The sequence below is a fragment of the Agelaius phoeniceus genome, chromosome 4 (assembly GCF_051311805.1).
Source record: "Agelaius phoeniceus isolate bAgePho1 chromosome 4, bAgePho1.hap1, whole genome shotgun sequence".
In the NCBI taxonomy this organism is placed as follows: domain Eukaryota; kingdom Metazoa; phylum Chordata; class Aves; order Passeriformes; family Icteridae; genus Agelaius; species Agelaius phoeniceus.
The window spans coordinates 28,464,986-28,585,828 of NC_135268.1; the positions used below are offsets into that span (position 1 = coordinate 28,464,986).

General features: G+C 40.0%; 3 protein-coding genes across 10 annotated transcripts; 1 reads left to right on the top strand and 2 right to left on the bottom strand.

Moving 5' to 3' along the window:
- Positions 1–9,848: 9,848 nt before the first annotated feature.
- Positions 9,849–54,910, bottom strand: GSTCD (glutathione S-transferase C-terminal domain containing). 5 transcript variants are annotated; one of them, XM_077177171.1, is made up of 13 exons: positions 54,788–54,910; positions 53,295–53,394; positions 51,504–51,935; positions 49,864–50,325; positions 46,363–46,617; positions 45,597–45,690; positions 21,818–21,933; positions 21,552–21,596; positions 21,036–21,164; positions 18,428–18,561; positions 16,669–16,699; positions 12,749–12,818; positions 9,849–10,527 (listed from the first exon to the last, which is right to left on the bottom strand). In XM_077177171.1, exons 2-13 carry the CDS (start codon positions 53,328–53,330, stop codon positions 10,391–10,393), a joined length of 1,941 nt encoding a protein of 646 aa, XP_077033286.1. In that variant the 5' UTR covers positions 53,331–53,394; positions 54,788–54,910; the 3' UTR covers positions 9,849–10,390. The 5 variants fall into 5 exon arrangements, 4 of the variants coding, with proteins under 4 accessions (XP_077033286.1, XP_077033287.1, XP_077033288.1 ...); XM_077177172.1 differs by lacking the exon at positions 54,788–54,910 and adding an exon at positions 53,761–54,536; XM_077177173.1 differs by lacking the exon at positions 53,295–53,394 and having other exon boundaries at positions 54,788–54,872.
- INTS12 (integrator complex subunit 12) lies at positions 54,844–71,832 on the top strand. Of its 4 annotated transcripts, none has more exons than XM_054632739.2 (8): positions 54,854–54,977; positions 56,249–56,401; positions 60,932–61,095; positions 62,957–63,103; positions 63,633–63,820; positions 67,483–67,642; positions 68,964–69,116; positions 70,876–71,832. In XM_054632739.2, the coding sequence occupies exons 3-8, from the start codon at positions 60,940–60,942 to the stop codon at positions 71,455–71,457; spliced, it is 1,386 nt and encodes a 461-aa protein (XP_054488714.2). In that variant the 5' UTR covers positions 54,854–54,977; positions 56,249–56,401; positions 60,932–60,939; the 3' UTR covers positions 71,458–71,832. The 4 variants fall into 4 exon arrangements, with proteins under 4 accessions (XP_054488718.2, XP_054488714.2, XP_054488715.2 ...); XM_054632740.2 differs by having other exon boundaries at positions 54,934–55,073; XM_054632743.2 differs by lacking the exon at positions 56,249–56,401 and having other exon boundaries at positions 54,844–54,977.
- A 2,673-nt stretch (positions 71,833–74,505) lies between these two features.
- On the bottom strand, positions 74,506–103,850 carry ARHGEF38 (Rho guanine nucleotide exchange factor 38). The gene is made up of 13 exons (XM_054633677.2): positions 103,327–103,850; positions 100,745–100,868; positions 96,312–96,459; positions 93,294–93,311; positions 89,084–89,283; positions 88,458–88,591; positions 86,024–86,128; positions 84,721–84,843; positions 82,619–82,939; positions 80,712–80,852; positions 79,363–79,561; positions 78,922–79,181; positions 74,506–78,212 (listed from the first exon to the last, which is right to left on the bottom strand). The coding sequence occupies exons 1-13, from the start codon at positions 103,564–103,566 to the stop codon at positions 78,027–78,029; spliced, it is 2,199 nt and encodes a 732-aa protein (XP_054489652.2). The 5' UTR covers positions 103,567–103,850; the 3' UTR covers positions 74,506–78,026.
- Between the last annotated feature and the right edge of the window lie 16,993 nt (positions 103,851–120,843).

The following is a 120,843-nucleotide window of genomic DNA, read 5'->3' on the forward strand; positions in this document are numbered from 1 at the left end:
GCAAGCACTTCTCAGGCATGCTGATGTGTTCATGAGTGTGTTTGGGGCTGACTGGGAACTGTGTCTAAAGTGATAAATCAGAGCCTTCTTTCAACCCTTCAGGCCAGAGTACTCAGTAAGTAAGTAAGTAAGACAGGCAAGAAAACTAATTTGAATGCAAGATGAAGAGGAGTGTGCCCTTCAGTACTTACCACAGGAGACTCATCGTCACTGACAGTGATGACTTCAGGCTCTGAAGATTCACCAGTGAGATCAATGACTTCTTCACCTGTTACATCGATGAATTCTTCACCTGTGAGATCTATGATGTCATCACCTGTGAGATCGATTACTTCTTCACCTGTGAGATCAATGACTTCTTCACCAGTGAGATCAATGACGTCGTCACCTGTGAGATCAATGGTGTCGTCACCTGTGAGATCCATGACTTCTTCACGTGTGAGATCGATGACTTCTTCACCTGTGAGATCAATGATGTCATCACCTGTGACATCTATGACTTCTTCACCTGTGAGATCAATGACTTCTTCACCAGTGAGATCAATGATGTCATCACCTGTGAGATCAATGATGTCTTCACCTGTGAGATCAATGATGTTGTCACCTGTGAGATCCATGACTTCTTCACGTGTGAGATCGATGACTTCTTCACCAGTGAGATCAATGATGTCATCACCTGTGAGATCGATGACTTCTTCACCTGTGAGATCTTTGATGTCATCACCTGTGAGATCGATGATGTCTTCACCAGTGAGATCGATGATGTCGTCACCTGTGAGATCGATTACTTCTTCATGTGTGAGATCGATGACTTCTTCACCAGTGAGATCAATGATGTCTTCACCAGTGAGATCGATGATGTCGTCACCTGTGAGATCCATGACTTCTTCACGTGTGAGATCGATGACTTCTTCACCTGTGAGATCGATGATGTCTTCACCTGTGAGATCGATGATGTCTTCACCAGTGAGATCGATGACTTCGTCACCTGTGAGATCGATGACTTCGTCACGTGTGAGATCAATGACTTCTTCACCAGTGAGATCAATGATGTCATCACCTGTGAGATCGATTACTTCTTCACCAGTGAGATCTACGATGTCATCACCTGTGAGATCGATGACTTCTTCACGTGTGAGATCGATGACTTCTTCACCTGTGAGATCTATGATGTCGTCACCTGTGAGATCGATGATGTCGTCACCTGTGAGATCGATGACTTCGTCACCTGTGAGATCGATGATGTCATCACCTGTGAGATCGATGACTTCTTCACCTGTGAGATCGATGATGTCATCACCTGTGAGATCTATGATGTCATCACCTGTGAGATCTATGAGGTCTTCACCAGTTGAAAAAGAGAAAGAGCCAAAGGCAGAGATTACTAAGGAATTAGGTGGGCCGCCACTGTAGAACAGGCTGTGGTTGGATTCATTGTGCCCTCGGTCTCTTTTTTTCAGGAACGTGTACCACATTTCACTCAAGCTTTGCCCTCAACAGTCCACAGGGAGCATTGCCAGCCCTGTCCCTCTGAAGGGACAAAACAACAGGAAGAGCAGCTGAGCTCCACACAACTTCTGTTGGATGACAACAGCTTACAGGATGTTCACATCAACAGATTATTCAGTTCATATAGGGGAATGTTTAGCACACCGGGCAAAAACATACCCCAACCAACACTAGAGGGGACACCAATTTCATGGTACCATGCTGTAGATTGGTTCCTTGAAGGATGGGGCACAGTATTTTGAAAGGCTTTCCTCATCTTCTTCCAGCTTGGGAGATCCCAAACTCAGCTTGCCACCCTCCACTGTGGCAGCTGCAGTGACTGCCAGCTCATCAGAACACACAGTCAGGGCTTTGAGCAGCACTTGAGGACTTTTGCTACACACCTCCTCTCCCACTAGCAGCCAGTGTATCGAGCTCAGTAGCACCAAGACAGTTGTCAGAAGGCTTGCTGTTTAGGGATGCCATTCCAGGTGCTTCCTCAATCCCAAGGTTCCCTTCCTCCCCAGTAAAGGGCCTAGAACCTGGCAAAAGCACATGGCCAGATGGTCTTCAACCCTCCAGAAGCAGTTTCTGTACTCACCAGGCTCAAAGGCAGGTGCACCACTTTCCTCAAGGTCTCTTGGCTCTGTCTGCCAAGTTCCACCTGCGCTGGAGGGCAGCAGCCTGATCCGTTTCCGAGGTGGTAGGGAAGCAACTGCTCCTCCAGGGCGCTTTCGCTGACGCTGACAGGGAACAAAGCCTGAGCATTTTCTGTGGCACGAATCTCAACACAGACCTCGGTTTTTGCAACACCAATGACAGCACACAAGGATACAGAAAACTCTCCTGAAAAGGCTGGAATACACACCAAATGGTGCTATGGGCCATTCCCACCTGAGCACATCACATCAGGGAAAAGACATCACCCCTGATCTCCCACAAGCCACCTCCCCAAGACCGAGCCTGTCCCAATGGCTTGGGAATGAAAAGACCAGTTCCCAATTCCAGCACCTTCCCGCCCCCACCGTAAGCATTTCTGCACTACTGCTAACACCCACAGAGATTCAAAACCTTCACTATTCCAGAATGTCAAGTTACATGAAGTTTTCAAAGGTTCCTCTGCATTTGCTACAAACTCTTGAAATGCTTTCTAGAAGTACCCCAGAAAATGTTTTAAGAATCAGGTCTCCATTGAGTAGCAAAGTACTTACTGAGCTCATGGTGGTTTCTGATCAAAAACCACCAGCAAAATAAGTGGGGCAAACACCAAAAAAGGAACGTCAGGGATGTGATCAATCCCTTTGGTTCCTTCAGGCAGCCCACTGCAGATTTTTCGGTGTGACAGAAAACTACTCTTCCAAACCTATCAGAAAAGTAGAGGGGAGATTATCTATTTGGAATGCCAGTTTTCTTGAACACCCCCATGCCCCAAGACTCCCATTCCGGAGTCCCCAATTCCTGTCCAAATCCAGAGGGGAATCCATGACTCTGGTACTTGAGCCTACCTGCAGCCCATCCACCCATCCTGCAGCCCAGCCCAGCCCCCGAGCATCAGAAGCCTTTCCAAGAATTGTCTGCCCTCACCTGTACAGTCAGTGCAGAGTTTGGCTCGCAAATGTCAGCAAATCGCTCTCTATTCCCAGCCGGGATGGAGAAGACGGATGCTCCACGTCTGCTGTGCAGCAGAGAACCCGTCAACTGGCTCGGGTTCAACCCATCAACAGAGTCCATGCCAACAGAACCTTGGGAGCAGGAGTGCCCCTGGCAACCAGGGGCAACATTCCATGCCCAGGTAACGGGTGTCTGCTCTGCCCACCCATGGAGTTCCAGAGTGCTATGGAGGCACCTCAACCATCCCCTGCTGCTGCTGCCACCCACCAGATCAGGGTGCTGAGGGCCCTGCCCAGCCTGGCCTGGAAAGTTCCAGGGCATCCACAGCTTCTCTGGGCAGCCTGGTACAATGTCTCATTGCCCTCACAGCTCCTCTGAACATCTGATCCCAGTCTCCCCTTCTGATCTGAAACCCTTCCTTTCCCCATTGTTCTCTCCCCCTTTGGGCACTGCAAGACCACAGTGAAGCCTCCCTGGCCCCTGCTCCTCCCCAGGCTGGACAGCCCCAGCTCTCCCAGCCTGGCTGCAGAGCACGGCTGCTCCAGGTCTGCACACATCCCCATGGCCTCCTCCGGCCCTGCTCCACAGGCCCATCCTGCTGGGCACTGCTGGGCACAGCTCCATAGGCCCATCCTGCTGGGCACTGCTGGGCACAGCTCCACAGGCCCATCCTGCTGGGCACTGCTGGGCACAGCTCCACAGGCACATCCTGCTGGGCACTGCTGGGCATGGCCGGGCACAGCTCCACACATGAGGCCTCAGGGGTAGAGCAGGGACAGAGCTGCACCTCCCGCCACCCTCAGCCTGAGCAACCCGAGCATCACTGGAGTCTTCTGTGGCTAAAGAAACCCCACTAAACCACACCTCCCCCAATCAGAAGGAAAGTTAAACCCTTCCTTAACCCTCCTCCTCCAGGTTTATTAGTCTGTTGCTGTTTTAACTCCTACCAGAGTGTTTTAACTTTAACCCTAGTAAATAGCAATTAAAACAAAATCCAAGTTTGTTGGGTTTTTTCCAAACTGATGAAAAGATCTAAGCAGTCTGATCCTTATTTCAAGTCTCTGAAGTCTTGACATTTTCAGGTCTTCAACTACTCCTCTATCAGAATTTCCCAACAGGGCTGAGGAGTTTTGCTCTGCTCCCGGGGACAGCACCTTCCTCCTGAGGCCCTGCTCTGCTATGGAAGGTGACACAGCAGAAGAAGCAGAATTACTGCTCAGTTTTCCTTCCAGCCACTCTGCCACGGCACCTGCATTCAGAAGGGTGGGCTGGGGCTCCTGAGAGCAGCAGGGAACCCATCTCAGCCCTGCCAGGTGCAGGGCTGCTCCTCAAGCCCTGGTCCTGCTGGGTGCTCTGTGCTGTGGGGAGAAGGGTGGGAATTGACCCAGTGCTGTGGAGAGCACAAGGATTTGTTCCGCTCATGCTCTACGTCAAGAGGCTCATTTCTTACAAAAGTTTCTCTGTTATTACAATCCATCCTTTTGGGTAATTGACAGCATGGTGAGTGTTGAAGAATGGGAGGGATGCCTTTTCCATTTTTTGAAAAATCCCAAAGGAGATTTAACACTTTAGATAAAAATGCTAAGATGCTAAAGCAATTCCAAACGTACATTTAATATATGAATAATTAAGCACCTTGTATGACTCCCAAAGCACTGATTATGAGAAATGAACCATGTAAATATGCTTTCTTTCTGGTCTGGCTTTTCAAAGCTCAAAAACCCCACTTCTCCTATGCCTACAGATCAATGACGAAATGATCTGTTTGGGGATTCCCCCAAATCCCCTTTGTGGGGTGTGCACCATATACTCCTTGGAAGAATTTGCACAGGAGTCATTGCTGTGCCATCTGTAGTATGAAAACACATCCCTGATTTCTCCACGTGGCTTTGTTAAAAACTGCCCTGTTAACACAGCAGGGCTGGGTCAGCTGTGGTGATGCTTTGTGTACACATTCAGCTTTCTACCTCCACACAGGTCTTAAATTGAGTCCAAAGTATATGAAGGAGGAATCCTGACACTGAAAATGCCAGTGGGGTACCTGCATCCCTGGGGCAAGCAGGTGTGAATTTATGTACTCATGCTTCATCTAGGAGAATAAAATTAAAATAAGTCACCCTCTATTTTCCTGAATTGCACCAGGTGATCTGATAATATTGCAGCTGACATAGGTGTGGGTCAGAAGAGCAGAGAAAGATCTTTGTTTTGCACTTGGAAACAAACTTGTCTGAAAAACTGCAGCTTTCCAAGCCTTGCTGTGGATTGCAGAAATAAGGTGACATCTAGATCCAGAAATGTTTGATTAAAAATATTCCAGACTCTTTCCCCATCTATTAAATGAGGACATGTAACACACTGGTTTACTGTGCCAATTCTGGACACTGTCATTAGGATTGAGCTGCAGTGCAAAGACAATGCACTAACCTTAGTTGAGCTTCAGTCATTAAGCACCTATTTCTATTTCCCATAGCTGTGTCTCACAAAAAAATTAGTTATCTTGCCCCTGTATGTCGGAAGCAGCAGTAATTAATGTATAGACAGCATACCTGGAAAAGCAAAATAAGGAAAAGGTAAGGGCTAAAATTACTACAGGAAGAATTTCAGGTATTTAAGGTTGGGAAGAAACCTTAACATTTTATTACTATGGATCAAATAATCTCACAGCTTTCACAGGTCTCTTTCCAACAGAGTACATGAATAGTTGGAGTCTGTGTTTTGTAAGAGAAAACAAGAGACATTATTCCCACGTTACCACGGGGGAAAAACAAGAGTGAAAGAGCTTCACCTTGCCAAGGCATGGCACATGCCTGTGGTGGGGACAGGGACAGCAGCCATCCAAGGCTCACTCCTGCTTTGCTCTGCAGGTTTCATGCCCAGGAAAACACATTTCAGGCCTGAAGTCCTGCAGGTGAGGCAGAAAACGGGGGAAATTGTAACAGCTGATTACCTTTTTAGAGGCTAATACTGGGATAATGTTAACTCCTCTCGTTTTATTGTTTAAATTGACCTAAGTGATTTATTATAAAACTATCCTCAGCACCCTCCTCTATTTTGAAAATTCAAGTATTTTCTTAAATTCACTATGAGAAGACTGCAGAGACTTCTTTACTCATGTAATTTCTAATTAAATAAAAGCTACAACCAAAGAAAATTAGGCTGCTTTCAGTTTTTCAGTCTTTGTATAGAATCTTAATATATTATTCACTTAGAAAATTGAATTTCTTTTAATGATAGTTGTAGTAAGCTGAAACTTGCTCAGCACAAACTACTGAACTGAAACCTTGGTAGCCACGTAGTTTAAGTGCAGGTCTGAGCATGGAAAGTTCAGAGGTTTTCTTCTTTTTTATGTGGGGCATGTGAGTAACACTAGACATATCTACAGGTAAATGCATGATACCTAGGTTTCAATTTTGTTTAAAAAATGGTAATAAAACCCCAGGAACTTAGACTGAGACTGTACATGAGGAGTTTGTTATGACAAGCAAATGGTCCAAGGCAAGAGCACTGAAAGTAGTACTTGATTATGCTTAAAGGAAAATGTGCTTTTCCTTCAGCTGACAACTATGCACCAAGACCAATGCTTCACCTCTTCAGTTACTTTTTGCTAATCAGTGCTTTCCTAGGCCAATACTTTCTAAAAATTATACACACACATACACATTTAAAGGGTTAATTACTAACCCTATACCAAAATTTTAAATGCAAATCACCTCAGCTTATGGTGTTGGAGCCATACTAACATCTGTTTAAACCTATTGTAAAATCAGCTCAGTGTCATTTCATTGCAGGTTACTTAAAACTTACTTGACCATAAATGGTTTCTTTAAATGCTCTTTTCAATGAGAACACCTGGCAATGCACATCACCTAGGAATACAGCTTTTGGAAAGACATTTCTGCTTAGTGCCGTTACATCCACCAAGTAGCTAAAAGTCTACAAAAGATGAGCAGAAAACATTGGCCTAAAACTTATGGCCACTTTATAAGTAAATAATTTTATGTGTATTTGTCCAAGGATTATCTTTGAGTAATTTTGACCACTAGAGTAGGTTCCATTAACAGCAAAAATCAAAAAATGGCTTTATCAAAATAATAGTAACATTTTACCTTTTTTTGTTTAGGTCAAGCAACATAAAAATTAGGCAGCACAATGAACCTACTAGGAATGTCCTTTGTTTATTACTACCCCTGCCTAAATACAGCAATAATAAGATCTCTTGAAATATGGCTGAAGAAGCAGAAAAATAACAGAATAAAGAATAAAATGAAAAACCAAAAATAAGGATACATGTCCACAGAGATGACTAACTTTTAACATGGCTTGGTCATCTGTTTCCTGTTATAAGGTTACTTTTACCAGCATTACAGGCTACAGGGGAAACATAAAAGAAAACTGTCAAGATAATGGAAAATCATGACTATGCTAGGACAGCAATTTTTTCACCCTATAGCTGGTCCCAATGGGCTAGACAAATGAAAAACACAAATAGTATTTGAAGATGCACTTTGGACATCAAGCTCCTTGCATAACTAGCTGCTAGAACAACAGTTGTTCAACTCATAGGACCACACTGTCTACTCACCTTGTTTAGGCTATTTTAGGCTCTATTAATTCCATACCATTTAGTTATACAGCAGAAACATAGGGGAAAGTAACATACCCAAAAATTAATATAATTGAGTTCATCTTTCAGAAAGTACATGCCACAGTTTAGCAATTTAATCTGTGGTGAATTAGGTATTATCTCTTGCTGCAAATCTTGATTTTTATGCTTTTTTTCATCTGCTTGTCTTCAGTTTTCAATAAGCATCAGTTCATCTGAAGTATAGTAACATAACTCCATCCTTGGACATGAGATTGATTCTGTTCTCCTGAGAAGAAACCAGAGCCCATTGATGCCAACAGCAACAAGCTCACACCAGTATCACGAATGGAATGCAGCCTCACTAATCCTGTAAGACATCAAGATGATGGATATTGTGAGATGCCATTAAAATATTCCCAATTTTGGGAAGGAAAAAAATTTGTCATAAACTCACTTTGTATAGTTTGGCTCATCCAAGAAAAAATGGGATGTCATCATGCATATAAACACAGCACTACTTCTGCAGGTTTTCTCCCTTACTTCTATAAATCTTTTCTTCCTGTGAAGCCTGTTTCTTTGTGGGGTAGCAGATACAAAATAATTTACTTAAGTCACAAGTAAAGCAACACCTGTGGGAAGCTGTCATTAACATGAAAACAGGTACTTTAATAAAATGGGAAACAGAGGTTGGTATTTGGATTCTTGTTTGACTTTACCTGTTTTTCTAGACCATCTGAAGCACCTAATAAACACTTGGTCATTTGTCCAAATAAGGTTCCTTTTCCACCTCTCTTTTTATGAAATCCTGGTTTTGCCTGTTAAAAAAAACATTTTTATCTCTTATCCAGTAGCACACATGTTCTCTGTTGTAGACCCCAAATGTATTCCTTCTTTTCAGGTAGATCCAAAAACTATTACAGACAATTGACACAGATATTGCAAAAGATGTGAAGCATGTAAGAGCAGAGAATTCTGCTCTACTGAAAGCTCTGTTTTATTGCATAGTATCAAACCATGCCAAATGTTCAACACCACCATAATTAAAGCATTGATATTGCTACCCACTGCCTGGAGCAGAGAAGTGTGAAAACTCTTACTGTAAACAGCATCAGTTTCCAACTGCCTCACCTTGATGAGTTCTTCCTTCGCACAAGAAGGTCATAAAGAGACATTTGCTCACTCCAGAAAAGCAATTTAACATGACTAATGTTCAGATTGACATACCACTAATTTAGAAACTGAATTCCCATCAGGCAAGTATTGCAGAAAACTCTGGAGACAACTGGTATCGCCATGTATTTTGTATTTGCCACACATTCTTCAAAACTCAAGTTCCTCCTGTAACCACAAACAGTTGCAGAAAAAGTATTTCATCATTATCTACAGAAGAACTCGTGCTAAAGGTAGGATTTCACTCCTACTTGCTCATTTTTGTGCTTTTTAAATAAGTGGGTAGCGTTCCATGTGTTCACATTAAAAAAACCCCAGATATTTCGATCTTTTAGATATCTACATTTGATGAATAACAAAATACTTTTGGATTCTTTTTTTGCTCCAATACCTATTGTTTGTAATTCAGTTAGCCATGTCTGGAAGCTATGTTCATAGTTTTCAAACTTCAGATAATTTAAACTGAAACATGGCAGAAGTCACAGATGAGTAAAATCCCTAAACATGCAGTAAAAATCTCATTAGGAGCTACCTTCCATTATGTTTGTGTCAACAGGTGATTTAAAATTAGGGGGAAAATGGAGCACAGGCGAATACTTATTTTTATTTTAGAGCAGCATAACCGCGATTACCTTTTCAAATGGTTCCACACTGCAACTTTTGTCAAATTTTAAACTGAATATAAAATCAATGAAGATGGTGCATGTAGACACATGAACTGTTCATAAATATTTCTTCTGGACGGCAAGTTTCTTATGAATAGGAATCAACACACTTCTGTTACCAATGCAACAGTGAAGGATCCATTCACTAACATTATGTCTAGCTCCCACTTTCTGGTCAATGGATAATGAGGAGTTTGGTTTCTTTAAACCAAGTGTCAACTGCCTGGTTAGAGAGTCCTTGCATAATATTTAAAGGTAATTCAGAAGTCTTTTTAAAAAGTTATTAGCAAGGTAGAATACATTTTTAATAAGCAGATTGAGGCCCAAAGTATTCTGATGAACTTTTATTAAAAATAATCTCCTACAGTAGTATGGAATTCTTTAGCAAAGTCAGGCCACCACCTGTTGCACAGCCATATTCAGTAACACAATAAACTTGATCTTCTCTGTCCCTCTGGTGATCAGCACTGCTGGCTGATAACTGCTTTGCTTATGAACACAAATGCTGTTTTGACCATGAACGCAATTTCCAAGCAGCCAAGACACAGCTTTACTGAAAAGGAAATCACCTTTCCTTCAACAAAGCCAGTTTTTCATAAACTTTTACAGATGGATATAATTCCATGCACAGTCATTAGATCCAGAAACTTCTCAGTATGAGAACCAAAAGTTGCTTAATGACACATTACAAGTTGATTTGTGATGCTCTGCATGCAGTTTGCTTTTTAGGACTTTGGGGGCTGCTTCCCTTTCCGAAGGCAATGCGTTCAAGATGCGGGATGTCTGCTTCCCAGCACTGCCTCTATCTGCTGCATGTCATTATGCACTGAAGATTTATGCTCAGCTTCAAATCAAATGCAAGTTTCACACTCTAAGTAGGGATGCCCACAAGCATATTGTTCTTTGGAGAGCAACTCTCTGGCTCCATAGATATAACTTGGACAGAGTAGTTATGTTCTTCTGCAGCCCAGCCCCGATCCAGATCCACAAGTCCCATACACTGCTTTCCTAAAATGACAGCAAGGGAGAACACAAACTCAACATGTAGAAATATTATCAGAAATGTGCACGTAATGTTAGGAAAACACATCAGTAAGCCATCTAGATAATAAGTTCCAAATCTACTTAAAAAACATCCTAATCTGGTTTACGTTCCAAATCACATCTGTAACTTGTAACCCTCATTTAGCAAAGACCTTGAAGAGATTATTAACTCTTTAATATGAAGAAAGGCACAACTATTTAAAAGTATTCTCAAAACTTACAGAAAAAAAACATGCTTAAATGTAAATGGGAAGAAGAAAAATGCCTAGTTTATCCCTTAGCCCTCTGAATTGCCAGACTTCTAGTCCCTTTATAACCATAGCTGTTTCCTTCCTGTACTTTCACCGAAAATCTGAAAATCTCTGGTTATTGAACAACAGACTAAAATACCAAAAAGTGTAATTGATTTGAGACATATTACTGTAACTACTTATAAATAAACATACTAAACTGGTAATGCAAAATAAGCTTATTTCAGATTTACGTGCAGAAAAAAAACACAGGAAGGATAGAGGGCTTTTTTCTGCTTAGAAATTTTTTTGTTATGATACAGCCATGACAAGGGCTGTATGATAGGACCATTTGTCTTTACTTATTCACTCATTATAATTGATTATTATGTTCTGAAAAACAGAATTGACTTGTCAGATTGTATTTTCAGCAGCTTGAAACTCTACTGAAAGGAAAATTTAATGCTACTTTGAAATGTTTTATCACTAGTAGTTACAGTCTCAAGTCAACAGGGCACAATCCTGCTTCAGTCTCAAACACAATGATCCTGCCTCTTCCCTTGTTCCTGACAGAATTATACAGTTAAATGTATTTGGGATCTGAGATGAAGAGACAGGAGCACATCCTGTTTGCCTTTGGAATAGGAGTCTGGTATTCCAAACCACCCTCTGGAACAGCTTACCTCTCTTTCCTGAATATATAACCAGATTTTGTGCCTGTATCATTACCAGCCCTGTTAGGCACCCTGGTCAGGTGCCTTTAGAAGTTTTGGGCAGGTGGCACCAACACACCCTGCAGTATCCTTGTATTTCAGAGCAGTTGGTGCACATCACAGTTGAATGCAGGGCTCAGTCCAACCTACTCTGTCCATCCACAGTGAGCCTCCAGTGAGGACTATCTTCTCCTTCTCAGCTGGATTCCTTAGTTACAAAAGAATTTCACTGCTTTGAATTCACTGTTATGACATTTGGCCTCAGTTCTCTGGGTAGCTTGAGATTTGAGAGGAGTACTAATTGGGTTGGAGACAATTTAAAGATACAATGATAAGGGAGAGCCTGAAAAAGATCTTTCTAACTCAGTCCTGTATGGATGTGTATGTTGCAGGGAGAAATCACTAGTTTATATAACCAACCAGACAGAACTCTGTAAATCACCTTTTGTAGTCCTATCCTCCCATATCTGTGGTTTCATAGAAAACCACCTTCTGTGGTTGGTTTAACAAAATGGCCAGTGACTCCAATATTATTATTGCAATAGTACTCACTGTCAGGGCAAAACACTTAAAAGTTACATTTGTGGAAAAAACCCCTGCAGTTTCAGACATTAAGAACAGATAAGAGTTACAATCCTTCAAAAAATTTTTTTTGATCCTATTTCAATTTTCAGTCCACAGTGTGGGGTCCAACACTAGTAAATGAATACTGACCTTTTTGAAATTTGTTTTTCAAATATTGTGATGATGACAAAAGAAACTGACAAATTTACTGTCAGCTTTTATACAGGATCTCTATTATTTTCTTTTTGTGCAGCGAGTATAAGAAATACTTTCAATTGTTCAAATTAAGCTTCTTAAAAACATTATGCTTATTAGCTAGTACTGCTTTCATATACTTTGTAAATGTTTCTTCTAAGCCAAAAAAGCAGACTTATCTCAAAGCAGACTTAGAGTTGCTAGCCCCTTCTGTCTTTTCTGACCTGAAAGCTAGTTTACAGCTTTTATCAAAATAAAAATACCAAACTGTCACTTTAATATTGATGATTTTGGATGAAGAAAGACATTTCTATAGCAAGAAGAGACCAGCAAGATGTGAAATGTGACAAAACTTAAATTTTTCAACTGTTATCTGAAGACATCTACTTAATGTCCCATTCATAAATGTTCTACTTCTTCCTTTATGTATCAAGGTAAAACCATTACTGGGATGGTTTACACAACAGCTTCAGAAATTCATACCAATCTGCCTGCGTTCAGGTGGAAGCTGAACAGCTGTCTGATCTGCAAATCTGCAAAGGATCATGTGCTCCTACAAAAAAGACAAAAAAAAATCATCAAGAAAAATCTGACTAAATGCTTAAAAGTATCAGAAATGATACCACATTTTGAAGACAGTATTTCTAAAAAAATTCACCTGTGTGGAAATCCCAATTTTTATACTGCAAATACTTGTGTAGGTCAAGTGTTTGTAATCACCGCCTCATTTCTCCTCATGAGTATTTATTTCTTGCTAAACTTCCTAATTCTTTGCAGCAGCTGAATGGGATGCAATGTATACAAGACAGCATCCTTCAAAGACATCCTGCAGACTAATTTTGCCTTCAATAACTGATGAGCAACACAGCCATCATTTAGCACAGTCATAATAGGGCAGCCTCCCTGCATCAATAAGTAGCTGAGACAAAATTCTTTAACAGTTAATTTGAACATTTCTTCCAAACAGTGATTTTGAATCCCAGGATAAGCTGATGGGTCAAATTTCCTCTGCCCCACCAAATCCAATCAGATCCTGAAGGCAAAAAATATCTGGCTGCGAATAGGAAAGTCTCCAACAAAAGGAGCACAATTTACTTTCAAACTACCCCTGTTCCATTAAAATTTTCTGCAGACACTTCTACAGAAGAATTTCTCCCTGCCCACTCAGCCAGGGGGATGGTGCAGGGGAGAGGGCAGCAGCAGAGCCCCATCCTCACTTGCCTTCAATGCCAGCACAATGGCACCTCAAAGACCAGGCAAGGCAAGGAAGGCAGGTGAGCCAGATGGAGAGAGCAAGAGCCTTGCAGGTGTGGCAGTGGAATTACTGCTCTGATGACAGCTGTGCTTTGTGGGACAGCTGCAATGCTCAGTATAGGGCAGAGTAAATCAGAGCCATCTTAGAATCACACAACCTTCCCAAGTCTCCCACAATGTCATGGGGAGAAAACAGAAATGGGCAACAACACAAAGTGCTCACCCAAGCAAAGCTTCCAGAGCTATAGTACTGAAACAAGGACATGTGTCTTGCATCAAAAAAATAATTTTTTTATTCTTACCTGATATAAAATTATGATTTTAAAGATTTGGTTCTTATAATAAGTGGAGAGAGCAACTTCACCTAAGGATACTTCAGGTTCTTTCAATATTCTGAAGTAAGGATACTTACTCCAGCTTTTTTTAGAGGGCCATAAACATCCAAGCCTTTACTCCACAAAAAACCTTCATATTAAATCAAGAAGTAATTCCCCCAGTGCATTCCACCCAATTCATAAACAGACACCTGACCGCAAAAAATTTTCCCATATATTATAAAATAAAACATTATCATCACTTGATACACAAATATTATTAATTTAAATATATTCATAATATCTTGATGAAAGAATATTTGTTCCCTAGTACAGCACAAAGACATGAAGGTTTCCAGCTCACAGCTTCGTAAAAAATATGAAAGCAAAATAAAAACATGTCATAACACATTCAGGCCTTAAACATGTTACACCCAGTCAGTTCAGTTCAAATGTGGCTACTCCTGTAGTGCAAAGGAGGTGAAAATGTTAAACCCAGATATGACCACTGAAGAATGGAGGAGAAGGGGTGCCACGGACAATGTGGCCACTGTTGGAGAGAAGCAGGAGTGACAGGCAGGTTGGGGAGAAAAAGAGGGATTTAGAGGAGAGGGAGAAGACCCATGTTAGCACACAACTCCTCACCAGTCTTCAGGCACCTGACAGAACTTGGCTCTTTGCAACAGCAAGTTCCCAGCTCTTTGGAGCAGACCTGAGCCAAGGTAAGTCTTGTCACTTGACCTGAACATCTGGACTGGCTCCAATCCTTGGCTTCTTACAGCGTGATCCAAAAAGATAAACTAGAGGCTGTTATGATTACATTGTTTCCCCCTGACACAATGATTAAATTGTCATACTCCCTGTTGTCTGAAATTTAAAAAAAGCATTTCTAAAGTAAGGATGAGAAACTTCCCAAAGTGGGCATAGACAGTTAACTTGTTTACTAGAACATCTACCTGTTCCATTCCTATTAAATTTCCAAAGCTGTATTTGCAAATTTATACAGTTCTACTTTCCAATTCTCCTTGTGTCTTGACAGAGTCTCAAAATGTACCATAATAGAAATTACAGCTAGCATAACCTTATTCCTTGCAACTATAAACAAATGAATTACAGCATAATGTTCTCATCAAAAAGTTTTGGAAATGCCAGACTTCTGGATGTCTTTTTAGATATCACTAAAATGAAAGATAAGAGAAATTAATTTAAAATGGGAACTGGAGTGGGTGACACAGACAATGTCTGGCTAACACATGGCAACTTTGGCTGCTAGCCAATAACCTGTAAGAATTTATTAATATGAAATATAAAAACACATACAGCTAGCTGCATAGTAGAAGTTATTTATAACTAGGATTATTTGAGGCACCAACCAGCCTAGACCAATTGTATAGACTCTCATGTTACTAAGAGTAGCAATATTTTTAGCCTTATCTTGGACTCCTGTGCCCTTCTGCAACACAATTAATAAAATTCTGGAGCTTCTACAGTATTGACAAACCCTGTGATTTAAATCTCCATGGTTTAAGAGATTAAGAAGAAATTCACTGAGTTGCAATGAGATTATACACACTATCCTAAACTAGGTATCTTTGACTTTATAACTGACACCATCTCTCTCTGCACTGTCAGCAGGTTTAATAATGCTAGTAAATAATTTTTTTCTGAACTGAAACCCAAGTTCTTTGAGATTATGTCAGAGGGATGCTGAAAAGAACATTAATCATGGGAAAAAATAATGGCGGCTCCACATCCATCATGTGGCTTTTGGCACCTCAATCTTTGGGCATTTATTACCTGATAACTGAACTATTCCCTTATAAGATGGCTGGAGATTTTCTGAATTTTTAAAACTCGCTTTAATTTGGGATTAAAAAGGATAATCTCTATTTTCCTGCCATATACATTATCTTTGCACTGCCCACTGTTTCCAAAAGCATCTGGATATTAGAAATACCCTCCTTCATTTCCATATTTCTGTTACAAAGAATTATTGTGCACCTCCAAAAATCACTTCTATATTGTAAAAGGCAAGAGTCCTGTCTAGGATTTGAGCTGTAAATTTAGTAAAGTTCCTACATAACCTTGCTTCTCTCAAAAGGAAGCATGTTTTTTCCATGCCACATTAAGTGCCTCTAACCTTCAAATTTCTGGTTGCTCATCACTAACTAGTTTAAACTCACAAGACAAAACTTAGCAGATCAGTACCAGATTTCTGCTGCCCACCTCTCTGCTCTTGTCCTTTTCCACTCTCCTGTTACCCTTCACTTTGTCAGTATGCTTCAGTGATAATTTCTCCTGTGTTTCTCTCAGATTATCTCCACAGAGCCCAACTGCTCAGGGTCAAAACACACTTCAATATTTTAAAAGTAATTTTGAACAACATTTTGAAGACTGTATAAAATATAAGTACTGTATTAAAATCTTGCTGATCTGTTTAAGCTCTTCCCACTTAAAATGTCCAGTGTTTTAGACATAAATTAGAGGGAGGCATCTAATGTTTATTGTAACAGTTGTATTTAACATCTAAACAAATTGGTATCCTGTAATTTTTAACTGATACACATTGAAGTACCTTAGGAATGGCTCACTTATACATTATGACAAAAAAGGTGTTTTTTTGTGGAGAAACTACTTAATTTTGTTGAAGAAAAAAGCCTTTAAAATGGATGGTGGAGAGAAAACACAATGGCACCTGCACTAATAATGAACATTTCACATAACACATGCCCCTCCTATTTCTAGAAGATAACCACCTATATTTCATTTGATAAGAAGACCCAGTGAAATGCAGGAAACTGCAAATAAATATCTTCCCTCTGTCCTTTTACATACCTTGTAGGACAAAATTTCTTTGAACTGATGACTGAAAAAAAAAATAAATATATCAATTCAATTCACATCTGAAAACAGCAAAGGTGGAAAACATAAGCAATCATTATATACTTGAACACATTTAAAAAAAAAACAGCCATATCTTTATCATACAGAAAGGCTTTAAAAAATACCAAAGCCCATTACAGTTCCAGTTCACTAGAAAAGTGTATTTAGTGGGGTTTCTTTTCCTAGTATTAATAAAAACTCTCTCTTTAAATCATTATAAATGCTAACACGTACTTACTGTGGTTTTCTCATTGTCACACAAACACTTTACATATATTTAATAATACACACATATATTTTGTTTATATCACAAAGCTAAAGGGTCTTTGCAATGGAATTGAGTACAGAACAGAGCCACTATGGGGATATGGCCAGGCTATCATGCTCTATGATCATGTAACATAAGGAAAAAAAGAAAAAGCAAACCCTAAAATGTAGCTCAAGACCAGGCTAATAGTTTTTCATAGACTTATGAGGTTAGATTGAAAATTTCAGCAAACACAAATATTCTTGCAACATCCACAGTAAAAAGTTTTCTAAGTGATCATTTCCAGTCTTTGTGGTCTAAAAATGTAGCTGGTGAAAAGTTAAACATTAGCCAGCCAATTTTAAAACAAATCTACTGAGAAAAATTATATGCCTGTTAATTTTAGAAGGCTTGGAATTTTATTGCCTCTTCGTTAGAAGACTTAATGTATTATTGTGTCACAAGAGAAAACAAAAGAGATGGAAGTATCAAATTGACTAAGAAAGAACAGTTAAATGCAAAGGTTATCAAACTGACAAGTTATAAAAAATTGCTTTCTATGCACTTCTGTGGCAGAACACTTTGATATTATAGAAAAGTATGAAAAATATTTCATATGAATGCATAATATCTCTTTAGATTTGTTGATACCTTTTAAGACTGCATGTTTCAGTTTCTTATATTAGCAAATACATGCTTAAGCCATTGATGTAATTCCTGGTAGAATTAAATCTATTTCATCTTGGATATCCAAAATGCAAAGTTGAGTTTTATGAACAAAAAAAAAGCCAACCAAAACACAACCCTTTTCCCCCACCTAGTTCTGACTCAGAAGGCTGTTTAACCTCTTATCTTCTGCCACTTTATGCTTATCCTTTACATTTCATTTATATCAAAGGCATTAAAATTCTTAAGCATAAGATATATTAGTATCTCCCACGAGGCAGATTTGAAGACAAAATATGTACATAACCCATTGAAAAAGTATTAAAAATATGAACTGAAACACAGGAGAGCTTATCTACTTGGGAATAAATCAAAGGAGTTGTACAAGCAGTAAACTGTGGTATAAAGCAGACCCATTTCTTTTAAACTGACTGCTTACATCTTCCTCCAACATTAAAATGTCAATTCCCTTTCTTAGAGTAATTTTCATGAGTTTTCTATTAACTTTGTGATTTTAAGGTAGAAGATCTGCATATAAGATACTGTATCTACTATGTTGATTGTATGAAGTCTGAACCATGAATAGATAAATCCAGAAAAAAAAAATAATCCAGGTATTACCAATCTGCCCGTGAGGATGGATTGGCAAACAGGAGGAAACAGTTTCATTGTAAGTGTGAATCAGCTTAGCTTGGTCACTCTCAATGACCCTCAAATGATTAATTCTATACTCCTTTAGGATTTTATTCCTTCACTTAAATTGGTATTTTAGGGCTTATCTTGCAAGCTTTAGTTTACCTTCGTGGATATTTGAACTTGACTGTATTTTGAATGAAGCCGTAGCAGCAGGGGGAGATGACAAAGGCTGCCCGTGCCCTGAGGCAGTGCTCAATCACCATGTCTGTGGCCACCCCGCAGGCGTGCAGGGCCACCTAGAGCAGGAAAACAACCAAGGAAACAGGAAAATTCATCACTGGAACAGTCTAAATACAATCCAGCATTTTTTTTGGTTGACTTAGTTAGTTAAATGCATGAGGAAGTTTTTGCAATTAAAGCTATTACACCAAAGGCCTGGTCCTTAATTCTCCAGTTTTTGATTCCCTCCTTCATATCCATGTTGAGGAAAATTTAGGGTTTATTTCACTAACAAAGAATCAACACTGAAGAAGGGTCACTCACCAAAAGCACTCAAAAGGCAGGTGCACTTCATTGTGATATCAAATGAACTAAACACAAATCCCCAGAAAAATAGTAGTTGTGGAATACACAGTAACAGAAAAACTATATGGTGATTTGTAAAAAACTTCTGTCAAGCAAAAAGAACTCAAAAATACAAAGAACCACATCAAAACTGGATTTCAACTAAGCAGTATGAGAAGAAATAGATATACCTGAAGGTCACATTTAATGGAATAAATGATTCTATTATGCTAAAATTATATAAATTTAGATAATTTGGTTTTCAAGTACTGAGTAAAACCTATAGGAAACAAACACTGGAGCTGGGGGAGACATCAAGTACAACTTGCCCTCCTTTAATTTTTTTTTCCTCTCCTTATTCTTTTATTTCTTTTCCTTAGTGAGGAGCTCTTCAACTAAAACTAAAATAACATTTGATCACAACTACCTGTGAGCACTGATGTGTTTGGGTAACACAGAGGTTGCACCCAAATTCTTTCTGCTCTCCTATAGAAAAGCAAATGACTGCAATACTCAATATACTGCAAGGAAACACAGGCAGCTCTCTCCTATCTCTACCTGGGATGCCAAATGCACCACTGAAATGGGGCATTACCTCCTCTGCCTCCTCCCAGGTGCTCAGCACCTCCAAGAGTAGGTCTGGTGCATACTTAGACTAAGGACATTTTTGAGGCACATTTTTGATTTTATGCAGCAGTGTGGATTTATAAAACTACATTATTTGCTTTGCTTTTTGTTCACTGTACGTTTAGAGAAGAGGTTTAAGACTGCACAGCTCAGATTTCAGGGTTCAAAGCTGCTTTTCAAGGTAGAGCAACTGGAAGATAAAAACTTTGCTCTCAGATATAGATTAAAACAAAGTCCTTTTTGTTTCCAGTCTGCTTGCTGTAAGCTCAGCTGAGGAGACCATTAATCATCAACTGAACTGTAATTGCATACAGATGGAAACAAATACTCTAGTCTCAGGCAGAACACTAAAAAATTAACAAGAAAATAATTGCACAATGAAATTTTCTGCTCATATGAATTTAACAAAAAATAAATAAATAAAACTAGTTTAACATCAGAAATATAATCTTAATATCACAGCTATCAGATTATCATGGAATGCAATTATAGTTACTTCCTCATCTATCCAAGTAGAAAACAAAGCTAGCTCTCTGCTTTGCTTGCAGAAAAAGAGACCTTAAAACAGCAGCAGATAAACCAGTAGCTTTGCTGAGCCTGTGTGACCTGTTAGAACAAATGATTTCTTCTTTGGCTTTCTAAAAACCCATTTAGTTAAGAAAAAATCCCAAATAAAATTAAAGACGAAGCTTTTGCAGTAAACCCTATATATTGAAGTCACTATCTGAAACAAAATAAAATGTGAAGACTTATGCAGATACTTGGTAATGAAGAGCTGGTAAAGAAGAATTTCCAAGTCAACTCTTCTGACATATACTTCAATATCTCCCTTGTCAGAAAACTTGAAAGAGAGAATATAATACTTTTTTTATTAAATAAAAACTCCACAGGGTTAACATCGTATTAACCTTTAAAATGGGCCCCCAGAAATCAAGACAGGAATTCCAATGACCACAAAATTGGAGACTCACTTCATAAAACAACTATTAAGCATTTCACACACACGATTCAGTGTATTATTCATGAGATCCTGGTATTTTAAAATAGCTCTCTAGTTCACCCACTGAGATTTATATGACAATGTAGCACAAAAAATAAAGCTAGAGAATTGGAAATTTACATTTGGAAGGACTGGGCTAAAACCATTTATTCTCTCCTCTTTCTTCTGCCCTGAATTTCTTTTCCTTTCTTAAATAAACCAACCAAACAGTTAAACAGCACTGTTCATGTACCATAAACCTTCAGCATTACCCATCCTCTGCTACAGTCAAAACAGGCTTTTAGATGGATGATTTAAAGAACAGTCAGTCTTGCATGGAAAGCTTGCATCTTGCCACAGAGGTTCATATTCTATTAACAGCATAAAAAAATGGATGACAGGAAAATTTAAAGAGCTACAAAATACTATTTATGCCTTATTCTTCACTAGGGCTGCAAAATTCTAGTCAGGACATTAATCTCATTTACTTTCACAGTCTGTAAGGACATACAGAATTTTATTCTCTCATGTATATCAGTTGTTTTAAGAATAATTAATCAGACACTGAAGTTTTGAAGTGGAAAAGTTATCATCACTTACCCCAATGTTAAAAGTCCCATTAAAATAGTCCAAATTTGCTTGAATGAACCAAATGTTGTTTAAACCTAGTTCATCACTTCTGTCTTTAGCACGGATCAGAGACAACTCCTTATTTTCTATGAGTACCACCTAAATTTCACACATAGGAGAAAGTAAGGCAAAATTATACTGAGAAATCAAACTACAACATTACTAAGCAGAAAACTTTGTAGTTTGTTGAGAAAACCTCTGAATCACTTGTAGCAGCGTCTGAGATCTACAAAATGATTAGCTGGAAGCACAGGAACAATCAAAGGCATTTAATACTTGCCAATATTAATCAGCTTGAAAATATTTATATTTTCCTACAACTTCTGTCTTCTCTGGAAAGCACCACACACATTTAGGGATTATGCTAAAAAGTTTGCATGTTTCAAACCTAAGTCCTCTGTTGATACAACTGTGACTTCTATGTGTCCTCCCTACATAAACATCTTTTTAAGATGACTACCAGAAATCTTTTTATTGAGGACTTACCTGACATGATGGCATCATATAAGCAAGAACAATTCCAACATGGCCCTGTGAAAACAAAAACAAACAACAAAATCTGAGTCACTTTTCAGTGTTCCCTGTTGCCCACTCATTATGTGATGAGCATCCCCATACCAATCAGAGAACCTTTGAAAGCAGCTAAAATTTCAGCATCTGCACTTCTGCTTTTCTTTATAGCAACAACCACCTAGCACTGCAAAGATGAAAGGTGAAAGACATTGCACCACATAAACAAAAACATACATTACCCCTCCACTGCAAAAATCCACAATCAAATCTCCAGGTTTTGCAAGCTTTGTCACTGCTGCTACCAAATTGTTCAGCTGCTGCTGCTTCCTGAGAGCCCGGTCTCGAGACATCTTTCCTGGGGATGACAGAGAAAATGCCTTAGTGATCAGAAGCTCTCAACACTGACAATTTTACATGGGTAACTGCAAAGCACTGCAAATGCAATTGATAGCTGAGATTGAAAATGACAGGAACACTTGCACATCTTACTCCACTTCAAGCAAAATTCATATTTAACATATTAAATATTTGGTAGAACCTTCTCCAAAATTAACTTTCCAGTTGTTGCTGTTAATGTATCTTTAGAAACAAACTCATATAAACTTAATGTAAAGCAATCAAACTCATGCAAGCTCTGGCCTAATTCTCCTCCAGTTCTGTGATTCATGCCCAGAGACAGAGTTCAAACACCTTCATAGTAAGGTTGCCAAAATAAATCCTCATTTACTGTATCTATACACACCATCCTTAAGCATTTTGGTTTTAAAACTTGTACTTTCTGCTGTCAATTTTTACTTTCATACTAACCAGTCCTATTTATTTAAATGACTGCATGTGCAAGGAGGTACTTCTCAAAGCGAGTATTTCTACATAGCAAAGACTGGCTTTCCATCACATCTGTAACAACCAGAACAGGAAAAACTAATAATTTCTCTCAAATGTGCTTGGAAAAGTCCAACACAGAGTTGTTTCAGATACAATGAACTGTTGAGTCAGCACTTATGTAAGGCTGTGTTTTGTCTCATTGGGGCTGAGTGCTGACAGACCTATTAAAGACCTCTTTTGCTTGTTCAGAAAGCAGAATTTGACACAGATATTGACAGCTCATCTTCACAGTAAGAAAAAAATACTGAAACAACTCTTTAGTATTAAGTCCAACTCCTGAAAACAACTTCAAATTTTCATACTGGGCAAAACTAGCAAATAGATTCTAGGATCCCTAAAAATCAAAGAGTAAAATAGCAACAATTTCCAGAAAAACCAGATCCACTACTTACTACTCAGGTAGTCAACTTCATGAGTATTAAATTAATAAGAAAAATATTTTTTTAAGAATTAGCCTACAGTCTTCAAAAACTCTAGCAATTAATTCTTCATGGTCACCACCTAACTCCTCCTTTATTGTGCAGGCAATAAGTAGTAAATACTCCCTTGAAAGATGGATAAAATCAAGCTTGAATCAATAGAACTTTTGCCTGCTCTACCTCTGTATTTTGAGCTTGGTAGCCAGAACTACAGAAACACAGCAAGCTGTGATGTGGCCTGCAGAGAATGTTAGTTAGCATGGCTAATGAGTCCTTCATTGCAGCAAACAGGAAATAAATTCAACCAAAATTTCTGCATCTAAAAATACTACAATTCACTTCACATTTCACAAGCTCTGTGATTGTAAACAATGTTAATTGCTGTCTTCAAGAACAGTAAGAAAAGATAGCTTGAAATTTAGCCCTATAAGGCAAAACCTTGAAGAACTTGACAGTTTTTATACATTACATTGAAAGGCCCCCACAAAATTATTTGCTTCCTTCATGAGAACCCAACTAATAGATTGCCAGAGTCCCAGAAAAATTAATTTTCAATAAATGGTTACAATAAAAATATTTTATTTGGTTTCACAAATCCAACATCACTGTTAATTCAGCCCATGTCAAGCAGAACTTTAAAGTTTCTGTGGCATTCAGAGGTCTTGCACTTTAGTACAAATAAATATCAACTTTTCAGAAGGCAAAGCCCCCTTTATTTTTGTATTACCTTGGTCAGCATTCAAGTTTGTATAATCCTTTAGTCCTCAAATAATTCTTTCATATTTCTCAAGTTAAACTTGAAAAGTCACTAAAGTACCCTTAAAAAAGCCACTCCCCATATATCACCTCTAAGAATTTAACCCTATCCAAGTACCAAGTCCTGCCACAGTACATCTGCACACACAGCTACCAACACATACACATAACACAGCATGTGCATTCTCCTATTACATACAGTAGGCTTGCATACTTCTATTGTTTCAGCACAAGTATCTTTTTCATTTTACATAAGCCTTGTTTAACTAATTCCAATGACAACATGATTCTACTTTTCATGGAAATTTAGGGGAAGTGTATTCATTGCTATATTGTTTAAGTACATCAAAAAGGTTCAGTAACTACAAAACAACAGATGCTGTTTTATTCTGAGCTGAACAAGTTTTTCTGAAACCAATGGTTTTTTTAATGGTAGTTCCTTATGATAAATCAGAATATTCTAATTATTTCCTAACACCCACAATATCTTCTGCTAAACTCTTTTTGATACCTGTTGGCAGGTAGGGGGTCTTATTTGCTTCTTTGTTGTGGGGGTTGTTGTACTTTTGTGTTGTGGGCTGGTGTTTCATGTCTACACAGAGTATTAGTCACATTAATACTGTGGTACAGTGGCTCCCATGCAACCACTAGAAAAAGCAGAACTCAAAAAAGATGTAAGGAATCCAGCTCAGCTGACATTTATTTACAAACAAATACTCTCAACAGTCAAAAATAATACCACCTTCTTCCAATGAACTCTGCCAAATCTTGAAATAAATACAATTAGCAAAGCCAATAACTTTCCTGAGGTCCATTGGTCACCTTGGTTACTTGAACAATGTTCTTCTTTGAATTCAGCTGCTTTTATTAAATCTGTGTGGGCCAGTGCTGAAAGCTCAAGATCTGCCCTCCCCTTCTCCAGCCTGGGACCACATTCCAGAAGTTCCCTTCCCCTCCTCCCAAGCAGCAACCTGTCAGCTTTCAGCAACATCTGTTCCCTACTTGTTGCATGACCGCACCAGAGGAGAGAGGGGAGGTATCAGGGGTTGGGCCAGCCAGCCTCAGCATCATTTCCAAGGATGCCCTGGCAAAGACCCAGTGGAATCACAGTCTGAAATACACACTACATCAAAAGGCCAAGAGACATGCAGGAGGCAAATGTGTCTCAATTCTCCTCTATCTTTTGCAATAGTGGAGGGAGACAACTTTGATTGGGAAAAAAGGATGATTATATTTTTTGAGCACTACTTGAATCCAATACAGGAAATAGAGTGTCTGTGGCTTGTTCACTTGGGCATAACTCTCAACCAAGCAAGCATGGCTGTTGAGAGAGAAGTTGGACCACATCCTGAATTGGGACTTGAATACCTCCTCATTGACATAAATCTGTCCATTTAAAACCAAAAAGTTACATTCTTATGGCTTCAGCTTTGGAAACAAAGCAGACTTTCACTCCAGAGTAGTCATAAAACAATTAACACCACAAAATGTCTCTAACCAACTCCTCAATGCAATCTAGATTGTAGAATGACACTGACCTTGGCTCTCCACTTACCAGGTTCAGTATAAATTGTTTTCCTTACATCCAACTCCCTTACAGTTGTGAATTCAGTCTGGCTGTTTGAGTGATACTGGACTAAAAAGTATCTGTCACTGGAAGTCTGCCACTTAGTTACAAAGAATATACTTTACCCTGTGTGTTAGCCTAAGGGTCAGAACTTTAAGCTCTGACCTGAATACAGAATTCAAAGGCTGGCCTCTAAAAGAGCAGTTGTAAAAAACCTGTTGAATTTGATCATTAAAGTCTTTCTTATAATGTGGGATACCTAATCTGCTGGAATTCCCAAAGAAAACATCATCAAATTATCAAAAAATTTTCGCAGCTTTTACATTTTCCACTCCATCAGAGTCCCCAAAATCTAATGGCATAAGATGCTGATGGCATCTTCCCATTGTCATAACCATGTAATGAGACTGATGCTGAAAAATCAAACAGCTCAAGGCACCTTCCACAGCAGTCCCATCCCGTTTGTGATTTGTACATAGACCCCCGGATGGTGATAAAATGCAACTAACTTACACAATAGGTGAAATTTCAAAAATCACTCTAATTGAAAAGTAAATGGAAACATTTAACTCTGAACAGCTTCATGAAATTGTACAGTAGGTATTTAATCAGCATTTTCATTATGTTGAGATAATATTTCTGTTATCCTACCTTCAGCAATGTAAAAATCTAATTCACATTTTGGAAGGCCAGGGGGGGAAAAAATCATCAGAAAGAAAAGAAAACTCACTTTGAAGCATCATGAAGTACGAACTATCCTAGCAGCCAAAGCTCTATGCTGGATTTTTTTTTTTATTTAGAGAAAACTACAGCAAACCTTAATCTTTTTTCTTTTTCATTCTCTTGATCTTGTTGCTTTACCAAAACTTTATTCCCAAAGTATACCCAAAAAGAACCTGTAGGTGGGAAAGTATGTGCTTTCTGGCTCTGCAGAGAATCTGAGTTACAATGTGCTATGAAGACAGAGGGGCCAGAGACCTCTGCATACCACCAGGAGAACTAAATGCTCACACCTTTCCAAAAGGCACATCTATGAGCTGCAGCAGAAAAATACAGTTAACTTTGTTGGCTTTCTGAGCAGTTTGAGCCCTGTTACTGTAGAGGTAAAAAAACCATTCCCTTGTCTGTACTACTGCTTCCAGAGATGCCCAGGCTCTCTGTGGAGTGCTACACCACTCCATATGGTGTGGCTCTCTCACTGCTTGTTGAGCCATGTCCCAGTGCTGCACTCCATATGTACACAGCATATGTACAGTTCAGCTTCCTCACTGGCCTTCTCCAGGCACTGTGACACTGGCCCAGAAAGCCAAACAGCTTTTGGCACCAAACAGAAATGTTCTGTACTTACAAAGAGAGATTGTCATAATTCTTGTAGGGTTTTTAATGCACATGGTCATGAGTGAAGTCCTCAGAGTGTAACTCACTTCTTCTCTTTAACCAGGTATAAACTCCTATCGCAAGGACTAAAGGATATGTTTTATTATTTGTGTCACCAAGAGACAACACTTACCAACCTTTTCTTTTTCCCTAAATTTGGATATTATATTAAAACAATTGCAAGGTACAAAAGGAAGCTTGCTCACTGAACAATTCTCAAGAGAAATCATAGTGTAAAGCAGAATAGCACCTATGGTAATTGCCTGCTTCCTAACTCTGCTAACACAGATGACTCACAACAATCGATCATTACATTTTAGCTCTCAATGAAATAGAAATCTATTATATTATAACTAAATTGATGTGTTTGTTTACAAAGGCTAAAGCATTTGTTCAATCAGATACAAGATCAGATAGTTTAGGGTTATTATTGATTCATTTGCTCTTTCTTTACATTTGAAAATTGCTATTCTGATCTCTCTTTTAACACAGTTGATATGAAAATATCGATTTCCTCTTAAATCACTTTTCTGATCTAAGTTTAAAAGTAATGGAGTTGGGGCAAACTAAAAAAACCAAACCATGTAGTTCTGATTGTATAAGTATTTCCTTACTTCTGCATCAGAGTTTTAATGCATTAGTCCTATCATGAAATATACCACTTTATCACAGACATTAAAAAAAACACCCAGCAACACTAACCAAAGGGCTGTGCTTTTATTACTGTCCTCCAGACCTCACCTCCTCCCATTTTTAAGTTCTCTCTCCATTCTCTCTTAGAGAACTAAAATATGAGTTAGAGATTCAGTGAAAATGCTGTTTTATAGATGAGGTTCAATACAGAAAACCTAATTTTCCTTTCTTTTTAATACTAACTTCTTATGGAATAGCTTGTTTCATAATATGGCTGTTTGAAGCAGAAGCAAACATATCCTGAAGACCAGAGTGTATTTTTATGAATAAAAGCAATCAGCAGTCATGTTTATCTACTTAGTTCTGATGTAGGTGGTTGGGCTTTTTTTTTGTAGTTGTTTTTGTAAGCTTTTTTCCACCCTACTGGATGCTTATCAAAACATACTCTGGAACTGTGAGGTTTGGAAACATCCCACAAGCTATTGCTAGTTGGTAAAAGGGCATGCAAAAGCTTACTTTTTAAAGAGGTAACAGGCACACATGCTAACTCTGCAGCATCACATATTTCTAAAAACAGTAATCTCTATTAAATGAACAAAATTGCTATTAAGTTGTGTTGGCATGTCTAGTTGGAATGTCTATTCACCATCTCCTATCAGAGCACTGCATTAATTTAGTTCATCCCAACAATTATTAGGCTTTCAGGAAAGTTGTGTTTTGTTTTTTTTTAACTAACCTCTGAGAAGCTTGGGACTAACAAATGGCCAACATTTTTTGCCTGGAGCCTCCTTACAGCTGAGAACACATGGCTACTCTGCACTTGGCAGCTCAGAAGGCATCAGTTCCATTCTGCAAACACCAGACTTGGAACACTTGAAAGTTCCTGAGAAGCCTCAGAGAATGAGCAGCATTCCTAAAGTCATGTGCACATATTGTAAAAATGGCCTTAGCATTCACTGGGCTGGGGGAAAACAAACAAACAAAACCTCCTAAACATCACAGATGAAGCCTATAAACTACCCCTCTGGAGAATGTGCAGCATGCACTTTGGGTCAACAGGTAAGGCCAGAAAAGAAAATCCCAGAGGCCACATTACTTTTTATTACATAAATTTTTTATGATGAAATGTGACGATATTTTAGGTACAGCCAAGGGAGTGGAGAAGAGAATGCTACAATGCATGATTTAAAATACATTGGGCAATAATCAAAAGGACAGGAAAGACAACTGCACTCCATGAGAGCATTTTATTGGGTTTTTTAGATAGGAGTCCCTCCTGATGTTACTAACCAATCTGCTCTTTATTAAAGCAAGCTGTGCAAAATAGTTTTATCACTTCAGGCACAAAAACCCCCTACATCTCACACACACTATCTTGGTGTAGTCTAAAAAGGTCAGACAGCTATGAAAACTGACCCTTGACAATCTAAGCAGGCCTGCTCTCTTTTTTTTTTTTTTTTTTTTTTTTTTTGCATTAAGGTCTTTTAAGCAGGAAAAGAGTAAGGCACTTTTAAAAACCATAAAGACATACAGCCACTAGTAAAAAGAAATGAAAATTAATGTTGAGGTCTCCCTGAATGTTCTACTTTAAAAAGACTTGTGGTTTGGTATTTTCCCAATTAATTATCTTCAAAACTTTTCTTCTAAATATTCAGCAAAAAGCAAACTAGAAAACAAAGACCTAACATAAGTTTAACACATTAATCTACTGTTTACACTATTTTAAACGATTTTGTACTAGATTATGAAGCCTCTATATGTACTTAAATTAATGAGTGCTATCCACATTTAGTACTTTTTTTCTAGCCATGCTCTTCCAAGTTTTTCACATTTTAATATATTGCCAACAGCAATCTTCACAAAAATCATGTGTCAGCACCTTTCCCAAAACATCAGGTTAGTTCCAAAGTTCTCAGCTCCTACACATTTAAGCTAAATGACAATGTCTGGTCACCCTTCTTCTCATTCTGAAGCCTTTGAGAGTCATACTTTCAAGCTATTTTTCTAGGATCCCAAAGATCAGGATATTATTTTCTTTTAAAATGTCATGACAGAATTATGGGCAGAAACAAAAGACTCTGCAGTCACCCTTCTTCCACTTCTTTGCTCATGTATTCATACACTCTCTCCCACTCCTCTTTCTTCACATTTTTGCCTTACCTTCACTCCTTTAGGGTCAATCAAGCCAGCTATTTTGCCTCTATCTTATGCTCCTTAGGTGCCCAAACCCACCTATCACTTATGGTGAAGTGTTTAAGATGTGAGGAAGAAAGCACAGCAATAAAAAACTTAAAAGTGAAAGATGATAAAACATTTGGGGAAGAATAAAGGAAAGGGAAAAGCAGCCTGTGCTGTACTAAATGTGGGGAAAGGTCTCTAACCCCAAAAGGAGTGCTGTTCTAGCTAGGCACAGTATTATATACCACATGTCAGCAACACCCAGGCTTGGGAGGCAGGGGTTGCTCACTTTCTGCAAATATCTTCAAATGAAGATGTCACTGCCTGACAAGGAAACCAGAATCAAATGTTTTGTTTACCTCTCACAAGCCTAATACACTGATTACCAGCTACTGTCTTGCTGAGAAAGGGGAATTGAAGCCAGTTCTCACCAGGGACTAGGAGTGCTTGTCCTTGTAAAAACAGGAGTGCTCCTTCCCCAGCAGGCACCAGAGGTCAGAGCAAGGGCCAGAAGCCGCAGCCATTCCCACTCCCAGCTGGCCAGCAGCAGCTTGCCTGCAGGGGACCAGCTCTCATCACTTCACAGGCAGCAGGAACAGGGATTTCCCTTGCTGAGCTCCTTGTGCTGAATTGTTTACAACTGATTGGTCAGGAAAAGGTAAGGACTGAATTGCCTCTGTACAGGAAGCCATGAATTGCAGAATTAAAGAAAAGTCCAAAAGACCCCTTCTCATATATTGTATATACACCAACCCATGAATTCCCATCACCACCTCTAATTAAAAAAAAAAATACATATTAGCTATATGGATAATTTGGATGATTCCTGTCTTTGATTTGCTTATCAAAAAGAGTGAGAGAGTCTGAAACAATAAATCAGAAACAAAAAAAAAGCTGCTTGGAAGACAGGCATGCTTCATTTAGCCCTTATGTGTCAAGTAATTGGACAACTGGCTGCAGGACAAACAGCAGGACTTTCAGCTGAACTTCACACATTAGGCCTGTTTACTTTACAAAGATGAATGGCTGGAGGAATTCCCCCAGAACATCCTGATGAAAAGGAACTTCATCCTTGAAACTTCATCCTGAATTTCAGTCATCACAAAAATTAAATCCCACACTGCAAAAGTTTGATGACATTTCAACATGCAAATAACATCATTTCACAATGGGTGTATATAACTTCCAAACAAAGGCATCCAAGCTGCACAGAGAAAGGCCAAGTTTACACATTTCTCCATTCTCTGAGTTCTGTCTGATCTACACACTGCAATTATTACAGCACTTATAGCTTGATCCTGTATAAATCTGGAGTTTATGAAAATTTTAGGGAATTCAATCAAATTTGCTGTATGAAATAAGTGTCTTTGGTATTCATGTGCTTTATGTTACCTAAAAGGGCTGAAAAAACATTCAAGAGTTCAGAGGAAATACAGGAATTACTGAACTCCATCATAAGGTTTTAATTCAGTAACAGTAACTGCTTGACCACTCAGCTTTTTTCCTTTCATTTCTTTTTTTTCTAATTAATTTTCAAAGCAAAGTTGGGGCAGAGGGGAATCAAAACGAACTGCAGTTTAGATAGCAAACACAATTATTTCCTTTGAATACATAGCTAAGTAGGATATTTTCTATACAATTTAATTGTATAGAATTTAATTCAATTCTATACAATTGAGCTTTGGGTAAGTGTTCTTTTAATCTCCCATGTTGAATATCAGTATCTGCTTGTGCCAGGTTCCCAGTTTACCACTGTGAATGCTGATGATCAACATTAAAGTTTGTTTAACCTCCAGAATAAATACACTTTTCCCATTAGTAGTTTGCATAACAGATTTTAGAAAAGCAAACAAACAAAACCACCACTAACAAAAAATTTCAACCAGCATTTCTCTCTCCACAGTGTTTTCCCTCCAGTGTTTTCTCAGACTATGAAGGAACATTGAGTAAGCCCCAAGTTGCTGAGATGGCAGTCCCTCAGCCACAATATAGTGCCTGTCACAGAATGTCTGCTGGGCAACTTTGCAGGTAGCAGGCCACAGCCAAGTACAGCTCCTAAACTGCCCTTTAAAATGCTCATGGTGCTCTTAGTAACCAGTTAGGGTTGAAACCAACATCTATCTCAGCATTCTCAGCTTGGAGAAGTGCTGTAACTATGTAGAAAGAACCAGACCACTGGCTAATCAAGACTGACATTTACTATTAGAGAAAATAAGCCAGGCTTTGTAACAAATGTATTCCTAAAGACAGCCAGACCATTGGTACCCCCACCACCTCTAAAGCTGTAACAGATATTTATCCACACTAACAGAATCAGGGCATTTTGCAGAATGCTTCTGTTCAAAGTGCTCCTTTTCATTGTTGTCAGTAATCCAAATGACCCATTCAAATCCTGCCAAGTTAGGTAAAGCACAATTTGACAATAATCAGCACAAACAAATTATGATGGAGTGGAAGACAAACCAATGAAATAAACAAAATAAATATCCACTCCTTTCCTTTTAATATATAAAAATGATGGTGTGGTCATCCGGATCATATTACATAGCAATAACCACTCATTACCAACTAATGCTACTTTATTGCACCCTTTATGTCAGAAAGATTGTGAGGTTTAACAATCCTGTCATAAATAGAAATTCTTCATGACAAGTCAAAAACATTCAACATGAAGACAGTAACATTTTACATCAAGTTTAGAAGATGAAAATTAAATAAAATTTCAATGTGTTTTAATGCATTTCTGAAGGACTACACACTAAAAGAAGGGGGAAATGCCTCTCAAATAACACAGAACTGGTCAGCTTATGCTACACAACCTGTCACAAATACATTCCTAGAAGGTTTTCAGAGCATGGATAAAATACCAGTTGATTATATCAATTCAAAAGCTGCCTAATGGTGAATTTTTTAAAAAAAATCTGGCTAATCCAATGAAAGATAACCTCAGAAACACTGATGAAAAGTTAGTTGTGCACACAGTTCTCCACTACCGACATACATGCTTGACAAAAGAGCAGAAGGGGGTGTTCTGTTATTATAAGGAATAAAAGTACCCAAGCTTGAAAATACTGTCACAGGTTAATTCATTTTCCTGAAATCCAAAGCAGAGGCAAAAGTGAGTTTCCAAGACAACAAATACATAAAATTGGCACTTGTTGTCTAATCAATGGTTCTAATAATAAAAGGCTCCTTTTTCTTGTGCTGTAAGCAGCTTTGTGCCAGGTGGCCTTTTGTATTATTCTTACATAGTTTATGAAAGCAAATAATCAAGAAAATCCATAAATCCCTTCAGCCACCTTTGAAATAGAGACCTGGATTTCAATGGGGGAGAAAAAAAAAGGTTAATGAAACTGTGGGCACCAGCCCAGTACTGCACTCCAGCTCCCCAGGCTTTTCAAGTGGGAGCATTGGGAAACAAAGTCATGACTTCATCTGGCCCTTCCACAGAGAGAGACTTGGAGCAGCTGGCTGCAGACAAAGGGCAGCACTTTCTGCTTTACACATCACTTCTGTTTACTCTACAAACTACCAGCATACTTAAGGCCACCTAACTAAACAGAAAGGTCATCCATAAATTTATCTCCCACACAAATCCTCTGTACTAATTAGTTAAGGGGAGAAAATGTAGAACAGTATCCCCTTCATGTCCTCATTTTGTTACTTTATAACAGTTTTGAGGGGATGGAGACAGAAAAACTGTGCAGCATGAACCAAAGTGAATTCAGCTTGTTGAATTTCTGTAAGTTGAAGCCAACAGAAATGAAAAATTATGAACTCTTTTCCAACAGAAATTAATCAGCTCTGTCAACTAAACAAAGACTCAGACTAAAGAAATATCTGCCTTCAGAAACTTAAAAAGAAAATATATCTCCCACTAACTGCCAGAAGGCATGTTCATGAAACATCTGCCTTAATAAAATAATACACAACTAAGCATAGACTTATAAACCTAAGATATTCAAACAACAGATAATTATTTGTAGCTTGTTGCATAGCAAATGAGCTTTGACACAAACTTTATGTGCCAGTATAATGTCAAAGGAGCCAAAAGCTGGAAAACAAATAAAAAAGCCCAGCACAAAAAGTCATCCCAGCAATGTTCTTTTGGGTAAGACCTCTGGAAACCCTACTGCCCTTCTAGTGCAAAAACCATCTCAGAACTCCTTTTCCTTCACCACCACCAAATGTGGATAGAGTTGTGGTACTGGAAGTCATAGAGACACATTTACTCTGTCATCATCTTTTAATGCTGAGGCAGAAATTGATCTGATAGGTCACCAAGTATCTGCAGCTACAAACCCCATCATCACCTAATAAACTGTAAGAGGGGATGTCTAGCATTGGAAGAAATTAATAGTTTGTAGACTTTACAGCAGTACCTGTTGAAAAATTTGTCTCAGCAGTGCATCTGCTAGGCACTGCCTCAGCTAGCTATTCTTAAAATAAAAAGAAAACATGTTCTAATGTATATAACCACACATTTCTGATAAATGACTATAGGAATGCTTCACATCATTTAAAAATGAGGACATTCAAAAATCACTACATAAAGAGGAAAATAAAACCTCTATACTGCAAGGATTATCTGGTATATTTGAACAAATTTGGCCTGTCACATGCACACACACAAAGTGGGCTCAAACAAATGCATATCAAACTCAGACAGCAATAGTCACTTCAGAATGGGGTTAACAGTTTGCATGTTCTGTTACCCCACTGTCCTAAGTCTTCCTATTGACAAACTCCACACAGAAGACTCTGCAAGATTCCTACTGCATCCCATTCTACATAAAATGTACACACTGCCAGCCAGCATTCTTTCTCTGGACTTAGAACTGTGCAGGGAATTGAGAAGGAAAGATCCCAGTAACAATGGTCTCAAGGAAATAAAAGCTCCCCTAAGTAGGTGAAAGGAACTGAGAAACACAGGGATCCTTCACCTTTGCACGGACCCCACCATTGAGAGCAGGGCACTTCTACACTCCTGTTGGGAGCTCTGAGACAGATGTTCTGCAGATGCTCCAGCCCTTATTTACCCAGAGAGCAAGGGAAGCATTTGGAGAACAGTCAGCCCATGGGGTATGGATGTTGTGTGCAAATTCTCCTCAAGCCAAAGGGACAAAACTGTTCTGACAGTAACTAATGCAGCACAGCACAAAGGCTAACCCACAGTGAGAAGGTTCATCAGTCAAATCAATAATATTATACAAATAAAATCCTTAAAATGGGTGTTTCTGCTTTAAGAGTGGGATTATTTTGAGGCACTTTGATGGGATTATTTTACTTACATTAAACCACTTCTGGAGTAAACCAAGCTGAGAAGATCCAAAGTCAAAATAAGCATATCTAAAATAAAAATTATATTGCAATTACATGGAAAAGTGTTTATTACAATGGAGGAAAAGAGTGTATGGGACTACAGAAGTATCCTTAACTGAGTATTCAGTAATTTTAAAATGTATTTTTAATTCAAAAACCCATGAAAACCTGATAGTAATAGTAATCACAACTTCCATTGTGTACCTGCATAATGGCAAATAAAATTGGCAGAAAAATGCAAGATAGTCTACAGGCATTGAAATTTGAGGATGGAAGAGAATCAATGGTTTTCCATTCAATTCCCCCCTTAAATACAAAGGAATTCAAGATCCTTTGATAAATCAAAGTCTGTAAAGCCCATTTCTTCTTTTGTACTGCAGCTTTATACAAAAAAATATAATAACAAAGTATGCTTCTAATTTTACTCATGCAGCAGCCACTGGATGTCTTACAAATGGACAACAGACCACATTCTATCAGATTTGAATTTCCATAAAGCTGTATTGAGTTAGTAACTAAAATATTACAGTGCTGGGGTTTTTCTTTTAATTAATTTATTAGTACTGAAAATAATTCAGAAGAATAAGTTGAGCACTGTGCTCTGTCCCTCTCTGACACACAACAAAATTAAACTAAATATAAAATTCCTGCAGTAGGGAGCACTCACCTATGTATCATATTTCTGATACAAAAGAAATAACTAGCTTTAATGCTCATTTCTTTGGTATTGTATATACTACACAGTAGCAAATCTGAGTCATCTTAATGAATAACAAAATAAAAAAGTTATGATTCTACTGAAGATCTTGTTGCTCCATTTTTACATTACCTCAGCAGGACTATTTCTACTCTGAAACAAAGTACACAAATGGTTGCAGTGAGGAAGAGTAAGCTTTGCAAGCCCCTGCAAAAATTAAATTTACTAAATAAAAACAAAGTCAGAAAGAAGTTTCCTTATATTTGTTTAGCTAGCTTAAAAAACAGACAGTTTCTAAGCAGCTATTTCCATATTTATTAAAAGTATCAAAAAAAGCTCTATTCATAAAGAGTCTTGAAGTAGATATGAGATACTACCTAATTTTTCAAGATTAATTTATCCTTGCAAGACTTTCAGGAAAAAATATACCACAAAATCTGCTCATCTTTCCAACAGCACAATCAGGAACAAGTGTGTCCACCTGAACCTGCGTATTTGAGTGTGACACAAGCCCAAGCAAAATGCAATTTACAAGCAACTCCAATGCTTTGCAGAAAGTTACTCCTGTGATTTTCAGCCCCACTGCTTGTCATTGCAACAACCTACCAACCTGATCTTTACATGAAATTTCTGACCTTGTGGCTCAAACAGGAGTTCAACATTGATAATCTCTGCCATATGTTCTACTTGCTCCCTACAAGTGGGAATCAGCAGTGACCATGATCTTCATGGCACAGTTAAAAACATACAGAGGTGCAAAATGAACGTATTAACCATAAAAAAAAAAAAGGGAATTGGGTGATACAAACAAGAAGAAACTAACCTGTGTTTACAAAACAATTAAGATCCAAAATGTCAAGAAAGATTGACTGAAGGTATGATTTATTTTCTGCATTATGCCTTACCTAACATCATCCAGCTAAGTTACAGGGAGCTCACAATGCCAATATACATCAAGTGAGATCACAAGTGGGCCAAAGCATCCGGTAACAAGCATGAGCAGAGGAATGTCAAATCTGTGCTGCAGATAAGATGGAAAGTAATCCATTTGGCAGATGTTTTTGAGTAGCATAAAATAGAGGATTAAGCAGTGTTTTGTCTCAGTTCAGGTTGGGTTTCTGGGGGCTTTGTTTTGTTTCTAGAGAAGCAGATTATTTTAATGAAGAAATCATTTTCAGGCTTTCAAAAATTATGAGAGCATACTGAAGAAATAATGGCAGTGCTTCACAAAAGTTGTCAAGTAATAAACTGTGCTCAAAAAAATACATTATAGAATACCAACAATTTTGAAAGATAGCTATATATCCATTTATGTTGACTTTCATAATCATATTCCTCAATATTCAGCATTAGCACACATAGAAAAGCTATACTTGATGGGTAAAGAACCAAATTAGCTACAAGAATAAATTCAGAAGCTGTTCAAGAGTAAATATCCTTTCTTAACCTTTGATTCTATAAGTTACATACAAAAAAAAAAAACACCTCCTGGTTACAAGACTTTTCACAATACTTACTTACAATTTTGTAATAGAAATATGAGGCATGATTCAAGATATTCCATCTACAAATTCACTGTTCTTGCACAAAACTAGCAAATATTGTGCAAGTAAAAGCACTGTCTTGTTTGCTAAAGACACTGGTTAATTAAATCCCCCTGAACTTGTTCCTAAACTCATGACCCCATCCAGGATGCAGCATGAAATGCTAGCTCATGGCAGTCCATGACATCCACCAACATTTCTCCCTGTCTCAAGCTATGAAGGACAAAAGAAATAAAGAATTAAAGAAATAAAGAAATGAAACCAGTTTCCATATGCAGCCTTGAACGTTAACATATCCAACCTAGAACCATTTTCAACCTGAGCTGATGTTCAGTGCAGCCTTAAAGTATCAGGTACAAAGTTTTGGACAGCAAGGAGTGTTTGTATAAAACAGCAGAGTTTCAGAGTCCATTTTTACTTTTGTCCAACATACTCTGGTTCCTAACAAATGAGATTCTGCAGAAAACAGGCAATGCAACCAAGAGCCAAGGTAAAAAGTTTGTCCAGTTGAGCTTCATGGAAGCACTCACATCTATCTTAAACTTTGAGGTGAGAGGATGTTCTTTTGTTTCTTATTTCTTGTCACTAAAAACACAAGAACACATGGAAGATCTGCAAGTGGGATATTCAAGAGCATTTAAGCAGATTTTAGAGTCCTTCACCAATCAGATACATCAGAAAATTCCAGGGAAAGTGCGCTAATGGAACGACTACATTGATGATACCTCAACTGGTCTACTCACACTACTTACATGAGCCATTCAAACACCAACACAAAGACCAACAACTCCATGACAGGCCTGCAAAACTTCTAAAGCCTAAGCTGAAACACAAGCACCATATCTCTCTCCATTATCTCTGGATGCTTAGATCAATATTCCGCACTAGGAGGGGACAAATTTTATTGCTTCAGATTAGGTTTGACTCATTTTAATATTAAGATTATTCTCCAATTCTTCTACACTTAGAAAATAATTCTACAAACAGATGAACTTCCTACTTGCCTTTGCTCTTCAAGGCTTTAAAAGTTTCTAAAGGATGTGAACTCCTTTTGATATAGCAATGGTAAGATGCCAGAAATTTGACATGAGACATGAGCCAAAAATTAACTTTTCAGAAGCATTTCCAAACCATCTGGAGAAGAGGCATTTAGAGTACAAAATAATTAATACCACCTTCAATAAAACACTAAACATACAGTAGTCTGGCCTTTCCTTTGTGTAATTAAAATTTTTGAAAGCATCAAACTACTCAGAACAGATTATGAATCATTCAAAGTAATTTTATGGCGTTTCTTAACACTATGAGGTTTGGGGTTTTTTTCTTAAACACAGCAGTACTGACTTCCTTGAAATTGCTGATTAGAACTTTAAATGAACAACTGTGCATAAAAAGTTGCCTTCAGGAAAAGCCAAAATCAAACTCGTGACCTTATCCAATGTAAAACTGTATCCAAATCAAATAATGCATTCATGGCTCTCAACACGAATATCCAAAACCAATGAAAATGCAGATGGAATCCATAAACAACTCCAAGAGACAGAAAAATTCCTCCTTAACTCACACTTTGTCACAGCTGATTTATGGTTTGGAAATGAATTCCGTACCTCAACTCTGCAACACAGCAAGCCTGGGGGAGGGAAGAAGGTGAATGCAGCCCCTTACAGTGCTCACCTTTGAGCACTAACATTATGTTCAAGGTACATCTTATGGGATGAAATATCCTGTGATTCATCAACTCCTTATAAAATGTCACTGAACAGCTCCCAGAAATTCACTAATGCTGCACAAAACTTGTCAATACCTCGGCAATGATTCTGACGTATTTCTATACTTGTTCTATATTTGCAATGTACAAAATCTTGATGTTGGAAAATAAATTGTTCAAAACACGTTTGCCTAGGTTTCTGCAGGAAACCGTTTACTTTAATAACCACAAAATAAGACTCCATTTTATTTACTATGATAATTTATGAATGCACATAAAATCTGGGCAACCACAGACTCTGGAAACTACCAGTAGCCCTAGAAATAACTACTTAAGCATATTAAATACTAAGTAGGAGAGATTAATAGAGTTTCAGTAATCAGGTAAAATCAAAATTGCAAATTAAGAACACAGTTTGAATTATCTATTCACAAATAATCTATGGGTTCTCCAAAGATCATTACAAAAAAAAAAAAATTAAATAATCTATGAAATATTTCAACTTCCAGCAAGTCCTACTTTCCCCCAAAGAAACAACAAATAATGTTTTTAAAGGACTTAGCCCCAAAACAAAATATGAGTGTCAATAAACTTGAGTGAGAACATAATTTAAATTCTTTTGAAGTCTTTGCATTATTTTGTCACTGAGAAAGAGAAGGAGACACACTTGGGCTCAGTTTCATTTGCTTTCTAGGTTGTAATCTTTTCTGTGCATAAGCTCAGAGACTATACCTTCCTTCTCACACTTAGTCAATCTGATCTTATCCTCTGTGTAATTTCCCAGTGCTTTTATTTCTGAAAGCAAGATTATATCAGGAAGAGGATTCATAAGAGGTTCAATTAAGAGAGAGAATCTTTTTTTGCCTTGTTTCTGGGGCTCATTTTCAACGTTTTGCTCCTGTGCAATGTTTAGGCCACACAGCTCTTCACATTCTGACTTTTCTTTCCTTCTGACTTCCATTTCTACTTTTCTCCCATCCTAATGAGGATGCTTACATATTTTCATGTGCTCAGAGTGTTGCTACAAAATAAAAAATTAGTGAGTTACTGGTTAGTTCCTTTGCATCCTTTCATTTGTCTATTTTTTCTTCTAACATATTCAATAAGTTACTTCCCTTTCCTTTGAATTCCAGCCATAACCTAGCCTACGATGCTACTATGATTTTTAATTCCAAAACATTGGCTCTTGAACTATTGCAGTATTTATTGACCAATTAAAAACAATAAATCTCTTGCATAAATATCTGTATTTTGTCACTTTTAAGCCAGAAAAAAAATTCCAGAAATTTTCAGTAAGCTCCTCATTTCCTTAGAAATATCTTCCCAGAATTACTCCTTTTCCCCAAAGAATATAAAACTCCAGCAGAAGTTGAGCTGATCAACTTTCCCTCTCCTTCACTCCCTGCTCAGCTGTTACCTTTTTTCTCAGATTTGAAAACTTTCAAGGCAGAAGTTGTTACTCTGTTATGTGTTTATACAGCCTCAGCAATTATTGCTTTCAGGTGTAATCCGGCACAATGAATGTGTCAACTGTTAAATTACCAACTCTAATTCAAAGAGGAGGAAAAACATGTTTTAAATCACTTTTTACAACAGGTGATTCCATATTTTGGGACTAGAGATTACTGAGTTGAAAACTGCCACATACAAAGCATCTTTCTCAAGGATGATTCCTTAGTCCAGGGCATAGCTCCATATCCAAAGAGACTGTGCTGCCCTCCTGTGGTTTGTGAAGATTTTAAACTCCAGAAGTCATCCATAGAGCTGAGAAAAACTGATTCTGCTCTTGAAAGACAGGTTGCAAAGCTAAACATTACACTTTGAAGAAAGTAAAAAAGCCAAAGTGCTGTTGCAGGGGTACCAAAGGTCTCCTGATGCCTCTGCCTGAAAGGACAGCTTAGGCTTTGCCGAGGAAACCAGAACAGCCGTGTTACAACTCACCTGCCTCTCAGATACAATGTGCACAAAACAGCAATGTAAGTGACCTACAAAAATACTGCAAAATGGGTACAATCCCCAGAAGTTTAAATCCTTGTGTTGATTATGCCACATAGGTAAGTGGATGATGAATCCCCACACTCTGGGATATGGCAAATGGGTGACACAAAAGAGCTAAAGGACACAAGCTGTACACCATTACTTGATCTAACTGGGATTTAAGTCTAGTGACACAACATACAGAACAATCTTCAAATAAGCACTGAAGACATTCTACAGCAAGAAATACCAGAACACTGAAGCAGATCAAATATCCCTTTTAAAGTCAAGACTGGTGCTACAGAAAATCAATTAAAATTTTACAATAACTGCAAATACTAAGATATTAGTATATTCTGGAAAAAGATTATGAAGAGTAATGTCAACAGCAATTTAACATTTTATCCAATAGCATATCTAGAATATTTGGAGACAGAAAAGTGTTAACTCCTCCTCCACCTAAATATTTCTAATTAATACACATAAAATAAATATGTCATCACTCTCTTCTCTACAAAGTGACACTGTAGCACCACATCACTCTTACACTTAACTTACTGTTACTAAGTACACCTTATTGACCATTAAAGGATATTCATTTCTATATTTCTATTTCCCAGAAATACCTCTGATGATGATTTTGAGCCATGTTCAAATGAAAATGTCTTTTTGAATCATATCAATCATAACATGCTGGACATTGTTCCACACCATAACTGCTAGAATGGGTCAGCATTCCTTCACTCCTCAACAGTAATCTTCCACAAAAAATGACCTGCACTTCCATGCTGTGGAGTACTTAGTACAAATGTAACCTCTAAACTTCTGGTTTAAGAGATGAATAATGTAACTTTGGGGCTCTGTGATCCCATGAATAAGGAAAACAAATATAAAAGGGAGAAGGAAACTAGTAAACTCTAGTACAATTATATCAGGAGTAAAAGAAAGACCAAATAGTTTAAATGAAACAAAGGGCAGAGTTAATTAGCAGGCTACTTAACATTTATTAAAGATTTCTGATTAAGATATGAAAAATTAATTTAAGACGCTTGTTAAAAAATATCTGCTAGGCACCTATGAGTTAATATTTTTGGGGTTTATGCCTTCCCACATGTCTAATAACTTCAGAGACAAGAGAGAAAAACCTCACAGTCTAACAATAAAACTTATTTTTCTATCTAGGGCAGATCACACTCTAATTCCACGCAGGTAAAGTCAGTTTAGGCCACTGACTGTCAAGTGCAGACATTTTTGTGTCAAAGTTAATTGTGGATTAATCAAGAACATGCTTCAACCATCAGAACCAAGACAACTGTGAATTTACAAAAACAAATCATTATGAATTGTCTTCAGTGCTCAAGCCATAAATCTGTAAAACATTTCAACTGCCAAACTGGAGTACTTAATTCTTTAGTATGTTCAGTAAACAAACACAAACCACAACAGGACTAAAAAAGCCTACACTGAAGTTTATGTACAGTATCTACAAAACAAAGCTCTCCAAAGCCTAATAAACACCCAATTAACAAGGACTCGTGAACTGTAAAAATCATACTTCCAGCAATTATACCTCATCAAACCTGAACTTTCTTGTAGGAGATATTCAATATGAAGCATTAAAGCTTCAGTAATTCTCTGAGGGCTTACACTTACTCCACAAAGCAAGGCACTGAAACAAAGTTGACACCTTCCAGTATGACTGTCAGCCACATGAAAGTCCATCACAAGAGGATTTTACAGAGCAGGACAAACACCAAGGAGTATGTGTCCTCAATTGAATCAAAATGCGGCTGTTAGAACTTGGTATCATTCTTTCCAGTATGATTTTTAATAAGATACACTAGCAAGTGTTGTTTTTTCCTTGCAGATTCTGAATATTTCAGACGCTGTAGGCTTGTCATTTAGATCAAAACATCACTTAAGAAAATGTAACAGACTTCAAGCAAACATAAATATACTGAACTTGTATTCCTTATAATGCATATGCATTGATTTCTTGAGGCATGGAAACCAGCTATGTTTTCAAAGACTGTTCATTTTAGTAAATCATTGTGCCTAAAAATCATTACTACATACTAATTTAACATGTAATAGCTTTGCCTCCTGTTTCCAAATAGGCATTATAAAAATATAAAATAATTAATTCCCTTCCCTTGTTTTGCTTGGTAACCCAAGACAATCACAAAAGAAAAAGGGAGGAAGAGTACAGTAACAGTAGGAACAGTGTATATAGTCATCCATGAGTTATCTGGTTTGGTGACATGCCTAAGTTATTATTTCCAGTTAAACCTGAAGAATTTTTTGTCTAAAAATTAGTAATTGCATACAAACTTCCATGAAAATTGTCCACAGGCCAGCTACACAATGTTATATTTATATCCCTGAACAGTCAAAGGATCCTAAGGAGTCACATACAAAATACAGAGTTTTGCAAGAACACTCTTTTTAAGGCAAGCCAGTAAAAGGAGATATACAGTATTGCCTATATTATAAAAATGAGCATTTTTGCTTTCTCTTTGTTATTGAAAGTTATTTACTTCTCAAGTATGTATCAAGAATATGAAGCAACCTGACTGTATTGCCATGACAAGTTTTCCAAATCTTGAACTGCAAAATATAATGCACACACAAATGTGGTTTAAACTTATTTAAATGAGTGCAGGAAAACTGCAACTTAAGGGGAAGTTAATGAGAAGCAGCTTCAGTTGAATTTCCCTTGGATTGTTACACCCATGTGGCTTGCAGGCAAAGACCTCTCTGATATGGAAAGATCAGCCGAAGAAGAAGGATGAGTTCCTGCTTCAGGATGCCTAAGTCACTGAAAGAGGCTAAAACACTATTGAAAAAATCTTCAAAGCCTTTGAAAGAGTTCTGACAGGCTTGAAAGGGAAATAGAGAACTTTAAAGTGTTTCTTTAAACTCTTTTTGTTTTACAGAATAAATGACTGTCTGGATTTAATTTTAAAAATACAGTTGCTTTTAACTTTCAAAATAAAATACACAATTTGCATATCTTGATTAGCAAAGTTTTCATAAAATGTCAGATTCCCTAAACCATCTTTGATTTTTAAGCACAATGTATTCTCAACTCAGAAAGCATCTTTCAAGTAAAAATACTCAAAAGGTAATACCAATATAAAAAGCAGAACAAAAATAAGAGTGACCTAGCCTCACAAAAATCTACCAGAAACAACCTGGATATACTGAATCAATTTTGACTATTTCAAATCAAATAGCTCTGCATCTAATACACCATTTATTCCACAATTATAATATTATTCAGTTCTATGAGCAATTACAAACAACTTTAACATGGACACAAAGTCACAGACTTTTATATTGGTTAGAAGACAATTACATCATTAAGTGCTGTTCCTTTCATTAAAACTAATGTTGTTTATGATGAGGGTTAGAAAATTTTCAAAATTTTCTTTTCTCTGTTGAGAGGCCACACTCGAATAAAGTATCCTTTACTTAATAACAGTTCTGGAAGCTGAAGCTAATACTGATCCTTCATGATTGTTGTTTGGTAGCCACCAAGACTGTTTAATCAAAACATCAGTTAATTCCACAGAACTGGAACACCATGCTCTGTGTTACCATTCTAGCCTGTGTTATTCAAAGGTACTTAAATTTCAAAGATGTTTCTAAATTACAACTGTAGACATTGTTTTACTCTGTAAGTAAATACCCTCTCATGCATACTGTTACTGCAATGATGGTTCATTTCAAATGAAATACCACAAATAAAGCACTTCTTTTAAGTTCTTTACTTCCTGCTTAACAAGTATTTCGACTCATGAGAAAAGTAATAAGGCCTTCTAAGACTGTAGGTCAGTTACTTCTCATTCTTGAATTGCACAGTTGGGTAAGAAAAGTTAATTAATAAAAAGCTGTTTTAAAGGAAAAAAAATCATGTTTTTAAAAAATCTTTTTTTGTTTGTTTCACAGTGAACACAATGTTTGATGAAAAAATGTAACAGTACCAAAGGCTTCTATCTCCATATATCCTCAGAGTAATAAAGCAGCAAATAACAACGGTTATCACCATCCAACCCCACATTCACACACTTTCCCCTTCCTTTTAATGTGCTTTGGATTAGCCTAAAGGAAATACCTCTAACCATATCCAGCCAAACTGATCTTAATATTCACAAAGCCTTTGCAGCAAGTAGGAAATGAACCTGAAGACAATGAATCCATTCACACACAGGACCAGGAACACAAGCAAAAACTCCATGACTGACTGAAGTTCCAAAAAGGAATGAAACCTCCTCTCAAATGCTGCCTAATAAAACCAGAGAAAAGATGTTGCATTTCTTTGTTGGTCACAAATTAAATATAATCTCCTCTTTCCCAAACCTCACATATAATCAGCAGTTGCACAGTATGTCCATTCAACAGCCTTATTTCAACAAACCCCTCTTACCAAAATTTTCAGCTTCTGCCTTGCTAGGGAAAAAATGAAAACACTTCCTTTGATGACATACATCAGTACAGGGAAATAATCACATGATGTATCTGATTTTCCTTCTGTCTCACCTACACTTTTATATACACTTTTCTTCTGACCTGCCACCCTCTTTTTGCCATCTGTACATACTGACAACTACAGTAACTTTATTCCTATGGAATGTATCAATGGATGCCTTTGCTTCCATGGAAAACTCAACACAACCAAGCACTGAGTTTGGTTAGGATTTTTGGGTTGTGTCAACTGTTGACTGAAATCAAGGCCAATATTTTGTTCCCAGTTTGCTCATCAGCTGCTGATGACCTGAGGGAAGTTATGTCACCATGTGTCACAAACAGACTGAATTTTAATACAGATTTGAAATTGCTTACCTGTCTTAGCTCTGAAACATACTGAAAAGTGGCATATTTTCTTATGAAACAGTTAAGTAGCTCCACCAGAAGAAGACCCTAAATGCACACACAGACATACAAACTCTCACCTTCCCCAGGACTGACAGCAGATGGAAGACTGGTCCAGTCTAGGGTCCAGGTGGGGCATGGATGAGGAGAAAACTTTGCTTCAATTCCATTTTCCTACATGAAAGAAGGAGAAAAATAAGACCATTTACCCACTTAAGATGGTATCAAAATTCTCACTAAATTTAATGGCACCAGATCAAACTGGAACACTGTCAGTTTAAGTGAAACTGAACAGGCAGATAACTCTACATTATACAACATTCAAATTATGTACTTCCCTCATTCTCACAAAAAAGCTCCCCTAAGGTTTTTAGGAAATGCTGTCAGCTTCTATGCAAAAAATATTGAATTATGGAATATGATGGACAGCTTTCTTTAACAAAACTCATTATAGTTCCCAGATGTTAAAAACACCCAACCCAATTGAAAAGGTTGGATAATCAAGCTAAACATAAAAGCAACAGTTTTTTGCCATTCTTTATGTAAATATCTTTGAAAGAGAAATACAATATTGCAATTCAAACAAAAGGTTACTTTGATTATTCAGAATTATTGATAGGACTCCAGCAGTCCTATCTTTGCCCAATTCCTGAATGAATCAAATATTAGAAGAGAAGAAAAAAGTAGAATCACTTCTAAGTCAATGCAGATCAGATTTAAGATGAACAAAGGGTATTAAACTGCTCACGGCTGTCAAAATTAGCTTGTACAATTCTAATAAATTCTACCTACTCCAAATCAAACAAATGTGGCTATAAAAATAACTCATTAAAAAGCTTAAATTACCATTAACTTAGTCATGGTTGGCCTTGGACCACCTATAAAATGACTGTCTTCATGATCCTCTTCTAACTCATCAGGAACTGAAGCAGAGTCCTGCAGCTCCTCCTCAGGAGCAGACACCAACTCTGGAAGCTGGAGAAGCTCCATGTTGCATTTGCCAGCAGCTTTCTTTACCCCAGGTACTTCTTGAACTCTTCGATACCAACCGGATATCAGTGGCAAGTTTACCAGATTTTTGCCTTGCTTCTTGCTGGAAACCTAAAACAATAAAATGAGAAAGTTAGTGGCTACTGCAAATTTCTTACTACAAGCCACCAAAAGGCACAAAGTACAGGAGTAAACTCAGCTCCATGCTGAGCACAAGCACTCACAGCATGATGACAATACAAAAATCAGCTGGTTCAGAGCTCCAGGTGGAACTGCCAGCTGGCCATTCAGACTTTACCCGCAATTCCCATTTGCTTAATAGGATGAAAAGGTTTACATGGCCAACTTTAATCATAATTTCAGTCAGTAACAGGAAAACTCCATATAAATAATACCCTTAAATATGTGCTATTTCCTAACATGGCAACAATTAGTTTTGGTTGCTCTTTACACAAAAACTGCAATGCAATAATTTGCAATGAATATTGAACTCCAAGTATAACACTGTGGTACCTGAATGGTCTTCCCCACAAGTACCCCCTAAAAGCTCATCCACCAACAGCTGTTTTGCTGGGAACTACAAGCCTGAAATACCTTAGGCTATGTGATAACAGGCATACATTACCCCTGGTCTATATTCAAGTCTTTGCACTACATCTGCGGATTTTTTTTTAATTAGTACTGAATATTTTTTTTAATCATGCATTATTTTTTAGAATCTTAAGTTCATATTTTTATACAATAATGGTAACCAGTATATTTATTTTCTGAACTAAGTGTATGTGATTATGAGTTAATGTGGCCTCCAACAGAAACTAGCTTTTTAAGTGTAAAAAATGAAATAAAAACATTTCCTAAGTAAGAATATGTTGCACATATTTTAAAAAAATATACCCAAATCTCTTTTTAAGATGAAGTCCAGCTACTTTTAAAAAGGATGCATTTGATGACATTAAATAACTTTTGTTTAGATTCCCAAATGTTCTAGAACAATGGAGATCATCCTCTTGCAGGAGAGGTTGTGAAGTCTCCTTAGAGACACTCAAAATATAACTGGACATGATCCTGGGCAACTGGCGCTAGCTGACCCTGCTCTGAGCAGGGTACTTAGACAAGATGAGCTCCAGATGTGACTTCCAACCTCAATTATTCCAACTTCAACTATTCTGTGATGCTGTACCTGCTTTAAACAGAAAATTAAAAAAAACACAATTACAGGAACAGGCAGAAAAGGCCATGCAAAACCAACATTCTTACCCACAGCTGTCCGAAGAATGGAAATAGAAATTGGTAAAGAAAACTTGAAATTACACTAAATTTCCAACTCTCCTGCATGCTGTGTTTATAATATGCTTAGGGTAATCACAAGTAATTAGCAATAGCTAAAGGAGCAAAAGGATGAACTGTGCAACTTTAGTACCTAATTTAATAACCTAATAGTAACACAGGCAAAGCCACATTAATTCAGTTAAGGACAAAGTCTTTTGGAAAGCAATTCTAAGAGGCACTGTTGCACTTGTTATCAGGTGTTCTAAATTGTATTTTAAAAAGTGAATAGTGTTTTTCCCAAATGAGGATATGAGCTTTTGTTATACTTCTATTAATTTTCAACAGTTACAACTAATAGAAGGCATAACAAAGGTAACCTCAGAATGATAACAGCATTGAAATGAGGTAATGAAAAACAACCCTTCAGCTTCATTATCTTACTTTTGGTAATTATAATTACAATCAGCTAGTCAGGTCTCCTCATATTTATAGGATGATATTTTCCAGACACATACTCACTTAAGACTTCATTAGTATTCACGCCCTTAATTCAAAGTGGAACTGCAACTACAGTGATTTTTTTAAACACAATTCAGGAAGTCCAGCTATACAAGTGACAAATAACACTTGAATACAGAATTGAACTCTGGGACTTCCATCAACCAGAACAGCTTCAACTCATGGCCTGCAAGAAGCTTTCAGATGCACATTTTTCAAATTTGATGACAACTGTAGGCATCAAGGTATAATTGCTTAGAAAATGATCATTCACCAGAATGATCAACAACAGAAATAAACAAGCATTATCCCAGAGCTCTTTAAATTAGGTAAAAATGAAACTGAAAGCCAGGTTTTCAGGGCAATCCTTGTTGAGAGCTAACACAAGTGTACTGTAAAATACCTAGTTCATGAGCTGCAGAGCACCAGGGCTCAAGGATAACATATAAAAAGTCAATAAATACAAAATTCTTGGCTGCTCACAGTACATCTACAGAATAATCCCAACTACGTTGCTGAAATCAATTAAGGTCCTGATGCAAAAATCTTCTCATGCCTAGCACCAGTAAATTGAATATTACTCTAAAAAGTTATGCTCTTATTTAGAAAGGTCTAAATTGGAAAAACGAAGGCTGAAATACATTCAAGTTTTTTAAATAGTAAGAAAGCATTTTGTCTTAATAATTTTGTTCAGTATCATCCATACAGAAGTTGCTGTTCACCTCCAATTATGTGATTTGCAAAGCAAACAAAGCAGATGTGAATTAAGAAGCATTTCTGTAAAACAACTTATCATCTCAATTCAAAGGCAGCATATTGCTATCATCATACAGAAATCCACTGAGGATGATGATAATGGTTAAAGAAGTTATAAAGTGGACATTTGTCACATTCTTGGTATTTGATAGTCATTATATTTATTTTCGAGACTGTTATCCTCAATCTGACTAACAGCATCTTCCCCAGGAATCCATTTGTTTCCAAACACCATAAGGGAAATTTGGCAAACCAACTTGCAAAATCAAAATGCAAATGTTCCTGGAATAGACACCAGCTTAGCTGTAAATCTCATAGAGTAATTGCAGGAATAGAACTGTAGGAGGCAAACTCACTGTATCATTTTACTGTGAGGGGAAATAAAAACATAGTTGTAATTTCCTTAAATCTCTCCTATGCATCTATCCCCATAAAACTAAATACACAGATTGTGCTGAGCAAGACTCTTGCACAGTCTTGCCACAGAAGTTTTTCCCACTGTAGAACTAGTTTTTAAGTTGAGCTCAAGTCACCTGCACCAATATTTTTAAATTATTATTTTCTGGGCAAATTGGTGCCAAAATATTTCATTATAATATTTTAACAGTTAACAGAGTTTACTAACCATTGATATGCTTTGTATCTAGAAGTAACTTTCGTGACCTCACCAATCCCTGTTTTTTGTGTTTGTACAAAAACAAGACAAATCTTTGATTTCAGGTTAAGATTACTGAGAACACCATTATAGGTTCAAATTAACATATTTTACAACTTTTAGGTTCTTAAAAAACATACATGTACACTAATTGATATTTGCAGAATTTGTCAGCTTACCAAGAACTGATGGATGCATGGCAAAAGCACTAGATCTGCCACAGTAAAATAAAGTCCTTCTGCAAAAACGTGGTCCAAGACAGGAAGGTCAGAGGTTTTTGTTCTCCTGATGTGAGGGGCCTCCCTGTTGATTGCATCTGGTGCTTCCTGGGCAAGTAGTTTGGAGAAAGCTACACTCAGTTCCAAACTTGAGGGTGGATGTTCATGGACTTCTCCTGGTTTTAATTCCTCTGTTGCTTCTTCACCAAGCATGGGCACTGCAGCCTTGACACCTGCCTTCTGTTGTTGAAGCTTCTGCCTTCGAATTTTGTCATCATTATGTACTCGGACAGGTTCTCCAAGCTTCCTTTCCAGCAGTAAAATGTCAGGAGGAATAGCCTGGCAGTGCTCAGGAGAGGCTGTCAAAAATCTTTCAACAGCCAGAGGTATGCTGATCTCACAGAGCCTGGTCCACTGGCTAACCTGTCAAATACATATACGTAATTAATGTCTCTACAGAAAGAGAAGAGAAACAAAATCCAGGGTTACTTTGGTTACTTAATCACTTCAAGCAAAGGAATTCCAGCTTTAAATACATTCTTTGTTAATCTGAGAAACTCAAGATATTTCTGCATTGCTATTACAACAGCAGAGTTAGGAAGCTAAATCTTATATACTACAGAAGGGTTATCCAGTACAGCATATTTTTATTTCCTTATTATTGACACAAAATTACGGTGGCTGTGTAACTCAGAAGTAACAAAGCTGTGGCATGGTGATCAATGGCAACCATGGAAACAGCAATCATGCCAGGGTGGAGTTCTGCCTCTGAGAGGCGTGAGGAAGGCAAGGCTAGATGGATGAGCTGCCAGATGAGCAAACTGCTGCGTGATAAATGGACTGACAACTCAAAGGGCAGTGCTGGTTAACAGCTCACACTCTACCTGAAGGCCAGTCAGGTGTGGAAATCTTTAAGGGTCTATGCTGTGGCCTATCCCATTTCATCATCTTTACCTGGAGGGGGGAGATGGAATACACTCCCATCAAGGATGACAGGGAATTGAGAAGAGCAGACAACAAATTCCCAACAAACTCCAAGGTAAAGCTGCTATTCACATGAGCCTGCACAGACTAGAGAAGGAGCTGAGAGGAACTGATGTGAAACTCAGAATATCACACACCTAGGAGGGACTTATCCCCTGGAATGGTACAGGCTAGGGACTGACCACCTGGCCAGGTAGCCACTCTGCTGAAAAGACACTGGACAACCTGCTGAGGATAAGCTAAACAAAAGCCACCTAGACAGTGAAGGGAAACAATATATAGCACTCTTAAAATCAAAATCAGCAAGAAATTAGGTATTTCTTAGTTTAGTTCAAATTTTATAACTCATTTATACTACTAGACATGAAACAAAGATCTGACCTACTTTTTAACATTAAGGTTCTTTTTGTGCTGCTAAAAAGTAGTATCTTCAAAATAATTATTTTTCATCTTTGTGCCAATATACAGGTACTTCTCCATAGAGAAAATTGCATTTTCTAAGCAAATTAATATTTTACTAAAAGAACTTACTTGACATCAATATTAAGAGTCTACTTCAGAGCATTTAATGCTTATTAAAAAACCAATCAATGTATCTAAGAGAGAGACACACTCACTTCAGCACAGGCTTTTAAGCAGGTCTTCTTAAAGCCCAAGAGTTCCAAAACCTCCTTTTTAGATGGATCTGCCTCGAATGTTTTCTGTATTATATGTCTTAGGACCACAGAAAGCCCAGCTCGGCAGAATTTCTCATCTTTCACGACAACAGCAGGCAAACTGCAGCTCTGCACAACCACTGGAAGCTGACACCTGGAGATTAAGTGGACCTCGAGGTCACCAGCGAGGTTTTTTGTCACACACTGATCACCCACATCTTCGCCAGTTGGCACTAAGAAAACTTTAAATAGTTTGCAGTCACAGTAGGATAGCAAAAACAGTGAGATAGATGTATGAAGAGGGAAGATACTGTCTCTGTACTGATGAGAAAAAGCCAAATATAAATGTTCTTCAGCGACATTATCTTTCATCTTCTTCCTGAGATGAAGTTCCTGAAATAGAAATCAGAGTATGACATCCATAAAAGAATACAGAATAAAAAAAAAATTCAAAAAAAATTTAAATCACTGGTTCTTCCACTATCTGCTACAACTGATTTTAACATAAGACACTACTAAAGACATCCTGCATGAATAATTGGCAGGCCCCTTTCTGAGAGAAAAGAATGATTTCACATCTACACTGTCTCTTCACACACAAGATCATGGATAGGAAAATTACCTCTGTAAATATTTTTTTACATTTGAGCATATTTCTGACATCAACCAAAACCCAAAGAAAATGCGTAACTTTCAATTTTTAAGTGCATAAACATTTTAGACCAAGGCTTTCTTTTTTACATTAAAACCTCCCACAATATTAACCACGCATTATTAAAAAAAAAGTTCCTGAGCACATATCCACAACAGTCAGTTCCCCAATAAAATAATCTGTCTTTTTGTAACTGCTAAAAGGCATTTATAGCAGGTGTTTAGGTCATGGGAAATAATATTGGTTTCTGTATTAAAAATTAATCTAGAGTTGGGTGAGATAATAACTGAAGGACTCATAAGCAAATAAACATTCATCTCATGATGCTACATGAACACCTCAAACACACAACTACTTTAAACCAGTCCAATTCAACAGTAGCAGAGATGAAATATCTTCTCAGTATATTAAAAACTCAAATTAATTTTCCTTACACTGGGTTGAAAGCTACATTTTTCCTACTACAGTATTCCATAGGAGTTTAACATAAGGCACTGATGCAGTAATTTTTCTGCTCCATCACTCAGCAGAATTGCCCATTAGCTCAGAGATGACAGGTGGCACTGAAAAGCCACAGACAGACACTAGATGGCCCTCTTACCACAAGTGACACAGAGCACAGCTCGAGCAGTGAGGAAGAGAAATTTAAATGCTGCTGAGAGGCCAGAATAGGGTTTTATATACATATATATAAAGCATGAGTGACACTGGAACAGCATCACTCTTTCGCATTACTGTCTAGATTAATAAAGTCTTTGCACAATTACAATTGCTTGCATTTTTACAAATGCAAGTATTTTAAAATAAAGCTTTAATTTGATACACCTTGATTATTCAATTTCTTTTTTTTTCATGTAGATATGTACATCACACTTACTACTTTGTATTACCTACCACAGGACCAAAACAAATTGCCCAAAAAGGGAGTGGAAGAATAAAATCAAGTCCACCTGACATTAAGAATACTAATGTCTGTTACAGTGACACATTTTTAAACCATTAAATTACAAGAACAGTGGCTCTGCTACGAGTACTGTTGCTTTTCTTTAATTAATACACTGCCACACAAAGAACAGGACAGTACACAATGCCATACCTACTTTACCACAAGATATTTGGGTAAATCTTGACACCATGGAAGTTGAGACAGACTCTATATCCTAAGTACACCTCTGTGGTAGAAATCATCCACTGAAGGCACTGCCAGAGAGGTAAATCAAGAAGAGTTACTACTACCATACTCACACTCCTAGCTTGTAGCATTTAAACTCCTTTTCTTGACTACAGTATCTCATTCAATACTAAAAAGTACTCTTATATGCATTTGGGTTAATGTTTTTGTTCTCCATGTGAACTCAAAGAGCTCACAAGTCCATCTTTTGCTCACCATGCAAACCACTCAGGCATACGCATTCACTTCCTCACTCAATTTTTTCTTCTAGTTGATGTTCCTGGACTCAATCAGCTATTTTGGTCATTTTCATGCTATGCAAAACTGCTAAATATTGTGGTAAAAAGCAGAAGCAGACATACACAATAAAATAAAATGTGCAATACAGAACTAACCAAATCTAATAAGACATTGCACTATTCGCTCACAGAATTTTTCCCAGCACTTTTTTCTCTAATTAGACCATAAATTCTATAAGAAGAGATGAATTTTTATTCTACTGGCCATATTTACAGTAGACACTGTTTGAAAGAGAGAAAATGAAAAGCAATGATCAATACAGGATTTATACCAAAACTTAAAAGACAAAGATAAATAATGTTGCCTACCTTTGGTATAAAAGACACCTACTTTAAAATTATAAACATTATGTAAGTGTAACTTTCACTAGCAGTGCTGTTTTTCACCATTTTCTCTTCCCTTTCAAAATGCACTAAACAATAGTTAAATAAGTTTCACTCAGCTGCCCTGTTAACAAGGTAATAAAGAAAAACACCGCTTTAAAAACAAGGGTTTCCCATAAAAATTAAATAGAAATAAATAAGTACATAAACATCCTCTTCCTTTTAGTCCTTGAAAAAGACTCTATTCATTTGTTGATTACTACACAGTAAAACGGAACTTTTGTTAAGCAGGCACGTTAGAATTCGAGAAATGTTTAACACAATGCCACTTAAAAACGCAGCAAATATTTAACTTAGTGCACAGCATTATTTGTGCTTTAAGGCGCATAACTTGAAAGCCTGGAGTTATATTTCTATCCAAGACGATCCATTTACTGGATGCGTTCAGGGTCACCACTGCACAGAAGAGGGAAACACAGAAGAGCTTCGGACCCGAGCTTCAGGCAGCTCTACGAATGAAGTGGAAGTTGGGGACGGCTCTGGAGAGCCAGACGCGGGCGGGACCCGGGGGAACGGAGCCGGGACCCCGCGGGACGGAGCCGGGACTCAGGACGGCTCCACACGCCTGAGCCCGGCTGAGAGCGACACCACCGAACCAGGGCTCCCAGGCAGCCCCGCTCGCTAAAGGCTCTGCTCCCAGCTGCTCTCCGTGCCCAGGCAGCGCTGCCAAACCATCCCCGGGACTTTGCTACCACCACCTTCCCTAGATCCTGCCCTTTCTCCCGCTCCTCTTCCTTACCCCGGCCCGGCCGCTTCCGCCCCGGCTCCGCCCCTTCCTGCGCCGCCGCGGCCCGCACGCACCGCCCGGAACTGCCGCCCGCCGCCCGCGCTGCGCGGGGACTGCGGTGGCGGCGGACCTGCCGGGGCGCCTTCCTCCTTCCTCCTCCTCCTCCTCCTCCTCCTCCTCCTCCTCCTCCTCCTCGTCTCCGGTGAGACACCAGCGGGCGGGAAGAAGGCACTTGAGAGGAGGAAGAGAGGATTGGGAAGAGGAAATTTGAGGGAAGGAAGAGGGCGATTGGGAGGAGGTAGAGTGCGACTGGGAGGATGAAGGAAGAGGGGAGCTGAGAGAGAGAAGAGGGGGTTTGGCCACAGGAAGAGGGAATTTAAGGATTGGGAGGGGAAGAGGGGTTTGGGAGGAGGGGAGGAAGAGGGATTTAGGAGGAGGCAAAAGGGGGGTTTGGGAGGGGGAAGATGCGTTTGGGACGAGAAAAAAGGGGTTGGGAGAGGATAGTAAGGATAAGTTTGGGTGGGAGAAATTGGGTGTTTGGCAGGAGGGAGGAAGAGGGAGGCTTAAGGCACACCTGACCGCTCTTCCCCTCGGGCCGGGTGAGCTCTGGGCGTCCCGGGGGCCCGGAGGGAGCGGCGCTGTCCCTGTGGGAACGGGGGTGCCAAGGGACGGCCCCTCCTGGGCACACGTCCGTGAGGGGCGATAATAGTTGTAGGAGGGTGTTATTTTATTCTTTTGAGCATTCTAAAATGTTGCTTTCCAATGAGAAGCCTTTCCTTCGTTGGTAAAAAGAAATCCCAGGGAGAAATTTGCAGCGAGTATGTTGCGGAGGGTTGCATCGTAGCTTTGGCGTATCTGTTTCAGAAATTTAATTGAAGTTTGCTTCTCTCTCTGAGAAATTACCAGGAGGATGATGCCCAGGAATTTGTTCACTTGATGAGTTTCAGTGTGGGCATTGAGTAATGCAAAGGTGAAAACAGTAGTGGGGGTGTACTCAATTAACCAGCAGCTTAAGCCAATGAGCAGTGACGTGTTGAAACACCTTCAGGTCCATTTTCTGCAGAATATTGAAGCTCAGTGGTAGCAGGGCTTAACAAATCTCAGTTGTGCAGGTACAATGATCACAAAATATCCTGAGTTGAAAGGCACTCACAAGGATCATGCCATTTATCAGGAAAAGGATTCACAAGGAAAATACATCACCTGTGCTGCGTGGAGCAAGTGTGTTAGTGACAGCAGAAACAGATAAGGGTCAAATAGTTGATGTCTTCTTTGCCACAGAAATGACCTGTAAGGTGTCCCAAGGCTTTTTGCCACAAGGCAGAGCTTAAGGAGAGGAGAAACTACAAGTTGTGGAAGAGGATTGAAGCAGGATTGTTTCCCTGATAAGTCCGTGGGCCCAGGTAGGCTGCATTCAAGGGTGCCAGCAACTGACATTGTCTTCACAAAGCTGCTTTCTGTCATCTTTTAAAGGCCATGAGACTGAGGGAGATCCCAAAGACTGGAGAAAGGCAAATCTTATCTTCATAAGGGCAAGAAGAACAAGCAAGAGAACTACAGACTGGTCAGCCTCATTCCTTCCTGCTGTGGAAGGATTGTGGAGGAAGCCATTTGTGGCATAAGAAGGTAAAAACTGGGCAGAGCCAGATCTACCAAGGATAAATCATGTCTGATCAATTGGCATGTTCTCTGTGACTAAATAGCTAGATCTGGAGATGGAGGGGGTGTTGGATACCATCTGCTGTGGGCTTAGGGAGATATAATGGAAGTTTTCCTTTACCTGAGGATATTATTGGAAAGATAGAGCCAGTCTTTGTACTCACATGCACAATGGGAGAATGAGAGACAGCACAACTTAAAACCCCTCCAATTCAAAGCAAGGAAATGAGGACAGTGAGACAGTGGGACAGGTTGCCCAGAAAGATTTCTGCATTCTTGTCTTTGGAGATTTTCAGGATCCAGCTAGAAAAGTCCTGAGCAAGCTGGTCTGAATTCAGTGTTGACTTTGCATTGAACAGGAGGCTGTAGAGGGTGACTTGTGGGGTCCCTTCCACAAGGCATGATTCTGTAATCCTGAAATAATTCTCTGTTTTTGTGGAGAAAACAGAAAATATAGGGCATTAATGTAATTTTTAAAATATTGGATAAGCTGGCTACAGTGATATTGATTGGAATACTAATTTAAAAGAACATTATAAAATATGTTGTAGAATAGAATGTAAAATTAAGGATGCCAGTACTAGTAACTCCATAGCAAGAGATCTCATACGTGTCTTAAAAGATTCTTTGAAGATGATGACAAGGAAATTAGAACTGATTAATACAATTGTTCTCATTAATACAGTTATCCAGACTACTAAAGTGCATGAGTTTTGAAATGTCCCTTGTGGAAAGTTACTGAGAAATTATCCTGTCATAAATCAAGTACTGATTAAGATACTTAAGTAGCAAAAACTGAAAATAGAAGTTCTTTTTTTTCTACTTCTAAGATTTTCCTTGATCTACTTTGTTAAGACTCATCAGGTCTGAAAGTGACCTGTAAGAGGCATTATTGGTAAATAAGCAAAATCTGTCACTGTTAATAGATGTAGTCAGGAAGGAGGTAAATTCTGAGGAACAAAAGGATCCAAAGTGACAGGGAAAAGTGAATTGATTATATGGTAGTAAATGAAAAACAGTGCAGTGAATGTGTTGGAAGGATTTATAAGCTGGTGATTCATGTGACTGTGTTTTAAGGTAGCTGCTACAGATCTTGAAGGTAGCTGAAAAGGATATGTGAGTGAAAGGCCTTTTAATCATAAGTGGCAGTAAAAAATAAAAATATTGATGAGTCTATAAAAGGATGGCATAATAGCAGAAGTCCATAATAGCATTGCAATATAAATAGAAGAGGTGTACTTTGTTGGAAAAACATCTTTAGTAGTACACCTGCCTCAGAAAATAATAGGAATAGGAGCTCAGAAACAAATGGTTGAAAATATGACCATATCTGAAAATATAATGGAAGTAGATCCATTTAGCTGCAAGTTATGATGAATTAGATAACACACGGGCAGGTATGCAAAGCAGTGGATGGCAAATGAATGAAAAAAGAAGAGGGCTCCTACACCCTATAAATCTAGTAAGTTTTAAATTGGAAGACCATGTATTCTAGAGTGCACAGTTAAGGTCAATTGTATTTGGCAGAAGACAATAGTATACTCAATAAATGAAAGAATCCTACACTTCTTGGGTGTTTTAAGAATAACAACTCACTGATTAACATCTATGTTTCCCCGTAGATTTAAATCACTTAGGATAGCCCACCTTGGGAGGTAACAGAGACCTACGTTGAGAAAGGTGCTTTTAGGGTTAGGCTCAAGAATGTGCTTGCTTGGTGCAAAACCTGTTCTGCTCAGGGTTCAAGGGTTTTAACACAGCCCTTTGATCTCACAGCTATTATCAACCTAATGCAGAAAAGACAGCGTCATACTCACTCTTTTCTAAATAGCATTTTAATTTTTATTTCCTATACTAAGATTCCACTTCAAGAAGAAAGTCAAGGAGGTCTGTCTTACAGAATAGCCTGTGGCATCATCATTGAAACACTCTGCTGTCCTTGTCTCAAGGCTGTCACGTTGCTGTATGCTGACATGACTGCCAGAGGAGCAGTTTGTGTATGAAAACATGAATGAATGAAATTGGATCTTAGGTTTATAAGTGGCAGTCCACTGTTTGATACTTGAAAACAGTTTGAGCTGTGAACATCTGGAAAGGGCCACTACCAAAAGCAGCAATTTGCTTTTTGGACCAGGACAGACATTGTTAGTAACCTGTTTGACAGCAGTGTTATTATGGTCCCATAAGGAGAGCATAATTATCAATTTGCTTTTTTCAGATGATGCTGTTTTTAAGACAGTTAGTGATGTGTTCATTTTTCCATTGAATATACTTCCCTTCTCTAACTCAATAATAGGTTTTTTAAATTTGAAAATACATTCCTAAACTGAGCATACTTGAACTGTTTACTAAGCCCACTTTCCTCTCTTCTCAGGAGAAATTTCTTGTGAAATCTTAATCGTAAGTGTAGTAGCCTGGGACATTATAATTGTCCTCAAGAACAGAGGAAGAATTGCTGCAATTACATAGCAAATAAAGGAATAAGTATGGAGAGCCCTTTTGAAATTTGGGGTTTAACAGTTCCTTTCAATATGTGTCTTTAAAAAGCTAGAGCTAGAAACAAATCTGGGAAGTGTTACCTTCAGAGAGATTTATTTATTCTCAAAATATTAGAGAATGGCTGTGGATGGCTGTTGAGGCTGCCTGTTTCCCATGTACACAAGTATATATTCCTAGTAGAATTCCTCTTTCCCTCAGAGAAGAACTTGAAGGATTTTTTTTTAACAGGGAGTTCTACAAAATTTCTGAAATTAGTGTTTCGATTCTGTGGTTTTCATTCAACAGAGGGTTTAGCAGAGTCCTGGTTTAAGAGTGTGTGGTGCTGACACTTGGAAGGCATGTTCACAGAACAAAGAAATGTGGGACATAACCTACCCACAGATCTCAAGAGCAGCCTGAACATTTATCAGAGGTAGATGGATAAAGAAAAGAGGCTACATGCTCTCTGTGCTCTGTGAATTCACTTTTTGTCATCATCAGAGAGAGACCGAATTGCCGGGACGGGGCTTCTGCTGCAGTCTGTGCTTGATCAGTGGTACAGCCGAGTAGCTGGTGGGTAGCACTGCCTGGCAGAAGTTCTGTGGCCACCAGAAAATGATTTGTCAAGTAGCAAAGATTAAGGAAGAGAGAGGAGGCTCTTGAAGAGGTTTCTTAACTCTCTGCTGGGTCCATTGATCAAATGCCTATGAACTTCTGTACGTTGAACTCCTTGATGATCTCAGTCAAGCGATTCTCTGGTGTCTCGTGAAAGCTCAGCATGAGATAAAGGTTCCTGGGGGCTTGTAGGCAGGTGTTGAGGGAGCAGCCTGCCAGTGCTGGTGTTTTGGTCAGAGAGGTAAAAGTTCACTGCCATGAATATCAAAAGGAATTAATCAGACAAAACCTTAGAAGCTTCAGCTGAAAAAGCTGTCCAAACAGTGCTTTTGATGAAAGAACTGATGAAAGGTTTTTCAAGAATGTCTTCTAGATTATTGTAGGTAAAAACCCAAACCCACAAACATCCTGATATGTTTTAAATGAGACTTAAAGGGATTAATAATAATAACACTTTTCATACATTTTTAGAGTAGATCAGGAAACTTCCCATGTTATTTCTTAAATTATTGTCATTTACTGATTTAAGTTAGCTATCGATCTTTGTAGGAACAATTTCTGGTGTAAATTCCTTAGAGTTTTTTAAAGAAATTAACACAGTGCTCCAGAGTGCAGGAATATATTGCTATGAGGCAAAGAGTTTTCCTCAGTTTATTCTATTTCCATGGACACTGTGGCGTCTCGCAGCTCTGGATAGTCATTATATGACATTACACTTAGACTGTCACATGAGTATGTGGGTAGGTCACAGTCTGAATTACAAATCTTTTCACTGTTTCAGCTAAATTTAAGAATGTATTTTCCAGCTATTTTACATATATATATATATATATATATATATATATAAAATACACTAGCTGTTTATATCTTACATGCTACAATGAACTGTTCTTTTCAGAAGTTTCAAAACTTAATTTTTCTACAAGTAAGATTTTTCCTAGTTGCTCTTAAATAATCAGCAAGTTAGAAATCACTTTATGTGCAAAAAGCGTTAAGGAAACAGGTGGCAATTGCTTTTCTTGAAGTTACTATTTATTTTGAATACTTTTCAGTATTTTTATATATGAAATATCAAGAATATGATATGATAAATGTCATTATATGATAAATATGATGATTTTTTTTTCATTTATGTAAGTATGATGTGTTTCATTTCTGAATATCATATATGCCAGAGAATTAATTTTACATTTCAGATGTCCAGTCATATTCTAAGTTCTGCAGCACTGAAATTCACAGCCATCTTCTAATGATAATTAATTCCCATATTATCCTTGCTGTGGTTTAATATAATTAAATTTTTAAAAGTAAATAAATCTTTTATTTGCCACATGCTGTTTGAGTTATGCTCCATGTGAATAAAGTTGTCATTGTTTTTCTTTTTTCTTTTAACTCGTGTTGAAGACACAACTATGGCTGCTACAGTGAACTTGGAGCTGGATCCCATTTTTCTGAAGGCCCTGGGCTTTTTGCACTCCAAGAGTAAGGACTCTGCTGAAAAGCTCAAAGCACTTCTTGATGAGTCCTTGGCCAGAGGAACTGACTCCAGCTATCGTCCCTCTCAGAAGGTACTGGTGTTGGGCAGCGTGGCTCCTTTCTGTGTGCCTTAATAAAGCTCCTGCTCTAGTCCTGGTTACCCTTTTACAGCTGGAAAGTTGAAAGAGAATCAGAAGTTGAGGAAAAAGTAATTATGGAGTATTCATATTCATCATTCCCCTTTTCCATACAACATAATCCTTTCAATTAATGGAAGTTAATGGGAAAAAAATCTCTTTACCTTGTTGATCCACCAATACTTAAAAGAGATATTCAGCATTATATCAGACATGCTGTTTAAGGTGCACCCAAATTTACATATTTCTGCAGTCACATTTCAGAGCTAAAAGTTCTTTAAGATATAGATTACATTTGCCACAGAAAAATGAAACAAAATAAGCTATTTACCAATAAAGCTGTATCTCTTTCCTTGAAATTCTGTTGATGAAATCGTAGGAGAAAACCACCAAATGGTTCAAAGCAGAAATTATTTGCAGGCTGAAACCATTGCTGTCCAATGGACAAACATTACTTTTCATCTACTGAAAATCACTGAACACCTGCTAGAGAGAATATTTGACTGTGAGATGAGCGTATGGAAATAACCAAGCAGGGACATCCTCATGCTGCTGTGTATTGCCATATGGATAATGAGGCCTTGTTCTCCCCTAGGAGGCCTGCATGTCAGCCTGCTGTTCTAATGGTGGTCTGTAGGCTGATACATTTGCAATATTTCATTTCTACGTGGCTCCAAATAACTGAAAGGAACTAGTACTGCTCAGCATCCATCATGCTTTACTGTGTGGTCTAACTCCTTTCTGTTAACCTGAAACCTACCACAGGTCTCAAAACTCTCAGGTGCCCTTCATCTCAGGGCTCAAAGAATAAATGTGTGGTTTAAAGAGGAAGCAGGGAGCCAAATAACAGTGCAAAGAGGTTTGGGAAGCCAATTCTAATAACAGCTTGGCTGGAAGTCACTTGCCCTCAGGTGAAACTGAAGCTCGGGCCAGAGGAAGAAATCTTTTCGTTCTCTTTTCATTATATATCAACATCAGCAGGACTGCAAAGGTCAGAAATGAAAAAAAGTACAAGTATTCCTTTCCTTGCATTTGCAGGCTGCAGGGTGAATTTGTGGTTGACCATGAAATCCAAGAAGAGAGTAGGGAGCACAGGATTACCACAGTCAAGTCAAGGAGCTTTGGAAGGCTGAAGCTCAGGGCTTAGGACTTGTCCCAGTACATAGCAGAGAATTGCTCCCATCTTACCAGCTGGGAGGGGGTACCTTGCTCATGCCCATCAGTGTGACTGTCACTCATTTACAGGCTCTCCTGATTATTATCCATTTGCTGACACTAATGTGTCTTTAATGAGAACAATTGATTTCTGTTGATATCTAAATGTATTAATCTGATAGACAAATATGGACTGAGATTAAGAGGAGGTCAATATTTCTCTCCATGAAGGAATGAATTATTGATGTCTGGTTATATCAGTTGTTAGCTTGTGTTTTTAGCTTATATGTTTTTAGCTTATATTGAATTTTGTCCCTAGAACTATCTGAAAATTCATGTTCATTACCTCTTTGAATTTTAAAAGCAGAAATGTCTCCTTTTTAATTAATGTTCCAAAGAGGATCTGTCTTTGGAAAAGGTGCACCTTTTCCTCAGAAAGGTGAGTGGTAAGGGAAGATTTTATTAATTCTCTGCAATTTAAGCATTAATTTGTTGATGTAATATGAAAATATTTTAAGAAATTGGTTTTTTTATATAGAAAGTGTATATGTAGATCAGTGTTGTATGGCATATTGTTTGCCTGTCCTGTTATCTCACTAATTGCAAATTAGGTAGGAACTGAACAGCAGAATTTGGCTTCAATTTTTGTTTCTGTTTCCAGGAAGTAGAGCAACCAAAAGTATCTGTCACCAAACCCATTAAGCAAGAGCCTAAAGCTTCATCCAGTTTGCCTTCTGGCAACAACAATGGCAAACCCACTGCATCAGAAAAAGTGAAAAAAGAAACAGAAAAGAGATCTGCAGATAAAGTAAGTTATTTTTGTTCGCTAGTGAAATAACTTGGTTAATGAACTCAAAGGTGTTTTAGACAAAGGTTCCCCTTTTGAACTCATTGTATCTTCAACTCATTCTAGCCTGTGAGCTACATTAGTCAGTCCTGTTGCCATTTAGGCAATCTAATAAATGTCTTCTTGTAATTATTCTGTGGTTATTTTTCCTGCTCATTGTGGCGAGGTTGGACTTAAGGGATGCCTTCCAAACCATTCTGTGTTTTAAATCCTAGGAGATTATCTCATAAAAGATTACTAAAATGTAGCAAGTTGAAATGTGATATTCCCAAAGTTTTTTCAAGGAGTTTGAGGTGAAGTACAAAAAGGAAGCTTGAGCTTCTAGTTCATAAATATTTTGTAGAAAATATGTAATTAAAGAAAATACATTGTGTGTATGCTGCATAAAGTACATCTTCTTATACAGCTAATATAACTGTTCCATTTTAACTCATTTTAATAATCTGCTAGCTTGTTGCATTTTCACATTCTGTGTGTGTGTGTTTAACAGACAAAAGGGGATCCTGCTGAAGGAGCTGATGCACCAAAGAAGCCCAGGGTGGAGAAGCAAGAGGCTCGGTCCTCTCCTATTACAGTTCAGACAAGCAAGGATTTATCCATGCCTGATTTATCTAGCTTTGAGGAAACCAGTGCTGATGACTTTGCCATGGAAATGGGATTAGCCTGTGTTGTTTGCAGGTAAGTCAACATTGCTTCTTTCTAGCTAGGTGTAGTTACCTTTTTATTTTTTAATTGAGTTAATGCTTCTCAAAGTTTTTATTCCGGGAACAACTTAATCGCTTAATATCCAAAATTGATCATACATTTAAGGCTCCTTCATGAATAAGAATGGTTTCTTGAAAATGGAACTTTTAGAGAGTGAACCAGCTTTTCTTCTGCAGGAATGGACAAGTGAAAATAAAACTAGATAAGATGCAAAACCTATCATGACAAATGCATTTTTCAATTATCACAAAACAAAATATTAATGGCTAGCAATAAGCATTTTTTAAAAAATCAGTTCTTATCCGAAAGTACTTTTAGGTGGTATTAATATGAGATCTGTATGTGTTGCTCTTCTTTTCTTAATCATTTGGTATTAGTTTACACATAGCCATGTTTTATCAGCAAATATATCTTGCAGTGAAGACAGGTTGTTTTTAGGTTCCAGTAAGGGCTCTTAATCTGGACTTATTAACATGGTACTAGCAGTCCATTTATTGTTAACAGATGTGCAAAATACTTTTGAATAACTACCCTAAGATCAAATCACTCACACCAGGATTTTGTTTCACAGATCATTTATATCCTTGTTAGGCCCCAATGCTGCCAAAAGGAACAGTTTGGCTCTCCCAGTTTTACCTCCTTCCCTGGACCATTTAGGAGGGTGTATTGCCAGTACAGTTTGTGATCAGCTGAATCAGCCCCTGGATCAACTCTCCACCTGGGTTTTTCTGTAGGTTTGGGTTTCAGTCAGCTCAGTAAGAGTAAATGCTTATGCTGGCATGTGTGTGTAGAGCCAGGACAGAGAGAGGCACAGGCCTTTTGGCAGCAGTATGTGTTTTAACTCAGCTTGAGTCAGTTGGGAAGCGTGTGCTATAATATTATTCTTTCATCATTTCCATGGTTATTCCTGTTGTGAAGATAGGGAAGTGTTGTCAGTGCACAGAGGATAAATTTCTGTACTTACAGATGATTATACTGGTGACCAGTTGGGGTCCGATGGGATTTCATGTTACTCCCATGCGTTAGCTCAAATAGAAATATCTGAACTTTACCTTTTTTCCTGCAAATTCCATTTTTGCTGTCTCCTAAAAGAGGCAAAGCCCCCTTCAGTGGTATGTTAAAATGCTACTAAAAATAGTAAGGTATTACCTTGTTTGACGGGAGGGGATAATGAAGTTTGGTTTATACAGTCTTGACTGCTGTGGATGATTAATTCTGTGTCTTCCCTGGCAAAGAAAAATGCTTGCAGGCATAATGAGAAATGCCTGCAAAGTAAAGAAACAGAAGAAAGAAAATGCAACTCCTGTGCCCAGTGTAGCCAAGACTTTGAAAGGCACAGGCCAGATACACGGCTCCATTAGCTGTTCCACAGTCCGTGTTTATTTAACCTGGCTGCTGAAGCTTTGCTTCTGCACGTTCATGGTCACCAACTCGAGTGTTCTTGTAAAAGATGTGTCTGCCCTGGCTAACTAAAATATCTCTGATGCCAGACAGAGGGAGAAGCACTGCTGGGGAAGGAACAACTCATTAGAGAGAGAGTGGCGACAGTCACCCCAACACTCTGGATTGTTTTCATTTTACATGGAACCTGCTGAAAGTGATGTCACATGGTTGTCTGTCTCCAGCTCACACTGGACTGGATTTTTTTCAGAGGACTTGTGCTTTAAAGTTCTGAATCCAGCACATGGGTCAGACAGTATTCCTCTATTTATTGCATCCTTTTTGGGGTAACACCTTGAGCCAAAATAATAAAATCCCTGTATGTTTTTAAAATTACATCTTTTAATAACTCAATTATTCAAACAGTTGTGAATGAAAAAGTCAAATTGCAGAGTAGGTGGAGTTCATAGCAAAAGAATTTATATTTGTATTGCTTAAGAAGGCAAGCTAACAAGAACCCAGCTGTGAGTTCACAAATGCAAAAAAGTGTTTTTGAATATTAACTATTCCTTTTTAGAGATGTAAAAACTAAAGCAGAGGCATGAAATGTTTCTTCAAGATTTGCCAAGTGTCAAATGTATTTTCATAGTAATTATGAGTAATTATTGTTGATGCCTGTGGTGTTTTTCTTCTTGTTCTTTTATATCAAGTTTGTTGTTCTTTTTTACTAAGTTAGGCGTAAGGAGGGAGGGAGTATTAAAATAACTTTGTCCTCTCCGGTACTTGTAGGCTGGGAAAAACAGGACAACTCACCAGTTATGGAGGTTCCTCACTGGCTCCTCAGTTGTAGAAAGAGGAAATACTACATGAATACGTAGATGATAGTAAAGTTTTCCTCCCAAAAAATATTTTTAAAAGATTGGTTTGGAAATAAGAACCTAATTTTCTATGAATACTTCTTTGGTTGGTTGGTTTTTTGAAGGAAAAAAATCATTAGGTTTGTTTCTTAGTAATCTAATAATTTAAAAGTAACTTGTTTCTGAGCATGAAGAGTTCATGGGTTTTTAATCAGTTGGGGGTGAGGTTTTGTAATTTTAAAGTAGCGTGAGTCTCCCTCCTTGAGACTATTTGTTCTGATCTAGTTTATTTAGGAATAAAAACCAAACAAAACATCTTTTCAATATCCTGAATGTAAAATAATGGACCCTAGAATTTCAGAAAGGTTTCCCTTTCTGTTTTTAAGTAGCCTGTTTAAAAGAGAAATCTTTCTTAGAAAATGTTCCAGTACTTATATGGACAATACCTTCAGACTTTGTTTTCTGTTATATAAAGAAATAAGGGATTACCTTTCCCCATGTATCTACAAATAGAGTTTCCATGGTTACCTGGGTACCTGCTCCTCGGGGATATGAGCAAAAGCAGCTTAGCAATTAAATAGCTTGATTTGTCATCTGAAAGGAGGAATCGTTAGGAAAATGGTATTTGGGTAATTCACAGGCAGACTCCCAGCCATGTATACATCACTAATGTGTCATTTATACAGCGTGATTACTTTCAGCAAGGCCCACACAAAATGAAGCCCTCATCACCAGCTTGCATGTTTGCTTCAAGGCAGGACTGCACAATTAATCCTTTCTATTCCATCTCTCCATGATTCTGGTATTATCTCAAATTCCACGTGTCTGTTTATGGGATAGAGACCAAAGGGATGACTAATAAAACATCTTCAAAGTAGCGTAGAGCTTGGGTGATGATGCTTTTAAATCCTGCAGCAGAAAGCACTCCTACATGCTTGTCATTGAGAAATTATTTGTTCTTGAACTGTATTGCTCTGCAGCTGACAGCAAAATTACCCAAATGGAGACTGTCCCTCACATGCTGTTATAATGAGGAAGTAATTGGTGTTCTGTGATGTATCCATAAAATGCCCAGGTGGACCAAAGTGGGCAAGACTTACATCTCTGCTCTAAAAATCAAACAGAGAAATCAAGACTGTCATATACACGTTTAATAGAATGGAAGTCTTCAAATCTCTTGAAAAAAATTACCGTTAAAAATACCAAATTTCTGAAATATTAGTTAGGAAGAACTGATACAGGAAGAAAAGGAATACATTTGATTTGCCACAGGTGGAAAATATATGTGAAAAGAAAAATATTTTTATTTTTTATCTTAAGCCTTGCAAAATTTTCAACAATTGGATAATCCTCTAAGTGCTTTCTCCCATAATCTATTCTTAACTATTTGCTCTGCAGGCAAATGACAGTTACTTTTGTGAATCAGCTAGTGGAGTGTCAGGAGTGCCATAATCTCTACCACCAGGATTGCCATAAACCTCAGGTGACAGACAAGGAAGTGAATGATCCTCGACTTGTCTGGTACTGTGCCCGCTGTACCAGGCAGATGAAGAGAATGGTAGGAGTCAGTTTTTTGTCTCGTGTGAGCTCTATTTGAATACAGCAGGCTATTTCTACTGTGTGAGAATATTTCCTGGGTTAGACAAGTCTTAGGAAGCACGTTGGAGAACCATTTTTTTCAGCAGTGCTTCCCTTGCTGCAGCTGTGGTTTTTAAAGAGTATTTCAGAATACTTTTCAAAGAGTATTCTGTAATGCAGTAATGCACTTCTGAAACAAAGCTTTTTAAAAATCAGAAGGTGACTGAAGAAAAGTGAAATAGGATTGTTTCCTGCTTGGCAAGCAGAAGTTAAAACCTTTTTTTTTTTATTTCAGGTGATACTCAGCTTTTAGCAATAGCTCTGCAGTTTAAGTTTTCTTCTCAGCTTTGGATATGAATGGTTCTTTTCCTGTAGGACAAGACTGCCAATTTCAGTCTGACATATTGAATGTTCTCAGGGTCAAAAATAAGCTGAGGGTAGCACATTCCAGTTAAAAAAAAAAAAGATTAAAAAAAAGCCTTTATTTCTTATCTGCATGACTGAACAGTATCCTACCAGATTCCCACTCATCTCATTATGAGAAAGAAACATAAGAGCTTTGGGTGCATGGAGCATTAGTGACTTTAGTTCTGATGTTTTAAAATCACACCCAGAATACAGAAAAATACAGCAGAAAATGTGTTTTGAAACTGTTCTTTGATAACTGAGCAATTGTTATCTGTTGAAATGGCTCCACTAAGAAACAAGGAAAGAAGGCAGAGTAAGATCCTGGCCTAGGATGTACCAACACTGACTGAAATATGTGATTATTGTGATGATCTTCAGGCCTTTGAACTCAGAGGCATGTTTGCTTGAGGTCAGTTCCTGCACAGGGTAGCCAGTTTAGCCATTGAGCAGTTTCCTTCAGTATGACCTTTCCTTTTTTTTTTGTTTTGGCATGAATTCTGCCATTTTGCCTGCCACTTCTTAGCAGGCTCTTACAGCCTACATCCCAGTACTGCTGGACTGGGTCCTTGTCTTCTGCAAGTTCACCTGTCTTTGCCTTGTTCCTGTAAAGGCCCAGTGCTTTCCTACTCTCCAAGCATCAACACTGCCACTCTTTCCACACTGAAGTAGCAAGCTCTGTTCAGGTTGCTTTTTGGCTGGACCCTGACCTCAGTTCCATACCCAGCACATCTCCACATCCCCTGTTGCCTCATTTCTCAGGGACCATTAAACCTGAAATTGTAAAGGCTAGATTGCAATCTTAAAATGCTCATTATTTTTGTTAACAGTCAAAACAGTCCATGTTATGTGGCCCATAACTTATTTAGAATGTTTTTATCCTACCACTTACACAGGCTCAGAAGACACAAAAACCACCTCAAAAACCAGCTCCTGCAGTGGTTTCAGTTGTACCAGCTTTGAAGGATCCATTGGTCAAGAAACCAGAAATCAAGTTAAAACCTGAGACCCCACCAGCTTTTCTGGCATTCAAGAGAACAGAAGTCAAGGTAATGTAGTTTAAATTTACCAGAGGAAGAGTTTGTTACACTGCACAGATTAATGGGGTTTTTTTCCAATTAGACCAATCTTTTCACATAAGATCCATAATTGAAAATAGTCATCAGTACACTATTGGAAAATAGTCATCAGTACCAGGGCATCGTGGGTTTGCATGAACACTGAAAGAATGGGAGGAAAAAGACTCACTTTACGTGTGGATGCCCCATCTCTGGAAGTGTTCCAGACCAGGCTGGGTGGGGCTCTGAGCAGCCTGGTCTAGTGGAAAGCATCCCTGCCTATGGCAGGGAGATTGGAACTAGATAATTTCAAAATCCTTTCCACAACCTGAACCATTCTATGATTTATGAATCATATAAAATGCATTATTTACTCTCTCTAGTAACTTATGTGTATTTTGACACTTGGAAGCCTTTTTCTCATGGCAACAGTAGCCTTGACAGTGCTGAGTTTACACTTGAATTTGATGATCTTGAAGGTCTTTTCTAGCCTAGATGGTTCTGTGATTCCATTGTAGGGAAAGTGTTGCTGACTCTGTGAGATTTAATTTAGGAGCTTCTTAAATATAATCTGATCTAGGGGCTGGCTTTCCTGCCCAAACCATTCTGTGATTCTCTTCTTTGATTCTTTGTTGCTTCATGTTTCTGTTTTTCCAAGTTAAAATATTGTCAAAAGGTCAAATTGGTCAAAGGTGGTAAACCAGAAGCAGTGTAATAAATAACAGAGTAGTCTCATAAAGCATGACCCTTTCTTAGGAAAACACAGTTTTATCTGAAAATCAAAGCAATTATTCATGTGCTCAAAGTTATGTTTGCCATTGCTCTGCCTGGATGCAAACCATCATGAATACTAGGATGGGTATTGCTCTAGCACTCGTGCTTGTGAATGACTTTTTTCACCTCAGCAGAGTTATTTATGTGCCTAAACAGGTTATAAGACCTGGGGCCTGATTTCTTACATCAACTTTACTGTTTAGGAGTTGTCTGGGTATACTATAAAAGGAGTATTACTTGAATAGAGAGGTTTAGTTCTTGTTTTGACTCTGCCATTTGGTCTAGCTCTGATTTAAATCAACATATCATCTTCACCTGAAGCCTGGGGATTGCAGGGTTTAAGGTGTGGGAACTCAGTCTGGATAGCACAGTGCTTCACAGGCAAAGGGAACCCATGTTTGCAGAAAGTTTGTCTTTTGCAGTACCTGAATGGGAAAAGACTATAGGATAATATTATTTTTTTTTAGTTCTCTCTGTGGTACAAGTTGCTAAGAACCAAGAAGAAAGGAAACAGTTTTGATACTGCTACTTGGACAGTTTCCTAAAATAAATGCAATACTTAATTGCTCAGTGTCTGATTTTTGTCTGAGCATCTGTCAGCTTGTTGAAAAGTGACACCTGGTAACAACAGTAAGCAAATAAAAGAGAAGCCAAGACACCACCTTGTATATAGTTCACAAATTTGGGCTTTTATTGTTTATGGAGGGATCCCAGTGCTGTGTGGTAGTCTGCTAAGTGTACAGAAGGAAGGGGAGAAGGGATATACTGTGTTCTGTGTGCCTGGGAGATTGAAAGTTGGCTGCACCTGGCATCCTTTCCTGTTCTTGTTAGTACTTGTCAACTGTGGTGACCAGTGATGAAATATTGTCCACTGGGTGTTCCTGGGAAAAGAACTGAATCGGAGGCTCGGTGTATTCCTGCTGTGATGTGTTACACGAATAGATGCTGCTATAATAAGAATGCTTATTTATTTTAGACCTCAGCAGCAGTTTCGGGGAACTCTGCCAGTACAAGCGTTTCCTCTTCAGCAACGAGTGGCCTTACAGGATGGGCTGCTTTTGCAGCCAAAACCTCCTCTGCCAACCCATCCACTGCCAAACTGGGATCGACAGCACAGAGTGCCGGCGGGAAACCTGCAGCTTCTTCAAATAACCAGAAACCCGTGGGTTTGTCGGGGCTGGCGACTTCAAAGACGGGACTGGGGGCCAAAATAGCTTCTGCCAACAATAGCGCTAACCCCGTGCAGCTGAAGCCTCCCCCGCCGCTGACCCTGGGCAAGACGACGCTGAGCCGCTCGGTGAGCAGCGACAACGTGAGCAAGGCGGGGCTGCCCAGCCCCAGCGGCGCCGCCCCCGGCACCGGCGGCACGGCCGGCGGCGGCAACGGCAGCGGCGGCGGCGGCGGCTCCGCGGGCGGCAGCGCCGGCAAAGCCGCGGCTGACACCGGCAACCAGCCCGCGTCCCTGAAGGGCCCCACCTCGCAGGAGTCCCAGCTCAACGCCATGAAGCGGCTACAAATGGTTAAAAAGAAGGCTGCTCAAAAGAAGCTCAAGAAGTAGTCTGGCTGCTTGCCGATGTTGTTGGTTGTGTTCCGTGAGACAGCACCGTCGGTGGTTTTCTTAAAGGAAATCCCCCAGGTACTGGACTGGAAGAGGTTAAATCAGGGAAGCCCAAACCTTATGTAATACAGAAGGTCAAACCTTAATAATTCCGGTAATCCTTCTGCCTCTCCAAATCTGTGAATTGAATATGTTAGAGGAATTCGTTATTACGTGCTCCTGGTTTTGTAGCTCAAAGCACTGAAACTTGAAATTGGAGATGTTGGGTATTTTTTGATATTAAAACCCCCACATTTGTGTAGATACTTAATAAATTGAACTTGCTGAAACCATCATTCTTAAATGTTAATAATAAAATTATTATTAATCTGGGAAGTCATTGCCACTCTTCTTTTGCCCCATATTCCAGTACTTAAAATGCTTCAGATGTTCAATATTGTGCAGAGTTTATTGCCTCAAATTGTAAAGCTTGTTAGGGGAAAAAATACTTTAATTTCAAAATTTAACTCTTTGATATATTTAGATTGAGATTTTTAGTTTGGCAGTTTGCTAAATTGGCCTGTTTTGGTTTTATACAGTGAGAAATTTCAACTAAAAAAACAGAAGAGAGTCAAAACTGTCTTCAAGTTTTCTTAAAATGTAGAGAACCGTCCTGGATTTGAGAAGTATCAAGTACTCCAGCTCTCCACGGTTACCCCTGAGCTGTTCTTCATGGTTTGTGCTCCCTCTCTTCATCCCAGCTGCTCCAGGTTTTGTTCAGCTTAGATTTGGCTCAAGGTGGGCACTGGAAAATGACCTTGAGTCTTGCTCTCTGTGTCTAGCACATGGCAATTTCCCTCCATTCCTTCTGTGATGAGGGGAGCATCTCTAAACATGAAAACATCTTGGACTGTATTAGGTTTGCATGGCCAGTGTTATTTTCTCCTTATCATACTCTGATTTGATGGGTAATAAGTCTCATTAATCTTCCATGATGGTAATTGGAGAGTGATCTCTCACTCCCCTTATCTTGGCCTATGACCTTTCCATCGTATTTTCTGTGCCCCCCACCCAGCTGAGGAGGGGAGTGAGTGACAGAGCAGCTGGAGTGGGCACCTGACATCTGTCCATGGTCTGTGGTGACACAGACTGGCATAGGTAGGTGAAAGCTACTGTTTCTCTTTGCCATCCTGTATTTTAAGTGTGTGTAAAGCTTGATACGTGTTAGGTATTTCCCATACCTCATTTCCTTTCTCCACAATTAAGATTTAGGCTATAGTTCCTTAAACAGCCAAAGGAATAGTTTAATTTACTCAGGATTGCCTCAGCTGCCTGGAAAATTTGCAGATTTTTTCAGCTATTATTTCCTGTGGAGGGAAAAAAGAAAGGTTTTATCTTTGTAGTGCCTGTAGCTTCCAGGGCTGTGTAAAAATAACAGCATGAGGAGGAGGAATCCAGAACTTTTACTGTTTTTTGATCAGCCCATCCTTCCTCCTTTCCAGCACAGAGGGTTTTTAATGGTAGCATAGTAGGAAAAGACACTGATGCAGTTTCCATTAGCAAACAGAAGGCATATTTTCTTCCTAAGTGTTAATCAGAAGACTGATGCCTACACTAAGTAGTGTGAAGATAGATCCTTTAAATGGCCAAGTGCTCCTATGTGAAGTGTTCATTCCAGTAGTAAAACCTGCTCCCAGAGGAGTGTTCAAGGTGCTAGGTGCCTGTCTTGTCTCTGAACAGACATAAAGCTTTGCTGGTGAGAGTGCAGGAGCTTACATCTCAACTGTCCCCATTACCTTAGGTGCCACCAGTGAGGTGAACAGGGGCAGAGGAATGATCCTTGTTTTCAAATACTGGTAGCTTATGCCATTTAGAATACTCCTGAGACTGATACAAGTGTGCCCTGATGTCTTTGCATCTGTAATTCTGGCATGGATTGACTGTAGGGTCCCTCCATTCAGAATGAAATAAGTGATGCTGTGCTTTTTGTGCTTCTCTTTTCCCTCTAATAAGGCCAAAGTCTGGCTGCACTCATCAATAGCACTGCATTAGCAAAATCTGCAATACAGGTCCAGTTTGCATCAGCAAAAGACATTCTTCCACTGTAACTTTCCCAGCTTCCTAAATGAAATACAAAGTCATCTTCTGTTGGTATAAAAATGTCAGTTAGGATTGTGATTCTTTGAAGTATTATATCAGAAAGGATTTATAGCACAGACCAGGTCTTTTAGAACGAGTGTTTAACTTGAATATGTTAGATAGGCACTGCTGAAAAACAGAGAAGATTGAAGGGAACGGTTGCTTTCTGCTTTGATGTTATAGTTAGGATGGAATTAACAACTGTATTTTCAGGAAAGGAGTCTGTTCTACAGGCTTGTTTGACTGAAGTCGTGTGTCAGGTTGAGGAATGGAGTGTAGGGCAGGAAGAAGGAATGCCCATCTGAAATTTGAGAAGCATGCCTCCTGTTTAGTAAAAATAACTGGAAAATAGTCCTGTGATTCTTCTATCCCCAAACCAAATTGCTCTGTTATTTACTGTAAAAACAGCTACCTGACTTTTCTTAAATATTTAAGAAATTGGTGTGGTGGTAATTTATTTCCACTTAAATAGGATGGTTTGTTTCATAGATGCCCAACTTCTGATACCCTCAGTAATGTGAAATTATAGTTTACTCTGGTTCCATGAGTGCTACTTCTGGCTGGACTAGGGGATGCTGGTGATACCTGTGTCTTAAAATGAAGGTCTAACACAAGGCTCTGCGATTTACAAACTTTTATCTACTGCAGCTCATAGTGGTCACAATCTCAGGAGCAGCTGGAAAAGAACAGAGCTATGCTGACATTTGGAACCTTGAAGTGTATTTTTAAACTTTCTTAGTATTTTTGATAGTGCTTGAAAAGTTCTAATGTATTTATCAATAAGCTAGGATGCATCCTAGAAATGCAGCATTTTATCTGAGGCAACTAACTATTTCCTCTGCTAACTTTGCAGGCAGATCTTGGATAGCATATAAAGCTCTTTGCTTCTGGAAAACATAATATTTAGAAAAATAAAGAAGAAGAAACATCTTTACAAAAATAGATTTTATTATTACAATAATTTAAAAGAAGATTTTCTTTTTTACTATTTCTCAACAAACAATATTGTAATAGGAATTATCAGTAACAGATCTATGGGAGCAAGGATTATCATGGCTGTGTTTCCTAGTGCAGGTGGTAGGTCCACTTCATCTATCTTCATTTATAAAGCTATCTTAAAATGACAGCAAAAGCATACTTGATTGCTTGAAGGAGGTAATTACTCAGTGAAGCTTCCAAAGATGAGAAGTCAGAAGGAATAATTCTTCAATCTTTGCATTGAAAAGCTGAACCCCTGCTGGAAGATCACCCAGCCAAAGGGAAGATGGTGAAGCACAGAGGTGCCAGAGGTCAGAGCCTGGGACTCTGCTGTGTACTGGCTTGGACACTTTCTGGGTTCCAGGTTATCAATGGCAACACATAAAAATATTCCCTGAATGGAAAAGCACTTCAGTTTGAGTGGACCCAATCTTGGAAGTAGTTGTACATATTTATTGTCACACCAGCTCAAGTAAAACATACATTGGAACAAATGCAAGATCAATCCAGTAAACTGCAGCCTGTCCCTGCTTCAATCAAAATTAATTAGTTTTGTCATTAATGAGAATGAGAATAAGAAAGCTCTTAGAATATAGTAACCTTCCCCACATTCAAAAAAATCCAGTGGCAAAACCATTGTATATTCTTATGAATTTCTGGAGTCCTAACACAGCTCCGTTGCTAGTATTTAAAGCACTGTCTTAACAAAAAGATGAGTGAGCAAGTCTAATATGAATTGTTGTAAATCCTTAATTTGGAAGGCTTTAGATTCAAGGAGCATCTCTTAATTTCCTGCAATTGCTGTTTGCATTAATCTGTTCTAAACAAAAATTAAAGTTTGCAACATATTCATAATATCAAATGATAATGGCTCACAATTTGAATTTCTGAAATGGACTAAGCCAATCCACCTGAGTACCTAATTACATACTTTTACTGGATCCCAAGTTAGGGGGCTATAATAAAGTCATATAATTATGCCACAATATAAAAATTATTATGGGTCCTAATCCTACAGGGATTTCATTTGGCCTACTTGGAGTTCCTAGATTCCCCAGAAATTCAGGTGGTCAACTCCAGTATATTCATCCTTCATTCCTTGTTACTTCAGGATCAGGATACCTAGCGAAAATTTTGGAGAGCAGCATTTGAGTACTCTTTGAGACACCTTCACAGAGTCTGATTCTTCATGGAGAATGTACCTAACACTCAAAATCTGAGCTCTCCTGTGACTCAAGCGGAGTTCTCAGTGCTAAGACTTCAGAAATCTTTTTTTTCCTCTTTTCCTTGATTAATTTCACTGTCTGAAATAAAAAACTTCATAATTGTGCTTACATGACTCCATTAAGCCTAAGTACAATTCAGCCATTTCTAAAACTGTTTCAACTATTGCAAAATATAGATCTTCTCCAAGTAAAATATTCTAAATTGTAAAACAGAGCTGAAAACCTTCTTGTGTGTATCTTCCCCATAATTTCAAAACATAAATGCCAAAGCAGTAGCGATGCTTTGGGTAGCGATAAGTCTTTCAGTCCATTCTTCCAAGATGATACTCCCTCTGCACTTTTATTTTCTTCATTTAACTGAAGGTGAAGCTTTCCATAAAAGCAGCTAAATCCATTAATTAAGCGATTGAGAATCTTTTTTGCTTGCTATGGGAACAGAAAGATTTAAGTGCCTGAGGTGATGCACAATAATGCAAAATAATGCTCACTGGATAGCAGCAGTACACAGAGATTCCCACACCAGATTCTGGATATCTATCTCTGAGAACTCTAAAAGTTTCTCTATCATATGATTTAATCCAGCACAAATTTCAGGTTTAATCTCTGTGATCCCCTGCTGCATTCAGTCTCTGAGCAAGACTGACAACTTTTTCTACCCTTCTATGAAAATAATCTGAAAATTGAGGACATTAAAGAAAATGAAACCAGGTTCATTAGCATAGCAGAAACTATTGTGTGTAGCAACTGCCCTAACGTTTCTTATCCTTTCTTTGCTGACAGGTTATTTTCTATTACATCTCACTAAGCATTTTGAATCATTTCATCTTCAAACCCCACTCTTCAAACTATGGGAAGTAGAAAGTCAGACAAAAGCTTTAGAACAATTTCTGTTTACCCTCAATCAGCAACACTACCTGCTCTCCCACCCTTAATTGTAACAGTGTTGTCATTTTTGTCATCAGCACAAGCAATTATGCAAACCAGAAAATACCTGACAGGAGTTTACTTCCAGTTACACTGTTTGCAGCAGGCACAATCACTTTTTTGTTTCCTTTTTGCAGTGCTTTGCACCAGGTTTTGGCTAATCACTAGAGGACCTCAGCATTGCTGTGGTGAAATACCTTGTGTCGAGCACGCAGATACCCATGAGAATCACAAGGAAGGGTTTTCTGTTTGCTGTCACCATTCAGTCTGTCTTAAGAGCTGGGCACTGCCTGACCTAGGAATCACTGCAGTCAGTGAACCTAAAGAAACTTATTGACTAGATATTATGGTCCCTGCATCTGACTTAAGGAATCAGAGAGGCACTAAATATTCATTGAAAGGCACCACTTGGCTTTTCTTCTTTTTTTTTCTTCCTTTTTTTTTTTTAACCAGTAAATTTCCCAAGGCTAATAACACAGGTTTCATTTCACTACACAGATCTAGCACTAAAGCAGTTAGTGTGAAGACATATGTGGATTTCAAACCTGGGGCACTTCCATATTGCTACAAACTGTTTCTACCATATGAAGCAGTTGTGTAATTCATTTGAAAATTATAACTTCTTCAGTTTCTAGTAACTGTTTCTAGTGTCTCCTCTTTTCCTTCCTGCATTTCCATCTTTAACTAAACATACCTTCTTCCCTGGGACTAGTCACTGGTTCCACCACACTTGGTGTGTCTTAAATGTTGGAATGTTTCCTTAAAATTAAAGCGCTTTTTCTTTTCCCAATCCAATAATCTCCATTGAGAAAAAAGGTTCTTCACAAAAGCGGCTGAGGAGAAAAACAGACAATCAAAAAAGCTCAAGTTTTAAGATGTGTCTGTGTTCACTGAGATAACAGTTCAGGAACAACTCAGCCTACGGTATCCCTGATGACTGAATTTGTCCTTTTTCAAGGCTAATTCTCTTCATCTTGAATATTATTTGCTAAATATCATGGAAGAAAAATGTAATTTCATCTGTGATTTGTACTTGTAGGTTGAGTCTTGATGTACGACGCTTTGACAAAAGAGAAAATTATGGGGTAATAGAAAAGCAAGCTCTTCAGCATGTTAATCAGAATCAGTCTTCCTGTTAAATGTTTCCTCCCTCAGGTCTTGACAAGGTGATGGCTTTTGGAGAATGGAGGTTCTCAGTATCATCTGTGTGCTGGATACCATGGCTTCTGTCAATCACTTGTGAGCTTGCTTTGCTTGCAGCAAACCTAACAGATGATTATTCTGTCTGCTTCAGAGAGTCTGGCTCAAAAGGCCCTTCCCCTCCTAAGCATATGTCATCTTCCCTAGATAATTAGATGGTACATATCCCTTCTGACCTTTTGCTTCAGCTAGCCACCATTCCTTGTTGCCACTCAGGTCAGAAAAGCGAAGTATCCTCACCCTCTGGTACTCCTGAAGGCTGAGTTCTTGATCACTTCTAGCTTGAAATGCAAAAACAGCATAGAAGATCTGAAAAAGGAAAGCCACATGAACAAAAATCAGAATTGAGAAGTGTTGCCACATGTTACTGTGTAGCTGTGTATCAGTAGCAGTTCTGTATACAGAGATGTAATAACATGTACAAACCAGTGTTCAACTACATGGCCTGCAATTTATAGACAGGGCCAAAATAAAAAGTAAAACTGAAGCATCTGGGGAGCTCTGCATGACAAACAAACCAATCTCCAAGACCTCATCACCTTGCAACACTGGTAAGGTTTTCAGCTCACATCAAGTGGCCATGGATTGCATGAAGAATTTTTCAGCAAGGTTTCCTCATGGAAAATCACCTCTCCTAAAGATCCTGTGCTCAAATGTGGCACATGGGTCACTTCTGTGCCTTGCTGATCAGCTTTCTTGTCACCAGTAAGTTGAAAAATCCCCTAAACTGAGCTATTTTGCAAGTTCCTGCTCTGTATGAGAACCTTGAGGCATACATGGGGTGGGATAATGCAAGCGTGTTTTCTGCGACACAGAACTGCAGTTCACAGTTTAACTGATTCTCTTTTCCTACCTCACAGCTATTTAAAAGCAGAGAATAATGAATTCCTATGTCACACTGACATATTGGTGCCACTCTTTTCTGGTATGAGAGGAAACCATTCAAATTACTAACAGTATAATTTTAGATTTTAAATAGGAACAACAAGAAGACAGGCACAGTGTGTATCATACGTACCTGCTGATCATCCATACCCTGAAGAGCACCAGTCCCCATGCCATTAATTGCAGGATTTTCACGGAAATGGAAAGGTGAGCTGCTGTCACTCTTCTGGTACCCTGGACTGCTTGTGCTGCTGTCAGCAGGGGGCCGTGAAGAGACAAAGAGGCTGATGTCATCAAAATCATCATCACCAAAGCCATTTTCTGCTGCATCCTTCTGTGCTTTGGCTGGATTGTATGGCTTCAGGAAGGAGGAGTACACATACCCTGTGAGGACTAGAAACCAGAATAAAGAGACAGAAAATAAATAAACAGCAAAACGCTGCTAAAATAATTTCAAAACCAACCGCTTTATGCAGCTGTCAGTATGACAGAGGCAAACAGATGGGGCCAGAATGAAAGGAAATCAGTATCCCAAAGGGAAGCTGTTATTGGGATATTTGTGCAGAGAACTCACTTCCTGTGTCAACAAGCCATCTGCTTGTGCTTCCAAAGGGGTCCTTTTGCTCCACAACAGCCACCAGGTCTCCTTCCTGCAAGTCAATATCGAATTCCTGCGCGGCGTTGCACTTGCGCTTAGCCTGGTACAGCGACTCGGTGCTGTAGGTGGCCAGCAGCTTGGACCTGTGCTCCTCTGTCTGCCGTGGGGATTCCAGCTGGAAATACATGGTGTTCATCCTCAGTAATGCTGGGGCCATTTCCAGGTAAAAATCTGGATAAAAATGCTGCCTGTGGCAACTGACCCAGCGTTTTTACACACAGACCAAAGAGTTACACCGGGACCAAATCTCCTCTGCGTATGCAGGAAGAACCTGTCCCACTGCTATATTAATAGGTGAGCAATAAAGGGCAGATTTCAAAGAAATATAGGAATTTCACTAATTAAAGACCTCTTAGTCTGTCCTCTGCTCTCAAAGAGGTGCTGTTCTGTATGTGAACTATCTCCTGCTTAATTGGTTTTCCGTAGCCATGACCTTTGTATTCTGATGTAATATCACAGAAAAAGCATAATCCAAAAATGGGCTGAGGTGTGCTAAGGCCACATAAAAACTTGTATGATAAGGCATTAGGCAAAAAAAAAAAAATCAGTGGTACCCAAAATGGCTGCTTTTTGTGTGAAATTACCTCTCTAAATGAGGGCAAGATACCATTACCTGCTGGAAGCATATTCATTTCAGGGTTTGGTTAGAGGGCAGGGAGGGGGGTGCTGCACATCAGTGGGATCTTAACATAGCACAGAAGCAAGAGCACCTGTGCCTTCACTGATGCTGAAAGGAATTTTACAACTGCCCCAGCTTCTCTTGGCCCAAGGCTGCTCCCAAGTCCTTATTTTACTGTAAACTAAACTCCTAAAACCTCCAGAGCCATCTGATGAGATTGGGAACACAGATTTCCTGGTGGATTTTCTGATTCTTCTGCTGTGGGTGTCTATGTTTGTGCATATATGTGTAAACACCAGTGCACATAACCACAGCTGAGCACAAGGAAAAAAATGTTCTGAATTAGAAGACTAAGATGCACTTTAAGAGTATTTAACAAAAGAAGTACCAGAAATACACCTTAGCCTTACCTTGTGCTTAAAGGGCTAAATTTGAGGTAATTTCAAGTGGATTTTCAAGATATTAACATGAAAAATGTGAAAAATCTTCAGAGCTTACTGGTCAATGAAAACTTTACTCCAACAACCTGATTCAGAGTCACAGTGGAGAGACAAAGCCCAAACCTTTAGGTAGCATAAAAATGGATTTGTTTCAAAAGTGATCAAAAGAGGATGCTTCACACACAATTGGGATGTATGGTACTCACCGGAGAAGGAACAGGTTTCTTTTTTTCCAGGCTCAATTTTCCCTCAATAAAGATTGTACTGATGTTTTCTTTTACAAAATTCAGCTTGTGAACCTCCTCTATCAATTGATTCTGCACTTCACAGATGCTTGAGGAGGACAGCTGCAAACACAAATGTGGGTTAGATCTCATGTACAGAATGGGAGGGAGATTGGAGAGAGCAGATTTAATTTAATTTGCTGAGTGCTAGGAGTCAGGAAATCGGACAAGTTATGACTATTTTCTGCAGAGCCCATAAGCAGTGCAATCTCTACATATGAGATATAAAAAGAAGAAAGGTCTTTGCTTAAAGAAAGTCTCTAATAGACGCTATTACAATTAAAAGACATAGAAATTGAAGTTAAATCATTAAAAATATTCTAAATGGTGATGAAAATGAAGAGCCTTGCATTTATACTACTGAGCCACCTGCTTTCACATGCAAATGGGCATCTCAGCAGCTATCAGAGTGGCCAATGTGCTACAAGGTTTGGAGTAGTTTATCCCACAGCTGCGTGTTTGTGCAACTGAGAGCTGCAAACAGGTTAAAAATTGTTGGGTAACTGAGTTTCTGTCTGTGGCACTGAATAAGTGATTTTCGTATATGCCTAATACCAAATGCATTCGCTGATGTAAACAGGAAAAAAAGAAAAAGAAGGTAATTTTGTAGCTAGACCCTCACAGAAAACAATGTCCAATACAACAGGTTTCAACACATGAAAACATCAAATTACAGGGATGAAATTTCTTCACGCAGAAAAATCCTTAATTCTCCCATTAAACACCATAGCTGTATGTTTTCTATGTTTTGATCCTGACCTTGTTTGCTTAATTTTTCAGCTGCCCCTTACTATAATGTGCTCTGTTCCAGCCTTGATGGAAAGGAATACTCCAGAATTGCCTTTCTAGAGTGTGTTTCCCAAGCAGCCTTGCTTCTGTTCAGGTGAGTGGATTTGTATGTGTGGAAGGTATTGCTGTAGCTGTGTTTCTCAGGGGGTTCAAGTCCTCCAGGTGATGCTATTCATCACTTCTGAGAGATATCTGCAGGAGTTTCTGCATCATATTTGGGTTTTAAAGCACCTTGATTTTCATAAAAACTATTTCATCAGATCTCGTTTCTCTTTTGCAGTCATCTGTGACTCTGCAGTCTAGCAGCAACGGAGGTGTTCATGTACTTTCTTATAATTTCCTGTGTTTTCTGGGTTAGTCAGAGTACATGCTAAGATATGCTAGCAGCTGCCTTCTTTTTGCCTCCCTGTAATACTCTTGCCATTACTATCACTGCAACAGCAGGAACAGTCCCATTAGGATCATTCTCAATGAAAAACACAGGTCTGACAAGAGTTCAGAACGGAAGCTCCTCAAAACTTAGTCCAGAGTGACCTTACTGTGGCCTTCAGTACATAAAGGGGGCCTACAGGAAAGCTGGAGAGGGGCATTTCACAAGGGCATGTAGTGGCAGGACAAGGGGGATGGCTTTACTCTGAAAGAGGACAGGTTTACATTGGTTACTGTGACTGAAATGGCTTCTGCAAGGAAGCTGTGGGTTCCTTATCCCTGGAAGCTTTAAAAGTCAGGTTGGATAGAGCTTTAAGCAACCTGGTCTAGTGGAAGGTGTCCCTGTTCATGGCAGGGGAATTGGAACTAGATGGTCTTTAAGATCCCTTCCAACCAAACCATTTCGATTCTAAGAACTTAATCGGTACTGAGCTTGCAAAGGAAAAAAAAAAAAAACAAAATTCAACTGTGCTCAGCAGAACAAACAAAGTCACAAAATCAGTAAATCAGTGGTAGCTTTGTAGATGTGTCCTACATAACTTTAGCCAAAGCATACAGAAAGAAGAAAAGAGAAATTAAGACACAGCCACACCTGTTTCTAATGTACTTACTGGAACAGGCACCATGACAGCAGAGTTTGATTGAAGTGCTGCAAACATAATATTCCTGAGGAGGGTGATGAAGCAATGTAGACAGTTCAACACGATCTTTTTGGCTGCCCTGTTGAATACCTGAAGTTCTTCCACTAGCTGTGCATTTAGAGCCTCATATTCTTTCTTTGCCAGCTCCAGCTCTTCTCCAGCTGACCTCTGAATGTAGCTGTTGTAGTCCAACAGCTTGTCATAGCGCTTCTGGATGAGCTTCTGGGGGCCTGGAAACAGGGCTTGCAGTGCTGAGAGAGGAGTCAAGACGAGCTTGTCCAGCTGAGCCATCTGGAAAGTACAAACCAAACCTACTCATTACCTTATTCACGCAGTCCATCAGATGCCATAAGGGGCTGAGCCTGATGGCAGCCCATCAAGCAATCTGTTAATCACTCTTCACAAAGCTTTGCTGCCAGAGGCAGTTTCAAGCAGGGTCCAGCATGACTTAGAATCTCCTTCATAATGGGAGATGTTCAATTTTTTAGATGTTAGTTTTTCAGTGTTCAGTGTCTGCCAGTGGCAGTGGTCCCTTGGAGCATGCAGCCTCAGGTACTGCCCCTAGGGAGCTGCCACTGGGGAAAACAGCAAGGATTGGTCAAGTGGTCAAATAAAACTAGGATTTCCTTGGCTGGAAGGCCCACATCAATATACAGTCTAAAGCCAATGAGGTCTTATTAAGTGGGAGACTTGAATTCTCTCAAAGCTGCTTTTTTTTTTTTTTTTTTTTTTTTTTTTTTTCTTTCCCTTTCCTGGAAACAGCTGTAACTCAATTCCTGTTTAAGCAAACACAAACAATCACTTGATTTGATTAAATTAGGTTATGCTTGTTGGTTTTATCTCTAGTAATCAACAAAATTAGACACCTGGTAAAAAAACCAGTCTTCCTCAGGCTTTTCCATTAGTCTCTAATTGTCTCATGGGATTAATATTGCATGAAATAAAATTTATTTTTGTAAGTAATTTGTTCAAATACAGCACAGGCTGGTAGTGAGTGAAATTCATCATCAGATTAAAGCCATTGGACATTTTGTGTGAATTAAGTTGTTGGGTTGGATGTGAGAGTAAAAAAGCAGCTGCCTCTGCATTCTCAAAAACATAGCAGAGTTGAGGACAGATCCATTTTAGCCCCAGAGTTGTTCTCCAAGGCCAAGATGATGTACACTGCCTAAATAGCTCCTATTTTATTTCCACCTGAAAAACTGGGCTGTGTTTAGTGAACCAATTTTTGATGCATTAAGAAAACAATTCTTCCAAACTGCTGGACCTGATTTCTTAAAAAGATGCTACTGGGAATTTCTGCCCTGAAAATTTTCCAAAAATCTAATGAGAGAGGAAGGTATACATTATTGACAAATGCACCTCCACCTCTGAATTTTTCCAGCTTGAGCAGTTGTTTGAATAAGCAGCCTGTCCCATTTTGAAAAGACATTTAAGTACCTTATTAGAGCCAGGCATTAGAGTTCATTTTAATTCTGAAAGCAGAAGACTAGTTGAAAAATTATTACTATTTTTTAAATTGCTTTATTAATTACTATGGGCTATATTTGGATTTTATGTGGTTTCCCTATATGAAGGATTTGACAGCTCTATGTTAATATCTGGACTTGATGACCTGAAAGGCTTTTTTCCAGTTAAAAAATCTGAGATTTTTACAGATCTGTGATTCCAGGAGCTAACAGTACATAAGCACAATACCAATCACAAAAGTCACTCAAACTGAAAGTGCTGGTAACAAAAGTAGCAAGGCAACAATCTGCTGCTTTTTGCTGAAGTTCAGATGAAACAAATACAGAATTGTTCAGGTGATACAAATTTAACACAAAGATTTTAGTATAAACCCAGGAATTTAGCTTGACCAGTTTTCTTTCGTTCTTCCAAGGAAAATACAATTCATTTATATTGTATTTTATCTTAGTTCCTACATAAATTCAACGAAACCCCCACTCATCTTTCCCAACAGATTCCTTAGCTGGTTTTCTTTCCTCTTTTTTGTCCTAGTCTTCCTCACATACAGCTGTTTTCTCAGACATACAGATAGCTGTGTAACACTGGACATTGCATTAACTTACAAAGTCTTCACACAGATTTGCAGTGTTGATCTGTTTTTCCGAACAGTCATTGACTTTGTCATCTTTATCTTGCAGGATTTCCTGAAGCTCAATTATATTCTGGGCAGCCAGATGTATAGAATCCTAAATGAAAAGATGGTAGGAAGATGAAACTATTACAATCCGGTTTAATATGCTGCATTCACTCATGCAGCTTCTCAATAATACTTCTGGAATCAGAAATATTTTCCATCTCCAACACCAGTGCAGTTGCTGTGCAGTTTCCAGTCATTGTGAGGTTGATTACTGTGATAATATTTTCCTCTGCTTTGTCTATTTTCAGTGTAAACTACTTAAGAATCAAGCTGTTAGTGTTCAACTATAAGAATTATTCCCTAAACTAATGAATATCCCACTGGAATTCAGCTACTCTTCAGCAAGAAGCCAGCTTACCTTGCATCCTCAAAAATCTCTTTTGGGGGACTAAGTAGGACTAAGTGATGTATTTCAGTTACTCAGAATTTAAATCTCAATGAAGTGTGGATCCATTTGGATCAGGAGCTGTCAGCACCACTGCAGGCAGCAGCCCTCCTTGGCTGAGCTCCCTGGCCTTTCCCTGTTTGCAGAACCAAACACGGCGCGTTTGCCATAAGCCCTGGCCAGCTGGCTATTGATCTTGCCTGCTTCCCTGCCTGGCTAGGGCACACTTACACTTGGACAGGCCTCATGCCATCTACAAAGCTGGCAAGTAGCCCATGGGAGGGGCAGGTTGATAAATCACAAGCCAACCCTCAGCTCTGGAGAGGAGGGTTGAAGCAAAGACATTTTAGAGAACTCGAGCACTCTGCACATCTAATGCTAACCCTCAACACAACCTAACCATGGGAAAAGGGAAGGAGTCCTTCCATCCACAATATGTATTTCAGGATGTTTTAATTCATGTGGCTGCAGCTCAGTTCTTCAATCTTTAATGAGAAGATTGGTTCAATCTCAGTTTGTCCTTCAGTGCAGCAGATGGGGGTGACAGCTTCACACAGAGACTGAAAGTCCTGACTGTGCCACCAGACAGAACCTTCTTCTCTGCACCTGTGGGTCCCCACAGAACCTGCCTCTGTCAGGGGGAAAATGCAAAATTGTGGACTTTAAAACTTCTTTGCCATCGGCTCAGTAAGGCAGTGGCAGCAAAGCTTATTTATTTAATATTCTGATGTGGACAGCCCTGCTAATAAATAATTTGGTGCTGCCCAGCCAGAGGCAGAAATGTGTGTCAAACTGGTTATGGACAGGGTTTGTGACCACAGATTGCAAAAAGGCCTGTACCCACCTGGAGATGTTGTGAATAGAGTGAAATGTTCTTCACACACAATTTCACAGTCTTCTCTAGACTTTGAAACAACTTTTCTTCTTTATCAAAAGTTCCATCTTTCACCTAAAATAGACATTTGCACTGTTATTTTGGCAACCCAAAGGAGCCTGGCTAATGAAACAAACATCCAAAGCACTGCTAGAAAAATCCCTGAACTACTCCCTTTGAAAACAGATCAACCCCTAATTCTCCCAAGCTCCCGCCGTAATTCAAGAAAAGTCAAAACCACTGGGCAACACGGCAGAGAATTCCATTTTTAATCCTTGTGGGAGCAGGGAGTTGCTTTACTACAAGGCCGACAAAACACTTCATTTTCCAGCACGCTGTTGTTCCACCTGAGGAAAGGACGGGGGCGGGAAAGGTGGGACGGGTATTTGGGAGGAAAAGATGGGATGGATATTGCAGAGGAAGAGGTGGGATGGGTATTTGGGAGGAGAAGGTGGGATGGATATTTGGGAGGAGAAGGTGGGATGGCTATTGCAGAGGAGAAGGTGGGATGGATATTGCAGAGGAGAAGGTGGGGTGGGTATTGCAGAGGAGAAGGTGGGATGGATATTCGGGAGGAGAAGGCGGGATGGATATTCGGGAGGAGAAGGCGGGATGGCTATTCCGGAGGAGAAGGTGGGATGGCTATTGCAGGGGAGAAGGCAGGATGGATATTCGGGAGGAGAAGGCGGGATGGCTATTCGGGAGGAGAAGGTGGGATGGATATTCGGGAGGAGAAGGTGGGATGGCTATTGCAGGGGAGAAGGTGGGATGGCTATTCGGGAGGAGAAGTTGGGATGGCTATTCGGGAGGAGAAGGTGGGATGGCTATTGCAGGGGAGAAGGCGGGATGGATATTCGGGAGGAGAAGGTGGGATGGCTATTGCAGGGGAGAAGGCGGGATGGATATTCGGGAGGAGAAGGTGGGATGGCTATTGCAGGGGAGAAGGCGGGATGGATATTCGGGAGGAGAAGGTGGGATGGATATTCGGGAGGAGAAGGTGGGATGGCTATTGCAGGGGAGAAGGCAGGATGGATATTCGGGAGGAGAAGGCAGGATGGATATTCGGGAGGAGAAGGCGGGATGGCTGTTCCGGAGGAGAAGTTGGGATGGCTGTTCCGGAGGAGAATAGCCGCTCTCCCGCACGGCGGCTGCAGGTGGAGCTGTTATCCCAGAGCCGAGCCAGCCTCTCCTCTGGAAACGCCGGCAGCCGCCGATGGCCTCGGGAAACTTCTTAATGCCACCCTGAAAACGCGGTCAATTCTGCCCGTCTTTTCCTGCAGGGGCTTCAGAAATCTCAAGTCACGTCTTAGTGTTTTTGCCGTGGGGGTGTCAGCGTGTTTCAAGACGTGAGTCGGGAACTTTCTCAGTCTAATTAAGCAGAAGAGGCTGCTGAATCTCTAACAGATGCATTCTGATACTAAAATGATCCTCAAACGTTTAAAGCTTAATTAGAAACAAAACCAAAAAAACATAAACCAGAAGTTTCTAAAGAAAAAAAAAAAGGGAAAATAAAAATCACATATCCTCTTAATCAAATTTAATTCCCTTTTTCTCTGATTTTACAGTCTTGCTGGTGTCTGTCACATTCTGAATACAAAAATTTCCACTGTATAAGTAAATGAACAGAAAAGAATATATGTGAGTGATTTGGATCAGAGAAAGAAGAGAAAAACTGATAAAAAACAAACCAGGAAAAAATGGCATGTATCTTGTGAAGTCACATCTAGAAAGGCAAGTGACCTTGTATAATCAGCCATCTCATGCAGTGATGTGCACTGGATATCACTTTCAAGGTCATTTGTAATTGATTTTCTTTGAGATTTCGATTTAAGCTTTCCTGAAAATGTTTATCCTGCTAGGTTTTGAATTACAACTTTGAAATTATGAAGGAGGATTTTACTTTAGGCCACCCCACACCCATCAGACTCATCACAGAGTTCTTTTTCTCTGTAGTTTTGAGGGTTCCAGGTCTTTGCACATGTAGAGGCAAACCCTGTGACCTTTCCTAATTAGAGGTATTGCTCATCTTCCTTGGTGGATTCCAAACCTTTAATGCTACAACATGAGCAAGATGGACTTGAAAATGTTCTCAGCCCCGACAAGAATTATTGCCAGGGTTTCTGCAAAATGCTGACCTCAGGCTCTCACTTCCTCTCTGCTGAAGACCAGAAGTTTGAGAAACTCTTGTGTAAAAAAGGAAAAGGTGGAGAACACATTACATTATTTTCTATTTCGATCACAATAATCTTTCCTGTCTTCTGTGACAGTCAGAAAATGACGTTATAAATTAGGTAGGAAAAAAAGCAGCACCACAAACTCCATTTCCAACAGGTTTTGAAAAACACCCTGTGCAAAAGCAGAACTGAAGCTGTCAATGCAAATCTGCAGTTGCATGAGTAAGTACCTGAGGTTCTCCCCTTGTCAGTATTTTCAGATGGCTGGTGACCCTCTTGGATTTCTTGCTAATGGAGTGAATATTCAGTCGGGCAAACTTTTCTTTAAGGGTTTCATCATCATCATTCTTCCTATACTTCAGCACTGCAGACAGGGAATTTCATTACATCAGTAGTCGGTATTCACAGGACTTTTCACCAGAACAGGCACACAAATATGAAACTATTTGAAAGCAGACACTTTGATGTAATTTGGGGTAATCTCATGTGAAAATACTGAAGAGGATTAAAACCCCATTATCAACAGTAACCCTGGGAAGAGCGAAGTTAGGGCTTCAACCTGGCAAATCTAAAAAAAAATATTGCCATTACTGCATCTTAATTATTATCAGTGTTTGCAACTGCATTACAGACACTATAACATTAATTCTTTCCCTGTTTTCATACTGGAGTTACCAGTCAGGTAACATAGTTGGCTGAGGACAAGGGACATTAAGGCATTGTTACCCTCTTGAAACTCAATGTATTACACAACTTGCGTGGCACCAGCTAAAATTTATATAGTGAAATATCTGAGCTGAAATAAATCTTGTAATGGCCAGCCCAAACCTACAAAGAACTTTCTGTGCTTTCTTACCTAAATCTTTCCTCCTTTTAAGTTCATTGATGTTCCAGTTAATGGTTCTCATAGTAAAAAGGGCGTGTTGTAGTGCCTCGTGGTCAGGGTGAGAAGCAGGAGTTGAGTTCAAGAGCTCCCGGAGTAACAAGGGATATTTCATCAGCCGTTGCACTGGTTTGATCAACAGGGATCCCAGGTCCATTAGATTTGGCTTTCCTCTGTAATTTACACAAAAATAATTGTCACAAAATTAGAAATTCCTTGAATTGCAATTACCACTCAAGTCAAAAACTTGAGTGGTAATTGCAGGAAAAATTGCATAAATAAAAATAAGATACATCTGTGGGGGAACAGGGGTGTTGTTAACGAAACCCTGCTGTCGCCCCCGCAATGAGAAATACACCCCAGCTCTCTGAATTTTCTGTTTTCAGAACTTAGCAGACATCAGCTCTGAAACCATCCCACTCAGTCTAAAGGTGCATGTGCTATAACTCACACATCACAACACCCAGGAAGGGAGATGTAGGTGGAAGAACAAATAACAGGAAGTTTGAGAAATGCTGTGAGAGCAGGGCTTTTACATCCTGCTCTGGGCCCTCCGGCTTAAAACTGCAACATTTCCATGCTGTGGGTAACTGGGATGCCTGTTCACAGTGCATCCCTTCTCACGACACCCCTGACTTGGCACAGAGACCCTCAAGCTTTACAGCCTTTCACCTGTGGCTTTACTTTGCTGGCTGCCAGTCATATTTCTAAAGATGCCTCCAAAGAGTACCAAACCTGGCCTGGGAAATGTTAAACACACAGGATATTCACACAGGCTTGATCCAACCTGCTGGAAGACTCCCTTACATAAAGGCAAAGCAGGCAACTGGCCAGGGTGGCAGAAGGATGAGAGCAGTACAGTCCCAGCTTCCAGCATGGGCACAGGGATGCTCTGTGGCTCTAGGCTCAATCCCCACTGGCTGGGCTGGGGCAGCAGAGCAGCATCCCCAGGCATTCAATGGCTCAGGCCATGAAGGCACTCCTGAGCTCTTGGGCCAGCTAAACTCACACTCCAGCCCTGCTCCAGACCTTGCTTACACTCTCCAGGCTGGAATGGGAGAGGCTGTGCAGTTTGTGGGCTGCCACAACATCCTCAAAGGAAACAGGAAAGGACTGAGTCACATGTGCCTTCACCACTTTCCATGTGGGTCTCCCCAGAAACATTGGGTCTCCCCAGAACAGGTAACAGCAACCACCAGGTGGCCAAGAGCAGGGCCAGCCACTGCTGAGGTTCCAGCAGCAGGACTGACATGTCCATGGTCTCCCCTCATGTCAGCACAATCCTCAGCAAACCAGGCACAGCTCCAGCACCAGCTACCTGGCACCTCCCCATTGAAACTGAACATGAGCTCCTGGTGACAGTGTGGAAGGCAGTAAAGCAGAGCAAGCTTTCCATTTGCATGCCCAGAAAGGCTCTTTTGGAGCAGAAAGGGTTTTCTGACATTAACTATGCAAGAGTTAAGGGTAGACAAAGAAGGATTTCTGCATATGGAAAGATGAAATAACACAATGTAGAAGGAAAGTACAAAAAACAGGGAACAGCCACATGGTTTTGCAGGCTGACATCTATTGTTTTGTGCAACAGAAAGCATAAAAGAAAAAAAAACCTTAATTCCTACTTTTATATGTGTAAAAAGTACAAGAGCCAATCCTTACTTGCTGACTAATTGACTAACAATTTGAATGCCTTTGAGAAGAGACATCTGCATATTTAAACCATCTCTCTCAAACAGGCATTATCTGTAAAAAAGTTCTGCATGAAAAAAAATTAACAGTAGATGCCTTTTAAGGCTTCCTCATGTCCTGAAACATTCTCATCATTTCAATTCCCCTCATTTCCCCTGTATCTTACATTAAATAGAGAGCTGTTTTTCCTTCTTTCAGCTTCTGGCAGCAATAATGAAAAAAAAAATCTTAAATTGTTATTGTTTTCTCTGAAAAGCCCTATGAATGCAAATCTATAAAAGCTGCCTCATGAATGGAAAAATCTTCAAGTGTCTTCTCTTTATATAGTTGCACTTTGGACAGCTGCCCAAGTGATAAACAGCCCTCTGTTCTGTATCTGCATGACACAGTCTTGCAATATGGTGTGAGAGATAGCAGGTTTGTTAGAAGATAATGACTCCCTGGGGCACTAAATGCCACAAAGTTTGACTCATCTAATTCTCCCCAGCAAGATTAGCTGAGATAGCCACTCTCCCTGGACAGTCCCATTTGCAGTGCACCCTGTTAGGACCCAGGGGCTGCTGGGCAGGACATGGCCTTGCCACGTGACTCAAGCAGGAGAGTAACACCTTGTGACACCTATTGTGCAGAAAATTAAGTTGGTAATTCATTTGTGATGCTACTTCAGCCTTCCCCCCACGTGATTTTGAATTTAGCAAGTACTCTAAGCCACATGTAACTGTACTAATCCCACAGCAAATGATTGCCATGGAACTGCAGTAAATGCAGCTGGCAAACTGCAGTGAGCTCCACGGCACAGCCTCCCTCCTGCCTCCCAACAAAACAAAGTCACTAACACAGACACATTCCCACTTGTTTAAAAAGCCCATGGTGGTGAGCCACACAAAGGCAGGGGAGGCAGGATTTAGTTTCATTTGCTGTCACTGCAAGGCAGCTTGGTCCAGAGGCAAACACAACAGCCAGCATGGTCGAGGCAGGCTGAGGCTGGTGTGATGAGCAGCTGCCACTTCTGAGAGGGTGAGCAGGAATCAGGCTACAGCAGGACTCAGGATCTTGGGCTTCATGGTCTACTATGCATGCCTTGATTCCTTGATTTCAGTACAAGACATGTAGGGCAAACAATTCACTGTGCCATAAGTCTCTCAGGCAAACCCAGGGAACTCACTGAGGCTGCACAGTTGTTAAGCCAAGCAGAATTTAACCTATTGAGCTGCTAGCAAAGGGCAGCACTGTCTGGTATTTATGTAATTGTTTTCTTGATCATGCTTGAATGAAAAGCAGTCTGGGAGCAGCAACATCACAGACCATTTGGGGGGAGTTACGCTGTATTTTCCAGTTCAAGAGTAAGCAGATTTTTGGGTGCAGTCCTGCCCAAGGGCTGTTGCAACTCTGCAACCTCTGATTTGCAGGTGATGGGATTTCTTGGGTGCCCTGCCTGTGAGGGTCCCACAGCTAACCTGCTCATTGCATTCTGCACAGCTTTGTAAGAGTCCTTATAAACTCAGAAAGTGAGCTGTCTCCTACACTCCACTGGAAACTGTTTGAAGGAGAAAACCAGACTTGCATATCTGTTAGGGTTACACAAGGCAGAACAGCCAGTCTTGGGTGATTTCTGTGTGTGTTGCTGCCTCACATGATCATATTGTGACCTTCTGGATATTTTGTATCTCTTGGAGTCACACTCCTTGTGGGACAGGGGTACACAGGAATGTCCCTTATCAAAACAAACTGCAGAGAAACTATTTCCTAGCACAAAAGCTTGAAACCTCCAAAAGCAGAGTTTCAACATGCAAGTCTTTCAAAGTGTATTTTATGCAGATCATAGTTACAACATGCAATTAACTGACTGATTAACAAATTGTCTGACTTGACTTGAGGTCTGTTCCTCTCCTGCCAGTATAGACCACACTTCTCCTTTCTCCTAACGTTTGGTTGGGGTTGTAATCTTTCTCTTCAGTTCAGACAGCCCCTCCTCTGACCTCTCACTGCAGGTAACTACAGGCAGTGCTGCATTTCAATGCAGCCAACATGCTGGATGTCCAGAGGCTGCAGCTGTGATAAATTCTCCTTTACAGCTTTTCAAAGATGTCACATGTGGCACAGAAGTCCCTTAACCACAACTCATCAGTGGCTGGGGGACTTTCCTGGCTAAGTTTCAATGAGCTTGTTCTTTTCTGATATTCTTCCAGCCACTCTTGGGGGAAGATCCTAAAGTGGGCTTCTCACATAGGGATGCTGAAGGGGTTTCCAGCTCAGAAATAGCTTTACCTGAAAGCCTTCCTGAATTGTAGCAGGAAATTGGATTCCAAAGACTGACACTATGCTGTTGACAAACACTCAGAGCATTCTGCATATTTCCTGGAAAATTTTCCAGGATATACTGACAAAAAAGGCTTGTGTTCTTAAAATTTCTATCTGTACAGCTCTAAACATACTAAAGGTAAATCAAAGATAGTTTAAAGATTATTTTACATGTAAAAAAAGGCATAGTACTTACTCTTCTTCATATCTCTTTCTGCAAAAGAGAAGAAAACAAAACATGCATTAGATTCCTCCTAAAAGGATTTATACAGACCAGGAGATTCTCAGATACTCTTCAGTGACACAGGGTAGCCATAACTGGCAAGGTAACTTAGGTTTATGGCTTCTGTGTGTCAGCAGAACTGCACAAAGCAGCCAGAGGGTACTGGTGAATCTAACCCTGTAACTTTTTGAATGGACAGCCCCAAATGCAAAAGGATTGTAAGAAACCTGCTTTGGCTGTGAGACCCAGCCTTGTCCTCACACTGTTAGAGAAGGAAGTTTGGATCACTCTGCTAACAATTGTAGGTAACATCAAGCCATTGATACAAAAAGGAAAACTAAACGTCATTCTTACACTTTACATACATCTCTGTCTACTCTCTTTAAACAGAAATGTAGTTTTAAAAGAAAAAGAATACATTTCAGCCTTTTAGGGTGTAGAGTCAATGAAGCTGTGAAGTTTTTTGTAGACCACACATCAACTGAAACCTCTCTGGAGTAGAATGGTGTTGATGCATATACCAAAAGCATCAGGGACTTAAAATTGTAGTTTGCAAACTCATGCATAGAATGTTTTCTTATGGTGTGAATAAACTCAAATGCAAGAGACCCAAACGTGTCCATCTCTGCATCAGGCTTCCCTGACATCACATCCTCAGCCACACTTTTTTGACTGCCTGCACTCTTATCTCCTGGCCCCCAGTGCCTAGCTGAGCATCTGGAAGCTGCTGCTGCTTTCATTGCTTCTGCACTGTCAGCATTTTGTGTGCTTGTGACGTCCCTCTGCCCCTGTAATAGTTGACCGAGCTACTTCAGGCTGAAAGCTGAGCAGGTAGTTGCCAGCATCCTTTCATTTTTACCAGCTGCATTTCTTTGGCTAGGCTAGCAAACAGCATCCCCAGTTTGCATAATCACTGCTGAAACAGGGGACTCTACAGAAATTGGATTTGCACATGTCTCCAATACAGACACCTACATTTTGGGATGGATTTTTTCCTCTTCAGTCAAAAGGAACAGGAATCTCAACATAGCTAATTAAATCTGATTTGTCTGTACAGATGTGCAGAGTGCCACTCTCAAATTGCTCCTGATATAGAACTTGTTTTTCACATGTCAGATAATACTCAGTGGAGGCACAGAAGCCCCTACTAATGTCAGCTTGTTTAAGATTTTTTAAAGTGGAACAATATTCTTTCCAAGGGAAAAGAAAACTCTTTAACAAGTAAACATTTTTCAAAGATAGCACCAGCCACATAACATTTGTTATGTCTCACAATGGAAAACATCTTGTAACTTATTTGGTAACAATCTTGCATAGTTTTCTTCCTAGGGCAAATATTCTCCACTGGGTAGAAACAGTTTTAGATGACCACAGTTCTGAATGTCAGCATGCACTTTCAGGTCTTAATAGTTGAATTGACTGCAATCCTTAGGCACTGGGAAAAATCACACCACACCAGTGCTTTTATGGTTGGCTCCTGTTTAAAGGCTAATCAGGAAAGAATAAGGCAAAACAAGGCTTCGTTGTAAGGAAGTCCTTGTCACTTCCTTCTAGCAAAGGCTACAGTGGCTCTGCATAAAATATCCTTTCTCTTTACAAAGCCCAGCTGTCATTTTGGAGCAGAAGCACCTCTTGCTGGCTCTGGGATACAAGTGGCACCATCCACACTAGGATGTACATGGACATTATTTTTTATCTTTATTTCCTTCCATGTCCCCTTGCCTCAGCAGCATGGATAAATGAACGACAGTAGTGGCTTCTCTTGATTAGTCAGGAAAGATTATTGTAGGCATCAGCACTAAAACACCCACTTAGGGGAAATACCTGGCCATCCATTAGCCTGAAGGCATGAGTTTATATGAAAATTTATTTCTTTCAACTTCCAGGGTAGCTAAAACTTGAAAACCCTGTACATATACTTTGTTATATATTTAAGAGCCAAACATGTTGCACAAGATAAGCTTCATTTTCAACAAAACCTATCTTCAAAGCAAACACTTCTCTTTTAATGTTATTAATATTTTCCTTCACCACTCTTTCCAGATTTCACTTGGACATACTTCCCATCTCCTAAATCTTAACAGATCTCTGCAGACCAATCACAAATTAGGGTGTGGCTGAAATATCTGTTGCTGATGTACACTCCTTTATTTGTGATAACTTTACATCTCTCCTACAAGCGTGCAGCATGGGCCTTGCCTGGAGCTGGAGCCAGACCTCTGGTCTGAATCTGTGGCATGTTCACTCCTGACAGCTCTGTGTGATGATTTTGGGAAAGTGAGGGGCAAGGGGATTTATGGGTGGGAAGAGAAGCACTCTCCATGGAGTGGATGAGCTGATGCTTGCCACTAGCTGCAGGAGGAAGCTGTGATGGAAGACAGATGGATCCATTACTTGGCAACATCCCCAGTTCTCTACACATTTTCCCAAGGGGCTGGCATTGGAGCCAATGGCACAAAGCACCTGCCTCTGGTGGGAACAGGCAGCTTGCTGCACCACTGTTTCCTCTCACAGAGACCCCCATCATGAGGAGTTGGGAACTACACAGCAGCTCCAGACCCTGGGGCCTTGTAGCAGCAGCCCAGAACTGCTGGTGCACTTGAGTAGCTCCATAACAGCCTGTTCCAATTCAAGGAGCAGACTTGCTGAAGACAGGGGGCAGCAAGTTTCCTGGGAGCTGGAAAAGGTGTTCCTAATAGCCCATGAAATGATGCAGCAATTTTTAATTTTTTTTTTTTTTTTGCCAGTATGGGGCACTGAAACTAAGGAAAGAGCAACCTTTCTTGTGCTATTTTTGGCCATCTTAGAGAGAAAAAAATCTAATCATGGCCCCTGGCTTGTCATCTTTTCATGAAAGCAGCATAAGCCAGAGCTCCCAGCAAGCCTTATAAAACTCCGGATTTACAGGGGACCTTTCATCTACATCCATTTAAAATGTTCCCTGCCAGGCAACTGACTATGGACGGAAATCATCATTTGAAAAGATCTTACTTTAAGGACTGTACACAGTCTCTTAAATGCTGCTTCAGTTCTTCATCCTTTTCATAGTATTCCAGCATGGTGTGTGCATCATCATGGTGATAGCAATAGATTTTATATGTGTCTTCTAGTGGGCCTTTTATCTGCAAGAACACTTCCCCTGTTAAGGAGAAAAACAAAGCATGTCAAGTCAGACAACAGCATCTCAGAAGGAGTTTTATTATTCCACCACATTAGCTGTGAGCTAAAAAGGCTGGCTTCCACTTTACTTCCCTTAGAAATGATCTTGTGTGTTTATGTGCATTATTTATTACATGTATTTCTCAGCTGCTCATCTTTGTCATAGCCAGGCACCATTATATCAGTGTTAATGCACAAAAATTCCCTCAGGGGAAAAGCATGAAATCCCTATACCCCACACCCCTTCAAACACAGCCTCCTAATTCACTGCCCAGCTTAATACCCCTTCGTTGGAAAACACACAGGAGAGCTTAACTAATAAAGGGAGACCATTTTTGTGTCATGGGCTGGCAGGAGGGATGAATGTAAGCCTGTTAGCTTTCCTTTTGACTTTTTTCATGAATATGAACTTAAATGGGTAATAACAGGAATAATGACTCTATCTTCCATTAGCCATTTCAATTTTATCTGTTTTGCAAAACCTTGAAATGGCAATTGTTACAACCTAGAATAGAGAATTTTCTCCACACGTCAGAAGAAAAACCTCCAACCCCCCCCTAATTAAATGAAACCACCATGGATTACAGCCATTTTTATATAATATCTAGGTTTATATACGGCTGAAGAGGGAGAACACCTCCATCTCCAGTCCTCCACACCACCGTTTTCCCATAAAGAACAGTTGGGAATTTTAGAGGCACTAAAGTAGTCCTACACTCATTTCCCATTTACTTCTGGAGCCTAATTCTCTCAGCCTAAAACTCTTGTGTCTGGTTCTGTATATGTAAGAAATCTGAGCAGGGAGAGCATGCTTCCTCTCTTCTGCTGAGATATTAGCTCAGTTCTTACACAGTTCTGCAGCAGCCCCCTGATCAGCATCTTTGGAAATGCGTATAATAAAAAACAGCAATGCTGAAAACTCCTGTCGGGCATTTACTGAAAATTATATCTATGTGGCAACCAGTCCAAATAGATGTTTATAAACATTCCTGTTGAGTTACAGCAATGACTATTAAAGTTAAAAGCTGAACACTGCATTAATTGGGAGCTCTCTATTCATTCACAGAGCAAGCGCTGAGCTGTCAGGCATCCTGCATGTTTCATCCTGACCAGAGTGTGCTGTTCCATAATACATTGCATTGAACTGCTCCATCTTCAAGTGAAAAATGATTCAGTTACCACAGTAACACAGCCCTGGGTTTTCTGCCCTGGCAGCGAAGGTTAACTGGGCTGTCTAATGCACGTTGGTTTCAGGGTGCAAATAAGGGAAAAAACAATGAGGAGCTAAGACCACCACAGTACATTTTAGTTACTGTAAGGGCACAGTCAGAAAAGCACCAGCATCCTATAGTTAAATGCTCTTTAGCTGTCTTCTCTGCCTTGTGCTTACTGCTAATGCTGATGGCTAACAATGCGCATTATATCCTGGCTTTCCCATGAACTCTATGCAGGTCTTTATCAGCCAATAACCTAAGGGGAAACCTTAACAAGCCTCAACCTTGATCCTGCATGCTTGGCACCCAATTCTAGAGATCATGAGCTCTCACAATTTGCACTAACATTAAGCAGAGCTCCAACTGCTTAGCATGGTCTGTATTATCCTAAGCCCTCAAGTGAGGTCACATTTTCAGTAGGAAAAGTGCAATGTAGCCTTAGAGCTCATTTCAGTGTATACTACAGGCTGAAAATTAGCTTCTCCAGAAGGAAAGAGCTGGGCAAGTTCTGTTCACTGAAGTATTGTGCCACAGAGAAAGATACTTCCATTGGTGCTCAGTGATGAGAAAAATCATGTGCTGATTTCATTAACAGGGCCTTTTAACAGCAGGTGGATTTCTAAAACCTAAAGCCTGTCTGGGTTCTGAGCTGTATGAACCAAATCAGATGAGTTTTGGGCATATCAGTGTGGGAGCTTGCTTTATGAACTAAAACCACATTGTATTTGGCACAGCTTTAAAAGTACTCTGAGAGATGCAAAGCTCCTTGATGCCTCCTCTTGAGTTGGTCATCAGTCTCAAAGAGAAATTCCTAGGAGGAAGACTTGAGTAACAAAGCAGTTTCTCCCTGTTGCTCTCAGTGGTGCTTCCACTACAGGCAGCAGTGGGAGAGGGAGGAAGGAGTCTAATAGCTAAAGCTAAGTCTTCAAATTCCTCCATATACAGAGGAATATGAAGAATATGTATCCAGAACAGAGAGGAGAAAAAAAATCACGGAAGAACTACAAAAGATATTTAACCTATTTTAGCTCAGATTAGGAGATGGATTTTGAAACCAATCACTCATTAGTCCTCATCTCCCATGCCTTGGCTGTGTGGTGGAGCAGTCACAGTGATACAAACTGGATCCCTTTGAGGATGATAATTACCAGAAGACACACTCCAAGGGCACATCTTATGCAGTCCAGCCATAAGGGGCATCTCAATCCATAGGCACAGGCTACAGCCAAGCTGAAGTAAGACCTTGTAAAATGTGTAGTGTGGATACCATCTCCTTAGCAGAAACTCTCACCCTGCAAGTCTGCTCCTATTGGACATTATCACTTGTCAATGTGGACATAGGATAAAATGTGGAGAACACAGACTAAAATAAGACTGACTATGAACAACCACATTGTTTTGCTTTCAAAGCAGTGAATTATCAGTTCTTTTGAACATCACCATGACTGGGTTCCAAAGTAAGATACTTCAATACAAGGTTTTTCAATAAATTAAACATGACAGAATATGATGAGTGTGCTTTTTCTATAGACTGGCTTCAAAAACTTTTACACTGAAGATCCTGAAAACAAAATTATTACTTTGATGTACTTTCAGAGGACAATAAACCTCCTAACTGCTTGTAGTGATGCAATTATTCTCCCTATTTTTGTCTCAGCCTTCAGAAGAATGTCTCACACCTTACTTGACAACCTTTTTCCTGTCATAAGTTAGCCAACTCTGTGATCAATGATCCCATGCATTTTCATGGTTCTTTGTCTCATTTGGAGAAATACACCCTAATAGATGGATGAAATTGTTTGCCTTTACTTCTGAATGTGGCAGGGAACTAATAGAATGATTCTCTTGGCTGTGAGAAAGGCACTTCCTGCTAGAATAGAACATTGCTTATTAAGAGTATGACTCATCATGATGCACTTTTACTGAAATACTGCCAAACAACAGAGACGCATCAAACTACGTTAAGCTGTTGCCTTGGCAAACCAGATTGAGATGTGCTAGAATTAATACTTTTCCCAAGCCTCTTATGCTTTAATATCCTGTTTCATAGTAAAGTGGTAACTGATATTTTTACCCAATTATTTGAGAGAAGAAGGATGCTTTTTATAAGGTGTTACCTGTGGTATGTGGTCAGGCTAGGAAAGAAAGAACCTCTCTTGACCTCTGAATCACAGCTGGGAATTTTTTAAACTGAACTGTTTAATTTTTTTTAACTAAACTGTCTGACTTTGCACAGAAGCAAGTTCAGAATTCTCACCTGATCCCTTAAGGTAGCTCACCCTAAGATGACTCTGAACTGACAAAGCAGTCATGGGAGAGCTGATGTGTGCTGGTAATTTCTTAAATCTCTCCAGCTGTGCCAGAATGTCACATGAATCACAGCCTTAATGTTCATGGCCTGACCTGCAGAACTTGTGACTGTTGTGACATATCCAGGGCCAACCTGTTTGCTGAAAATACCTGTGATTCCTACAGATATTCCCACACAGAATCCCACACACCTCAGATTCATTACATCTTTCTCTGCTGTCCATGTCCCTGTCAAGCACATTTAACCACTTCCTACAGGAACTGTATCACCAGTAGATACATGTTTAGAGTGTCGGGATGGGTTGAGGTTTGACATGCTTGTTATTCCAAATATTTCTAATGCTTTTCATGAATGGCACAACTCAGAGTATGCAAAATAAGAGTTTGAGTCAGCACAAGTGGATTTAGGTAGGCAATATCAAACTAGATGAAACAGATCCTAGCAGTAATTTGTATAACTCATTGCAACAGGTCTTACTCATTCTAAACCCATTTTCTCCTTCCTTCCTTCTCCTCAGCACCCAGATGTATGGGGAAAAAAAGAGCATCATAATCATACAAGTACAGTACAGCAAGTGGACAGGTTTCACATGTCATTTTTCCTGTGTCATTTTGGACAGCCTCTAGCACACCAGCCTCTGAGAGGGGTACTAGCTAAGTCTGATGAGAGCAGAGGACAGGAGAGTGTTATGTTTATTCTTTCATGTAGCTTTGTAGAACTCAAGAGGACAGTAAACATACCGATTATTTGCATGGGTGGTTCCACATCTGTTGTGGCTTCTTCCAACAATGACAGCAGTTTGGCTGATAGCTGATGGACCAATTCAACGTTGCTAAACAAGCCATCCACGTCAAAGCGAGCAATCTAATGGAATACAAATATTAAGCAGCTACTGACAAAGGATAAAGAAGGACATTGTGTATTACACAGCTTCTCTTGCTATGCCCTGAGTGTTCAACACTCCAGGAAGCACCACTTCTGCAAAACCTCATATAAACATCCTCCTTGTGACTTCAAGGACACATACACAATTTTCACATTAGTATAATATGGTTGACACAGTTGACAAAGTGTATGTTATCAAGTGTTTTTAACTGTATTTTGAACTATCACTAATCTGAAACTGTTTACCTAGGAAGGAAATAAATATTATCATCTGAATAAAGAAAAGATCCTTAGCTGGCTTTGAAATGTTTGTTTACTTTCCCACTGGGGAAAACAATAGTTGGCAGTAGGTTTGATTCCCTGATTACCACTCACTATCAGAGGCCACTACATAAACTGAGAGCTTGGCACTTTTGTGCCAACTACCAGGTACAAAGACTCCGAGATAGCTGTTGCCATTTTAAATTAGTTGTTCTATAAATCCAAAGTCAAGATCATATAACTTCCACTAAAAGAAACACATTTCTAATTTGGGATATTAATACAACCTAAAGAACTTCTTACAGAGCCTGGGCACACAACATGGATTTCAGTGAATTGTATCCATTTCTACCAACAGAGAATTTGGTTCTGTGTCCCTCCTCATCTTACAGGAAGTAAAAGATTTCCAGGACATGTACTTTTCATTTCACAGCAGGGCAATAGTTACTATTAGGGGATCCTTGGAGATAACCAGTGGTAATGTGCTCATACTGAGAACAAAGACAAGACCAGTTTCATCACCCATATCAATACTCTCTGAGCCTACCTCTCCTGGAAGAGAGCTGCTGAGTTACATAGCAGCTTACCAGATGCCAGGAGGATCAAATTGCATGCTATTGTAACAAAATCAGAAATACACTTCCAGTACTGATGCAGTTAATTTCTTTATAAGCATTATAGGGACTAAAACATGTTTTATCCATTTGGAAATATGAAACAGATTCATTGCCTAGACCAATTTTCTAAATACATTATAAACTTCCAATATGGTAGTTTATTGGAGAGCTAGCATTAAAAACATATAACATTCCTGAAAGCCTTTCAAAAATGAAGAGGTTATTAGTTTAAGACAGTTATAATCTCTAAATTACTTTTCCTGTATACATCTAGCACAGGACTTCTGACCTCCTCCCCAGCATGTCTACATAGTATTTGGAACTACATCATGCATGGACACTTCCACACATTAACACAGTGACAAAGGACAGAATAAAAATAATGTTTTTCATTGGGTGAAAAAGAGTGACAGAATACGGCACATTTGTCAAAAATCTCAGCAAGTTCAACCAGGGAATACTCTTGCTCCATGCTGGCCAGGCTGGGGAGGAAGTCAAGTAGAGACTACTTTTAAGTGGATGAATGAGTGAGGGAGGAAGAAGAAGTCAAGAACTCCTTAAAGTTATGTCAGCAGATGCCAGCTCTTCTGAGAATGGGTTGGAGCAAATTCTGACACATTTTTAGAAAAGCAAAAATGTCCTGCAGAAGTTTCAGCAGCACAGGTTAAGAGGCACTGCCAATGTCACCTGAAGACACTTTGGCCTCTGCACCTGTATTTTGTCACCACAAAGCCTACACAAAGATTACGTGGGTTAACGTCTGTTTAAAATTATTTTTATTCTATTTCTGCAGCAGATATCATTTGTGCGGCCTCTGTTGGATGCTAGGTTTCAGGCCTCACAAACACAAATCTTTGTCTGGACAATCTCCTCTATTTCCAGCACCATTCATCTACAAATTGAAATACTGTTGAGGAAAAGGTGCTCTTTGAAGTCTCAGCTGAAAAAGAAAATAGGTATCATTGGCCTAATAAAGTCTTTTCCATGAAAGGTAGTTTATGAGCCTTTTTTCTTAAATGTACCTCTTTTGTGTGAAATACAAATATCCCAAGTCCTCACTGGCCTGTCAAGCATGGTATTTATCCACTACAACTGTCTGAAAGGATGAATAAATTATCTCAACAATTGAATTTAACCTTGATGCAGAGGTTCATGCCATTCCAGTCTCTATTGTGGGAAAAACCTTCATTTTGAGGTACCAGTAAGCATCTGCTGTGGCATGTAACAAGGCTTATAACTACAGAGCAGAAGGGAGAGCCGGAAGCTTCTGCTGCAGCCCATAGGCAGGGATATAATATCCAAGCTAACCTCTGGACAAGCACTTCGATGCAGGCTTTATGCAAGTTCAGCACAAGGGTTCAGGAGCATATCTGACCTTCCACGCTCCTCACTGTCAGAGCCCTGACACATCACATCCTGGAGTGCTGGCTCCAGACCCGCTCCCAGCACCACGTCACTCTCCTGCTGACACTTGTGCTTGCAGGGATATTGTCTGCAAGCAGAACATGGCTGAGCTGAGACCTTGGCATCATCCCCTCATCCTCCACCCCAGCACTCACCTGCATGTTTCTCAGGGGCTGAATCACTTCCTTGATGCAGAGATCCAGGTCACTGATAAAGTCTTTCTCAGTCTGCAGGAGTTCTGCGATGATTTTCACCCTCCTGGCCATCATGCGTCGCCTGACTACTTCTTCTTCTTCTTCTTTGTCCTCCTGCAGTGGGGTGGCAGGGGTTGAGGACACCGCCTGTGGAGCCATTTTTTCTGGTAAAAAAAGGAAAAGATTTGTGAGGAGTGTCATAATTCCACATGCTCATCCAGCTTGCCCTGCATGACCGTGGGTGGTGGACAAACAGCCATGGCAAGCAGGAAAAGAAGCATAAGAAATGGTGAACCCAAATCAGACTGAGTGTCATCCCATCTCCTTCTTCTAAAAGTGGACAGGGGTATGCCCAAGAAACTCGTCCATTTGGCATTAAGGGGATGATCCATCACCGGCTCCTCTGATTTAGATGTTTGGTATCAGGCAGAAATTTTCTATGGAGCACAGGAGAGTCTAATTCTTGTCACACTGAAATTCCAGGATAGCTGATGCCCTTCTACTCCTTTGAAAACAGTAGTGGTCTGACATCTATTATGATTTGGAGGATGGAAAAAAATGTGCTCCTGTGAAAGAAAAAGGCTGTTTACCATAAAAAAGCTTCACAATAATAACCTTTGTTCTGTACAATGTAACATTGAGTCTATTCATGGGAAATTGAGGACTGCAAGTACCGAATTACAAACTTTCAAGTGAAGACAATGTTACTAACAATGATGATGAATCCTCCAGCTCTGTTTAAATTTTTTTTTTGAAAGAGGAATAAAAATATTCCTTTTTGAAAGGAATTCAAGAAGAATATGAGAAAACCTTTAATGATCAATAATAACCATTTCTACGAACAAGAGAGTTCATTGGGACTAGGACATTCTTCACTGCTTTTCAGTACTTAACACCTAGGATACCTGATTTGTTTCAAATACAGGAAAACGCAAGGGACTCTTATATGGATGGGTAATTTATGTACAAGACCTGCACACAACCTACTTATCTGTAATGATGGTCTTCCCATCTGCTGGTCTGTAAGCCAGCCTGCAGAGATCCATGTCAGCTGTAAAAAGGGCACTGACAATTCATATTTTTCATTAAGAAACACACACACAAAACCTAAAAACAAAAGCAAAAAGGACTCAAGTGGAAGATTTCAGAGGCTATTCTGTGTTTTTCTGCTAGCCACAAGATGGTGCAGAGTACCAACAAAGATGGACATATCATTAGCGTGCTCAAGTCTGCATCAGTCAGGCTGAGCTTTGACAGCCCCGGCTTTTATTGCTCAGCAGCAAAGGATGGGAATCTCTGCTGACAATCAGACTGCTACACCTTCAAGTCAGCTTCTTGGACAGACTGTACTGAAGGAGGTAATAAAAAGCAGTATCAGGTGCTTTGCTCACTGATGATATTGCAGTTATTTGAATTGATTGTTAAGGGTAAGGTCATGGGCACTCCAGTGTGCATCAAACAGCACAACTGGCCCATACAACACCAGCCAAGAGGGTAGAGGATAGCCCATAGATGGACTTGTGGGAGCCAAGCAGCATTCAGGACAGAGGGCTTTGAGCCATCTTACAACAAGAGGTGTGAAATACAATAAATCAAATATATCATCTTCGCCCATGCCTTCTACAATTATGCTGACCAGTGATACTCAGAAAGGAAAGGTTTTTATTAATGACTCTCCCACCAGGTTTTCAAGTGAGACTGATGTGACTACAGATGGTTTTAAATAGCTGCTTTTGGGACAGCATGTCGGTCTCTACACCACTAGTTTTAAACAGTGAGGACCAAGAACCTAAACAAATCTGGGTGGGGGAATGGAAGGCAAAGGAGTAGGGGAGCTGTTTTCTCAAACTTTTTTGTATTTAGATACACTTTTCAGCTTGGAGTTTTTAGCCTTGAAGTTTGTGTATAACACAGGCATGCACATTTTGTCCTCGAGTTTGTACAGCGACAATGAAACAGAAACATGAAGAGAATGTCTCTCCTCTGCAAGGCCTTGGCTATCAAAAGAATTTTAGGCTTAACCTTGCACTGATGAGTTCGTGCTGCTGCAGAGCTCATCCACCAAAGGTGCTGTGTGCTGAATATCACAGACTCTGCTCTTTAGTGAGGAGGAGAGCAAAACTGGTACCAGTATCACTCCACAACTCCCTCAGAGAAATTTACTGCTAGGGTTGCAGAACAGGACCACCTTGCCTGCTGCTGGCATGCTAAAGCAGCAGATACTTTTTATTCTAAAAACTTACAGTATGCAACCACATTTATAAATTCACAAGGAACCATATGATCAATCCATTTCTATTTCACTTTTGCACCAAAAGCAGGACTTTTCTTGAGATTGGGTGTGAAACTGTTTGCATGCATGTAACTGTGTGTGAAGAGTTCAGGGCAACTCCTGAGAAAGCATAGAGAGGAACATCTCAGAAGTGTAGTTTTGTCTCAGACACAGATGTTATGATATCAGATGGAATTTTAAGGTAAACACAAGATGCTGTATAAAAAAACTTTTTAATCTTTTATACTGGTGGCAGGGGAGGCCACTATATGAGCAAAATAAAACCACTGTATTTCGCTTCAGGCTGGAAGTCACAATCTCTTGAGAGGCTGTTCTTCCAGTTTTGTCATTAGATAACCCTGATCAAATTTGATTCTTGAATTATGTCAGGGCTCATCTATTATCATTATTGCATGATAGATTATAATGCCGGGAAATAAAAATTATTCTCAACAGGAAGAAGTAATCATGAGAAATATCAATTAGATGCTATTTCCTTATAGAAAACATGTTTTTAAAGAAATGTTTCCTTTAGTTAAATGTAATATAATTTTTCATTTTCACTCAATATGTTCACTTTTTCATTTCAGGCATATCTGTCTCTATAGAACACAACAGCAAGGTCTTGAAGTGATGATTACAGCCAAAACATATGATTTCATGTTCAGCTGATTGCTTTTGACCAGTTTGAGAACATTAGTAGTTTGCTGAAATCCTTGTGGAGTAAGTGCAAGTTTAATGAATGCACAAACAGTGAGAGCATATCTGGAATATAATCAGACTCATTTCTACCTGGTAATGTGTACCAGCCCTGGAACAGCTGAAGAGAGGATTAGCAGGAAAAGACATCACTGAGTATTAACTGCTACAGTAAGAATTTGACTCATTTGTCCTCAGAGATACCAGGTATAGAAAAATGAAAAAATAGTCTGTTGAATAGATTGTTAAACCATTGTGTCTTAAGCCCAGTTTACAAAAAACTAACTGGTACTTTTACTAGACATAAGAATAAAAAGTAGAAGGCAAAGTTTGTAATTAATGCTTTTGTGATGTCAGCTGTCTGCAGGAGTTGCCTTTCTGGAGGACATTCTTTTGGAGATGACTTAGGTTTTTCAACTGTGTATTGAAGTACACGGCTCTAGTTGCACGAAACAAGAGGTTCACTATGTGATGACAAGGACAAAGAAGCCAAATATCTTACAAAAACAATTTCTTGCAAGCTTGAAGTCTAAAGATGTCCCTCAGATGAAGACATGCCACAATGTGGTGAGAGCATGAAGGAACAGAGCTTGCAATGTGCAAATGCAGCAGCTCTCTTCTGGGCCCTGGGCAGGTACTGGGGGACTGTTCCAATCTGCTTAAAGGGAGGAGAGGCAGGTTTGCCTCAATCCACAACTGCAGAAAGGAACCAAGCTCTAAACATACCTGAAAGCGAGATTAAAACACAAATGAGGTCAAATGTTGGGATCCAGAGCAATAACACGACTTTATTTTTCATAAAAGAGGGAAGAAAGAGAGAAAACCAGAGGGAAGAAAAGAGTAGGAGAATGCCAGAATAATTACAAGAAGCACAGGAAAGGGGTTACCACCACCATGGTTCCAGCGCTGGCTGATAGGGTGCGATGGGGGAGATCCGCGCGGATGCAGTGGGTCCTTCTCCGATGAAGCCTCTCCCAGAGGAGCCCAGGGACCCAGCGAGGGAGCAGCGCCACAGCAGCAGGACCAGACCGGGATGGAGAGCATGGGCAGCCTCATTGGAGCAGCCAGGACAGCGAAGGACAGCACAGACAGCAAAGGTTCCAGCACTGGGTAGATATTTGCAGCACAGCCCCCAGTGACAGCTTAGGCGTTTGCTTTTTTTAGAGGGTTTTGAAAGAGGCAATGGTCACATCCACTTCACAAAGTTCATTGGCTGGCTCCCTGCCGTATCAAAAAGTTTGCTGCTTGCTCGCTTAATGTATCAAAAGTTTGCTGCTCGCTGCTCTGGTGTAACAAAAGTCTGCTGCTTGCTTAATGTATCAACTAAAAGCTCTATGAATAACTTTCAACAGGATGCTTCATTTTCTAAAATAAAGCAGTTTCTAAAGTTTTTGTTAAAGGTAACTTGATACTTTAATTTTCAAACCCTTATCTTAGAAGAGGTAATGGAGAAACATTCCTTACATTTTATTAGTTGACTACAGGGACCCACAGCAAGCAACTGGAGGCGCAGCCATAGCAGGGCTGCAAGATTGTGCATAAATCTCCCTGGTTTTCGTGCCTAGAGAGTGGGCAGCTCCAAGAGGTCTGTTCTATCCATCCTTCCTCCCAGGTAAGATGCTCTGATTGGATATTACATTTGCTCTTGGTGTGGGGACCCAGATTTCTCCCCATCCAGTTCTTCCCATGGGGAACCAAAGGAACTAGCACAGAATACAGGAACAAGTACAGTGATGCTGGTACATGGAGTGACTTACAGACCTTTTTGTTACCTAGGCAGCATTTGAAAGATGCCAAAGGAAGGTGAGTTCTGTACTCACACTGTGAGATACAAGGATTTTGCCTGGCACAAGGGACTGGTGAAGGCATAAGTTATCAAGGTATAACAAACAAATTACAGAATGACTGTGTTTTCACATGTTAAACATGAGTTTTGTATCACCCTGGATAAATTATTCCTCTGTGAAAGCAAGTCCTCAGATAGCCTTTACCCTCAGATAACCTAGCAATTACACAAGGGAATGTACACCGACTTTTATCAGCTGGATTTGGGAATGAAATGCAGGCAGCCAAGTCCAGAGACTGCTGCCGTGGCAGCTTTCCTCTCCTCCCTCATGCTGTCACTCTGGCTCTGTTTTTTACATGCCTGCATCCACTGCAGGAGCTGGGAAGGCTGCAGGATGCTGAGACACTGGGATCCATGGAAGTGAGGGAGCCTGAAACAGGACAAGCAGTGAGGAAAGATGGAGTGTGACTCTATGTGCACAGGAAGTGCATCAGGTTAGATATGGGGTGTCCTTACGGTTCCCACCAGAGTTCTTACAGTGCAACAATATGGTGCAAACATGGTGCAAATTAGGCCACTGAAGACCAAGTTAGGCATTGAAATAGAAAAATATTGGGAGAGACTTGAGGAAAACCTTTTTTTTTCCTTTTACTGAGAGACTCATGCCAGCAGCATTGTTCAGGAGCGGGTTTGCTGTGCACAGGCTGCCCCTTTTCTGAACCCAGGAAGAAAACACTGCAGGACCACGATGACCTTGCACCTGTATTCCTGGGCAACAGGTTTGCTTATAAAATCTGCATCAGAGACTTCTGTGCAATTAGGTCATTCAATCTTTGATCATTTTTCTGTTCCATAAGGTACAGAGAATATTTACATTCAACGTGCAGGTTCTTTCTTCAATTCCTTGACAGCAGACCGCTCTAATTATGTGTGTGCTGACAGGACTACAGAGAGCTCCCATGTGACCGTGGTGGAAGGGAAGAAAGCTTATCATCAGGTGACAGAAGAATGCCCTTATTGTTAGCTCCAATACTTACAAATAAACCTTCCCAGGGTGTCACACACCGGTATAACTACACCACCCCTGTGGCACTGAGCTAATATGTTAATAGAGCAGGAACTGAGGAAGGGCTGTACCTGAACTGCTCCCTCCAGGACACAAGCACCCCAGGATTTGGCATGGATTAGCTGTATGAACTGTGGCCCACAAAGCAAAGTATCCCAATTAATAAAATGTTTGCTAATATGATCAGAGGAGGATCTATAACTCTCCTTATGTCCCAGTCTTCCCTTCGGCTGCAGTTCCCAGTTCTGCTGTGGGAGCTCCTAAGAGTCCTCAGCCCCAGCAGGGCTTGGCTGTGCTAAGTGCTGTGCAAACACTGCGGCACAAAATGGATTCTGCTCTGAAAAGATGAGCTCACTTCCCTGACAGACACTGCAATAAGTTCAAGGAATAACTCCAGCTTTATTGCAGCACAAGTTAACAGAATTAGATCCCCTGAGCCTAAATCTGCATGGGAGAAAATAGAAGTATTTGTTAGATCGTGACTTCTCATCCCAGGGCATAGGGGGGAGACTTTTCATCAAGCCATCTCCTGCATGTCAGGAAATAATCTGAAATTTTACTCCTTACTGTACTTCAGCAAGCCAGCCGCTCCACGGATCAATACATTCTGCAGTGAAATAAGATATTATCTGCATTGTAGTCCATAGAAAGCTAACACAAAGCAAATAAGGAACTGGGGAGTGGCACAGGGGATCTTTACACCTGGTGGGAGGTGCAAGAAGCTGACAGCATAGGCAGCCCATGCAGGAAGGGGTGGTGTGCTCTGCAAGCAGAGAGGAGGATGGGATGAAGAAAGGTGCCCTGCCTGAGATGGAGCAAAGGTGGATGAGTTGCCTCTGGCTGGGCTTTTGTACACCAAGGGATAGTAGCTTTCCAAGAATTTGTATAATTTTGCTGGTTTCTGCATCGTCTGGTGCAGAATATCTGGTGTTAGTTATTTCTCATAACTACATTAGACAGAGAAAACACACAGCATTCAGGGTTCAGACATGAGCTCTGAGGCAGTGTACTGTGGTAGCTGTGTGATTTGAATCACTATCTAATACAGGTATGTCCCTGATGCATTTCAAATTGAAGTGTGTGCAAATCATTTACCAGGGCAGTTGACCCATTCACAGCCAAAGTTGTAAGGGAGTTAATATGTAATAATTTGTAAGATAAGGTGCTTTATTGAGGCATTAATTGTTTTGCTGAGCAAAAACATGATCACTGAAAACATGATCTCTGATTCCTTCAGGAAACTCACTGCTTTCACCAGCTCATTTTTAACAGCAAGCACAAGTTTGGCATACAATTATTAACAAAAAAACAGCAACCTGCCCAAAACTTAACAGACAGTGAACTATACTTCGAATGCCTTTTCATGGTGTGCCCTTTTTAGTTAATAGCATCTATCCCCATGACACACTGTATGCTAATCTGCCCTGATCTTGCAAACATTTGTGTGCCAATAACTGCACCAAGCAAACCCCTTTTATCGAAATGCACAGGTACTCACAGACTGGAAGCCTTGGGTTAATTCAAAGACTGATCCCAACATTCATACAATACATAAATATTAATATAGTTACTTTTAAAGCTGCTACTGATGAATTTTCACTTTAGAAAAGATAATTCATACCAGCTAACCAGCTATAGATAATACATTTGAAAGTAGAGATGCTAAATATCACTTTTTGTTTTGCAACTTCTTCATTCCTCTTGAAAGAACATACTTGCTGAATTTTCTAGTGAATGTAGAGCAGAGCAATGCATAGAAATGTCACAGGAGCTCTGCCTTAGCTCTTATAATGATCCTAGATATTATTTCTGCATCTCCACCACAGATGCTAGTGAATATATCTTCCTCAACCCCACTCTTCCCTCTTCAGAAGAGTAATGTCCAGTTGATGGAAGAAATATCAATGGCCTGATCAAGGTATTCCTGGGCTCTTCCAAGTATGCAAGCGGAATCTGAGTTCTAAATGACTGCATGGTTTTATCATGAACCTGGCATTTGATGGCAATCACCTTATTTTCCCCTATCTAAAATGGGGCTGGCAGGCATTTGGTTATCTCACAGGATGAGCTGAAGTACAGGCACGAATGCTTGCCAAGCTCCTTGAGAATATAATAGTTACTTTGCATCTTATTTCCTTTTTAAAAAGAGTAAAGTCAGGAAATGTTGCATGGCCATTCACACCAGATAAGCTATTGAATAGATGCACCTACAATAGTCATTAACCATGAAAATGCTTTCTTGTGTCTTAACGAATCCTTAATTTTAAAGTGAAAAACACTTGCAGAAGTTTCCACCTTTGGCAATGCTGTTGTGCACTGCTGTTTGTAGAATGATAGAACAAACTACCTCGATTACCCTGGAGATCTAGAGTGAGAAAGGCTCCTTCTCACTCTTCATAGAAAACATTGGTCTACTGTATAAAACAAAACTTTAAAGAAATCCAAGCGCAGAAATTGAATTCTTAGGAGTTTTTATGCCTGACTGCTTGCTCTCTTGGGCTTTTTGTTTTGTTTTCTTCACAGGCTTTTATCTGAGGGCCTCTATTTCCACCACACCGAGCTGCATTTTGAGCATATACTTCAGAGCTTCTAGGAACGGCTGTGGAGGAACAGCCCGGTTCCTACTCAGGGAAACCTTCGGAGTCTGCAGGCGGCTGGAAGGGACTGGGAGCTGCCTCGCCTGCGCTTCACCCTGCACAAATGGACTGCAATGCTGCTGCAGGCGCCGGGGTGTGCAAGGACACCGTGGTCCCGGAGCTCTGCCTAGGCTGCCTGCCACCAGCACAGAGCGGGGTCCTGCAGCCCCTGGAAACCCGCCCCACTCATGGGAGATTTCCTTCTGCAGGGCTTGCTGCTGTTGCATCTCTGTGTCTTACACATCCTTGTCCATGCTAATACCTACCCCAGGTCTGCAGATTATGTGTTAGAGAACATATTAACAGGAGCCAATAGAAGGGAGAGGCAGCTAAACACAGAGCTTTTCCCACAATTCCTATTAGAAGCAAGTGCAAGTTACCATTTGTATCTTTTTACAAAGCATTTACCACTCTAGGGTGATCAGAAAGTCCCGACCGGGTGACACACACCAGAAAAGCTGTCACCACCAACAGAGCTGCTGGTTTTCTTAACAAGAATGGAAAACTCAAAAGCTTTGTGCCAACAAAACCACTTCCTTGCTGTAAGCTGCTTTGCATCCAAGTGCTACGAGAAAAATGCAGAACACAAAGGTGCCCAACCACAGCACAGCGTCAGTGTTGGCAGGCAGCACATTAGGTCCGGGATCCGTGTTCCTTATCAGATTCAGGCTCATCTTCCTCAAAAAAATTTGATCCAGGTCAGGCCTGGGCACACAACTGCAATTCTATGGCGACTGCAAATATACTTTATAGGAATTTCTACTGCCTTTGCATTTTCACTCTGAGGAGAGGCAACTTCTAATACAATGCAAAGCCTGCAGGTACATTTTTAACCCGACACTGTTTTCCTCAAACAAACGCAAGCAAACAGAGTGAGCTGATACCAGCCCGTGCTTTGCAATAGGCGGCCATGGCAGTCCCAGCATGTGGCAGGAGCTGTAAAGCTGGATTTACTGTCTCCTTGGACTGCTGCCAAAAACATAACCTCACGCTCTGCCATGACTTCCTGGCTTCCCCACCTCCTCGGCTTCAGATTTTAAACAGGACACATTCATGGCTTGAACGCGGCTGACACAGGACAGAAAGATTTCACACCTTTTTGCTGGATACTTCTCTGATAACCTTGACCTCACCTGGCCAACCCTATCTAGGAGTTAAATTCTGCTGTTTTGATGGGACTTGTGCCATGAGCTTGCCACAGCCATCCATGCTTGTGCCTGAAACACCCCTGCCAGGTTCCTGAATCGTGGGCCTGACCTATCTGAGTATTTTTCACCTTCTCATTGATTAGCTATCATGAGGAGGGAAGAGCACAATTGATGAACCTCTCTGTTTCAGCATATGCAGTCCCCATAGAAAACCTATTATTTTCAGGCTTATTATTTTATTTTCTGCTTTTATTGTCTCTCTGAAGCAATGCTACTTCCTAATTAAGTGCATCAAAACCACAATACAGCAATCCAAAGTATTTTTCTATTTTATTTCCTCATAAAGGATTATGGTTGCAAGAATGACTGCCACTAAGCAGTTATAGCACTATTAGTAATACACACTTATAGTATAATAATACTCAAACCCTGTTGTTCAAGACCCTGGAAACCCACAGAAATTCATCAGTTGGTGTTCCAGAGCACTCCCAGAAATTGCTATTCACATTCTTCATGCTTTTCCTCAATTTGTGGCATCACATTTAATTTTTGATTGACAAACCCAGTACTGACATACTTTGCTACAATTTGTGTTCCATATGCAATTTGGTTATTTGAAAAGCAACTCTCTCCATAATCACAAAATGGTATAATTTTCATCAGTATATCCATCTGAACATGTATTTGGACATACTTTAGTTCAGGCTTGTACAATCTATGCAACAGTTTATAGACCACAATATTTTTAATTGAGAAAATAAAAAGTCCTTGATGCTTCTAATGACTTGGCACATACCCTGCTTAATGCGACAGCCAAAGACAGGATGGAGCCATCCTATTTTCACATTACTGTTTGTGTTGCAAATGCATTCTGGTGAATGAGAAAGGTTTTGGTTGCATACGAGTTTTGCAGGCACTCACCAAAACCTTCAATTATATTTCGTGTCCCGTCTACAAAACACCATTTAGAAAAATTAGGGGAAACATGTCACAGCCTGGAGGTGGGGGGCAAGGCTGAGAGGGGCCATTGCTCATTGCTCATTCCAGCTGTGGGTGTGGAGGGGGGGCAGTGCCTGCCATTCCCTTCTTTATCTGAAGCCTGCAGCCTGGAGGGCACGGAGACACCAGCCCAGCTCAGAGCATCCCTGGCAGCAGAGCACCGAACAAGCTTCCCCAGTACCTTGCAGTTTCTGGCTGTACTCTGTCCTGTCGGACTGACTCCTCCTCAAGTTGCCGTGGTCCCCGGCGGTGGTGGTGCTCTCCACCACGGGCTCTGTCCGCCTCCTCTGCCCCAGGTACAGCTTGTTCCTTAGCAGAGTCAAATTCCTCAGCCTTCCCCCGGTGCCTTCCTTCCCCGGACAGTCCATGCTCGCCCCGGACAGCCTTGCGTGCTGCTGCTGCTGGTGGAGGGGGGACAATAGCTCGATATTCGGGAAGGTGACCTCCCTGCCCAGGTGAAGGCTGGCTGCTTTGGGCTAGGGTTTGCAGCAGGGCTGGCCAGGTTCCGCAGGGCCCCGGGCTCAGCCCTGCCACCTGTGCCGGAGCAGCTCCACCCCCGGGAAGCTGCCGCCCCGGGCAGCGTTTGCATTCACCTGCCCTGTGTGCAAGCGCGCCTGGCGGGGCCGCTTTCGGAGCCAGCCCCAAACCGCAGCCATTCCCCGGCCCTCTCCCTGCTGCAGGGCACGCTGCTCACCGCGCCGCAGGGCCCGGGGTGCCGGCACAGAGGAGCGGGAATTGCCTCCTCCCGGCTCTGGCAGGGAGATGGCTGAGTGTGGCACGGCAGACCCCTTCCCTCTCTGCACTGCCGGGCGGGTGGAAGCGGAGAGCAAGGCCAGTGGGAAGGGGACCCACTCGACCCTCAGTCCGGCAGCCTGGTCAGGACCCCTTGCATATCAAGTTGCATCTGCCAGTCTCCTGACCCCACTGAGAGGTGTAGATTTTGGGCTGGAAACTCCGGATCTACAGGTTTGAAAGGCGACCAGTCCCCCAGGACAATGAAGGAAAGGGCTGAGAAGGACATGGAAGCCCCTCCGGGAGGTAGGAAGCAGCCTGGAGCTGATGCTTGTCTCAAACCAGGCTCTGCCCTGCTCTACACTATGCATAGAGGGGCCAAAGTGAAAGCCTGCCAAGGGCCTGTGAAGGTGAAGGATACCACAGCCAACAACCAGGCTGTGATAGCCAGGGGAGTGGACACCAAAACACCTGCTCATAATACCTCTGGATTAGCCCCTGGAAGAGATCTTATTATCCTGTCTGTTAGCAATGGCCTCTGGCACACATGCACTGCCTAGTGATCCTCTGTAGCGCCAGTCTAATCAAGCTCATGTCAAAACAGCAGGAGTTGCTGGCATCTAGGCTTGGACCGGACTTATCCCGGGAAGAGCCCCAACAGCCATCAGTAGCAATCACTGCTGCTGCTGTGATACCCAACCCTGCAGCCCTGGCTGCTGTAGGAAATGCCTGGTGGGAGCCCCGTGGTGCAGCCTAATCGGTGTCAGTCTCACGCACAATTATTGCCACAGCATCTGCCAGGGGACACAACAAATGTCCTCTGACAGAGGCTGGCAGAGCGTTTGGCTTTAGCGCTGCCACACTATGTCCCTGAAGGACTGTCTAGTAAAAAACAAGCTGGGATGAGACGTAGTAGTGTAACCTCATTCCCAAGTTTTGTTTTTCTTTACAAAACGGGTCCTGTAATGCAATCTCCTCATCAAAGCCCTTCATTTCTACCCAGTAGTGAAAATAAGAGGTTATGAAACTGTTAAGCAATAAACTACGTCAAATTGCAGCACCAGGCCAGTGCTGCACAAAGTGTCCAGCCCAAACACAGCCTGGCAGAGGAATAAAGTGGTGAGGGGAATACTGGGAAGACTTTGTGCTCACACAGAGAAGTCACATATTACATAGGCAATTCATGTGTTACGTCCTGCCTCCTCTTTGCTATTTCCTAAGAAATTCTTTATTCTGCAAGTCAGACCACAAAAGTTCTTTGAAAGGCAAAGCAGTGGTGACAGCAGGGAGAGGCTAGGCAGGGACAGATTGGTGACACACTTGTGACAAGCATCAAAGCTCTAGCAAGAAGTAGTACACAGACTAAAGCGGAGTAGGGAAATCAATCAGACAATTTCCTTACACTGGGAACTTTGGGAGGAGCTTTTACTTGAAGCAATAGCTTGTTATTCATTGAGGGTGGTAAAACTGGTTTAAACAGTCACCACCCTGACTGCCCCCCTTCCCCAGATGAATTTGTTCCCTTATTGCTGCAGGGTGTAAACACACGCATTTGAAATGAGATGGAGGAACTGATCTGGCAGAAAACTCCTTCCCTCGCCCCTTTTCCCTGGGCTATTTTCCATCTGGATCTGTGCTTCTGATTAGTTCCTCATCCAGCTAAGGAAGCAGTTGTAGCAGCATGAGGCAGGGGGTGACGCAGGGCACATATGAGCAGCTGTGGGTAGGGCTGATGGTTGCTTAGGCCAGAATTACCCAGAGAAGGTATCTCTCCCCACCAGGATTTCAGTGCCATGCTTCTCAGAAAACAGAGGTCCCATCATTTTAGATTAGATTTCCTTATATTTATTTAAATTCAAATGGTTTGGGGAAGAACTGGGGAATGTATCTTGGCCGGGTGAAGGTGGAAGAACAAATTTAATAGAATTCTTGGCATTGTAAGTTCTGGCACATGTGCAGAGTTACAGCCAAGACAGGATATGGTAAAGTTTGCGCACGTGTTTATTACGACAGCAATCTCCCCACGTGCAAAAGTTGTCTTCCTCTTCCTCTTCAACTCAGTCACAAGGGGTAAAAAATTGTGTGTTCATTCAGCAACAAAATTGTTATGGGGAAAGCCAGCTGTAGTTACTGCTGCTGTTGTACTTGGAATGGTTTACATGGCTTTAGCCAGCAGCATTGTTTTGGAGAAAGCCAGGAGCCCAAAGCAGGCCTACACCACAGTTTAGAATGTAGATGAGAACTTACTGTAACCTTAAAATATCTCCTCTGTGCCACTCAACATAGGAAAGGCTGAAAATACCATATCTTCTGTGATACTCCAAATGAATGGGACATATTCAGGACTGGTGGCTTCCCCATCCCTTTGGAGGGAGGGAGATTTGAGAGACAAGCGGATGTATCCATCATCACATTAAATCCCATCATGGATTTACAGCAGTGGGCTATGCCTGTGCAGTCAGCAGAGAGATTACAGAAAAACTATCAGATGTGCTTTTGAGCAAGACCCCCTATAAACTCTTATTACTGTTTGCTGATCTTTACTGACTATAACAAAATGCCACAGAAAGCACAGGTCAGAACTGTGTGTGAAGCATTCACTGCCACTCACAACAGTATGAGCAACCCTCTTTCAATTTCAAATTATTCATGCTCTCTTCTGGCCCCATTAGCAACTGATGGGAAAACAGTACCAAAGTCACTAATCCATAAGACAAGAGGAATATCTGGTATCTATGTGGACAAGATGCTCTTTTTCAATGAATGTGGAAATTTCTTTTACTACTCTGTTATGCTCAATTCCACAGAGCAAACCGGAATCCAGTTGATGCAAACACTCACAGGAGTTATTTGCACGGAAGCCACCCTGCTTAAGAAACAGAACAGGTGCTGGTGTCAACATAGAAAATATTGGCATTGTGTTCCCCAGCAACTGTATTGGCCACATACAAGAGCTGATTGTTGTATGGTCAATGCCAACCTTTATCTTAGTCCTGAGCTATAAATGAACCAGAAGAACCATAAAGACTGATGGCCATTAAGTAAGCAAACAGTTATTTGTTTTCATGTCATACCTCACAGCTGTTACAGATTTCTTTATAACTCAGGATCCCAGAAGTTATACAAAAAATACCGGTGTGGGTTGACTGCCTTGCCTGTTCCCTTTGAGTGGATGCATAGACCACTGCTGGAGTCCTGTGGCAATGGCATGGGATTGGCATTTACAAGTTTGCTCACTGCAATGACCAGCACAGACAGCAAAGAAAAGAAAATCACAGTCAGAGAGACTGAGAGTGACTTTGCCAGTTTCACCTATGTAAAAAGATCACATTTGACAGGCAGTGGAGAAGCAGAAAGGTACTATGGTGCTGCTGCAGAAAGCTGTCCTACCTTCCCCACTGGTGGAGCATGACAGCAAAGAGTGCAGATGTCTCTGTAGCTCCCCATCTCCATACAGAGAAGCCTCAGTGCAAATAAAAGCAAGCCTGTATCTTGTCACTCAGCCTGTATGCATGTATCATAGCAAAGATGTCTTCTGAGGGACAAAACATGGAGGCTTTGATAAGAACAATTCTGTGTAAGGCCCATTGAGGACTTTGAGCACAGGAAAGTGGCTGGTATGTACACTCTACCTGTTTGCAACAGTACTAGTAAGATAAGAACAGCATGACAGGTGAGGAAAAAAGCAATAAAAAGATAAGGCTTAGGGACAGGTAAAACTGGAGTCTACATGCTGATTTTTCACAATGAATGAATCAAAATTACTTTGAAATATACATTGGAAAAAACTTCAAACACCTTTCAATAGTACAAAAAGAGAAAAAAGCCTGTCTTGTAGGTGAAAAGTTATTTAGTGTGGCAGTCTCACCTTCAGTCCTACTGTTGATCTTGCCAGACTGGTGATTCCTGTAGAGAAACAGGTCTTTAGAAGTAAGTGCACAGTGATAATTTCTTTTAGCCCTGTCTACAGTGTTTCTTGTCTAAATATTTGTAGGAAAAATTCATAAGGTACATGCCTGCTGGGGCTCAGGCTAGGCTGTGGATATTTCTAAGAAGGGATGGCTCAACCTTTCAAGATATGCAATCTATCTCCTCCAACTGCTGTGATGCTTTCTTACTCCAAACAAAGCCTCTGCTCCAGTTTACACACACAAAAGGCAAATGTGTTTTCTGCCTACAGAGGGGGACCCATCTCTCAAATTGAAACACCTGCCAGAGAGGAGAAGGGATGCTGAGAAAAGGGTCGGCAGGGCTTGGATTGTCCTTGCAGCGCTGTGGATCTGTCACTATCCAGCCAGGGCTTTGTGTAGGTCTGATAGGATTGGAGCTGGGCCAGCTCCCAGAGGGGGACATCTAAGGGCAGTGCTTCTTTGAAAGGGCTGGGAGGTGAGAAGGAGAGAGAACTTGCCAGGAAACCGAGCAGCCCTTTGAATTCTTCAGTGTTAGAGCCGTGTAATTTTCTAAGGAAAATAACCTGACTCTGTTGATCAAGTAGATGGCACTGTGATATCAAAGCTAATGAGGAAAGACAAGCAAGAGAGCAAGGCATAGGTAAAAGAACAGGAAGATGATTCTTCATTACTGGTGTGTTTCAATGTAAAATAAGAGGGCATAGAAATTACCAAGATGAAATATTTTCTGTGGAATTCTTTGAGAACCTTAAGTCTGGCAATTCGCAAATCAAGAGAGGAATGGAACCTGAAAATGGACCATCATGAGCAAATGGAAAGATTTTCCTTCTAGGTCTCTATTTTGAATCATTATAGATTTACACTAAAATAGCTTCACACTAAAATTTTATATTTCCAGACAGTATTGTTATAGCTGAACTGGAGCCCTTTTTTTCTTTTTCTCTATGTTCCTGTTTGTGCTCATTTGTGAAAGAATGAATGAAAGAATGAACCAGAGAGAATACTATTTGGTGATTTTTGTTTTGTGATGGAGGAATTGCCTTGGAGTAACAAAGATAAGAGTCTTAAAAAAAATTAAGCTTCAGTTCATATTCACAAACAAGTTTAATGTGAGATAGTGTAGGCTGAAAATCCTTGGTTCACAGAGCTTAAAATTAACTCAGTACAGATGCCTAGGAGGGAAGAAATGGAAATATCTGACAAAACTAGAGTCAGTCGTGGTGTCCTGGCCTCTTGATAGGCAAATCACTTTCTAGGCAGAGGTCCAGAGAAGTAAAGTGTGGCAAGCAAACCTAACACACTTCACAGGGGAGCCTAAAAAAAAGCATGGTTTAAAAAGAAACAGCTTAGACAAAACAGCTCAGACAAACAATTTATTCAGAGAAAAACAGGGTGTAAACTTAAAATCTTCCTAACAGTAATAAGTATTATGACTAAATCAAAATTTTGCATAAATACAGAAGATCAGTCTCTTTAAAGCAATTGGGTTACAGAAGTGAGTTCACTGCTGCAAAACAAGGGTTCACAGTGTGACCCAAGATACTTAGTGTCTGTGGGATAGGAGCCTCAATATTCACATTGAGATGGAAAGTAGTGTAACTTGATAAACCTAGTTCTAGTTACTGAAATACACAATGATTCCTTTCAGTTAGATGACGCAGTCCTTCATTGCCATCAGGCATCCATCAGTGAGCAATATACAAATCCATCTGTGACTTGGCTGCTTGTAGACATCCTCTCTAGACATCCTCTGCCAAATCCAGCTGTGCCAATGAAAGAGGTCACCCACTCCAATGATTTGTCATCCTTCTTCTCTGCTGAGGACTCAGTGCAAAGATCTGCAGGAGTTGTTCATGGCCCTTAACTTGCTTTGGCTGAAAAGCAGCCTGAATAACTTAGCCCAAAGTCTCTAAACTGCCTCAGCTAGCCTTGCCTGGCTTGATCTGCCCTGGGAGCACTGGTTCCAGCTGATCCATTGGCAGGTGGGAGAGTGAGCACTGGTTCCAGCTGATCCACTGGCAGGAGGGGGAGATGGTGCTGGCTGAATGAGAGAGCACTGGCCTGCAGGCCCTGGAAGTGACCTGTTCCACTGAGGTGGCTGGGCAGGCAGGGAGGAATCCTGGCTGTAACTTCTGCACACAGGTAGCAGCAAAACAGAAGGCTGGCAGGAATTGTTTCCTTCAGATTAATGGTCTTATAAGCCATGGAGATAGAACTTCTATTACAGCA

What these genes read in the sequence shown, in the direction of transcription:
- INTS12 (XM_054632743.2), top strand. Translation starts at nt 60,940, where the DNA reads ATGGCTGCTACAGTGAACTTGGAGCTGGATCCCATTTTTCTGAAGGCC. An exon ending in CCAGGCAGATGAAGAGAATG is followed by an intron (nt 67,643 to 68,963) that starts GTAGGAGTCAGT and finishes CCACTTACACAG; the next exon opens with GCTCAGAAGACACAAAAACC. An exon ending in TCAAGAGAACAGAAGTCAAG is followed by an intron (nt 69,117 to 70,875) that starts GTAATGTAGTTT and finishes TATTTATTTTAG; the next exon opens with ACCTCAGCAGCAGTTTCGGG.
- ARHGEF38 (XM_054633677.2), bottom strand. Translation starts at nt 103,566, where the DNA reads ATGACACTCCTCACAAATCTTTTCCTTTTTTTACCAGAAAAAATGGCT. An exon ending in CAAATCTGTGTGAAGACTTT is followed by an intron (nt 82,940 to 84,720) that starts GTAAGTTAATGC and finishes TGTACTTTCCAG; the next exon opens with ATGGCTCAGCTGGACAAGCT. An exon ending in AGGGTATGGATGATCAGCAG is followed by an intron (nt 78,213 to 78,921) that starts GTACGTATGATA and finishes TTCCTTTTTCAG; the next exon opens with ATCTTCTATGCTGTTTTTGC.
- GSTCD (XM_077177171.1), bottom strand. Translation starts at nt 53,330, where the DNA reads ATGGTGTCAAGATTTACCCAAATATCTTGTGGTAAA. An exon ending in GCTTAAAAGCCTGTGCTGAA is followed by an intron (nt 50,326 to 51,503) that starts GTGAGTGTGTCT and finishes TGTATTTGACAG; the next exon opens with GTTAGCCAGTGGACCAGGCT. An exon ending in ATATGATGCCATCATGTCAG is followed by an intron (nt 21,165 to 21,551) that starts GTAAGTCCTCAA and finishes TGTGAAATTTAG; the next exon opens with GTGGTACTCATAGAAAATAA.